Below are 144,179 nucleotides of genomic sequence, written 5' to 3' on the forward strand. Positions count from 1 at the left end.
TTTTCACTACAAATATGACAATATAATTTACAGTATTGTAAAACAGTGACATGAATTTTTCATTCCTTGCAGCACATATTTCATAGTTATGTGTGTTTACATTATGCAACCACATGGGTATCAGGAGCAGGATAATTACATTAGCACAATGTCTACCTGGGCTAAAATACTCCATTGCCCAGAGCTAATTAGCTGAGTCATTGAATTATAGAATCATAGACTATCTTGAGTTGGGAGGGACCCACAAGGATCATCAAGTTTTAGCCCTACAGAGGATGTCCCCAAAAACCAAAACACATCTCTGAGACCATTGTCCAAATGATTCTTGAACTCTGGCACGCACGATACTGCACTAATGTTTCTGGTGTCTCAGCCATCTCTGAATTCCTGAAGATGGGTTCTCTGTCTCTGCAGAGCAGTGCATCATGGCATGCGGGCATAACTGAAGTGCTAGCCAGCAACAAGGAGTCAGGACTGATCGCAGAGGCAGCTTGAACCGCTATGGAGACGAACTCTGCAGAAAAACTACTAGGAACCTGAATTCCTTCCTGCTCTACAGGCTTCTTCTTGTTTCACCAAGCTGCTGTGATGAATGCTTAATAACATCTAATGCCACTCTTCATCTGGCACCTGTTAAATGTATTCCTTGACTCTTAGTTTCTCTTGGATGTCCCTCTGATTTTTTTTTTAGAAGTTTGACTAGAAATTAGGAAACCCTTATTTGAGACATCTGCCAAATTAATTTGTAGCCTAAATCTATATTTCAAAAGTTTTTCAAGTTTTAATGCCAAAAATCTATCAGATTTATTATTTCACTCCTTGGGGAAACACTTACTGAGTTTTAAGAGGTGTTCAAATTCCTAAGAGTTTGCATTTCCCCTCCATGCTCCAGTTTTAGCAAGCGTCTTCCATACCTCTGGATTACAAGGCACTTTTGTTCCCACAGGAAATTGGATTTCTCAAATCTCTCATCAAGGTTGAAAAACCACTTATGCTTTGCCACTCATGTAAGAAAAGTACACTACAAGCAAGGCATGCCTGTCACTGCTGCACTTGGTACACAAGCTACAATCAGACTGCTGATGCTTATGGCTTAATGAAAGCCTGAGGCAGCTGACAGTCAGAAGACAAAACTGGTGTTTTTTCTCAAAGCTGATTATAACTGGATATAAAAACACAGTTTTTGATTGAAATTGTAGAGGCAAGATAAGTCTTATTACATTATTCAGAAGATTACTTTTCCTGTTAAATAATTTCAAGGATTTTCTTTACAATTCACACAAAAAAACCAAACAAACATGTTAAAGATGCTATTTTCTAACTAATAACAGACTATTCTGAGTTGGATGGGACAGACTAGGATCATCAGGTCCAACTCAGAAGTGAATGGCCCATACAGGGATCAAATCCAGGATCTTGGTGTTATTAGCATCATATTAACATCACCTATTAACATCATACCAACTGAGCTAATCTCATTTTCCCATAATTGAGAGCATAATATGAAGTAAGAGTCCATTTGGATTTTCCTGAGGAAAAAAACAAGGTAATGAGTGTAAAGTTGCATCCAGAGCAAATACAAGTGATCCAGTTTCTTATAAGTTTGCAAGTATGCTTGATGCCTATGACCTTGCTTTGGTTTTCAAGGTCTCCATGGAAGTACTGAGGTATAGACTGAGGTATATACTAAGGTATATAGGTCATTTGTTTTCTTAGAAAGTGGTGTGGGCCCTAAAGCTGCCTTAGCAAGGAAGAACATAGGCAAGGTTACTCAGATCTTTTTCACTTGCTGGACTGTCACATTTCCTATTACTTCAGGTTTATATACTACAAAATTTTCTGGTTATTTAATCCCTGAAATAAAGGCTTGTTCCTTAATGTGTGGAGAAGGCATCCACATATAGACAGAATAGCTTCATGGGCAGACTCTTCAGCTGTAGTGTAGCAGACTTGGTAAATTTTATTTCCTCCTCTTGCTATGGCTGAAAGCTCTCTTGATCAAGGACTCTACAGCAATGTTCCTAGAAGGAGTTTGGGTTTTGATGTCAATAATGCCACGTATGAGGAATTTGATATCAAACAGTCTTGGTGTCAAATGCACGGACTGTGCAAAACTCAACATACCAATAGGATAATGTAGGTTATTTTTTCAAGAAATTTAAGTTTTAACCCCTTCAAAGAGGGATCTCAATTAATTTTCCTGTGGTAAATTCTTTCTCAAAAATTAACACATACGACTGTCTTTGGTCCTTGTGGTACATGGACAGGAAGGTATCTTCTACCCAGAGAAGTCTGGGTACAGTCTCCGAAATCAGATAGAAAAACATCTAGTTTATGAATTCTAGCAGGATTTACCTGAGGGTAGACAAAAAATATATTAAGAAACAAAAATGGACGCATCTAGGTAAATTCAATATCCCAAACATAACGCTGGTGGCTCTTAAGGTGTGAAAACTCAGTCACCAGACTTGGATGGGACTGGGTATTGGGTGCAGCAATACTGGTAGCCTTCTCTAGGTACTCACATAGATCTGAAGAAAGACTTTTGAATCTCTCCAGCTTGAATTAATTCTGTAAGAATTCTTTCTTTCTAACTTTTCTGAGGATAGTTTCAATATGCAGGTCCATTATTTATTTCATTACAGTGGAAAGGAGAGTGACATTATAAGGAAAAGCACCTGCAGAAGACATCTGCAGTAAGCATGACCTTGCAGGCATGAATGTCTGAGAGCCCCAGAAATGTTCTTGCAGTGAAGTCCATGTGAGTTTTCCTCATCAAGATTCTAGAAAAGAACACATACAGTGACCTGGAAGGGGGAAGAAGAAAGGCTGAAGGTAGCCTCATGAGTGTAATGATACACTCTGTGTTGCAGAGCAGGGGTTTATATACAAACTAGTGGATCTGAGTTTGTGTACAGCTAGTTTATGCAGAGAACAGTCCTAAAAACTATGAGCACTTTTCTTCTGATGTTTCCTCCTTACATCCAGCTTACAAGAGGGATAGGGAGGAGTAGAAACATTTCTCTTGTCTGAAGCAGCTTCTTTTCAGCTGTTTGATTACCATTTACAAACCATGGTTTATCATGCATTGCACATTATTCATGTTCAAGATGGTGTATGTATGCTAAGGCAGTACTGGATTATGAGAAAAAATAGGTTTAATATCTCTGTTTCCTTTACCTTCATATGTTTCTGTTGTTGCCTGGGCATTTATAGTTTGTTTTTCAAAGCTCAAGTACTCAAATAATAGGGGCATGAAAGAGAAAAGCATGAGAGGGAAAGAGTGATTTTTTGCTTAGCTGTTTAGATTTATTTTTGGAAATGACATTATAATTATTCATTCCTCCTACATAAAAATTAGATTCAGAGTTCAAATATTATTAAGAGGAGACTTAAAATTCATCACTTTGCAGTTGTTTAATCCATTTCCTCTTGGCTTGTCCCCTTGGCAACAAAAATTAAAGGACAACCATATAATGAAAAAACAAATTGCAGCTCATCTGAGCCAGTCTTTGCATAACACATTTTGAGATTCTGACTGGATGTAGATGAAATGTTGTCTCAAGTCATAAAACTGAAGGAAGTCTATTATAGCCTTGATACCGCACCCTGTGCTCTGCACATTGCATAAATACTTCAAAGGCTAGTGAAAAGAACAAAAAAGTTGATACTTAGCCAATGAGAATGGATACACCATCTAGCTAGAAAACAAAATATTTTTTGCATACAAGGTTTTGAGTACTGATAGATAACCGATTAACTCCTGAAAACGAAGGATTCGGCTTACTACTGTTGGGTGGTTTGGATGGAGAATTGATTCTTATTTTTACTTATATTGCCCATTTCTGGCACTTAATGACCAGATGAGGGCAAATTTGCTCATTTAATTTCAACCTCCCTATGACAATGTCACTATAAGAAGGAAACTCTATCTGTAAGAAAACAGCTGACCTAAACCAAAGTTTATTTAAACAGAAAAAAGGCATTTACTGAAATAGTTTCTTTCTCTAACAGACCTTTTAAATGTTGCAGTTGGACTAAATCTAAATTTGTTTCATTTGCTAAAATGATTTTCTCTCAGTGTTAAATTCCTCTTTAAGAACAAACTAAAATGAAACTTCCATTTGTTAGATATTTGTATAAATGAGCTTATTTGAGAAACAACAACCTTTTTTACATCTTCTGATCTGCTGAAAGCTTTTTTCTCTTTGTGTTTTTTCATAGTTTTCTCAGTATTTTCTGTGTGGCTTGTAGGAATGGTGAACTCCTTTACAGCACTTGAGTATGCACAGAGGAAGGAAAGACCTTCAGTGTAGTGAAGCAAATTGTAAGGAATTTCTATCAGTGAACCTGACTGAGACTCCAAAATCTTTGGCCAGTTACAGACATGCTTACTCATATCTGGGCCCATAGTCTGTAGCACAATGCATCAGAAGTTTCCTCCTTACAACCACCTGGCTGAATAGGAGATGTTCTCAATAACAGAAAGGTTCTCCTCACTCTTCTTTTTACAGGTGTTAATCTTGCTAGACAAAATAGCTTTGGTATAGGAGGACAGGTATAATAGCTAATAAAGCCTTTTTCCTGGGTAGCTTCTTCAAAAGAGCAGAGTGGCCTTCTTTGGACATGTCACCTGCCATCCATAAATGGCTTGGCTGATGTAATTGAGCAATATTTAGTTTTCAAGTTCACAGGCAGATGGATATATTCTTTGCATGTTTGTATTTTGGACTCTCTGTACTTAGAGTCCAAAACTCCAAAACACCAATGTTTGTTTCATGCTGGTAATTTCTAGACTGTAATAATTTTCAACACAACTACGTAATGGTATGTATGACGGTTAATAATAGTGGTAAATACTAATAGCTTTAGTTCTGACCCCAAAAACAAGATGAAAGGACACAGATGTACTTTTTTTGCTCTTCATGTAAATTAAAACTAAGAACATGCAGAGCCATGTGGAATCAGCTCCTTTAGAAAAGCAATGGAACAGGGTTGTTTACTTGGTCTCTCTGTACACACAACGACTTGGCAAAGCTAACTGTATATTGCCTTCACAAACAGACTACAGCTCTAATACTAGTCCATGACTGGGACAGTGTAGTAATACCACTTTGATGGTCTGTCTTGGTTTGAAAAGACAGGTGCCTGGTAAAGAAGGCAGGATCCTTCCTTGAAATGGAAAATGTAAACCCCTTCCCTCTGAATTATTATTATTTTTAAATTAAGGAGCTCTTAGGCAAAGATATGGGTGGAATAACAGTTCTTTACTAGGAAAGTTATAAATACAAATGTAATAGCACCAAAAAAAACCAAACCAAAACAAAAACAAAAACCAAAAAACTACTGACAGAGTATAAATACGACCTGGCACCCTGTTGGTCAGGGTGTTGCTAGTAGTTTTGTTTAAATAGTGGTTGTAGTCTTTTTTGGAGTGATAGATGTGGTTTTGTTGAAGCCGTGATTTTGTAGAAGGGTGTAGCTTTCTTTTGTAGGTCTGGTGGTGCTGTAAATGGCTCTGGTTTTCTTCTGTGAATCTAATGGAGAAGACAGCTGCTCTTCTGGGAATCTAGTGGGAAAAAACTGTTCTAAATCTTAATTATGTCCAGGTAGGAATGCTAGGCTGCTCCCCCTGGGTGGAGTATCTCATGGAGGGAGGATGCAATTTTATCAGTCATGTAGTGAGACTCAGTGGCCTATTAACAGAAGATATTTCTTGGATATATCTCTTCCACAAACAAAGGATTGTTTGTGGAAGAGATAAAGAAAACTGCCTAATGAACAGAAGATAACAGCCCCACTTCTAACAGATGTCAAATACACACCCCAGCTAAATCTTTCAACCAAAGACATGGTCCAATATATAGAGAACTATTTATCCAAAATGGGTAATATCACAAATGTTTCTGGGAACAAAAGACGTAAGACTGAAAGTATATCAGAGATATACTTTTTTCTAAGATTTCAACTCTGATCATCACTGAAACCAAAACATTTCTCCAATTTCACATTTGGATCAGAAGCAGATAATGTGCACTCTTAAATGTAATCTGCATTATACACTGCACAGGGCAAGATATCAGATACTTTGATTGCCTAAATAGTGCATACAGAGGTAAATACAATTAGGACAATGATAAATTGCAGTCATACAACAAATAGTTCTGTAGATATAGCTGTGCTTTACTTCAGTTTCACCAACTGTACATAAACTCCTGAACTAGTCAGGTCAGATTCCTTCCATTCTGAATTTTTTAACTTTAAATGTCATGCAGGACCTCCCAATATTTCTAACATAAGAATTGCTAATAAGATATTGGCCTATCTTTTCAAATATTGGAACAACTGTTGCATTGACAAGTATACCAGACCACATGTTGCCCTCGACAACGTCCCTTTTAGGATTTCTGAAGAAAGCTTTTAAAATTACATTGTCTGAGAGTGGAGTCTATCAAATATGTGGCAATCTCTGGCAAAATACAATATTTTGAAAAAAAAAGCACTGTAATCTGACAAAACCAGACACTTCTTGTAGGTATTAAGTGTCTGAAGAATTTATGATAAGGTTAATATGCTTTGTCACTTATTTGGCTTCACTTCTCTGGGCCTGTGGCTTTAAACAATCCTGTTTGTGTCTAAATAAATGCCCTTTTAATTTGTCATAATTGGAAGTATTTTGTTTTGCAGTTATAAATAATTAACATACCTTTTATGATTTTTTTACTCTGTTTTACCTTACAGGGCATAGTTCCCCTTCTCCGTGTATGTGCAACCTCCAATAGCAATAATAACAGTTACGAAGTATGTCTGCAGGGAAGAAAATTTCCCAAAGAATTTAAAATGTAAATCTATGCACCATTCTTGCCAACATGCATGCTTCTGTAAGTGAAACTAATATTCACTACTTGCCAGCATAATAATCCAAAACCTGTAAATTTCAAACATGAAAGTTAAGAGAGTTCCCAATTTTAGCTCTGTATAACAACATTCATGGTGTTACCTCCAGTAACAGAAGTAACCATCTGACTTTTGAAGTGTAACTTTTATGTTGAAATGAAGAGTGTTATATTTAATACTGAATCCTTCTGCTAGTATAACTTATTCTACTCTTAAGAGCTCCATGAAAAGGATGGTGATCCATCCTTGTTTGGATAAGGACAAAATGAATAACCACACACTTAATATATTTAGATGAGCAGCTATAAGAGTTAGGATCATAGTTACCTTTGATCTCAGATTGGTTTTCTACAGCTTAATGCAATGGATTACTCTTGCTTTACAGAGCCAGGAATAAAATTTGATCTATAATAAATGATTACCATTCTCTAAAAAGGAAGATGGTAATTAGTGGTTTTTAACTTGAAATTTGAGCAAATGCTGTAATGAAAAGTACAATATTGTGTCTATGTATATATACATATGAATATACTTTAAGAAAATTATGCTGTAATATTGAAGAGTAAGGCTATAAAAGAGAAGTACATCCAATTTTTAATCAAGGTAGTACTTGTGAAAAGTGTTTATTGGTCCCTTTTCAGATTCTTTTCTAAGTTCAGGGATGGAATACTTCAAGCATAAATAAAAAAATTATAAATATTCCTGAGTCCTTCCTCACAGGGTACTTCTAGGTCCCTAAAATATATATCCTACCTATTCTATAGTGGAGCATGCAATAACAATGCCCATACCAAATATGATACACACAGTGATGAAACTAAATAATTATTGTTATGAAAACTTTTTTTTTTTTTTTTGTTAGGGAATAAATAGATCTGTGTCCTAAAATGTCATCAAATGTGTTTCATAGGCAACATCTTCTCAAAGTGATGCCAGTACTTGTGACTCAGAGCAGAATCAGACCCTTATTTCATTGGCTAGATCCTGTTCCCATTACTATTTTAAAAGGCTGAATCCCCAACACATAATGAATGATTTAATGGACACACAGCCTTGTTTCTGGCGCCCCTGTTATATCTGTAAAGACTTTTTTTCTCAGTTTACTTCTCCTTAATGTTTTCCAATAAATCTAAGCAGTAAGTCATTAATATTAATATTTTATTTATTTAAGTAAATCAGCAAGGCAGGCATCTCATCCAATATTGATACTTTGACCACGACTATAATATAAATTGACCTGAGAAATTAAATATACCAGGGTGTTAATACAAGAGCACATAAAATGAGGGTTTCTTTAGATCTCCTTCATCTTCTCCTTGAGTCCTTTCTGACAGAATATTTTTTATGGATTTTGTAGTCATAGTAGTCTTTTGAGGAAGGCTTATGATTTAAAAAACTGCTAGCAATTTTCGTTTACAATCACTTGAATAAACATGTGTAGACACATCAACTATTTGTAGCTTGTTAAAACATTTAGCCTTGAGATACAAAGTAGATTCTCTTTTCTCACATTTGAAGCATCCCAAAAGATTATACACCAATGGCCACACTCCTTACACTAACAAAGCTGTGACATAACTTAAAACATTGAGTGTCACTGTACATGATGTAACCCATGCTAACAAAATCATTGATACATTGTGACCCTTTTTTTCTAGGGGGGGTTGGAGAGGTCCTATTTTATAACAAAAGGAAGAAATAAGTAAATATGAATGGCTGATGTCTTTCAAATTAACTTCCTAAAGCTAGTACCAAATATTCACGAGATCAGTTCTGTACTCTGAACCCTAACAATTTGCTTTGCCATTTGCTAGAACTGTGCCTGCGTGGCTCCTCATCAGTGTCATCAGCTACTGTGCACAAGAGCACATTAGATTACTGTGATGCCAATTCCCATTACAGTTTCATGTTTATTGTATGCACAGTTGTACGTTTACTGAGAGGGCTCAGTTTCTGCGTACAGCTACATTGCATAAATATACTCATGCAAATAATTTTAACACAGGCAAGGCCTATATGTTCTGAACTTCACCAATGTTCTGAACTTCACTAACTATCATCTACTTAATACATACTCCAAGGATTTGACAAAATCTGAATAGAATTTAAAATGTATTTTCACTTTAGAACAGCAGTCTGTATGTTAAAAAAACATTCCGAAAGGTATATCCCATACAAAGACAAATTGCACTGGGAAGAATTATTACACAAGGGATGCTGTTGTACATCATGAGTACAGTTGCACCTAATTTTGACCAGTTTTTTATCCAAATAAACTTAATCAAATCACTGCATTTTGTTTCAGTCATATCCCATAGTTAAAGCCTGAGCAACAGGAAAAAATAACAGCCTCATTTTGTACTTATCTAATCAACTGCGGCTTATTCACTAAACAATGACACATGGAAACAAACTGCAACTTATTTTTTAAGTTTTATTCTGGATTTAATAAAGGCTCATGTAACACACAAAGTTGGTGGGATAGTTACAGAGCATTCAATGTCCTAACTATAGCAGAGCCTCTGTGCTTGATTAAAAAAGCAATATGCTTATGCCAGACTGAACAGTGGAGCCTGTGAATAATATCTTGAAATTTACTTTTCTTAGTTAAAAAGTGGAAAAACTATTGTAAAAAAAGTGTATATTTTAGTATTCAGCAAAGGAAAAGGCAGCTAATAATTTGGAACCTTTCAATCCACCAGCTGTAATAAGAGCAAGCAAGAGAAATATTGTTTATTGATTCAACGTTTTTTCAGAATTTAATTTTCCAAATAAAATTTAAAAAAACCCAAAAACTGAAGCATGCAATGTACAAAGGTACAAAGACCTGTGTTTCTTAAAGCTAACATGTAAAGTGTTCTGCTAAAGAAAGTGCTGGTACTGGGATTACATTTATTGATACTATTGAAAATAGATAGGGCAATATTCCATTCTAGCTTCATAACATTAAATTTCTTTAAAATTTTTGTGTGAGCAAAAAAAAAAAAAAAAAAAAAAAAAAAGCACCAAACATCCAAAGAAGCCCATCAACCAAACAACACCACCACCCCCCAGTCACAAACTACTGGAACTTATGATGACACTTAAGGTTAACCTCTGTTTGGAAAAAGAACCAAACCAGGCCAGAAGGCAAGCAGATAAAAAGCTCAGGGAGGCTCTGCAGAGCCAGAGGAGCAGCCAACATGCCTAGTGGAGCTGCTTGAGAGCATTGACAAAATTATCTTATGTAAAGGAATAGGGGAAACCATGACCCTGATAATATTAGTAGAAGCAATGTTTACACATAGCAAAATAATTCCACCTTTACCTGAACTTATATTTTTGGGTATTTTGTGATCACTGCAAAATGTCTCTGCATTATGTCCTTCACTCTTAAACATATATATGTGAAACATACAGCATCTTCCTTACTTTTAGTTAACACAATAACCAGCTGCTGCATCGAGGGAAAAGTCATTCTCTTTATTAACTCTAAGACTTTATAAATCATTTTGTCTAACTTCATCATGTATTGTTGGTTAGTCTTGGCATTTTATTGTTTTTTAACATTTCCAAACATTTCCCATTTTCCTCCGTTCCAGGCCAGGCTCATCTTGTTGCATCAGAAGGAGTACGGCCAGCGGCTGGGCTGGCAGCAAGCGGGGCCAGGCCTGGCCACAGGCGGCACCGCACCACTGGAGAGAGGCAGGGACCAGCCTGCCGCCGCCTTCACTTCGCAGGCGAACCGGAGAGCAAAACCGGACCAGTTCGGCTCCTCGGTGTCATCCCGGCAAGGCGTGCGCTCCGGCAGCCGCGGGGAGACAAACTTCGCGGGAAGGGCCGCGACGCTACAGGCCGGCAGGGACGGTACCAAGCACCCCCGAGCGTGCCCCGCTATCCCCTGGATACCCCCGCCCCCTGGATACCGTCGCAGCGGGCAGCCGCGCAGCCCGCCCCGGTGAGACCCGCGGGCGGGGGTGCAGGATTAGGTTTCAGGCCGCCGGGGCGTGCCCGAGTGCGCTGGCCCCGCGGGGCGGCTCGCTCCGCGCCGCTACTCGGGGGCGGGAAGGGCGGAAAGCCGGGCCGGGCGGCGGGGCTCGCCGAGCCGCTGGGGTAAGCAGGGTGCTGGGCCGGGCTGCGGGGAGTGGGGCGAGTCCGCCCGAGTCGTCCTGCGGGGATGCGGGCCGGGAAGGGCGGGGAGTGTCCGCCGCGTCGCTGGAGTGTGAGCGACCTTTTAAAACGCGCTTGTCTCTCGAAGTTTTATTTATTATTGTTCATTTGACCCGAAGGGTTTTGCTGGGGGGGAAGGGGGGGTGGCTGGAGGAGGAGACAGGCCGTGGAGCCGCGGGCTGGGGGGCTGAGCCTGTTGCTGCGTCCCGGCACATCCCCTCTTCCTCCCCCTCGGCCGACGGCGGGCGGCGGGAGCGGCTGTGGGGGCCGGGGTGGGCCGGGGCTCCGGCCTGCGGCGGGCGGGCGCTTCGCAGGCTCGGGAGGCCTGGCGGGGCGTCGTCTTCACGTAAACAAAAGCCGAACCTCCCCTGACATCTGCAGGAAGCCCTGCTGCCCGTTCCCGCATTCCTTTTTTATTCCCCGCGGGCATTTCATGACGGGAGGAGGTCTCCTCATCTACCCCCGCTGCCACCGACCTTGCTAGCGGCCGCGGCCCTCGGCCGGCACTTGTGGGCGGCGGCGGTGACTCTCGCTCGGGGCCAGAGCCGGACCGGAGGCCCCGGCCACACTGGCGGTGTGTGTCCTCGGGCTCCAGGCGGGGCGGTGGCCGCGGCTCATCGGGACCGGTACCTGTTGCCGTGCTGGTGTCGGCGCTGCCCGCAGGTCCGACCCCGCCAGCAGCTCCCCGGTAACGGCTTTGGCTGGGTGGAAACGGAGGGCGAGGGGCCGCCCGCAGATGTGCTCCTTGATGAGTCTGGGTGCGCAAAGGAGAGGGATGGTTCGTTTCTCATCTCTCCCCTGCTGCCAGCACCTCCCTGTGTTACTGGAAAGAGTATTAGGAGGAAAGAAAGAAAAAGAGAAACTCACAAAGCCGACCTTTTGAACTCCGTGTACAGCATTTAAGAGATTTGATTTGCCGTTTGGCTGAAAAACCTTGCTTATAGTTTTTTTCCTTGTCTTTTGCTTTTATAAATACTGCATCGTCCAGCTATATTTTTGTGTTCTAACACGTGTAGAAGATTTTTAATTTTTTTTACTATAAACTGTTGGATAGGAAACGTCCTTACTGGCTTTGGTCTCTGAAAGGGTGTCGGGAGTCTGTCGCAGTAGGAGAGCAGAGATTTACTGAGATAAAGAGGACGGGTCTCAATTCTGCAGTTGCGGAAGTTCTACTGTGTGATGGCCTATGGTTTCCATATCACTTCTGCGTTTCCCGAGGAAACAGCAGCTCCTTGGTAGGGAAGACTAAACTGGAAAAGGGGAAAGTGGTAAAATGCTTCTTTGGGAGTGTTACTTGATGCTTCTGTGGAAATTGAAAGTAATGGTAACACTAAAAGGTGGAAAATAAGGACATGCCCACTTTAATAAGCAGCATTTTTATACAGAGAACATAATTTTTAAAAAAATCAAATTTTAGTTGCATACTTTTATGTCTCCTATCTTGTTAACAGTAACATGCATGTAACATTTACTGATTAGCTGTGGTGTTTCTAATGGTTTTCTTAGTGCTTTGAAGAAGCTTGAAACTGGAGCTTGAAGCTTGCTAGAAACTGGATACGTTCTCCCCTCTTCGTGTGGAAGTGCAGTGGGAAAGTTAGATCACTATCACTAGGGAAAGAGAACTGCACTTTGTAGATACTAATACATCTTTTTATTCCTCCTGGCCCTGGTGGGGCCCTGGTCTGTGAAATCTGAATTCTTCTGGCAAGAATGCCATGTATCTTCTTAGTCATACAGATAGCTGTAGATGGTTTTGTTTTAACAAGTAGCACTTTATTCAGTATATTGAGAACCATTTTAAAGACCTTTTTAGTCTCTGCACCATGTTTCACACACACACACAAAAAAAAATTAAAATTTTATGAAGTGCATCCCGTACATTTTCTAATTTGCTTTATATTTGAGCATCCTGGTAAAGCAGGTTTTGCTAATATAGTGCCATGCTGGCAGGATACTATACTATCATTGATAAGGACAGTCTTGTTTCATTGCTGGTGTTCCTGACAAGTCGATACAAAAATGTGCTATTTTTGCCTTGGCAATAATAACATATTTATTTTGTAGGCTTTTCAGACCCTGTCCTTACATCTGAAACCCCTTGCACAGTGGCCTTGTTACACAGTGTTATGATTTTATGTATAAGTCAGTTGTTATTGTCACAGTACACAAAGAAATTTTTATTTTCAGTTTGTAGGGAAAATGATGACTCTTTGTTGATGCTTACTGGCAGCTGTTTGGAGAGGCTTTGCATTTATTCACATATGTATGCTGTTGCCACCTCTGTGAAGAATCCAATATACATTGAGGTGCAACTGCTGTAAAATCTGTGCTTCATCAGGTTTAATTGAATTTAATGAATATGGTTATCATTTGCCTATGCTTGAAAACATAAAGAGCCAAAATTAACCATGCCTGCGTTTCATCAATTCTGTATATGTAGTGTCCCCTATATTCTGTATATGCTATAAAGTTGCTTTTCAGTTCCTGAAGCTAATGTGGAAGGGTGCCAATTGATTCTAATTTAAGAATTTACTGAAAAAATACTTTTTTTGTAAAAGATGATCTGTTTGTTTTGTTAACAAAAAACCCCCAAACAAACCCCACCAGAAATGCTTACCCTACCTATTATGTTGTTGTTTTTGGAATGCTCTTTGCAAATCAGTTTTGAATACACTGTATGACACACATTTATTGGTAGGTTCAATCATTATGGATAGTTTAGTCCCATTTCCCTGTTGCAATTAGTAGCATGTCAGTTACCATGGATATTATATCTTATGCTGATGTAGGGATTCTTACAGTGTTACAGAAAATTGTTAATTCTACACAGTGAACAGATTGCCAGTACATGGAAGAGCATTTTAAGTTTCCTTAATACATTATGGTGATGCATGCAGAAGGTTAAAAGTAATTGAATGTTCAAAATTCTGTTTTCTGATTCAAAGTAGATGGTGCTGTTCAGCTCTATCACAGAACTTTTCTTCAACATACAGAGCCATATATACCTCTATGTGTATTTTTGATGCATTCATCATTTTGCTAAATTTAACCCTAATAGTGTCTTTTCAAAGTGCTTAGAGTCTTAGTATAGGCTGTGCAATACTGCCTTTTTATTTCTGCTTTGAATGTTTCAGAACAATTTTCATTAGCATAGCTATCAAATGTAGATGTCAGGCATCTCTTGTTTGCTTGTTACATTCCAGGTAGTTGATGGAAATCTGCTTTGTTCCTTGTGGAACAGTGCACATTAATTTTGCTTTTTCTTTTTGTTCTCTTTTTCTCTGTTGGTCATTGCTGTCTTGAATTTATTTTCACACCCTTTGTATGCTTAAAAAAGTGCTGTATGCATCAGCAAAATTGCATTTGTGACAGTGGAAAAGTAGATAGAAAAAAATACATAAAAAAAGCATGAGATGTTTCAATTTACTGTGAACAGTTTCCACTGCCTTAATCTTCACAAGACTACTTGGTTTCCAAGGATCCGTCTTAGTTCTCCTCTTGGGGTTAGTAGCCGGCTTTGAGGAGGTAAGTGGGAAAAATGGAAGAGCTCTTAGAATCTGCAGGCAAGGCAGAAAGTTTAGCAGTAATGAGTATCTTCCACTTCCTGTGTGCTTTGGTTTCTGTTCCTGCACCACACAGTGCTAAGACGATATGCCTATTTGAATGATAGCCAGAAAACTGGAGAGGAAGATGACATGGGGTAAAAATCAAAAAGGATATCTCTAGCCCAGACAAATGCAGGCTAAAGTGTTAGATAAGAAGTTCTGAAATACATTTTATAGCTGCTAAAGAGAGTATGTTGTGGTTACCTTGCTGCTTAATTGAAATAGATTTAAGTTTAATCTCATGCAATTCCAAGCCAGAGTGTGGGCCTAGAGATCACTCTTAAGATAGGTATTTCCTGTGTATACTCAAAGCACTTCAAGTAATGCAGGAGCTATGGGGCAAAGCCTATTACTATGTTTTCTATCTTTGGCATTGCATGTTTCCTAATCCATGCTATGAGCATTAGTTTCCAAGGTATTATCTAAAATGGCTTTGTGAAACAGTAGATGGAGTATCCATCAATGAAACAGAGTAGATTTCCTCGTAGAAACTAAGTGATCAGGTGTGAAAGAATGATTAATGAAAATGGGTCACCTTACTATTTTCATGAATCTTTTGTCTATTTAGCTAAATGCCTTATGCAATTGTTGTGGAAAGAAGGTGATCAAATAAATTTCAGATGTTGAAAAAAATTCTGTGACCTGTGCATTGTATTGTTTCAGAAGTGAACAGGTAGAAACCAGAATTGCAACATGCCAGCTGTTTTCTGGCAACCAATGTAATCAAAGAAGGGTAGCATAAAGAGTGGCAAAACCCCCCAGTTTTGTTTGTTAGCGTTGGAAGAATCAAATTTCGGAAGTGCAGGCATGAAAGGGATCATCTTTAACTTTGGTTTGTTCTTAGAGTGAATAGGGTGTGTTTGTCACCTTATACCTATCTAAAATTCCTTGTGTTTTCTAATTTACTAAAGCAGAAGGAAAATGAGAAGATTATGAGGCTTGATTTTTTCCTTTTTTTTTCCTTTTTGGTTTGTTTGGCTGTTTGTTTTTTGTTTACATCACAGCTTTCAGCTACCCGTGTCTTTAGACCTTGACCATAGATTTAACTTGCTATTTGCTTACCTGTCTTTCTTCGATTTGCCTCTAAAGTGTTGACTCAGACAGCCTGTGTTCTTATTACTGTGAAGAGATTAATGAACTTCAGCACTGAAATACAAAAATAGTTAAATCTACTTTTAGCTAAGCTAGTAAGCTCTTTGAGGTGTGAAGATTGTTGTATCCTGTATAGAAGGGCTGGTTTTGGCTTCAGGTTCCAGTGAAACGGACTGCCAGAAGATTGCAAAATTAGGAAATCAGAACGAAGCTTCCCACTCCACATCTAGAAATCTACAATGCCATTATAAAAATATTCACTATAGCAGAATTAAGCCTTTCAACAAGTGATCATGCATTCCACTCTATTTCTCACTAGCACATTATTGCTAAAATACTTAGAAGCAAGCTGGTTTAAAGGCCAGTGTGTCCTGTAGTGGGTGGTGGTGTTTATGGATATGTCTCTGCAGTGTATTTTGGAGAGATGTGTGGTTGCTTCTCCAGTACTTCACTATATTAATGTGCCACTAAGCTAGTGCTGACAGATCGCACTTGTTAGCATGGATGTGGCACAGCAGGAGCAGTCATGTGTCTATTTGCCATTTCAGAGTGCAGGCAGAGTGAACAGGAGTCATCTTAGCTTGCAACATGTAGAGGCAAACGCTGGTAAGGTAGAAAGAAATGCTATGGGTGATAAGGGTTTGGGGGTGTCAGCTTCCTTCATAACATTAAAATAATCTCATCCAGCCCTTCCCATGTAAAATAGACTTCGTTTTGTCCTGTTTTGTAGATTGATAAGGTGAAAATACAAGATATTTGGGTTGTTTTTCATATCTGGTAATCATATGCTGTGATTTTCCTTGCCAAGTAAGAAAAAAAAAATTATTAAGGCTTATTTTAATTTAAAGGCATAATTTGGATTATAGAGTAACATTACTTTGACAAAGTCAGGTTTAAGGGGTTTGAATATTGTACATGGTCCTAAAAAGGATGATCAGTGATTCTGTATCAATGTATTGTCAAATTCAAATGCAATCTTCAGAAGGGTTATGGACTCCCCATTCTTTTGGTGTGCTGGACTGGGCTCTGAGTAACCAGGTCTAGTGGAAAGTAGAACTAGGAAGCTTCAGGCATATTGAAACTAGGGAAGTCATATTGATGGAACTTGAGACCATTTTAAGCCCTTTTGGTTTGCTTTTTCTGCACAAACTGCAAATAGTGTAGGCTTGACAAAGTGATCAGGTTCTATAACTAATAACTTGTTAGGCTGTCTTATCTAGTGTTCTGTCAACATCATTCCTTTTCCCCTTTTTATCCAATGTCTCAAGAAAGAATTACTTTTCTTGAGTGCTTAGAGATCACAGCTCTGCATGTTTTTAGGCTCTCCAGATTCAAATGGGGATGCTGTACTAAAGTTTTTTCCTACTATCCAGAAAACAAACTATGAAAGATAGTTCATACACCTGGAATGATATTTGAGCTCCTCACTTCTCAGCTATCCATCTCCATCAAACATGTTCTGTCACTGCAAATTTCTGAGCAATTGCAGACTTACATTTTTAAAAAGCCCCAAACAACCCCAAAAAGCAACACAAAAGAATAAGCAAAGCAATTTCAGAATTTCTTCCTCCCAGTGTAGAATTTCCTTCCTGGAAATCCACACTGATGAAAACTCAGCTATCATCCACATCTGAGTCTCAGTTCCAATAGATATTAATAGTAGAGGCTCTAGTGTGAGGATCCCGCAAACCTGTAGCCTTGTGGTTTATATGACTTCTTTCAAAGGTGACTGTAAAAAGTGTGCTGTGGCTCATGCACCTGAAATTGTCAACATAGAGCTTGAAAACTGATCCCGCAGGGAATATCTTTTGTGAATCACTGAAAAGAAAGCAATGAAACTGTAAAATTTCAGTGGCAGCTATGATTTATAGTGTCTGATTAAAGCAGTGCAGGACATGTTGTGCAACAGTATGCAGACAGCTACTTTGATATGGAAATGCAAATAAATTACAAAGTATATTCCTAAAGCAATTTTCAGGAAGATTTTGAACACCAAAGTGAGTCAGAATTTGACTTTGAGGTTATTTTAATTGTCTGTGGAGATAGTTTTTTTTGTGGATTGTTATTTTGCTGTTTATTGCTTTCAAAAGTCAAGCTTTTTTCTTTCCCTTCAGACCTTAGTATTTCTATAAATGTGACCTTTTTTCCTTTCTGTTATTTTTCAGGGAAATATTTACAGTCTCTTTCCAGAGTTGAAATAGAAGCTGAGAAGCAGAAAACATGTTGGAGACAATTGGTAAATTTTTTCATTTGTATCACAATATTTTTATGGCCACATCGAGTGTGTGTGTTAGATTTGGGATATGGGTGTATAATGCTGAGAGAGGTTTTGAAAAAAAATAATTTACTGTGCTTAGAAATGCTGTTGTGTTTGGGTTTTTGTACTTGAAAACAGAAATTGTACAATCATGTGTTTAGTGTATTTGAATTTGAGCCTATTGTCTTGATTTCATTGTTTTAATCTTTTCTCGAATTAAAAATTTGTATGGGAAAGAAAGATGTTTTCTATTATAACTATTTATGCCCCTATTTATTTACAGTGGACTGTAGCCACAGTTCCTGTAACTGAATTTCAATGAAGGCTCTTTGATTTTTGTAACCCACTTCTTGATGGACAGAAGTACAATTTTCATTGGCTTCTGATTTATGCTTTGCCTCCAACTTTCGGCTTCATTGGATGGGCCGGGATTTTTGTTCAAAACAGAGCCATTCAAGTTCTCTGTAGTTTGAACAGTAGAGATGGTTGTATTTTAAGCTGTATCTTGTGTAGCTGTTTCTAGACTGCTACTGACTAGGAATGATTGTTGCTATAGATACTCATCGGGCCCTCCAGGCCATGGAGCGCTTACAGACAAAACTTCGGGATCGAGGTGACATTGCAAATGAGGAGAAACTGAGCCTATTAAAATCAGTGCTGCAGAGTCCTCTTTTTAATCAAATTCTGAGCCTTCAGACTTCTGTTCAACAACTGAGAGATCAGGTAGGAAAAGCAGTCTTGCAAGTCCAAGTGGAAACTTGCTAAGGTAATGCAAAGATGTGTGTGTTTTTGCTTGTTGAACAGTGAAATAACTTAAACTAAACATCTGATCCAAAGGTTTGGGAACATATCACATTGACTTTTTGTTGAGGCTGTATTTTGTGTATGTGATTTTTATGTATATGCTCATTACTTAAAATGTGCAGGGTAGGGAAGTGGTGATATACGTGCGGGGTTAACATAAAGCTTTTTTCTTTGCTCTTCAAAAGGATCATGTTTTCTATGAGGTCTAGAACTTTTTTCCTAGGAGCCTTTTATTGCACTTTTGTGTCTTACTCGGCTAAAATAAGGATGTAGAGGGAAGCTGTAGAGTGGTTGACTTCAGAAGGAAACAAAGATCTATTTTATACTTTGCATAGGAATAAAAGATCAAAGAGAAGCCAGAGCTCTTGCCTCCTTTTTGCTTGCTCGGGGTGTTAAGTATTAATTTTCTGCATGTTTTCAGTGAGCTTGAGAAAAGGGTCAGCAACTTGACTATATTGACCTTATTTGTTGCTATAATTTTCTTGTCAGCAGAATGAGAATTTGAAGAATATAGAAAGTAGTTCAGTAACTGAATTTGGACTAAACTATGTATCTGGCTTTGCAAATTGTCATTCCTGTTGACTCCTCCAAGATGGCCAGCTCTGTCTGGTATGCAGAATTGCTGGTGGGAGGGAGCAGATTCAGCATATGGACCTTATTGTCAGTGTGAAGCCTCATCTGGTCTCTGACCAGACTATGACGAGAAGGATTCCTCGCAATCCTCACAGTACTTCAGCTATGCAGCAGAAGAATGCACCATAGCCCTTTATTGCTTCTTGTGGTTCATCTTGATGCTATTTTGCACAGACAAGAAATAAATTAGAATGGTGTCTATGCTGCATTCATCACGATGGTTTTCAGATTTTGTCTGTTTAGTATTTAGAGACTTGATGACATTGGAATAATTTTAAAAAATCTCAGGAAAAAAACTGTCCTGAGGGTTTGTTTGTGCTGCTGTTAGGAAATGAGAATTTAACAGTGACATCCAGAAATTGTGTGAAATACATGGTGAGACCCTGGAAACATGTAGTGAGAAGTAAAAGTATGCCTGAAACATTAATAAAAATTTGTTAAAATGGCAAAATAAATTTTCACTTTTGGACATTAGCTATGAAGTTGAAAGATGGCTGTCTTTTTAAATACACTTTCCTAAATTAGAAAATGAAGCAGGAGATTCTAGGAGGGGTAATTTAAGGCATGCATTTTTTAAAAAGCAAAGAATAACTTCACTTTCTGTCCTGAGTCTGCAGGTTTGTCTGTGAAGTAACTTTAGTGATCTGTGCATGTTGCATGTATTTACCCTGTCTAGTTGACAGGGGAGCTATTTGGATGTGAATTTCCTTTTTTTTACATGTGCTTATTTGAACACTTACATGTGTAAATATATGTTTCCAGCATTCTTAGATTTGTGTCAGTTTTTTATCCTATATTTTTTCTGTAGAATTTCTTCCCTACAATGTGATATGAGATTATTTGTTTTTATTTTGTGGTAAATATTTACAAGGCATACTGAAATGGGACAAAGAATAAAAGCATAAAATAGGCAGTTATGTTAAAAAAAACCTATCTTTTCATAGGCGCACTTTTGAGGGCACCCTTCAAGGACACCCTTTTTACAACTGCCAGGTACTGTGCTCTTGAAGCTCTTAAGCAACAGATGAAAACTGCAAGGCATGAGTAGTGACCAGGTTTTTTGGCCAAGCTGTGCCAGACTAAGGAGAGAAGTTGTGTCCCTACAGTTGCAGTCAGAGCTGTGTTTGAGACGGGATGACAAACAGTGCTGGCTTGTGCAATGACAAGATATTGCATCTTCTACTGGAGACTAAGATGGCTAATTTTTTTTTGGTTTAATGGTAAGCTGCAGTGACAGTTTATTGGGCATTTGATTCTTTTCAAGATGAAGTGTGATAGTCTGTTTAACTGACCCTCTCTTTTTAATGAGTTTTTAAAGAGCTACAAGACTACTTCAGAATTCTTGGGGAGGTCATCTTTTAGGAGAGTGTAGTTTGTAAGAGGGAATGGGAGCAAAGAAGCCAGAATGGCAGTTTACTTTACAAGTCAAACAGATTCCGTGCAAGTATCCCAGCAGAAGTAGGTCAACCAGTAAGACTACATTGTGGGCCTCTAGGGTCATCAATACATTTCAAGGAAAAGATCTTTTCCTGGCTTGAGTCACTGTGTCTGGAAAGCATAGAGATGATAGTGAAAGTCCTGCCCTCTATTTGTGCAGTGTGTGGACTGAGTGGTATGTTGCTTTATCTTGAGGCATGGTGCTAAAGTCAGCAAATCTGATGCCTTGATTCTTATTAGTAGGCTTTAAAGTTGAGGGGTATTCTTTTTTCTTAAATGAGCGAGCAGGATTTGTTTGTACTGCAAAACTGTCATTGTGAAGTTAACTGAAGTGGAAAAGTCTAGGCACAACAAAGGGATTTTTTTTGTGAATTGCTCTTCTGACTTCAGAAGTCTTTTGAGCTGGGGAGTACTGAAGGAACCTTTTTTTTTCTTGTCTCTTTCTGTCCTTGTTCTTCAGTTAATGCTTGTTTTCTGATGTTGAAGAGCAGTCTTGTTTGAAGATGAGACAGAGACAGAAGAAGAATAGAGATTGTATTATTCTAAATATTTTAATAGTATTTTATTTTCTTTATGAAATATTTTGAAGAAAATGATCAGACCATGTTAGCATTCCTGTCCTGCTTCTCTTCTATTCCTTTTTGTCTATCAGTTGTTCACCTCCTCCTCCACACCTCCTCCTGTCTCCTTTCCACTCAGAGCTGTGCCAGAACAAAATACCTGGAGGTTGGCTCAGATGGCAGGGCTGCATTTCTCAGTTTTGGGGGTTTTTTTGTTTGATAGTTTGTTTTGTGTTGGTTTTTGTTTGTTTGTGTTTCTGTTGTGGTATTTGGTTTTGTTTTTTTGTTTTTACTTGTGAATTTGACCATGGTTTTTCCTTCACAGTGTAGTGGTGGGTAGCAGCTGGGTATCAGTGCAAGAGAGGATTTAGGAAAGAAGTGAGAATCTCTCTTTTCCTATTGCTGATGAACACTTAACAGTGTTAACTCAACTCTGTATTTTGGACAACTAGAGATTTTTAGTTCATATTTTGAACCTCTTTTGCAACAATACTGTTTGTGCTTTTAAATAAAGTGATAACAAGAAAAGCTAATTTGGGATGTACTTCATCTGCTCTGAGGATGGAGTCATAAAGGTGCAGCCAGCAGAGTGGTGCTGGTGCCAGTTCCTGTTCCTGGGAGCTCAGGGCCTTTCTCTTGCATGTTCTCTGCCTTGTGCTTCCTCACTTGCAGTGTGATTACAATTGCAGTAGCTGGCCTTCTTGCTGGCCAGTAGCTGGCCTTCTTACTACTCAGGAAACTTGCAATCCGTCTTCTGCTTCTTGGGGTGTCCAGGGCTGCTGCTCAGTGGCTGCAGTGCAGAAATCCTGAAAATTTATTTTTTGTCAAATAAGTTGAGACTTAGCAATGTTGAGGACATTTCTTTAAGTTTTGATACAGTACAGACATGGCTTGTGTTGCTTTTTTGTTAAAGTGTTTTGAGCTACTGCATGTAAGTGCTGCTTGATTGTATTCAGTGTCTGTCTTTGTCACTGAAACATAAATTTTGTCATACTAAGTGGTATTTATGAATTTTTCTTTTTATCTTATGCAAATTATATCCATGCTGGAGATGTTTATACTGTAAGGAGAAAGCCAGTCAAGGAAAAACAGCATAAGCAAGCTTATAAAACAAAGCAGTAATGTTTCATTCTGTAATTATGCAATCACAGTGCTATAAAGCTACTTTTAAATGGAATTATGATGATTGTATTACTGCAAACTAGTGCAATTTATAAGTTATGAAAAATGTTTCATTTTAAGATTTGCACTTGTGTTTATTGCTCCCCCTAGAATGACCTATACTTCTGTGCTTAGCAAGAATATAAGCAGTTACTCTCTTCTTTTTCATGCTATAACCCTGGATTTTGGGGGGCACATGGAAGAGAGTGGTCACATTTCTGCTTATAAATTTGTCCTGGAATTCTGAACTTCTGCATTAAGTACCACTGTAAATGTCAGCATAAATGGTTTTATAGTTTATAAAGTGTAACCATGTTTGTTTCAGAAGAGGAGATGTGAAATGTGAGGTTTTTGCACACACGCTAGAGAAAACTTTACTCTGTTAACAGTTTAACTTTTTTTACAGTTTAAGTTTTTCTTGGAGTTTTAGAGGTCAGATGAAATTTTATGTGAAGTTGGCTTCATGCACTAAGCACATTCTCCATTAAATATGAGCTTTATTTCTTTAAAAAGGATGTGATGAAAATGAGATATTGCTGTCAGTTGCTCTTGATGTGACTGTGTTCCATACTGTGTTGTAGCTGTGCTGTTGTACTGAAATTTTGAGTAGAAGGTTTTAAAGTTCTAGTTAACCTAGTGTGAATTGGAAGGTTATTTTTTCCTTTTCCTGCAATATATATAGTATGCAAGATCTCCTTTCAGTGGTATTTTAACCAAATAAATATAATCCTGTGTTTTCAGAATAGTGGAGTTGTTACTATGTTACGTGTATTAGAGAAACATTTACAACTTCCATCTTTTGCTTTGAAAGTAAATAGAAAAAGTCAGTCTTTTCCTATATGTCTGCAGTGATGCCCCAGCTCACAAAAGTATGGAGAAAGGATGAAATTTCAAACGGAGAAAGTAGCCACTGTATTTGCCAGTATGAACAGGACTTGGTCTGTGAAAACACACAATGTAAAAACTAAAAAAATTAGCCTGCAACTAATTGGCCTGTAACTATTTCTGTTTCAGCATGAGAATGTGCAAATTTTCTACCAGAGGGAAAGCCAGAATTACCTAAGGACATTGCCTTATCTTTTTTGAAAAAGTCCTTCAGACTTTAGTAGAGAAAGGCATGGTAATACTGGACAGATGTTCAGGTGTAAGTTGAAGTGTCTATCATGGCTACTCTGCTCTTAGAACACTGCAAATAGTGCAATGAGCTGCCTAAAGCAATCAATCCACTCCATCTCCTAGTCCAATGGTACTAGGAGAACACACTTAAATCATAGTACAAGTTTGACTGGTACAAGTAGTATTTTGGATTCAGATTAGGCACGTAATACTAGTCATAAGGGCAATATGTCAAACTCTAAAACATTTTATTTTTGATGTGTAGTTCCTTTTATTTTTTTGGTGATTATGGATACAGAGAGTCTTTTATTGTATACTAGAGAAAACCAGTATCATAATGCAATCACCATTTATAACATCCATACTATTGTAAAACTGACATAATTTTGTTTACTATGGTTTGATGTAGATTTTTGTGCATGATTTTTCTAGTGCAACTTGCTCCCTACACATTTGTGTGTAAAGAAGTACTTTAGATGCATGAAAAACATAGGCTTTTTATGCAGAGAATGGTTTCACAAACTGGGATTGTCTCTGCATTAGCAGTCTGGAAACTTTGCGGTGTCATGGAATAAATTCAAAGCATTGGTCTCTCAGGTACAGTCAGTTTCTGTGACATAAAATTGTGTTTCTCTCCTTTTTGGCCAGCATGGCTCATTCTTTGTAAATTAGAAGGTGTTCTAGCTTTCTGTACATTTCAGATTTCACTTTTAGCATTATTACAGACTTTTCCTTCTTTTGTCTTCAAAGTTCACGACATGCTCTACTCAAAGTGGGGAATTCACACACAGTTGGGTTTTATAAGCCTATCAGTAATACCAGTGACTTGCCGCTTCTGCCACCCTGAAATGGGAAACATCCAGAAGCTCCTACTGCAGTAAAAGGGCCCCAGGACAGAATAATGCAGTTAGAATGGTGCTAAATGAAATTGCAGACATTTAATGTATTTTTCTCTAGGTGTAATCATACTGATTGAAGTCATTACCATGCTCAGCTGCTGAGCCTGGCTCACTTAGTTTGAAGTTACCACTCCAAAAACTGCACCAAATTAGTTTAGCGAGCTCTCATGGATCGACATTGGTTAAAATTGGTAGTTTTTACTTGTACTATTCTGTCCTTTGTTTAGGCTAACTTTGCTGGCTTGGCCAGAGCAGGTGATTAGTTCTCTAGGGACTGCTTTGATCAGGAGTGCTCTGAGGATGGTAACTTTCAGCAGAAAGGGTAATTCAGTGCTATTTTCTTCAATGACCACTGCAATTTAGAAAGAGAGTGAATCTGTGACTTACTAATATTTGTGATACCAGACCTGAACTGTGGCCTTTAGGTGCTCATGAAAGGTAGTTCAGATGTGTATCTCATATACTCTTAGGCTGCTTCATATTGGTGTAGAAATGTAAGAATATTTTTAGTAGAACAAGTTAAGAATGGTTAATTGCCATAATTTTAGATACTTCTAGGATTAATGATTTCACCAGTGACCATTTTTTATGGGATAAAAATAAATAGCAACAGGCTCTATAAGAAGATTTGAAGGTGGAGGAGAATAAGAAATAAAGCACATAATTGACCAAGTTCAGCTATACAGTTTTATGCATTGAAATGGACAATATTGTGAAGGTGGAAGTGAATTAACCTTTTATATGGCCTTATGCAGATAAGAAACACAAGTACGTTGTAGACTTTACTAGTTTCAAATCCATTCATGTAATGTAAGGGGAAGTCTTATATTCTCAAAAGGGTGGAATTTGATTATGTCTCTGTGTTTTGTTACAATTAATGAACCGCGAAACAAGGCTTGTCTATCTGTGCCTTACAAGCTTGTCAACCCGAACATATGTGGTTAAAGAAAGTGCATATGTGCACATTTTTGAAAGATAACCCAAATGATTCCTCACAAGTATGGATAAAGAACATAATTGCTGGTATATAAAAATCACTGAGTTCCAAACATCCAAATTTTCTTCTTTACAGTTTTTTAGGCCAGAGCAGGCTTAGAAATGCTGTTGAGGGCTTTTCTTTCTAATGCTGACTTGTGGTATTTTTTCTTTAACTTGAGGGCTTTCCCAGCCACATAAGTTGTTTAACAAATTATATTTGTTTTATTGCATTTTCCTAAAACACTCAGATGAGATGGAATTGTATGATGGAGAATAATATGGAATTGTATGATGGATACCTTTTAATAACTGGACTGTTGGAGGACTGATATGATAAACCCAATAGATGTAACATGCTTGAACAATTGAGACTTGTGCAGTAGACATTTTAGAATATATCTACTGTTTTGAAATTTTTGTTGATACTTGAAGTATAAAATACTTTTTTAAGGAAGGGGAACCTTAGATTTCTGTATTGTGATGCAGAATGCTGGAAAGTGTGCATTGTAAAACTATGAAGTGTTTGAAATTGCAATATAATAGCGTGCCAGGCAAGTAGGAAGCAAATTTATCTGGAGTAAAGCACTACCAATTGATGGTCAACAGGCAAGTGGGACAAAAGACAAATGAGGGTTTCTGCTTTACCTGAGCTTTATATCACCAGCAGCTATTAGATTGATTGGCACAGATCTGCTTGAGAAGAGGTGATTTACTATGGCTGTGCAAAACAGAGAGTTTTTTTCTTTTCTGTTCTGAGAAAAGTGGATTGTAAAGTCTTTGTAAATGTGTGATTGTGACTTTCAGATCGGACTGGTGGCTTCAGACTTGTTCACTAATCTTGTATTTAATCCTAGCTCATGCAGATAGTAACATGGGTAGCTGTAGTACACAGTGATGCAGAAACCCTGACCAGTGAAATTTGTTCTCTGTGTAGCTGTGAGATTTACTTGTTTTTTTCATCAATATGTGCATACTTTTTTTAAAACTGTAAAACAACTGATAACATTTTTTTGTTTTTTGTTTGCTTTTTGAGGTTTTTTTTCTTAAATACAGGGGTTGTATAAAAAATTTGTTCTTGTTTATCTCTAGCATAGTAATGGAGTACTTCAAGATGCTATGGTGATGGGAACAAACGAATTTTAGACAGAGTACGGAAAATTTTAGGTTGTTTTAATCAATTTCTTTTGTGCTTGGAGTGTGCAATTTTACATTGGGTATAAATATTAAAGGTAACTTTTCTCTTTAAAATTGCAAATTGGAATTTCAAGTACTTCTAATGATCAGTTGGCTTATCATAATGTTCTCACCTAAGGAGAAGGTTTCTGCTGTGTCTATAAATCTGTGTTGCCTTCAATCTTTTACAGGTAAATATTACACCTTCCATACATTCCAGTGGTGAATTCCCTCAGCTTCTCCATCATGGTGTGAACATGGGGTCCTTGCCACTTAATGAGTCATATTTGTTGGCTCAGCAGAATGGCAACCCAGCTAATGTGTTAGAAACATCAATGAGATCCATTACTCCTCAGATTAATGGGAAATTCTCTAGTGATGACTTCGAGCAGCTGATCAGAAACATGTCCCAGGTAACCCTATCATATAATAACCACAAAATATGGATTAGTGATTATATGAAGATTAAGATACATGTATATTTTTTTAAGGGCAATTGAATTACCGCACAAACTACAATACCACTTATGAATAAAATAAAAGTAGCCTCTTAGTTTGAGAAACAATTAGTAAATGAGAAAGCAGTTGAAAAACTAGCCCTGACATAGTCACTCATGAGCTACTGTCCTTAGCTGACCAGTGTGTGTATTACAGATCAGCATGCCATTGATTTTCGTGCTCATTGTAGAACTGCTGCTCTATGCATGAGGGAGATACTTTGTCAGAGCATGCTCTTGTACGCATAATTAACGAAATCTAGTTCTGTGACTTTCTTGGAAATAAAATGGAAAATTTTGACCTTGCTGTACATTGTTCTCTAATCTTACTACTTTCCTGTAGTAAGCAGAAACGGTGCAGAAGTCTAGTGGTGTTCAGGAGAGCCTTTTTGCATAGTCCAAGTTTTTTTCGTCTTTCTGAAATTCATCTTCTTTTTCTGGTTTTACTTGAAATTTGTCCTGTACCCTCTAAAATATATATATATATATATTTTATATTTATATTTATATATTTTTATATATATATTTATAAATAAATAAATAAATAAATATATATATACTATTCAATCACTACTAAACCAAAACTCTGTATATTTATGATTTTTTCCCTGTTTTCCTCTTCTGTGCTGTAATAATAGTTATTTTTCAAACATTTTCTGTATGATAAGAAGAAATTGGAAAGGAACAAATATGTTTCAGTTATTAGCCTGTATAGTCTTGCCAAGATATAGTTGTCATTAATTAATGGCAACTTATTTGTTTCAAAAATTAATTTCCAAGTTGTTTGCCGCATTTATTATTGCTGCTTTTCAACATTTTTAACATTTGTACCCTTTTTTTCTACTTCTGCTGAACAGGGTCGTCTTGTTGAGACAATTGACCTTATTAAACCTCTAAGTGGTGGTCTGGGCTTCAGTGTTGTGGGACTCAAGAGTGAAAACAGGGGAGAACTAGGAATATTTGTGCAAGAAATCCAGGAGGGAAGTGTGGCACATAGGTAATATTACTACTGAATATTTTACTATACCAAGTGTGTATGTGACACTGCAGTTCAGTTGTGTTACTGCTGTTATTTTTGTGGTACAGGGAAATGTTTACATGTTTCTCTCTTCATGTTTTCTGAGCATCATCACAGATGTAAAATTATTTGCCACAATTGATGTGATGTTGGAACAGGCATGGTATGAACTGTTCTTAATTTATAGAAATTACAAAGGACATTTCCCTGGGGTTTTTAAATGGGGAAAAAGAGGAAGCTACTGTTCTGTGTCATGCCTTTTAAAGCTGAAATACGTATTTTGCCATTGTTGAATGCACTGAAGAACAGTTTGATGCAAAAAAGTCAGCTCTATCTGGCAGTGTTATTTGTTAGCTAGAGTCCCATTGAGCGGGTGTGAAACCCAGATTTGACGTCAAGCAAGTCTTGACCTAAAGTCAGGGATATTTTCAGAGATACTCAGCTGCTATTACAGAAGCTCAGCAATAATACTGCCTTGCTGAAATTATGCTTTAGACTTAAATTCAGATTCTACAGCTAATGTTGAGGGAAGTGCCAAGGGAGTGCACAAACTCAAAGGTCAATGGCAGCAGCACTGGTTCACTGCAGACTAGTAAGGTGTGTCACTGGGCCAAGCTGCTTTGTGGTGTACTCACTGTGTTGTGTGGAGAGGCTGAGTCGTGTTGGTGCTGTTTCTCACTGTGCTTTAGGGAGATACTTTTGGATTATTTGTGATCTGAATACTCACTGTAAGTCTAGTAAGAACACAGGCAAGAGAGTCAAGAACATGGTATACAGACTTAATTGTAGTTAATCAGGTACAAAATGTCGCTTGCTTTATATGCCTACAATATTATTTAGTCTCCCCAATTTCTTTTTTATCTTTTTGTTTTCTTTTGTTTTGGTTTAGGTGAGGTTGTTTTTTGTGGTTTTTTCCCCTTTCTTTTGTTTTGTTGGTTTTTTGTTTGTTTTGTTTTGGTTTTGGTTTTTTTTTTCTGTTTGTTTGTTCCTTGTGAGTTGAAGCTAAACAGTTTTTTTTCTACCTTGGTGCTCTACCTGGGTTTCTTGAGTGTGGATGCTCACAAAGGGTGTTGTAATAGAGAGTCTTGCATTGCCACTTTGCGATGCAAAGAAGTGGTGGAAGAAAAAGAGGGTAATTCAACTGCGTAGGCTTCATACACTTCCTTTGGAGCAGATCTGAGGAAAAACTCAGTATGTAATTTTACAGTGATGCTTTCTTTGTCAGAAAGTGAAGAGGTTTTTTTAATTTGTTCAGGGTTTTGTTTGGTTTCTTTCTTTGTCCTTTTTTTTTTCATTTATTCTTTTTCTTTTTCCCCCCCTTGTTTTTCAGCAAAACAAAATTTGTTTCTGTAATTTGTTTCATCAGTAACATACTGATGAAAGTCTGTTCCACTCCATGGTTTGATGAATATTCAGAATGGGTGCTCTGAACAAAGTGGGGCCCTTGGTCTGTAAAGCAAGAGGCTCAAAGTCAAGGATAAACATAAGTTTCCAGGCTGTGGTTGGGAGTGACTGAGATTAATATGCTTAGTCTCGCATGAGGGTTCAGGGAGAAGAAAGCTGGCTGGGGGGTAGTCACCAGGGGAAAGTAGCAGTGGGATCAGCTTCAAAGGGAGCCATCACCAGGGTGCCACATCAGCTCCTTTCAGCAAAACTGCAGGGGCGGATTAAAAAAGTGGGGGGAATAGAGACCAGGTTATTAAAAATCGTGTAAAGTTGTCAAAATATTGCAAGTTCTGTGGCAATGCTTCCTTGATTTTTGTTACTTGTTTATTTTGTCATCTGTTTACACCTTTGTGACAGAGATGGAAAGCTGAAGGAAGCAGATCAAATCCTTGCTATTAATGGACAGGCTCTTGATCAGACAATTACACATCAACAGGCTATCAGCATTTTGCAGAAAGCAAAAGATAATGTCCAGCTAGTTGTGGCTAGAGGCACTTTTCCTCAGCTCACCAGTCCTGTAGTTTCCCGGTCTCCATCTGCTGCTAGCACAGTTTCAGCCCATTCCAACCCGGTGAGTAAAACTCAGACATCTGTGTATTTAATTCTGGATGTGCATGTACTTACTGCATATAGTTTATTGAGTAATTTTTTGTAACATGTATGTATATTCCTTCACAGTTCTTGAGGTTTTTCTTCTATTTATCTGTATTATGCTGTTTCCCTTCAAAGACTAGAAAATATTCTGGCTTGCTGGGGGGAAAATCTTCATCTTGGATGTATTCCTTGCTCCCATCTGCCAAATTATCTGTATCCACCAGTGCAAATACAGCATGTTTACCTTGCTTGATGAAGCTTTATTTTGAGGTTGCACTAAACAGGATATTGGATATTTTTTTCTTTGCATTCTGCTTGAGCAAACAGTTTTTTGAGGCATTGTAATCTGATCTGTACCACCGGCTGGATGCATGCTTTTGTGTTTGTTTCCCTGTTGTCTGTTAGCATGGGAGCTCCAGTGAATTACAAGATGCGCTTAAGGGCTCCCCAAAAAGCAGCTCTACTACAATTCCTTTCTTACGAGAGCTTTTGCACGTCTAGGTGTAGACAACACAGTTCAGAAACATGGTGATATCAGGGTGATATTAACTGTACTTTCTCTTCCTCTTAGCTCACTCACGTAATAGATTTTCCTGTGATGAAACAGCCTATATTCAATTTGTGTAGGTTTTACTGTTCAGTCTTCTGTGGCCCTTCTTTAAGGGAGTCAATTACCAGAAGTATAGAGAGCAATTACTCTGGAAAAAGGAACTGTTTTTTTTAATCATTAGTGTAAAACATTTAGTGAAGGAATGTCAGAAATATTCTTTGTATCTGCGCAGGAGGGCAGCTGACTCACCCAACTTTTCCTGCCAGCACATAGGGGAAGCCTGCTCTTTTCCAGGATTGCTTCTGGAATGTTCTCTATGTGATTGCCTCTGTATTCTCTGTACAGTGTTCTTTGCGTGAAAAGATGTTCCTTACAGACATTCCATAGCTGCTTCTGGTTTGTTTAGCATGCCTTTTGCAGTTTTCATGTTCTCTTTGCTTTTAAATGCAACATACTATGAGCTATTCTTTTTCCTTCAGGTTTTGCTTTATTACACTGTCTTTATGTTAAGACTGGATTTCCAAACAGGTACCACAGGGCTTTGAGTTTGCAATACCTTGATTATTCAAAAGGAAACCTTATTATAAGATTATACTTGGTATAGCACCAGCTGTGGTTTTAAGTTTTAGACGAGTTTACTGTAGGAGTTCTTGTTCAGGAGAAAGAATACCATGAGCTTCCAGGTGTCCCTTCAAGGAGTGTCCCATGTAAGTGAACTAGGATTTGTCTTTCTTTCAGAGCAGTTTTGTTCCTTTCTGGACACAGTCTGCAATCAGAATGACTTCATTCCTATGGTGTTGCCTTCAGACAACCCAGAAGAATATTACATGGGGCATTTCTGTTACTATCTGTGTCACAATATTTGGTTCTGCTTTCAGACTTAGAAATGCTGAATTGGGATTTTGCTCTCTCTTGTACTTTGTTGTAATGGCTGATGTGAACATGCCTGAAGACAAACCTGAAGATTTTTGTTTCCAGTCCTGTGTGGTTTTCTAGAAGCAGTATTTATTGACTGCAAAGGGGCATGAAGGTGGGCAGCCCTAGGCTGCTGCCTGTGTTCATTCTCGGAAGGTCTGACCCATTATTCAGCTCTGGTTTGTATCAGAGAAGTTCCACCTGTTATAGAATTAGTAATTTACTGATTAAATATTATGTAATATCACACCTAATAGTAATTATTAAAAAGTTATTATATGTAAATCTTCCTCCAACTTTCCATTATTAAAAACTCATACATACTCAAGAAATAAGAGAAAATAACCTGCATATTCCCATACGCATATTAATCGTTTGACTTGATAATATGAAAGGCGTTTTTACATCTGAACAATTCTAATATGCTATGTTTTTAATCATTTGCAAACTTGTGTTTATTCCTTTTAGGTTCACTGGCAACATGTGGAGACCATAGAGTTGGTCAATGATGGCTCAGGTCTGGGATTTGGGATAGTGGGAGGAAAGTCAACTGGAGTGATTGTTAAAACCATCCTCCCAGGAGGGGTGGCTGATCAGGTAAATTGAACCATCCTCTCTGTTACTGTTCAGTAAGCTGTGAAGTTACTCTTTACTTTTATGATCAGACCAAATAGTGGTAGCTTTTATCTAAATAAGTGTAAAAAAGGAAACAGTAATTATGGAAATTCTTCCTCTGTAAAGGTGTCTCTGCATTTAAATGTGAAAGATGTATTAGGTTCTAAATTACATTTTCAAATCTAGTAATATTATATGTGTTGTGTGCATTTAGAGTCTTAATTCTTTCGCAAGTGTACTGGTTGTAATCAGGGGTGGTGGGGATTCCAAAGATTGACTTGCTGTGCCCTAACAGCTAAGAGCATCTGCTTTTCTCTGCTGAGCTTACTGACACTTGGAGCAGGTATGTGGCTTCATGTGTCTGCTTCAAGACATGGGCTCTGCTCTTTCCTGAAGGGGTCACGTGAATTGAATTTGGTTATCACAGGTCAGTTTAAGCTTGTTCGTTGGACAGGTACCTAGGGCTGCATTTATGATGGTCAAGGACTGAGTAGGCACATAGTCTGGTGAGTCTTCCAACAAGAGCATTAGTGACCTGATAACAGGGCCTGGACATGCATGGACAGCATTTACTGCTGCCCTCTTGCCTCGGAACAGGTAGATAGGTTCCTTTTACAAACCTGTCTCTGTAATACTCGTCATATGGCCTAAGTTCATATGAAGCTTTTTTATTAATTAAAGGTTAATCAGTAAGAGACTAAACCAGTGTTAAGCAATTTAGGTAACTGGATCACAGGAAGAGAGAAATTAATTTTATTTTGAAGTCATGGTTGATCTTGTTTGTACTACTAGTAGTTTTTTAGTGTTAGTGTAAACCTGAATATGTGTTTGTATGCTGTTTTTTGGATGCGTGCTTGAAAATGAAACCCAAAGTTCTGCAATCTACATGCAATTATTAAATACCAGTAGGAGTAACTGTGGCAAAGCACATTTTTTTCTCTGCGCTTGGGTGATGTCTTGAAAAAGCATCTCCTGGATATCTCTGGGAAAATTCCTAATAAATTTTGTTTGCCATTAGACAATCTTCTTTTCTTCTCCATTTTATCAGGATATTGACTTGGCATCCAAAAAAAGTCATCTGATTGATATGTCTTAGAAGTGACTAAAGATATGTGCTATTTTTCTAATTGTATAGTACGTGGGAGAAATGGCATTTTTTGTCATTATTTTTATTTCAGCATGGAAGATTGTGTAGTGGAGATCACATCTTGAAAATTGGTGATACAGACCTAGCTGGAATGAGCAGTGAGCAGGTGGCACAAGTTCTAAGGCAGTGTGGAAATAGAGTGAAACTGGTAATTGCAAGAGGTCCTGTTGAGGACCCACTTCTACCAGCAGTTCCTCCAGGAACACCAGTACCCACCTCTACACCAGAGAAACAGGTAAGCAACAGTGAGTATGTGTAACCCATTGCAGACTTCCTTTCTTTTTAACTGCTGTTTGAATGTCTTTTGTGTTTATGTTCTCAAAAGCTAGGATTTTCTTTCCCAGTAGTGCAGTTCTGGGAGAATTTAAATGTAATGAGTCCACAGTGCAAGGAACTGTATTCTTGAAGACTTTTGGGATTAAGGTTTGGGACTTCAATAAGTATAATCTGATTAACAACTTGTTCTGAGTTGCTTGTAAGGGTATGTTATTACATTGGGACAACTGAAGCTATGCAGTCTTTTCTACAGAACTGAACTAGTTGAGTCTTTAGCATTTCTCTGTCTGCCTGCTCTTCTGTATAATTTCATCTGTTCATCAGAACTTTTCTCCCTGTGCTAAGCAGCACAGATGCTAGTCCTTTCCTACATCACCTGTCATTACTCATTTGCTGGATGTTTGCTAAAAAAAGTGAGTCCACTGCTACCCTTACTCTCCTGCTGATGATTGTATCTTTACTCCTCTGCAACTCTCAGCCACCTAAAAAATGCTGTAAATATTATCATGACTTGTCAGCTCAAAACCTCTACAAAATAGGTAATTTAGACGTTTGTAACAAAGTCTGGTTTCATGGGATTCAGAAACAGTACTGTTCTGCCACAGTGGCTGTGACCAGATACATTTAAATGTGAATATATGAAGTAAATTAATGAGAGAAGAAAAGGTTTGTTGGTTTTGAGCCTACCCTTAGATAGAATTTTTTGTTTTACTTTTTCCTATCTTTTTTCTAGACATTTTCTTCAGTTCTAATGTAGATTTGAGTCAAGTCACATCAGAGGAGAAGTCCTTGCAATTTATGCATGGATGTTATATAACAATTTAGATGGTGTTACCATCATTTTGTCTCTGCTCATTGCAGTGGTATCTGTGAAAAATTAACATATATTCATCCCCTGTTTTGTGGCTATAAGGCAAAGAAAGTTAATTTTAATATGGAGATTTCTGAGCATTGAAGATAAGAGACAAACTAGCACTTCTGTGTTTTTACAGTACTCAGAGATGTAAAATCTTTCTGCATTTTAGATAAAAAGATTAATATTTAGCACTAGTATTACTTGTTTGAAATGCATCTCTCAAAATAAAAGCTGAATTTGATAATTTAATCTGTGCATTATTTCTGCAGTATTTGCCTTTTTGATGTTATAGGATGCAATGTGAGAAGATCTACCTGCCGCTGCAGAATATATGCGATTTCTAGTACTGACAAAATAGCTTAAAGAAGCAAAGGGGCACAATTTGAGGTTTTTGCCACCATCCCAGTTTGCATACTTTTCAAAACCTCTTTCCTGATACTTTGTTCCTGGCAGGAGGCAGGCTGTTTTTAAACTCCTTACCTGCACAATGTCACATTCTTGGAAGGAGCACCCCTTTTAGCAGTCATGCAAAACGCATTGATTTGGGTCTGGAGTGAAGATGATGATTCAAACAGCTTGATTTTTAGTTTCTTCCAATCAGATATGGTGTAGGTGAAGTCTTCATGATGCTCTTAAAACTATTATTGGGACCAGAATGGCTTTGCAAAATGGGCACTTCTTGTGTTACCTGCAGATGTCTATCTTGTATAAATTCAGGAGGCTATAGGAATTGGATCTTTTTTTAGTGGCATTACCTGTGGCAAAAATAATCCTGTATTTTCAATGAGGGGGATCATTCATACATTGGAAATTTATTTTCTTGTGTTCAATTTGGTTTCTGGTGGAGTTGCTTGGATAAAGAGCTCAAGTCAGACTCTTGGGAAGTAGCATCATAGCTGTCCTGAAATCTTTTTTTGTGTGTACTTTTCTAATCAAACTGGCTTTAGTTAATATCTGGCTGGTTGCCCTGTTGGCACTTAAAAATAAATTTAGCTGCTATTTGCATGCAGAAGGGGCAGAATAAAAACTTCTAATACAAACCCCCATTGTTAAAATAGGATTTTAATACGTATCCCACTTTCACTAACAACAAGTAATTAAATAGCTCCAAAATCCATTTTTATTGAAATTCAGAGAGTTGTAGCAGGTATTAATGAAGATTGTAATTATTTAACTAGCTGGAAATACAATTCTATGTGGTAAAATGAAATTTTTAAGCCTTTCAGAAGCAAGAAATATAATTGCCTGACTAGTGATAGCTTTTAGCATATTTTAAATTTGCAAGTTTTAAAAAGACACCTATAGTTAATGAGCAGAAATTTAGACAAATAGAATAGCAAGTACAATTTGGGTTTTTTTTTCTTCTTTTTAATAATGCAGCAGTCTAAAGCTAGTTCTGAGGAGGTCCCAGAAAGTCAGCAAGCTACATATTCATATATATGTGTGTGTGTATCTATATATATATATATATGTATATGTACTTACTGTACAAAAATTAATTATTCAATTTGTACAAATCTTACCAATTATTTTATTCATTAAATATTGATTTGATAGGTTAAAGGTAATATCCCAGAGCAGTGGGGTGAAGGAGGACATGACCTGCCCTGCATTGCTTTACCATGAGGAATGTTACCTACCTCTTGCTTGTCTGGTGAACAGCAAATAAGAACATAAGTAAATTTCATACTTCCTTTTTTGTGTTGTTATCTAATTTTATGTGTTACTGACATTAAAGAATGTGGTGAATCTTTAAAGAAAAAGAGCTTCCTTTCTAATCCCCCTTTTCTTTTTAGGATGATGCCTCTGTTGATAGCTGTGAAGATGGGGAGAAATTCAATGTTGAACTCACTAAAAACAACCAGGGCTTAGGAATAACTATTGCTGGTTACATTGGAGACAAGGCATCAGGTAATTGTTGATTCCTGAACTTTATTATGCAGTCTGTTGCATACTATGGTATATGTGCATCAAAGACTTAATTTTGATATAACTTCTCTTAAAAGAGCCCTTAACCATCTAAAATCTATTTGAAATTTGAAAAGGAAAAAGAATGGCTTGCATTTTTTAAAAAAGATGTTCAGAATAAAAATAATTTATATTATTAAAAAATCCCACCTCAGTATGTTTAAATCAGTTATTATCTTCACTTTTGGCTAGGTGTTTTTGAAAAACAATGGTAAAATAGTTTGAACCCGTTCTGTTAGAAGTAGCCTTCTTACAAGGCAACACAGTAGCATTCTGAGTAGTTTTAAGAGATTGTTATTAATTTTTAAACAATGTGCATAATGCAGCTAGCACATCACAAATTCTTTATTGACTTCTGGATGTTATAAGTGTTTCTTCATCTGTGGGCTGTAGCAGACAATAAATAAGTTTATTTAAATAAATAAATGCAGAAATGTTCATAGACAGTTACTTATTTTTACTTTGTTATTTCCACTACATTTTCACAAAAATAATCCAGAACTCTCTTAGGCTCCCTTAGGGGAAATTTGGCAAATTTAGTAATGCTAGGAAGGGATGTCTTTTGAATGTGTCATAAAGCTTCTCAAAGTGCTGTTGCTTTGACTTGTATCCACTTATATATTGTTTGAAAAATGTATGGATAGGTGCATTCCATATTTTTGGCAGTTTCTAGCTATAATTTTTTGGATCAGAGAAAACTGGACTTCCACAGGGACAGTCAGAGTTCATGCAAGTCCACTCTTTAGTAATGTCCAGTTGAATTTCAAAAGACAAATTAAGATGTCGACCACGTATAGATCTGAGAGCATATGTTGACTGATTTAGTGTTTGGGTATCACTGGTCTTCAGTTTGAAATTACTGTGCTGCATGTAGCTATGTTAGAGAGTATTTGTGTCTCAGGAACTAGTTAGGTAACTCAGCTTTGTGGCATAACTGTTACGGAACAGCTTTGCTGTCAGAGAAGCAGCAATAAAACTACTGGACAGCAAATAACATTTCTGAATTTTTTGTAAATGACAAATAACTTGTCATGTTATCTTACAGCTGTTACAGGATATAAGAATGCTTGGAGGTTAGGAGGACCAGCCATGTAATTATGCACAAAGCCTGGGCAAACAACTTCTTAAAACCCACCCCAACCCCCTGCCCCCCCCCCCCACCAAAACCCACCAAAACCTGACAGAGAGACTTGTCAATGAGGTGACTTGAATATATATGTAATCTTATTTTTCCTAAGCTGAGTTGAGTCACTAATCCTGCTTCCTGATAACTTATGTCATATTGAGGGCCAGTAAAAAGATAGCTTGAGGTCTGCAATGGGTGTGACAGCTTTTAAAATACATTTTATAGTGTATTATGTTCTGATCAAGCGTATTCATTTAACAGAGTGCGAACATTTGTTGAGAGAAAGTAGATGCTGTTAAGATTTCTGATACCAGTGTTATAGGCCTGAGACTATCAGTGTGATTTCGTGCCAGTTTATGCTGTTATTTTTCCTGATTTAATGTAAGCTGTGCAAAATATGCATGTAGGAACTCCATATAGTTGTATTTTATTGAGCTGTTGAAGTTCTTTCAAAGCAAATGTGTTTTTCTTGAAATGTTTTCTCTTTGTAAAATGTCCCTTTTGTAGTTGTTTTCTATGTATTTCCCTTCTGATTCAAAAGTAGCAACTAGTTAGTAACTAAAATGTTTCTATTTTGATAGAAAATAGGACATTTTTTGTTTAATTTTGTTGTTCTGTTGGAGTTTTTAAAACTTTGTGACCTTTTTGTCAAATAGTGATAATGGCAGTTAAAAACTGGTTCAAATGTAAAGTTTTATTCCTGTTCATTTATAATGTTCTAAATATGGCAATCCAAACATGCATTTTCTTAAGCTGTTATTAGATACATAGAAAATTCTGAAATTACTGGATTAGTTTACTCAAGCTGAATTTTCTGTCCAAATCTGGCAAAAGTCAGAAATATGTTTTTTGTCTATGTTGGTTTCAACATTTAGATTAAAGGAAGTTAGAATAATTCTTGTTTCACATCAGGAATTTTGTATTTGGCATTGTAAGGTTTTGAATGAAATCTGATCCAATGCAAACAGACAATCTGGCTCATTGTTTAAGATGATAATAATGTATGTTTTTTCTTAAATAATTGCTTTTTTATGTTTCTTTTATTATCTTACTTAAGGATTGTTTTCCTTCCCCCCCCCTCCTTTTTGATTGGTGCCTTTAGTTGTATTATTTAATTGTTTCTTAATAAATTAGTTAACTTAATTTTCCCTGTTTTTTTCATCCAAGAACCTTCTGGTATCTTTGTGAAAAGCATTACAAAAGGCAGTGCTGTTGAACATGATGGCAGAATCCATGTGGGAGATCAAATTATAGTTGTAAGTAAACGCAGGATGAACTGAGATCCCTTGTCTACAAGACTCTTCTTCTTTATGTTGCAAAGAAAAACTCATTAAATACTTGTTTAAAATACTTAGGATCAGTGTTGCAGTTCTGAGTCTTTTCCTAACAGAATATCTCATCACATGTTTTCTGATTATGCTACCTGCATGTATATTGTAATTATTAAAAAAAATCTTGTACGTGAGAATAAATTGTTTTATATCCTCCATAATAGTAGGAGGTTATTAAATGTGAAATTTCAAAGTTTGATTCAAATTGGGCAATTATTTCCAAATTGATTTTAAGAAGTTGTGTCCAAAAGTTTTAGGTGTTCAGAGAAAGAACAACATATTTTCATCCATAAACTGTTGGTTTTGTAGTGGAGATTAGGTTCTGAATGGAGGGACTGCATTTTTGTGTCTCTCATAGATCTGTCCTTACATTTGAGTGAAAACAGCTCTAAGAACAGGTTATGGTCTCTCTCCAGAAGTGCTTGCATGTTTGTTTGTGGAAGTACATATCTTTTTTGTAATAATTTACATGCTGAGTACAAATGGCTAAAATGGGTTATTCCAAAGATTGTTTGCTTCTTCTACTGCAGATGCAGAGAGAAAATTATTTGAGTGATCTCAGACACTGAAGAATAAAAAACATTTTTTAAATATGGTTTGTTAAAGTGTGGACAAGAATTAAATACTCACACCTGATTTTTAGTTACTTTGGATTTAGAATTTCAGAGAAGAACAGCAAATGACTAAAGGTCCAGGGGATTAATTCTTCATTTAGGAAGACCTAAAGGAATGAAGCATGTGTTTTCTGTAGATAGGCAGAAACAAATACAGGAGTCAAAGAGCATAGTATTGTAAGAAGTATTTGAGAAATTTAAGGCACTGTGGGCTAGATGTAGAAATAGTAGAATATAATGGAGTTTGCAGGGAGAAGAATAAAACGTGGTGGGTGCTAGGTACGGATAATGGGATAGAGTTGAGAAATGTCTAAATTTTGAATTTCAGAAAAAAACCTGAGTTAATGAGACAATAAAATAATTTCAAACAAAGGACGCCAAAATTCCACTCTTTAAACTCTTAAAATGATGAACCAGCGATTATGTTGACTTGTTTGCAACAGTGTTCTGTTTGTAAATTGGAATTCACAGTGTTCATTGGTAGACTTTTTTGTAACTAAGTTTACTTGACCTCAGAATGACTGCACACAGTCTGTCTTTCTACCCCAGTGGATCGATGTGTCTCTCCTTATTCTTGTTTCACCAGAACTTGTAGCCATGGCTGTGTTGGTTTAATCAGCCAGTATTACCCCTCAGAGGTAGGGGTGGCTGAAGTGGTTGAGTGCCAGGCTGTACAATATGCCCTGCACAGCACATGCTCTATCCTCTCCCACCTTACAGGGCAGATCTGCCTGGCCGCACCATGGTGGGTGCTCCTCCCCTCTTTGCAGTGGTGCTGGTTGTCACCTAGCTCTGGGGTACTCCAGTAGGTGTGCTTAGCATATCCAATTACATAAAATTGTACAGGTTTCGTTCTTGCCTCTCCACTTGCTTTTTGCTTAGGCTAGCAGATGCTGAGAGCTCACTGCATTCTTTTGCCCTGAACTGAAAAGCTGCTTGATCCTGCAGGTGGATGGAACAAATCTTCAGGGTTTTACTAACCAGCAAGCAGTTGACGTTTTGCGGCACACAGGACAAACGGTTCGGCTCACTTTGATCAGAAGAGGTCTTAAGCAGGAAAATCGTATTCCACCCCAGGAGGACTTCAGTGCTCCTGTTGAGCAGAACTTACTATTCCAAACAAGGGAGAGTAACACAGCCAAAGGTAATTAAAACTGGCTTTGCCGTTAAGTTGGCTTGAAACATTTTTCTTTTCAATTGCAAACTGTAAATAAAATGGGCCAGATTCATTCTGGGTAGCTATTACAGATGGTAATAGGTAGCTGCTGTCTATGAGGGTGGAGTTTTGTCTACAATGGCTTGATTAATCTTTTAGACACAGTGGTATTATTTGCTACATTTTCAAAGTGAGTGCTGGAAGTTCTTTCCTGCGTTGCTCTTCTGGCTGAATTGCTTCAAGTCTTTGATCCTGCAAATCTTTGAACAGTAAGAAGGCAGCAAATGTTTTATTCATACTCAAGAGTGAGAGCTGCATTCAAAAGCAATCAGAGAAAGACCCTCCATGATGAGCATAATCAATCTTATCCCCTTTTACTCTTGCTTGTTACAAGGTACAGGAATGAGAGGAGTAGCCTGTATTTAGGGGTTGATAGGGTATTGATGATGCATGTGTAAAATGTTCAGATGACAAAGACCAGTAATAATTTTGCTGCTGATGACATGAGATTAGTGCAGCTTTATCTTAAATACTCTGCATGTATTTAAGTATATGTGCCACATCTTGAAAATCAATGTGTTTGAATGAAAGGTATCTATCTGCACAGGGGCTGGAAGCACAAAACAGTTGCTTGTGTTATATTTTGATGTCAGTGAAAGTATGTCACAAGTAGTCAACAGAGGCCTAATTCCCATCTAGTGCAAGACTTTAAGAAAGCAAGTACCATGTTACCCCTATGTCATCCTCCCACTCCCACCTTTAACAAGAGGTATAGGCCAAGTGTTCAGAATGCTGTTTCTCCAGCCAACAGGTGTTCAAGACATCTGACAGGTTGCAACAAACATAACAGAACTTGGTATTAGGAGAGGTTTTCTACATAGGAAAAATGTGCCAAGAATGCAAGTCTCCAAGGCTGAAGCATTTTTTGTTTTCAGTGTCAGCTTTCTGAATTGCACAAAGGAAAAAAAAAAGAAATTAATACAAGAATGTTATAATTAGATGTATTTTTATTCAGTCATAGAAATGCAGGTACTGATAGCTGTGCTGGGTTTTATGTTGGATTTTTTATTGAACTCACTGGAGAAGGCAATGAACTAACAAAAGACAGTGTCTTTGAAATAGGGTGTTTCTTCTGGGACACACATGCCGGATTCTATTTGCCAAGTAGGGGTACTGTGAAGTCCAGTGAAGGAGAGAGTTGTTGTCTCAGAGCATACCTGTGAGCTTGATAAGTATTATGACATATAAAATAGCTAAGTAGCTGAAAAGATTTCTTTTTTTCAGATGACAGTGAAACAGAACAGGGATCCCCATCACTGCCATGCAGTTCCAGTGCGGTAAATATTGGAGATGACATGAAACAACAGGAAACAGGTTCTCAAGCTTTAATATTTTATTCTGTGAAAATGCCCTTCTGTGTGCTCACACAAAGATCTGGTGTTTTGTGTGTCTTCCCATCTTCTGCAAGCTCTGCAGCTGAGGTAGAACTGGAAAATCAAAGTAGTCATACATTTAATCATTCGCTCTTAATAGTAAATTTCGTAGGAACAGGACTACTGTATATGTCCGAAAATAATTATATGCTGAAGATATCACATGAAGCTGTCTGCTTTGGCTACTTGCTCAACCCTCTCCTAGTTTAGTTTTGCATATCTACTCTTCTTAGTCTAGTCTAGGAAAAAAAATGTTTTCTTCCCGTTCCCTGTTATCTTTCCAGCTGTCTGCAGCTGCCCAGCTACAGTTCCAGGACTTCTACATCTTCTGATGAATTTCCTTTTCCCAAATTCCTGAGCTTACATTTCATTTAGTATTCTCTGGTTATGTCTGAGATTCAGTCAGTTCTGGCTTACTGATATTCTCCAAATTTTCCCCAACTCTTTGTCAAAATTCCTGTTTTTTACTGTGTGGGTTTTTTTCCTGCTTGATCTCCTAGGGCACTGTTCAGCATTTTCAGAAGTCCTGTGTGATGATATGCTTTTCAGATTTAAACAAAACTTCATGTGTCAACTTGATGTGTAACATTTTTGTGCTTGTGGTGTAAAAGGAAGAACTGAAAAGTTCTACAATATGTATCTTTTCATAACTCATGCTTTCTGATTTTCTTGGATAGCTGAAGGAATTTCTTTTTAACTTCTTCCTTTCAGATACTACTGTGTCTTTGCTTTGGGGAAAGAGTTGTCCTCTTTGAATGCCATGCAACATCTGACTTTATACTTAGTAATGTCTCTGGGCAATGACTAGACATAAAACACTGTCTGAGGCTCTTAGTCATTTTCTATTCTTACTAAAATGAGTGGGATTTGAGAACTTTGTAATGAAGATTCTTTTCCTTGCCTGTGATGAGCATTCAGATCTGAAGAGTTTATTTTGATGCTTACTGTAGACACAGCCCAGACCATGGACCTTGAGTATGTAGGATCCCGTTAAACTTGCTGTGCTTGCTGGCTGTTGTATCTAAATACTGCTTTTAATTGGTTTCTGCCATAGAGCCTAGACAATGTGAATCAGAGGGAAATGAGCAGGAAGAAAGCATTTCTCTGTTTTTCAAACCTGCAAATTAACTTTCAGTCAAATTTCAGTCAAATTAATATTTTCCACAGTTTGCTACCTAGCCTGTCACTGGATCACTGTATTTCTCCTGCTTCCTTCCTTTCCAAGTTCGTTACTGTTCTTTAGCTATTAAAATAATTTTTTAAAAAAGCAGAGAACTTCGACTTCTTGCATTCTGTTACTGACCTTTAGGGCTTATAGTTTCAGAAAAGTCTTTCACAGTTGTGTTCATGGTTTTAAAAATAAAAAAGAAATTTCCAGATTGTGTTTTTTGGACGTTCTCTGTAAAATTCAGGGTCTGTCCAAAAGGATCTGTGTGCATTTCTAAGTATTTTAGCCACCCCCTGAATCAATCTGATCAGCCCACATTTAGTCTGATTTAACATAGGGCTTGAATGCAACCTTTTTGTTTCCTTTGTGCCTATTATCTTGAAAAATTGCAAAAAATTGACTCAACTGTGAGGCTAGTATGTATCTTTTTTTCCCAGCCACCAAGCTATTTGACCGAACTTCATGTGTTTCAAAATACACAGTTAGTTTTTCGTGGTTAGAATCTTTTATACTGCTTTGCATGTTTTTGCTGTGGTAAGCCCAAGCTTGGTGAGACTAAAGATGCCAAGTTTTTAGTCATATTTAGGAGAGTTCTGGCATCATGGGAATGATTGTGTCGTTGTGTTTATCAGTTTTAGGAGTTGACTAGTTTTTTTAATTTTTTGTCGCAATTATCTTAAATATAAATTTTAGATTTCCAGCTAACTAGTACAGAAGAAGCGGCTGCAAAGATAAAATGGCAGAGGATTATGGGGTCGAATTATGAAATAGTGGTAGGTAAATTTTGTTTACTCTTGTTAAATATGCATCTCTTTCATCTCTGCATCTATTATGTTGACAGCATATGGATAGAAATATGTTTGTATTGCATTTGTTCCTTCGTGTATGAAAATTACACATATGCTCCTAAGTATCTTGAGATTATTTTAGTTATAGACTTTGAATGTAGATATGCATTTTTCTGTATTTTATCAAAACCATAGCAGACTATTTAGATTACTGCACCCTTGACTATTGTTTCACTGATTTTCTAGCTTCAGGAGAATAAATGTGTTTAGAGAGAAAAATATTTAATATGAACTTCAAAGCTCACTTCATTAGCTAGGACTTGAAGCTTCATTCTCATTTTGCATACTGAATAAATGATTTCACATAATGATAATGCATAGAACATATGCTGTAGATACAGAAGTAAATAATGCATAGAACATATACCTTAGATTCAGAAGAAAACTAGCCTCTCAGCTTAGGAGACCGCATGTCACAGATGTAGTGTCTGCAGAGGTATGTATTATTAGATACATTATTGTTGCAAGCAGTTCCCACCTGTGTATTGCAAACTGGTAATCAAGGAGTCAGTTTTTACCTGACTCCCCATTTTACATGATAGTACTTCTGGTTTCTCACTTCTGGAATTTTGGCCTAATTGCACATAAACTGAAGTGGAAAGTAACAGATCTGGCTGTAAATATGACAAATGTAACCATTTCTTCATCTTATTTTAGGTGGCTGTGGTTAACAAATATAGTGAAAGCAGTGGGTTAGGGATAAGCCTTGAAGCTACAGTGGGTCATCATTTCATCAGATCTATCTTACCTGAAGGGCCAGTTGGACGAAGCGGCAAGCTGTTCAGTGGAGATGAACTGCTGGAAGTAAGATAAAGTACTGCTTTATCTTAGTCTGCACTCAGTAAGGTTTTTGAGCAGTAAGTTTCTTCTCATAGGCTGTGACCATGAGAGTGATGTATGCCTAAAAGCATGCCCATTAGTGGTTGAGTAGTCACTTCATATGTATTTACATATATGTATGTGAATACACATGCTTACATACATTTCTTTGCTGGTAGCTGATTTTTCAATAGTCCAAGGTGTTTTGCATGGTTTAAGCTCAACTGGCCAGTTTGCACCATGCAGCCACTTGCTTACCCATTCCTCTTGCCCCCTCTTCTGGGATGAGGAAGAGAATCCAAAGTAAAACCTTGTAAATTGAGATAATGGCAGTTTAATAATTGAAACAAAGTAAAGTATAATAATAATAATAGTCATAGTAAAAAGGAGAAAAACCTTCAAGTGATGCACAGTGCAAGTGTTCACCACCTGCTGACCAATAGCAGACCCTGTCCCTGAGCTCTGATCAGTGCACTTTCCAGTTATGTATGGGGACATGATGCTCTAGGGTGTGGAATATCCCTTTGGCCAGTTTGGGTCGCTTATCCCAGCTGTGTTCCTTCATAGCTTTTTTTTCCTTTTCTGTACCTCCTCACTGGCCGAGCATGAGACATCAAGGAGTCCTTGATGCAACTTAGTAGCAAGCAAAACATTGATCTGTTATCTCATCCAAAACACAGTGCTGCACAACTAGTGAGAATAAATTAACTCTATCCCAGCTGAAACCAAGACAGTCAGAAAAAAAGAATATGTTGCAAAAGTGTTACTATTTATTAGGATTATCCCAACTCAGTGAAGGGACTAAACATCTAATTACTTTTCTGAATTATTCTTTTAGAATTAAGATGTGAATTTGGTTTACATTAATGCGAGAAACATGAAGCTACAGTGTATAGGGTGTTTGTAGGATGGTGTCATGTATTTTAAAAGGCAATACATACTTTGATGCTGAGCACCGATCTGAATAGAAATTAAGGGTTGAAAGTGTCTATTAGCATGAGGATTTTTGTTGCTTTTATTTTACTTTTTTTTTAATGAGGTGATTAGTGAGTTTGGGTTTGCTTGGGTTTTTTTTACTCATTTTTGTTATTGTGCTTAGAAATACTCTGTAGTTCTTACCAGTGTGTATTCTTTATTTATTGAGGTGAATGACATCTCTCTGCTTGGAGAAAACCACAAGGATGTGGTCAGTATCTTGAAAGAGCTGCCTATTAAGGTGACAATGGTGTGCTGTCGTCCAGTAGCTCCACCTGTTACTCAACCAGAAATACTAGAGAGTCTAAGCCTATCTGAGGTTCATCTCACAGAAAAGGTATTTTTTCTTTAAACAGTCACTCAAAATGGCGGTTTCCTTGAGGGAAAAAAAAAAGATTAAGTTTTTCTACATGATTAGAAATATATTTTAATATTTTTGGAATTGGAGCCAGTCTAATAGGAAACAGCAAATAATGTTCATCTGCTATTTTTTGGCCCCCAGAAGATATGAATCCTGGCTGGTCATAGGCAAAAATATTCCAGGATTTGGGGCTGTCTCTCTGTGTACTGTACTTCTTGTTCTGTAGGCAAGATATAGGATATAGCAAGTTGAACTGTGGGTTCTTTAGAATCTGAATGTATTTAATCTAGTTTTGAACTTGCTTCCTGAGTTTGCGTTGTGCATAACTGTGTTTGCATTCCTTGACTGACACTTCTGTTGCTTGTAAGTGCAAAGCTCTGGGCAGCCTGGTGAACTAAACATGTTGGAATGGCCTAGGGTGTAGTATACAAAGCCATAGCATTTGTATGGAGAGAGAAACACTTAACTTTGCGTTCTGAGCGAGGCACCAAATTCATCTTATAGTTTCTAAATTTCTCTATGAAACCAAGTGAAGAACAGTCTGTTTATGTACATATTTGTTTGTTTTTACTTTTATTAAATATTCTGGCTACTGTCAGTATAATTACATTTAATGAAGGCTGATTTTAGACATATCATTTAATAACATGTATTTCCCATATATTTGAATGCATATACTCATAAAGTTATTTGAAGATTTTCATTTGACAGAAATTGCATTTTGTAAATATTTTTCTAGTGAATAATTTAATATACTTGGATATGAAGGATATTTGAATTTTGTGCTAGGTTTATCAGTGTTTGTTGAATCTCCCAAGTGCTTACACTTCTGTGTTTAGAGATATCACATAGGTTTTATCTTGTTTTTGTAAGGAGGATTTTGTCTCTAAAAATTCTCAAGTGTTTACATTTTATTGGTGAACATTTACTGTTTTTCTCAGGGTCACATAGAACTTGGATTTGTTGGCTCTTCAGACACAGAGGGAACAACTTTGGAAACAGCTGATGAGGGTCAGAGTATGGAAGAGGTGCAAAGCTCATCTCTGGCAATGTGGGAAACAGACGTACAGCACATAGAGCTGGAGAAAGGGAGTATGGGACTTGGATTTAGCATATTGGACTATCAGGTAATTTCTGCACTTTTTTGGATGAAGGACGAAATACTTCATATTGTTTGGATCTTGTAGAATGTTCTATGCATTTTAAGGGTAAACACTAATTGAAACCAAGCAATAGAGTAGAGCTAATCACAGCTGGTAGGCATTCCAGTAATTATGTAACATATTCCTCTCATTGTATTAAGACTGCAGTTTCTAATGATGATGGTAATACTGGTTCAGAAAAACAGATAATCCATTATATGCTAGGATTTTCAGATAGCTGTCTCCTAGTGACCCAAGGACAACAAATTATGTAGCCAGCATATTTAGGCATTTAGCCATGTATTTTGCACCTGCAGTGAGGTGTTTAGGGCAAGATCCAATAAAGGACTTAAATGCTTAAAGCAGGATTTACTAAAATCTAGAACTCTAATTCTGAAATCCCTTGCTTAGCTGCTGTCTGTCAGGGACATGCTTAAACATCCCCATTCATTTTGTATTTGACCTCAGAATTCCTGGATATCTCAAATATGTTTCTTGGTGTGTCCCAGTCCACAGGTCACTGCCTGTCTCTTGCCTTCACTTGGTAAGGATGCCAGAAAAAATATTCCTCCTATTCCCAGTTTTTCAGTGGATAATTTTTAATTGAATGTCAAGTAATTTCTCCCTGAGGTCAATGTAGGCTTTTGCTGAGCTGTTTTGTGGTTCTGTGGGGGTCAGATCTCTTTCCAGGTTTCTGCTGGATCTTGTCCATAGAAATGCATTTACATCTGGAGATAACTTCCAGGGGGAAATTATGGCCCCAGGGCACTCCTTACAATTAAGCTATGGCTTAGATTTTGCATTTGCACACTGATAAGGTGAAGAGCAGTGTAGTGTAAAATATTTGATGCTATCTTTTTTTGTAAAAATCAGTATAATATAGGATGGTCCCTTAAAAGCAGTTTTCGTTCTTAAAAGCAAGCATCACTTTGTTTTGTCTTGTTGATTAGTCCTATATTGGTATGTTCTTCTCTCATGTGAGTATTTAATTAGGCATGCACAAGACCTTGCCCCTTAAAAACTGCTTTCTCAGTTGAGCAAGATTGTGAAGTATAAGACAATTATTGTAAATAAGTAATCGTTCCACTAGAGTGTGTGTGTTACATTTACCCCAGTCTACATTGCCCGCCTGTGTCCTCAAACCTCTGAGTGTAAGGGAGGATGGAGTTTGCAACACTGTTGCTACAGTAGGAAGTCATTGCATTTCTATTGTGCCTGGGCAGCACTGTGCCCACATATATAGTAGTATTTTAAATTGGAGATACATGATGGAACATCACCTAGAAAGGAGAAATAATTTTCACATTTAAGAATTAAAAATAAGGGGAGGTCTAAATGTATGGACAGTACAGACAGGATGGTTTGCTCCTACTGAAGATTTATCTAGAGGAGAGCAACACTTCTTAATAACACAACTCTGGTTATTAAAAGCTTATGAATAAACATTCTCCTCCTCAAGATACGAAAGAGTAAAAAAAAGTTAAATATTTTTCTTCCCTTTATTTAATTAGGATCCTGTTGATCCAGCAAACACTGTAATTGTGATTCGCTCATTAGTTCCTGGGGGTGTGGCTGAGCAAGATGGTAGACTTCTTCCGGGAGATCGGCTTATGTTTGTCAACGATATCAACTTGGAAAATGGCAGCCTGGAGGAAGCGGTGCAAGCACTGAAAGGAGCCCCAACAGGAACAGTTAAAATAGGAGTTGCCAAACCATTGCCTGTAAGGATTTGGGAATTCAATGTGTATTTTTCATATAATTGAAGCTAGTACATGCTGATCCTGACTTCTCCATACATTTTGTGTGTTTTGGAGTACAGCTGGTGGCCCAACTATTGCCTTACATGTTAGAGTGGCCTAGGTAGTATATTGCTGGTGTAGTGATTGCAGGACCTAGCACACCTGTCTTGCAAATGAGAAAAGAAGCAAAGGACCTTGCAAACAGCAGAGTCTTTCAGGGCTGAAAGTTGCCATAATATTATACACTGTACACTTCACATGGTTCTCTGAATGTGAAAGATGGTGACATAAAGTTGGTTTTGATTTGTGTGGAATTTACTGATTCCTTTGCTTTGCAAGGTATAGTATTGTTTCAGCTGTTATTCTGCTCAGGGAGGTTGTGTGATTTATTCTAGGTGGTGTATGGAAGAAACAAGAAAACTTTCAAGAGGTTCAATAACAAATTTTTACTTGCAAGCTTAAGAACATTAAGGTAGAATAATACTTGGCAAATTTTAAAATGTAGGCATTTGGTTAGAAGTGCAACCATATAAAAGAAAAAATAACACTTCAGAAAATGTATATGGGAAAAGAAAGAAAAAGAAAGGATAAGGGTAGAAAGGTATGTAGTCATCACCAATGGATCCAGTGACAAGACTTGATTGTTGCAATTTCACTGCCCCTTCAAAGTGCTGGTCACAGTCTTGATCAACTGGGAATGGGGGAAACCCATGAAACACAAAGTTCAATGAATTAATACACGCTCGGGCTAGATGAGAATTCCCAAGTACCTCCCCTGTAGCAGAGAGTTTCATGCTGTCTCATTTAACACCATAGATCACAGGGCATTTCTCTCTTTGATGGTTTATGACACGTAAGATGTTAGATTTTCCTTTCAGGTTAGCACAGTTGAGCCAATTATAGTCCATGAGAAGGCATGAATACCTTCAGGCTTTGTGTGAGTGTCCTCGTGAGTCTCTAGAGGAGAATTTTCACATCTGAGCCACTTGTGTAAGGATGTGGACATAATAAAAAAGCACTACTGTACCTTGCAAGATTTTCTTTTTACCAGCTTCTTTACTTATCTGGCTCAAAATCCAGCTTGTAGCCTTGGGTGATGGGTGTGCACCCCGTCTGCAGCTGGATGGTTACTTTGTGCCTGGTCAGCAAAGCACCTGCTGCTTCGGTAAATGTTTGATGCATTGACCATTAACATTCTAGTCCCTTGCAAGTATCTATGCGATCTTTGTATTTAAACAGCTTACTTTGTTTATGTTATATTGTGTAGTCTTCAGTTTGTATACATCTAACTGGTTATTTCAGGTTTGGTTTTGTAAGATAGTATGGAACAATTCGAAAAAGGAGGTTAAAGGTTACCTATGGTCACTGAGATAGTGTAGCTGTAGGAATGCTAGTGAGTGAGCATCAGTGATGGGTTAAGTTCAAATCAATAGAATGGCATTAGTTCATACATACAAGAAAGATACCTTTCTCTATATTAATAAGCCCAAGCACAGTTTAAGGGTTTCATTTTTGCTTTTCATTAATTGATAATCTTGTAACCCTTATGGATGTAGACGCCAAATTTTCATTTTTAGTAGATCTTTGTGGAGAGAGTGGGAGGGAATGTCTGTTGTTTAAGTTCCCAGAAACTTTGCTTTTCATAGTAAGAGAGTACATTTTAACTTGCTCTGCTAAATTAATTTTTCTTTAATTGGAGACTCCATATTAATTGCAGTCGAAATTTCATACTCTAGAAGATGCCACTCTGAAACAGAAAATGCATGGGGGTATTGTTTCCCTGAAATTGTAACCATATGTCATTTGCTCTTCAATATTTCATGTATAATGTTTCCCAAGTAATTAAATGTTGCACATAATTGCTGCTTCTTTTGCAGTACTGGACAAATGCACCTACTATCAAATTATGTTGGAAAAAGCTATTGGTTTATAGTCAGAATTACATTTTTTCCTCTAGAAGCTGACAGGTACAATTGTAAAACACAGAGAGCAGATGAAGTCTTCCTGCCTGCAAGCAAGATTGCTCTGTGGCTAGCAAGATTATAAAGACCACTGCTGTTAGGCTCTTTCTCTGTTAGCAGCTGTGATGGCAGTTTTAATATATCTTAAATAAGACCAGAAATGGAAAATGAGCCTAGACTAAGCTATGGGCTCTGTGGTATACATGGACAGACCTTTTTCATTATTTGGGATTTTAGAATGAGGTATGAAGCTGAATCAATTCAGATAAATCAGGAAAAAAAAAAAAAGTCTCTTTACCTGCTGTATACTGTGACTGTGATTGAAATTATCTCTTTGCTGCATTTGGAATCCATTTGCCTTTCTAAACAGCCCCCTGCCCCTCTCGCAGAATGCACTCTGCACCTGCTGTGTCCAGGCCACTCATCCGACTCAGAGCTTCGTTCTTTCTGCAGCTTTCACCTGAGGAGGGCTATGTCTCTGCTAAGGAAGATTGCTTTTTCTACCCTGCCCAGTCACTTGAGGAGGAGGGGCCAGCTGATGCAGCCCTCTTCCATGCTGAGCTGGCTCTGGTTAGTGGCCCAACTTACCGCAGATTTCCTCAGTTTTTGCATTTTGTAGTGAAAGGAGTTGCGTTGTCACTGTCCATGCTTATTTTTTTAGTGTTCGCTGTCTCCACATTACTCATCCACTGTAGGTGGGATGGATTCTGACTTTGTAGAAACTGGTGTCTAGAGACTTTAGCTTTTTGCATGAGCTGTGAATCTGGCCTATTATATGTTCATTGCTGAGGAAAAAAGAGTATTTTGCTGATGTTTTCAAAAGTGCATAGCTATCCACTTGTCCTTGCATGCACTGAGCAGCCCTTTGGAAATCTCACCTTTTTAGATAAATGTTCATGTGCTTACTTTTCTGTGTATCATGATACATCACTTTTCCACTGTGGAAAATTTTTGATATTCCCTTTTTGCATGTAATCCAGCCTTACAAGGAATACTCTGCCTTCAAAAGCTGCAAATACTACCTCCTAATAATATTCCTCAGCCTTCAACATCAATCAGTGATTATGAGATTTACGAGGTCAAAAGGTCTTCACTTGTACAAACAATGCGGCTTACTTGAGCATTCAGTGCCTAACATAGCCCAGAAGTTGCCAATAAGAACTAAGGTTAGAAAGACACAGGAAACAGGGCACTACAAAACAGAAAAAAATCCCCCAACCTCTCCTCCCACAAAAAAAAAAAACCAAAAAAAACCAAAAAAAAACAACAAACCAACAACCAACCAAACAACAAACAAAAATAAACCCAACACAACAAAGCAGCAACCCAGAATACACATGTATATGTATGTATTCCAAGTGTGTATTCTCATGGTTGTTTGTTCTGTTCTGGGTCTCATGTTGAAATTATTAGGCCCTCATTTTCTGGGGGCTTGAGCAGGGAAGCAGCTTCTATACATGAGAACTTAGTTCCTTAGAGTCAAAATTGAACAAAAACCTGAAATGCATCCTGTCAAGGTGAAAAATCTCTGCATTACTGCTTCCAGCAGATGTACTGTTTTTTCACATTTGTAGATTACAAGCTGACTTAATAGCTTGTTTTTAAACAAGACTGCATATTTTTAATTCTTCAATTACCTTTAGTAGTTAGGTAACAGTATTTTTCTTTCTCCATTCATTTAGAAGAAATACGAGTTTTGTATTCTAAATAACCTTTAATTGAAGATGTGTTGAAATAATCAGATTAAAACTATCTAAAAAATTTGACTTCCATCTGTAATTCCAATCAAAAAAAACTTGTGAAAAAAAGCAATGAAAATACATGACATAATAAAATTGTCAGTCAAGTTTGTCAGTTGTCTAATTAAATGTGCAAAATGGGAAACTAAATGTGCAGTCACCCAGCTGAAGATATGTTTTGAGAGTTCACATATGAGACACTGCTTTTCATAGACAGATCGGTACTCAGATTTTACAGATATGTCCTGAGTTTTCACAATACTTTTTTAGGGCATAGCTTTGGTAAAATAAATATGCATTTTCAAGAAGATGAGCTGAGAGTAAGTTAGAGCAAAGAAGCAGTTTGGATTAGCAGTTAAGTCCGTAGGCTTGAAATATTTAAAAAAATTATCCTTTTTACCCTGAAAAGGAATCAATGTGTTGAATTACTGCAGAGTGTTCCTACTGCTATAATGGATTCATAATATGATTAACCACAGGGACTGAAAAATAAGTCAGATCCCATCTCTGTAGATGGGTGCACTCATCTGCTTCATGCAAGTTTATGATACGAGCATGGCTTTTAATCCAATGATCATTTTGTTAGTGTAAAATATGTTCTTGAGCTCTGCCAGGGAGATAACATAATAATCAAAGTGCAGTGTACGAAGCACCATAAATTAGGGTTTTTAGGGCTTAATTTTATTCTCGTACTAAAAAGAATATGAGTCTTTGAAAAGAATTTGTTTAATCAAAAAAAAAGGCAAAAGTACTACATATGCCAATGTCTGAAACTTTTAAAAATTTTATTTCTCATGTAAGCATAATAGAAATATACAAATCCTTATAGTAATTTTGTTGTCAAAAACAAAATAATTTAAAATCTGATTATAAAATCACATAGTAAATTTTTCGTATAAATGCATTGTAAAGCACTGTAGTTTCCAGATTGTTTTTAAAAGAGTTTAAAAATAACTGATCATAAGATGTTGAGTCAAGAGAACATTCATGACATGTGGCACCAAGTGAAGTTCAATATTTTTTCCATGCTAATTATTGTAAAAAAAAATTAAAAAGAAAAAAGAAAAGAAGCCCTAATGAAATCAAAATATAGACACCAAGAAGTACATCAGAATTCTCCCAACACTTTGTACTTCTCTTAATAGGCATGAGCGTGCCTCAGCCTTGCAACTTACTCTGATTCAGACTCTTGCATTACTTCAGATATTTTTTTTGCAACCTTTGAAGAAGTAGTAACACGGATTTACTGGAAGCAGAAAATTTTCCTATTGCGCTGTGCAAATCTAATTTCAATCTATAACATGGAATGAAAAAGAAAAAGAAGAAAAGTATCAGTTTGTAGTGGCTGGTTGGTGTGCATGTGTTTGGGGCTTATGTGGTGTGATGGCAACAGCCTGGCTGATTGAATTGTTTTTGTTGTTAGGTGGACTCTGGCGAGGCAGATCTAGCGGATGAGTCCACCTTTGAATCACAGTATTCTCTAGAGAGAGACGTCTTCCAGGACTCAGTGACAGCTCTGCATGACAGTGCCTGTAGCGGTGAGGTGAACAACAGCTTCTCTCTTCCATTATCAACTCCCAAGGTAAAATCAAGGATGATTTTATTGATGGCAAACTTTGATTTTAAGTGTGACCAGGCAGGAAAAAATGTTTTGTGTCATCCTGGTTCAAAATGCTCTATTTGCTAGCAGGGTAATAGAGTAGTGCTGATGTCTTGCAGATGTGTTTGTTGAAGAGAGAGAGGCAGATAGAAGGCACAAAGCTTTGATTTTTGCTAGATAAAGCATGACTTTGCCAGAGTATGGTAAGCTGTTTGTAGTATTAAAGGTGTGGTGAGCAGTCTGCTAGAAAAATATAATTGTTATTCAAAGCATAGTAAAGAGTGGTAACACGAAATTGCTCTGTGGCTCTATATTTTAGCATGAAAAGCAAGAATAAATTTTCATCCTTATTTTTACTTTTATGCTTCATAATTAGTATGTTTCTGTGGTTTTGAATGAAATTTTCATAATGACGCTGTAATGAAAAGTAAATCCCTGTATGTCAAAACTCTGCTAATAGTTTTTATGTAAAGCAATGAAGATGTATTTAAGAGTATTAAGAAGATCAATAGCTTTTTTAGTTCTTAGTCACATACCCATAAGGATCTGATTATGTTATCTTGCTTTCCATGGGTTTTCATGTTCTTTTTAATCTTTAGATTTTAATGTCACTAACCTAGAGCTTTCCAATTCCATTGGAAAGCTAGCAGTCTTCATTGAAAACCACTCGGGTTGCAATCTGTGGTCTTGAGTAGAGTAGCCGCTGCTTTTTCTGCCACACCTGAGCTGCAGTAACTCCCATTAACCTTTCTGGAATATGTTTAGCTCTTATGAGGTGCTGGTTAGAAAGCAAGATTCATCTTCTAATGGTTTCTTCTAATCCACAGAAGAGCACATTACTGCTGTGGCAGTGGGACAGCTTGCATTGTTTAACTCTGTAATTGTTACTTAAATGGATTATGCATTTTGCATGCTTAGGATCATTTTGTGAGATAGAACTGGATTTACATTATATATCACATTGAGGCTCTAGAAAGTCTTTAGTTATTTTCACCGTTGACTTAAAGATAGCTTTAGTTTACATACTCTATTAAAATATGATGGTCCTGACTTCTCAGTGTCCATCTCTGTACACTAGTATGAAGTGAATACTAAATTCTCATCAAGCAGCCTATTCGTGATTCAAAAAACAAACATAGTGAGAAGACCTGTTCATTAATGACAAATTTTAAAGCAAGGGAAATGCAGTAAAAATTAAAACAGCACTGTTTGATGCTGTGAAGAATGCAAAGATATTTCAATAATTTGTGGCTGCAGGGCAGTTGGGAGGTTCTGAGTGTCACTTTGGTGTTGCATTTAGAATAGGTGTTGAAAAACATACTTAAAATAATGCAGACGCTCTAGTGAGGCCATATGTTACTATAGTTGTGAATTCCTGAAATTGTGTTTGTCCTAAAAAATTGTATCATTGGCTTTTCTTTAGGTAAAACAAAAATAAAAACGAGCAAATGATTCAGCTTGTAATATATGGCATACAAAATAAATGTTGAGTATGATTTGATGCTTGTTTTCACTGATTTGGAAAGGGATATGAAACAAACTTAAAAGTAGCTGTCCCGGCTGTATTTGAAACCTTGTAAAATAATTTAAATACATTACAGTATTGTGTTCTGTTCTCAAAAAGGTAGGAAATTATGTCATTGATTATATCATGGAGATTAGTTGTATTTAGGCTCTGCTCAATTATCTTCTCATCTATTACTTAAACCACTTATTTACTGGTAAGCCTTTTTTGTTCCTTGTCTGGGGACAGAACAAGCATGTGTGCACTTCATGAAAGTTGACAAAAATGAATTCTAGGGCTCTTGAGACAAAATGTTGCAAAATATCCCCAAATCCTGAGAAGCACGTCTCTCCAGCTTTTTGGAGAAGCAATAGAACAATTAATAGGACCAGTAGATAACAAGACAGATAGAGAGTGCTCAAAATCAACTCTCTCATTGCGTTTCAGAAAAAAACCATCTAATATTGATACAGAGCCTCTAAGTCTGAGTCCTTGATATATCTTTTTAAAATCTAATGTCCTACCTGTTTTTAAAATAACTTACTTTAAAAGGTCAACTGGAGAATATTTCAAGTTTTTTTCAGAATGTTGTGATTAGTGAAATCCCTTGAAACATTTCGAAGAGAGGGCCTCAGAATTTTGGAAGTCTAAACAAATAGGTAGGGAACTTAGTCCTAGTACTGCAGCCATAACTGGTAGATTTGCAATAATTATTAACTAGCAAGCTTCTGCTATTGCATTATTTTATTTCATTGTTGTCACATTTCAAATCCCCCATATTCACCTTTTGTTGAGGTTTGATCAAGTTTTTACTTGTCCCTCTTTCTGAAGAAGTCTTAATATGTTTCTGCTTAGTTAAATGGAAGGTAACATTACATTCTTGACATAAATTCAGACATTACATTGTCTGAGCTGTTTGAAATTCCTCTTTGCTTGCTAAGTGCACTGAAAATAAAGACATTGGTTTTGCAGAGTTCTTTCACCTGAGAAAAACAACTTTATGCTTGAATTTTAAAAACTTTCTGGAGTTATTAGAGTTAGTAACTTATTTTACTGATTTCTGGTGTTATAAAGCAGAAGAAATGGTCTAAGAAATCAAGTTCACTTTATAATAGAAAGAATACCTGTAGGGAACTACAGATGAGGTTGATCTTGCTGATCTCACAGCTGTATTTTTAAATTCTATGAGATTAGTTTTTGTTTAAGGTTTCAGCATGAAATGTGGTTTTGAATTATACTACAAATGAATGGTGATTGTTTGTTGTCTCCTGTGTTGAACAGTCTGTTGGAGAGGAATGCCCAAATGCTGCAGGTGATTTCCATGTATCTGAGAAGAATCTGTACAACATGAATCTGAATCAGAGACTCAGAGATGAAAAGTCTGTAGTGGAGAGTAGCTTGGAAACTGCAAGTGATTTTACTAAAATAGATCTTCTGACTCTGGAGGTTTCAGATATTAACCAAAATGAAAGTGAAAATACAGCAACATGGACTGGATCTCAAACAGCATCAGAAATCCTACTAAATACAAGCCTTGCTACTACCACACAGCTTGATCCCAATGAAAAAGTAAAGTTGTTTGACTTTTTTTTTTTTTTTACAGTAATTTAAAAAACATATCAAAAGCCTGTAATAAGACCAAAGAATTTCCTGCAGAAATTGTCACAATCCAATAGCTGTGTATATTTCTTTGATGAATAATGTCCTTTGAGTATGTTAGCTCATGTCAAAACTTTGGGATATAGATCTTTCCAAAACAAGACATAATTTATTTTACTGTCATCAAGACAGTATTTTCTCAGAGGTTGGAGGTGCAGGGGTATATACAAGTCCCTCAGGCCTGCCATCATTAGACACTGCTGGGCATCTTCTAGGCAGGACAGGGGAGTTTTCTTAGGCCTTGTTAACCTTCACAGGGACATGAGTGCACACAGGAAGTGCACAGCTGGAATTGGGCCTAGGAAGCCAAAGGGGGTGGTGTGAATGTCTTGCATCATGCTGTTCTTGTAAGGCTGTGCAGTTCAGCTCACAAACTGATCTGTAATAGTGCAGTGTGCAAAAATAATTTTCCTTTATATGACAATCACTGTGACATTTGTTTATTATTTATTCCATTCAGTGATTTGTTAAGAAATGCTTAAAAGAGCTGCAATTTCTTACAAGATCTGTTACTTTGGTACTGGCGAATTGTCAGACATCTGTGGTCCTTGAATTCATTCTGCTAATTTTGATATCCCTAAATTAAAAGTGTGATTTGTGATAGATGTGATACATTGCCTGAATGAAAACAGAAATTATGATCTTTGATGAAAGTATTGATCTTTGATGAACTGACTTTTCTGTCTGTATAAGGAGTTTTCTCTGTAAGAAGTCTGACTTAATTACGTGCATGGCTTTTGTGTAAAGCAAAAGTAGTTGAGATCAGTATGATCAATCATTTTTATCTTGGTGAATTGAGCTGGTGTTATTTTCCCTCATGTTAGGATCAATTGCTTTTAATGGAAAAGAGGTGCCCGGTATCTTTGGAGGGAAATTCCACACCCCAAAATTCAGTCAAAAACTTGTATGAGAAGACTATCACTATTGCAAAAGGCAATTCAAGCCTAGGTAAGTTAGCGAACTTTTTTTGTAAACTCTTCAGGAATATGCCTGTTGGTTTTCCTTGTACATTCCCTGTTTAATTAGTAAAAAATAAGTATTTTCCATTTAGTGGGAACAGGACATTCATTCTTAGCTCCTCTTTCCTTGTTTGACAGTGATGGATCTGGATCCATTTGCTGTCATTGTGAACACAAAAGTGAAACGTGCAGTCTCACTGAGAATTTGTTCTCCCATAAAGGAGTTTAATATTTTGTAGGTGTTAACAATTTTAATGCATTGTTTTTCCACTACTAATGTAGTGGAAAACCAAGATATAGCCAAGGAATGCTGTAGAAGAACACTGTGGTCAAAGAGCTGCAAATGAGACTTTCAAATATTTGTAAACGCAAAATGATCTTGCTTCCTGAGGATGGTCAAATTGGACTAAACAAGCTGCTTGCTTCCTTCCCTCAAGTTTGAATCCAAAGAGCATCAATATTTCTAAAAATTATGTCATTCATAAATTTAATAGGCAGTATTTTTGGCTTAATGATATTATCATTTTGTAGTGACGTTCAAAGTTTTTCGATATCTACAATCTGCAACTTCCTGTGCATACTGACTAAAAACATATTTTGGAATCAACACACACAAGAGATGATAATGTTTTTCATTGTCCTGTTCTGCTCTCAGGTGTGGCCCTGAGCAGTGTGAGGTGGAGAACAAGAATAGAACCCTCCCAGAGCCCATGCCAGGAAGGCTTTGTGTTGAAAGGCAGTGATGTATGCCTCCTATTCGGTGGCTTTTTTGTTTATTTGGTTTCATTTAGGTTCCTGATACTGTTTCTTCCAGCTAACTGCATAATTTTGAAGACTCTTTGAGATTGGTAGGGCAGGACTTTGTGTGGGTGCTGGTTATAGGAGTAACTCTGCAAATGCTTTAAAATTGGCTGTCCGCAGAATTGAATGTTTATAAACAGCCCCAAGTCAGGACTTCCTTGCTGTGCAGAGGTGGGTATCAGTTTTTTTTATCGCTGTGATGCTGTATTTCAGTGGACGTCTTGACCTGGAATAAACTGCTTTCTTATGGCTGGATGCTCAGTCTGCCACGTACCACCTTCATGAAACAGCCATCCTTCAAAATGGACCTGGTTTAAAACCAGGATCTGAAAAATAAAAATATGTAGAAAAGGTTGATATAAGGTTTATTTTTCATTGGTATGCGGGGCTTGGTTAACTACTACCTTTACTGGCCTCATTGCTAGGCTGTATAAAGTGTAGGTCACAATGCATTCCAAAGCATCTGGATTTTGTAAAAAAAATATCTTTATAATGAACTCTTCATTCAGTGGAATAGGTTTTCATTTATGGATGAGTACTTTAAGGGCACTGAATATCAAAGCATGTTTCATCTCAAGCTTAATACAGCATGAAAATGCAGACTTCGGCAGGGTCCATATTGGTCCATATTTTATGCATAAAATATAAGACTGGTCTTGACATGTACAAAATATGAATGTGAATGTTGCTTTCTTCTGGCTTTTGACTGTAGCATTTTTCTTCCAGTCTGAGTGTGCTCTGGCCTGTGAAGCAGCCTCAGCACAGTGATCAGTTTATGCACATGGCTGCACTGCTTTTACCCTTAATTGTTAAAAAAGCAGCTAAGTCAAGAACTATGAATGATGTTGAAAGCTGCAGCTGCATTGATTAAATAGTTGACGGTTAAGAACTGGCACTTCTTTTTTCCTTTCAAATGGTGTCACCCATAGTTTGCAGCAGCGCTTTAGTGCCAGCTGTTTCTGGAGCTCTAACATTTTGACTGTAATTTTTTTAAAGATGAGAAGCACCCAAATGCAGAAGGGCTGAAATGCCATTGTCCTGCAAACACTTTGGCAACTTTACAGTGGAATTTGCATTTTTAATCTGAAGCTGTAGGTTTCCAAAGTGTGACATAAGGCTTTCAGGTCTGTAATGATGATGTCATCATAGAAAAAGGGAAAGGGTGTCTGTTGTATGTGTGATGTTTTCCTAAAGTGCTGTTACACTGCCTTCAGTAATATCTGCTGTTGTCTTAACCAAACAGCAAGGTTAGGTTCAGAATTTCAAACCATATTTTGAAAAAATAATAAGTTTTTTATTAAGTAGTGTTAAGATAGTGGAAGTCCTCTGAGTGGATTTAAAGGGTTCCAGCCCTGCCTTTCCTACTGCCTTAGTGAAGAGCTAAGTTTTTCCTGATACTAGGGTCTGTTTCATGAACACCAACTGCCCTGAAGATAACAGTGTCAACTCATGTGTGTAAGAACAGTTGCAATGACACATGAAGGCCACCCTAAGTCAGTCCCTATAGGTTCCCCATGGGACAGGAGAGGCCAAGAGGATATCTGTCTTATTTCCCTTTACTGGAAAGAAAGTGGAGTTAAAGGGTATAAATACTGAGAAGCAGTATCCTTCTGTGCCACAGGTAGGATACTGTTTTAAGTAAAATACTGAGCTGTATTCATTAACAATGTAGAGACTTTCACAGAAGTCAGAATGCTCTTCTGGGTAAGCTATGGCCCACCTAGGAGAGTGGGAAGGCAATCAGCATCACAGTGAGATCTGATTCATGCTTTCTGTTGAAAATAGGTGTGTATTTGTTTTTGGCTATTAATTACCTGTTTAATGATTTCACCTTTCCAAAGAGAGTTGTCATAAATGAAAGTAAATGTGTAGAAACTCAGTGAACCATTAGAAGAGTGGTTTTAAATGTCTTTTTTTTTAAGCAATTCCATTATATTTCTTATTTTTTGCTTAAATATTCCACTGTCTGAATTTTTCTTGTATTGAACTGAGTATGTGAACTGATAACAAGGTCAAGTTACTGTGATTGTGGTTTGTAATTGCTGTCTCAAAGGAGAAAAGTAAGAGCAACATTTATAGGCTTGGTGATATTGGCAGATTCACTGACTGACTTTTCCTTTGCCTGTGCCTGATTTCTTTCTCTTGGTATCCAGAGCTGTGGCTCAAAGACATTAACTGTTTCATGTGTTTTTACTATAGGGATGACAGTAAGTTCCAATAAGGATGGTTTGGGAATGATAGTTCGCAGTGTCATCCATGGAGGCTCAATAAGTCGCGATGGACGGATTGGTGTGGGAGACTGCATCCTGTCCATTAATGAAGAGTCAACCACAAACTTAACCAATGCACAAGCCCGGGCTATGCTGAGACGGCATTCACTCATTGGACCAGACATAAAGTAGGTAAAACTAGATGATGAATTATGGTAACAAAAAACTGATAATGAATTTTTTTTTTAATTTATGGAAGTATTTTAAATGAGAATTTTGTTACTACACATCAATTTACCTTTAAGTTGCAGCATCAGATGGATAATACACCTTCAGATTACATTTCATGAATTTCAAAGATGAGATCACTAAAGTGAGAGGCTTCAGATATTCTTAGAAATCACTTTCATGAGTATCATCATTATTAATGTCCTGCCTAGTTTTATTGAAAGAATAGGATTAGACAGAATTTTGCATTCATAGTATGACTCTTCTAAGGAAAGTTACAATTTTCTGAAGATGTTTGTGGTTCTTGAAGGTGGACTGTCCTGGCCATTGCACAAGTAATTACATTTAGTTTTTTTCATGGGTTTTGGTTTTGGATGCCAGACAGAAAGTATGAAATATGATGTTAGTGCACAAAATTAATGCTTGAATCATATCAGTATGTCTATGAAAAAGAGTATAAACACTGTTTTTTATAGGCACTTCCAATTTTTTATTAGTACATATGAATGAGCTGTTGCTCTTGTGCATAACTGTCTGCTCTTGGTAGTAGTAGTTTCAAATTTCCAATAATTAATACAGGTTTTGAGAAGCCCACTTGAACTTTTTCTCAAGTTCACAAAAATTACGAAATTTTAACTGCCTTAAAGTACAATTCTTTCTAATTGCTGTGATTGTGGAATTAACTTTGCCCACAAGAACTGTCTGAAAATGAGGCTGTTCCTGAAGATGTGGGTAGAACTGTAGGCACACCAATGCTAGGTTTACAGCTTCAAAACCTAGTCACTGTTTTCTCTGTTTAGCCTGTGGTAATATTGATTGGGTCAGATATGGAAAGGAGTTGTTGGTAATAGAAGCATCTACTTATTGGTGAGGGTGGCCTTAAAAGAATCAGTCCAGTCCCAGTGTGGTTACAGGTGTAACTGAGGTTAGAACTGGGTTCAGAATGTACAGCAGGGCATTCCATGCTTGCCCAGAAGTATTCTAGCTTGAGGAGACCTAGTGTTTTGTGAACAGGTGAACAAAGTACCTTCACTGTGACTACTAGGTTGACTTGCCTTCCCCATACTGTCATGCATTTAGATTATGATTTAATGTAAGCCTGTTTAAATAAAGGGATATGCTCATATAATGAATTACATTATTGTAAATGCTCTCAGAAATATCAGCGAGTCAGTGTTCATACAGTCTGATGTTAATTATTACTGTATGGTTCCAAACTATGACTCCCAACTGTCATGATTGAAGTCAGTTGTATGTGCACATGCATGGGTGTGTGTGTATCTGCTTAGAGACACAAATGCTGCAGCATTATTCTTCTTTGAGGATTCTTTTTTAGTGCTATAGTTCATAATCAAATACAAGTATGTTCACTATTTATGCTTATGCTTTTATAGCTGCTCTCTTTTATGCTGTGTGACTACAAGTTTTGTTTTGTAGTCTTACTCTTTTGCAGTTATGTTGGAAATACTAAAATCTTGCCTTAGGTGTGGATATTCAGGTTTTCCAGAGAAAAATGCATTCCATTTCTGAAAGATATTGCAGAAAAGGGGCAATTGCTATTCATATTCTTACTCAAGATTTTTGTCTTTTGTTTTGTATTTATGTTCTTTTTTGCATTCCTATGACAAGTTTTAGAGTGAAGCCAGCTTCTTCACTTTAGAAACAGAAAGACTAAATCCATCGGTAGCTTCTAAAGGAGTCTTGCAAGAAAAATGACAGTATTTTTTTGACTATATAGTTTGCTTTAGCACTATTCAGCATAATCAAACTTTTGTTTAATTTTTAACTTGAAGGAGCAGTATAGGATCCCAGAAAAATATTGTGGTACAAACATGTGGCTAACACCCCAAATCAGAAATTTGGAGATGAGGAGCTACATGTTAAGATAGTTCTTTATGTTTGCTGAGAAGGATACACACCCCTCCCCCATTCCCCTCCCATATCTGTCAATTCAAGCTAATGTGGTGCATCACCTTGCAGCATTTTTAATTTAAGGGCCATTTCAAAGATTTAAGTTGAATCTCTTACCCTTGGAAAACAAGGGTATGCTGGCACTCAGATGTGACCATCTAGATATCATTCCTCTTCGTCCTTACTGCAAAATTTGCCCCTTAACTTTTAGATTGAGTGTTTTTTGAGTAGCAGGGTGCCCCAAAAAAGTGAGTAAGCAGAAGTATTTTGCTTCCGAAGCTGTATTTCAAATACTAGCAAGTAGTATTTGCAGAAAAAACACAAAGAAATTCTTACCAGCCATGTAAAGGCATTCTTTAATTCTGTTAAAAGATAGCTGATTTTAAATAGTTCAAGAATGAGAAGCCTGAATTTGAGTTGTGTATTTAATTTTTTTCCCCTCTGTGTGTAGAAAACCAGATGTGTGGCCTTACTGAATGCATTCTGTTTCACTTCTCACTCTACCTTGCCAGAAGCTCTTATATTTCTGTAATAAAGCCAGTGTTTTGTGCTCAGCAGCAGCTGTTTGTAGCATCTGTCAGATAATTATAAAGCTGAATTAGAATTCACCTGACTGAATGGGGGATGAATTCCTGACCAAAAAATGAGAGAGACTGCAATACCATTTTCCATGCTTCTTAATAATCACTACTATAGACAATAATAAAAAGCAGATGTTTTCTGGGTTAGATGTAGATGAGGTGGAACAGGACAAAAAAAAGGAGAGGAAGAAAAAAAATACCAACTCACACTTCTACATACACAAGTATGCCTCTCACATTCAGCATGAGACATTGATATTAATTAACACCATTGTAAAAAGATGCTGCATCGTATGCTTCACATTCTAGATCTTCTCCAGCACCTGCTGATGATCAGACCCTGTGTTATGTGTGAGTATTGGCAATTCAGAAACTCGTTATGGCTCTGTGTTGCAACTTGTCTGTAAAATCATTCCATGCTTTTATGACATCAATAGTAATGTCAGGGATATATCCAGATATAGGTACATATTCTCTTTCTTCCCATGTATATTTGTGTGTGCATGCACATGTGGCTGCACATGTGAATGTGTATATATATATTTTAATTAAGAAAGATACAACTGTGTGTGTATAATTGTATTATATATTTGTATGTGGCTTTAAACTTGAAGATTGGAGCCTGCTTTCTAAGTCTGGAATGAAAATATGTATATTCTAAAAAAAATGTTGCTAATATATTTAAATTTCATCTATGACAGACACCCAAGATGTGCTCAGAGCACGTGTGCATGTTGTGTGTATGTGTACATGGTTCACTTCTAGAATTGGCATGAGCACAATGTACTGATATCTGGATTAATCTCAGTGTCATATTTTCTGTGGCACTTACATTTTACTTCCTTCATATATGCAAAGGGTTAAATTGAACCTTAAATGTTAATTAAAGTAATTTGTCCTAAGCATTTTCCATACTTTATAATTTATTTGTTGGTGTTTCAAGGTTTTGTGTGACTGTTCAGTCAAGCATGTGATAAACGTTCCTCTGTTCTGCATGCAGTGTTGTGTTTATAAGATACTTTCATAAGTAAAACCATTGGTGTTTCCATTGTCACTGCTTTAGTTGCTAGTGCATATCTGGGGGTAGAAGTGGTGATAGCTCTTAAGAAAGAAAACCAGAACACTTTTCTTTCAAGCTGTGCAGCTACAAAAGAGGGGAAGATGGTTAAACCATATATATACATTCCTTTGAAATTGTTGAACTTTAATTTCTCTTGCAGTGAAGAAACATGACACAGAAGTGGAGCATACATTTATTTATTTTTTTTCTCTGTCTTCATGTCTGTTTTCTGGCCCTTGTTTCTCTTACTGTCTTCCCTGTACCTGTATTAAGACAATTACCAGTATATTTTGCAGATGAACGGTTGCCTTGGTGGGGTTTTATTTCTGCTTTACAGCACAAAGTTCAACAGAGTTGGTCAGAGGAGCCAAAAACACTTCTTGTTCTGTGCCCCTCATCATTCCAGCCACAGGCTGAGTGTTCAGGATTATGCTGAATGTCTTCAGACCTCACTTTGACCTCCAAGTGAGCTCCAGCAGCAATCCAGCAAAGTGATGGATTTGATAACAGTGAGGTGTCTGCCCATGAGCACTAAGCAGGGAAAATACTCTTTCATTTCAATAATAACATGCAGAACAGAGAGAGTAGGAGGACAGTCACATCAGTAATACAGGTAATAAGAGCAGTTAGGGAAACCTTTGCAGTTAACTGGACTTTACAAATCATGAGCAAGATACAAAGATGAACTCCACGCAGAAGATAACTTTTCATATATTTGATCCTTGTGATTTGTTTTTCTTTTGTATGTTTTTTTTTTTTTTTTGCAAAATGCAAGTGTTCTGGTTTCTGTTTGTAAAACAACTGAAGCATTACAGAAACCTAGGTAAGAATGAACATGGAGATAAGAATGAACAGTTAAAAACATACTGAATGTTAGTTTGAGTGCTTTATACTAGGCTATTAGAACTGTAGTTAAGCACTAGAATACAATTAATGTATTTTTTCCAAAGAACTAAAATGTACTAGGTGCCAGTGAGATTATCTAAATTTTATTCCATCTGTGGAAATCAACTAGGTAATTCACTTGTTCAGTTTTTGATGCATCTTTTTAAAAATGGTAAAACGAGCCTCTTTTCTTTATAATTCTAGTGCTGTACACAGAAAGAGAAGCTAAGACAGTTTTTTGGAGACGTTTCTAAATAGCGTTTAAAACTCTTTGAGAGAATCCTTTGAGTCATACCTTTTTAATGATTCAGCACAATGTCAATTGTTTGATCATATAACAAAGTGCAATAGGGTGTCCCAGAAGTTGGAGTGCATATGGTTTGCCTCCCTCTTGAGATCAGCTGATCTCAAGTGCTCATGCATAAGGTAGGGACTACTGCTGTCATTGGACCTTGGCACTCTGCATAATTATTTGCCTTGTACTCCTTGCAGAAAAGGACTAGACAGGAGTTGATATATATTGGACACTGTACTATCAGAGATCACACTCCGCTGTATTCAGGCTGAATCTGGGATAACCTATTTTCTTTTGTAGGACTGTGCCATTCTCCTTTCCATACTGTAGCTTCCACCTTCAGTTTAGCAGAAAGAAGATTGTCCAGGCCTTTTGACCAGAAGTTCTGGTTTCTTTACTGTATCTTTCTGTCAAGCGAAAACTGCATTATTTCCTACTTACTTTTATAAGTGATAAATATAACTGAATGAATGTTACATTTTCTTACATTGAAATCTAACCTACAGGTCTTACAGTTTTTGTAAAGGCAAGGTATTCTTTTTGGCCTGTTGGGTGAAGCTGCTGCATCAGCATTTGACCCATGAGAGTTTTGTGAGCATAATGCTTGTACTTCTCTGTAACTCAACACGTTTGGAGTTGAAGATGGCTGAGAAATAGTAGTCATTATTCTCCAAAATTCTTTTGTCTCTTACTTCTTCCTGTTTTACTGCTGGGTCTTCACAGAATAGCTGCTGCATGTCTTTGGCATTTCACAGTGCTGGAATGCCCTCAGGAAAGGCAGATAAGGGTTAGTGACATAGTGCTGGGAGTTTTTTTCCAAGTGTATGTTAACTTCTCAGCACTCCAAAATGAAAATATGTTGTGTCAAATGAAGTAAGACATTTGAAAAAAGGCCAATGCAGAACAGGAAGATTTATATGAATTTAGATAATATGGTTTTAGAAATTTCCATTTAAAGAACTAGGAAGTTCCTTCTGTTCAGCGCCCTAGACACTTTTTTTCACTTTTCTAGATATGGTAGGTGTGAGAGGAAGTAGGGAACATGCTTGGACACATACACAGATGGACAAATTAAGGTGGCCCTTATACTAATTTTTGGTAGTGTGTTTTGGACTGATAGCAGTAGTCATATAAAACTTTATTTGTGTTTGTTCTGATGCTTGATATATTCAGAAGAAAACTACTGAGAAGGGGGAATCAGTGGCTATCAGGATGTGACAAAGAGGACATCAGTCAGGAATGATGGACAGGAGATGGCTCCATATGAAAGCCTCAGACTTGAAAGGGTCTCTTCCCAGCAGTTTACATATCCTTGTGAAGTGGCCAAGGCCTTTTATTTTTGGTTTAGCCCCCTCTCTGCTACGGGGAAATATGTTATTTTTTTCTTTGAACAATGTGATGTATGGCAAGACAGACTTTTTTTCTGCCCTTTTTCCATCAGCCTTACTTCTTGGTATTACTTGAGTCTGATAGCTAAGCTGTAGATTTTTAAGAACACAAAGCATCATTAAAGGAGGGCTATCTAAGTAGCCCTGCTTATATCATGGAGGATGCTGTGGTATCCTTTTGTCTCCCAGATGGAAGCTTTTCAAGAAATATTCTTTAGGGCTTAATCTTTTTTCCCCCTCTGTGTTTCACCCTCCCCAGTCTATTGAAGTCTTTCTGACATTCAAACATCAAGTGGAGTCTGCATATCATTCTTCTGATTAAACACAACTGTCTGACTGTCCTAAACTGGTTGGAAGTGTGCCTGAAGACCTGGGGGAAGGAGTTGAGCAGGGGATTGGTCCTTGTGGCATAGGTGGTGTGCTGTAACACATTTTTATATCCAAACCTATGAAATATTCTTCACTTAAAGCATAGAGATCTAAAATAGATACAAAACCACCCATAAAAGCACAAAACCTCCCACAGGCCAACTTTCAGAAACATTTTCAGCTGTCATTAAGAGTGATAATGGTGCCTCAAACCTCACAGATCCTTCAATATTTGTCTTTGCATGAGGAATCTCTGTTTAGAATGAATCTGGATTGTCTCTTGTTACATTCCTGTCACTGTTCAAGCACCATTTACTTTAATTACAAAAAATCATGTGCTGTTCAGCTACCTAATTTGTCTATAGATGAGTACTTGTTGCAAAGTCACAAAGGATTTGTGTGAGTGCTTATTCCCAGCATACCAGCACTATTGTTTTGAAGTCAGCAAAGTAGTCTTGAGTGGGATTCCTCATACCCATACCTCACACTCACTAAAGGGAGGACTGCATTCCCCATGCTAGTTTAATCATGTCCCATTTTATTGCAGTATTACATATGTGCCAGCAGAAAATTTAGACGAGTACAGGGCCAGTCTGGGACAACAGACAGAGGGAACAGTGCCACTTGAACTTTTTCCTTCACATATTGTCAGGTGAGTCAAAAGGCTTACAGCCTTCTCCCAAATAGCTCTCAAACGTAACCCTTTCCATACACCTTGCATTTTGGGACGGTAAGTTTTATTTTAGAAGAGATGAAAGATGGATGATTTTCTTCAGACTGGCATCAACAACAGTAAAAAGGTGTTAAAAATACAGTTTTTGCTCTGACTAGCACATTTTTAAGCGTTTTTACAAGTCTGTTTGATCTGTCCAAAAAGGAGATTGAATTCTTTCTCATCCTAAATTTAAATAGCATGCAATTGGATTTATGGATTGCCACAAATACTGAAGTGCTTCCAGCATAAGACTTTGGTATTGATGGTCTTTCCAGAACATAACTGGACAAAATAAATTGTGTCGTTCTTTTCCTTCAGTTTCAAAAATTCATTGCAGTTACTGTCCAAAATTTCAAAGTGATTAATAATTGGATTTTTGCAATTCATCTCCAAAAGCTTAGTTGAGTGCTGCTGTTGTAATTTCTTCTATTTGGAAAACAATAAATTACCTTTAGCTTTAATTTGGTTGTATTTCCAAATTACACTTTGTTGTTCTGTATTGTGGATAGAAACTTCATTGCAGATAAGAAGTGGACAGGGAATCCCTGAACACTGTATGGATTCTAAAAGACATCAGAAAAAGAAGTTCCTTACCTGAATCCCATGTACAAATTCTGAAACTGTCAGGGTTACTCAATATATGATTTTTTTCAGAAAAATCTAGTGATTATGTGGATTCTTTAGAAATTATTTTCATGTTTGTGTTTATCATCAGGGAACTTCCAGAGCTTCCAGAACGTGAAGAGGGGGAGGGAGAAGAAAGTGAACTTCAAAATGCAGCTTTCAGTAACTGGAACCAGCCCAGAAAGTAAGTGCAGATCTAGTTGCACATTATAAAGTGGCATCTAAAATTCAAAAATTCTGAAACATATTTTGTGAAGAGTGAAAAACAACAGAATCACTGCACTTATGTATGTTGTGCATTGCTGGAGTAATTAATGATTGACTTTGACTGCCATTGGGCTAAATCTCTACAGTCTAGCAGTGTCTTGATTGTTATAGTAATTTATTTCTTCTTATTCCAAGCTGACTCGCAGTGATCAAGTCAAAAAAGATGAAGAGAAAGATTCAAAGTTTCTATTAGAACTCAAAACAAGTTGACCAATACTAGACTCAATTACAAAATTTCTGATCAATCCAGTAGATAACTTCTACTGAAAGACAAAACTTTGCAAAGAGGAGTTATTTTCAAATAATTTTTCAAAATAATTGTTCAAAAGAATTGTGCAAATCCAGGTGTCCTCACTGTGCATCTTTGCCATAATCACAACAGATTTTAATTTAGTTTGGTCCTTTTTTTATCACAAAAGGGTCGAACTCTGGAGAGAGCCTAGCAAGTCATTGGGCATCAGCATTGTTGGAGGACGAGGTATGGGAAGCCGCCTGAGCAATGGAGAAGTGATGAGAGGGATTTTTATCAAACACATCCTGGAAGACAGCCCAGCTGGCAAAAATGGAACACTGAAAACTGGAGATCGGATTGTAGAGGTACCATCTGAAAGCCTTTTGCTGCAATTTCCCCAGCATCTCAGGAATCACTGAGATGGATGTGTGGTGGGCTGACATCTGTGCAATTGCCACAGCTGATACCTCTTGAGCCACACAGACTGTAGTACCATCTGCTGATGTTTGTGTGCAGACAGCTGCCTGTTAAGTTGAATATTCAACCTGAAACATATGACTGACTGTGTGAGCAGGGGTCTACAAAGCCGGCAGTTTGACTTGCCTAGTTGAAAACCAGAATGTGTAGGAAAAAGCTTAAGTTTGGTGAAACGAAAAGATTTTTCACCTTTTGCACCTTTTCACTGGGTAGGAATAGAAACAGCCCGGGCAAACTATGCAAATGAATGTCAAGATCATTTTCATCTGAAATCTTAATTTATTCAAATAGTTCTTATGCATCTTGCGCAGGAGTTAAGGGAGGCTTTTTTTTTTTTTCTCCTGACATGAAGAAATCTGTGTTTGATAATTGAGACATGAAGAACATTTTGCCCATGCCTCAGTATAATGTAGCCAGTGGTATTGCAGGGTGGGATTTATCTTCATTTCTCTTCTACTTGGCTAGTCCTGTGCTCATGCAGCCACTTCTACTTTATCACTTAAAGATATTGCAGAGTGAACATACTGAAGGGAATAGATCTTTCCTGACGTGACTATCAGTGTCAGACATTGCCCTATCTACAGTGTCAGGCTAGTAGAAACTGCCTCCATGTAACCCTTCTGGATGTCCTTAGCTGACTATCCATCAGTAAGAAGCCCAAAAAGCAGAGTGATGGAGTTGGTGATTCTGCCTCAGACGGGGCTTGACTTACATGGTGGTACTGAAACTGCAGTTTGCTGTTTGCTACGGTATCAATATTGAGTATCTTGAAATAATACCTTAGTATAGGTAGCACTTTGTGTAACAGGATGGAACGGTTTGCAGTGTATGAGAAGTTGGGAGGTGGAATTTTGCTTGAAGGCCACAAAGGTAAAAACAGTCATTTCAAATAAATAACTGGATTTTTGTAAGTGCAATTGTCTCTGACAGTGATGCTTTCAGAAACTAGAATGGCTGAGTGAAAACAAAATGTTGTGTTAATGTAACTGTTTCTGAATGAATAGTTTCAGTTTCTCAATTTGTGGCATACGTAAACTTCCATCTCTGCAGTGAGTACAGTTTTTCAGACATGGGAAGTTGGAGAGTATTATTGTTCTTGTCAGTTCCTCTTAGGTTTAGAATTTCTCTTAGATTGTTTTTGTGCTCTCTTATTTGCATTGAATGATTAAGTTTAAGTTAGCGTGAGACAATTAAAAAGTTGTAGGGACAATCCTCATCATATAAGTTTGTGTACTAGAATTGCCACTAACAAATAACCTTTCTGTGTTAGCTGCTAGCTTTTATTGTGGTCATTGTGACAATACTTTACAGATGCTAACCTCACCTTAACATTGTTCTTACCTGGATAGCAGGACAAATTGTTTTACACACCCATACATATACAGACATATTAAAAAAAAAAAAAAAAAAAACAGGCACAAATTTATCCTTAGCCATCCTGTGTACTTTCATTCTTCCAGAGGATAGAAAGCTTTTCAGCTCTGACCTAAAAATTTAACTTCTGAAGAAAGTGTCTAGTAGCTAAAACTAATCTTGCTTCAGGGAAAAAAAAAAAAAAAGGAAGAAGATAAAACAAAAGAAAACTGTACTGGCTTAATACCCTATCAAGAAAGACTCTCCAGCACCTAACAAGTTTCAGTTTTAAAATCTCGTAAAGTCCTGAGTAATAGTTTTTTCTTAAGGTGGGGTTGCGGGAAGCAGTATTTGGTAAACACTCCTACTCTCTTCAGATTGTCATATCTCTTCTGTTACATTGCATGTGGGAGAACTTATGGAGTCTGAACTAAAAATGTTTCAAAACATTTTTAAAATGGAGGAATAAGAGAATATTTATTTGATGTTCTATTAGCGCTCTTGAAAATACCAAACCTGTGTTTGAGGGACCTCAGGCCAAGTCTGTAGAAAGGTCCACTAAAACAGAGGGTTGGGCTTAGGTTTTAGCCAAAGTTTCCTAACCAAAACTCAGAACTGACTCATGACTCTTGTAGCTTCTTGCAATGTTAAGATGAGGCCTTCCAATTACAGGTGGATGGAATTGACCTCAGAGATGCCAGCCACGAACAAGCTGTGGAAGCCATACGGAAGGCAGGCAATCCTGTAGTCTTTATGGTACAGAGCATTATAAGCAGACCAAGGGTAAGCATAAAGAATATGAAAAGAGATGTAATATATAGTAATAGATGAAGCAAATGTTCAAGATGGTGGTATTTGGGAATGGGATATTTAATCCTGAAAGTGCCATCTCAACTATTTTAGGAACAAAGATTTGATTTAAGTATTATTTCCATTTAGAATGAAATCGATTTGGATTTGGAAATACCCTCCAGCACGCCGTCCTCAAACTATTTTGAAAAGCCTCAAGAAAGATAATTTGTTGGGGGGCAGAGTAGGAGTCTAAATAAAACCATCTGTTAGAGATTGACAGCATGTCTGAGGAGCGCATGCAGAAATACAGCACCTGTTAAAAAATTCTGTGGACTTTAATGAAAGGACCTAGAAGTACACGGAAGTTTTCCGTCCCTAAGCTGCACGGACATTGCAGACAAAAGCTACAGTGCTTTAATATAAGTTGCTTGCATCACTAGAAACTAAACTTCCTCTTTGTAGAGTCTGTGTAAGCTGCATGTTTATTTACTAGTTGTCTCATAACTCTTGTTCCCCAGCCAGAGTCTCTTTATAGCCCTTCTTCAGCTTCTGCTCCCTGTGGGCAGAAAACTACTAACCCATTTTATCGTCAGTCATCTAAGGTAAAGTTGCATGAAAAAACTCTGTTGAATGTTGAATATTGACACTCAAACTACTAAAGTAATACTTTTGTATTTGCTGTGATGTGAAGAGAATTGCTGCTGCTGAATGTTTAGGCCCATCTGTGATGGAAATTTCGCCATTACTATATCACTACTTTTATTTAGAGAATGCTCATTTGCTATTTTTGATTGTAGTTCTTTTTTCTCTATTTTCAGCTTAAGCTTGTTGGTTATTTCTTGACTGTATTAACAAACTCTTGTTTCTCTGTAAGCAGAAACATTGCAAATGCTCTTCCTGTACCCAAACATTGTGTTGTGATCATCATAAATGGCATTATGTTTATTATTTTCATTCTTTTGAAGCTTGCATTTGTACTTAATAATAAGATCTTACTCTATAATAAGAACTTCCTGCTTTTATTCATATCTAGTCACCCACGTAGCTAGTTGCCTACACACCTGAGCAAAAATTATTATGGTATCACTATGTATTTAACCAGGCAGTCGGTTTTAAGTGACATGTAGCTAATGAGTCCATTTCTTCTGTTTTGTTTCATGCAAGGTTTAGTAGTTAAGAGAGAGCCTGTGTGTGCTTCAGAACAGCCAGAATAATGCAAGTGGCCTGTGAAAAGACAGTGATAGTTTTGATAATGAGGAGTTACCCATCGAGTCTGTTTCATACCTATACCCCCTGTGTATTTCTGAGTAAGAAACATATCACTGTGGTTATGCTGTATGAAATGCTAGCTAGTTTCTGATAACTTAGCATCTTGGAAACATGGATAAAATTCTGAATGGAAGTTAGTTGAAAAAAGGAAATAACAGAAAGAAAAAACCCTGTTACTTTAGGCTTTGTTTTGAATTTTAAAAAATAGTTAAAGAGAGAACTCCCTTTATTTAGCATTTACTCCTCTTGTCCTAGACTGCGGAAAAACTATGCTAAACTGAACTGTTCAGGCAAATTCAAATGCTCCATATTTTATCATAATACTCAGTCCATATTAATACAATGCATGCGTTAATATTAGGGCTAGTATTTTAGGAGCTGTGCCATAATGACAAAATGAAAAAAGCAAGATTTTGAATGACTGTAGCTAAACTTTTGTTTCCTATTTTACTAGGATTGTACTGTTGATATATGAAGTGTTAGTGATGCTTATTTTAATTGCCTAAAGTTTCAACAAGATATATTTTTAAATTCTATGCAGATAACATGTAATTTTTGAAGTGTAATAGGGTGATTACAGTAACAATTTACTTTTCACAAATCTTTCTTTATGATATTCAAAATGAAATGGGAATCACATATACAGAAAATCTTGTACCCCAGAGAAACAGCCTGTTGACTTTGAATGACTTGACAGTGAAAAAACCTTGGTCATTCATGGCATTATTTTGTCACTGCTGAAGATAGAGTAGAGCAAAGACATTTGTTGTTTTACCAAATAGAATTACTTTTTTGCAACATGGTATTTGAAAATAAATGTTCAGGGATGTGTTTACTATTTTCAGGAGCATTTAACAAAAATACTTTAAGAAAGTTCTTAGGCAGCGCTGTAACTTTTGATAAATTACTTGTGATATAAATGATCCTGGAAGGTTTTCACATTCCTGTCCATACTATTTTCCAGCAGTGTTAAATTTACAGCCCTAAGACTTCCAGGTAATTGCTGGATGGATACAACCAAATGTAGAAATTACTTCTAAGTATACACAGTATATTTCCAACATAGTATTTGAAATCAGAGCTGTTTCCTCCTTATTAAGCAGATTCTGATCTCAAAATAGAACTCAGTACAAAAAATGCATAAGGAATATAAATGGAAAAATTACATCTTTTTATCAGGTCTAAATGTGTAAACTCTTTTCTGTTAAATAATAATGAGAAAGTACCTTGCTTTGGGGAAAGACCAGAGTATTTCGTTTCAAGAAACTATAAATTCAAGTAGTTACACGTGCATATGTGCATATACAAAGTGTTCTGTGAAATTTATTATTAGATATGAAATCTGCTTAGAGATGCCTAAGCTCTCACTTTTACAAATGAACAGTGAGTGTATTACCACAGAAGTTAAATCAAATTATGAGGATCTGTGGTTTTCAAAATAAGACTAAACCTGCTGCATTATTACAGATATTTGTGTTCATGGTAACCCAGAAATCCACAACTAATTAATGTGTTAAGAGTGTCCCATATGTTTGGAAAAATTTTTCAAATATCACAGCACATAAATGCAGAGTAATTCTGCACTTGATGTACTTCGTGGTCTAGAACAGGTGTGAGGATTGGTGCTTTTCGTCTCTGCTGACAGAGCACCAGAAACACAGGGCAAATACAGTTTTGCCAAATTTCACATGTCTGTTGCAGAACTTGCACCTTGTTCGGTTAGCCCAGACTACTAAATGAGTATGTTTTGGTTCATGATTAAAAGGTGTTCATTTAAAACCCTTTAACGTTTTTTTTTTCTTAGTTTCTATTATGCTTTCCTTTTAGAACCCTTCCCTGCCTTTTCTGCAGAACAGTGTTTTCAGTAGGCCAGCTGTCTTCAGCAGCACTAACCCATTTGCTGATTCTTCTCAGTTCAACACTGATAAGGTTGGATGATGTCACCCTATCTTTTCACTGACCAAACATTCTTTGTGTGCTTCTTTCCCATTGCTGTCTCTCTGCATTTAAATTCTTTTATACTAGTTTGAGTTATGTGCTGTGCTGATGAGCTTGAGAACTCTATGTAGTGAATTTAAAGACACAGACATGCATATACATAGAAAGGCTATGGAGAAGGTAAAAAATGCCAGCTCCATTAATCATAACCACTAAAGCTGATTTATTCAGAGCTACCGAAGGAACAGGTTTTCAACTATAAGGTCAGCCCTGACGTATATTTTAAAATACCTAAGTGTAATTCTCTCATCAATGTACTTCTTTTTGGATTTTTGTGGTTATGACATTCGAGCTTTGATACTTCTCTTTTATTTTTGCATTAAAAAAAAACAGACTTGCAGCTTTTTTTTAATGATGCCTCATGAAAATATTTTCCCTCTGCTTCTTGAAAATTCTTTTCATGCACCATGGTTACGATGCTGAAGTCTTTGGAAATAAAAAAAAGTTAGACTTTTTTTGTGGCTAGTGCATACTTTCTGCATGTTATTCACAATGGGAACAGTGTTAACCTCTAATAAAAATACTTTAATCCTAATATGCATGCATTTTTGATTTAATAAAATCATTTCTAGCTGGTTTTACATCTTGCAAGTGATTGTGCCCTTTGTCTATTTTCCCATGTTGTCAAAAATACTGAATGTGCAACACTTATGTGGTGTGTAATTGCATGTGTGTTTTGAAATCTTTTTGTGTTTGTTACAGTTCTGAGGAAAGGGAGTAGACGTGTAACATAAATGATGACTTATGTTTTCTATATTTTAAAAGTATTTCTAAAAAACATTGCCTGCATTTTTAGAGAAAACCTGATGATCCTGTAGTTTATGCATAATTTCCTTCTTAGCATTGATGTAAGAATGGCCTTTTGTCATCTCTCTCCTTTTCTGAACTCAGATTCATATGTAGGGAGAAACTTTGATGAATCAGGATTCTTAGTAACCCCTTAAATCCCTTTTTCCATTTATAAATCAAGTTAATAAAGTTGTTCCAGTTAGCAAAATTAATCCCTATTTGAAAATGAGTTATTGGTTAATATTACTGTGTATTGCCAAAGATGCTATAACATGTGGATTGCTGTTTTCTGTTACTGTAGGAGGTATCGAATCCAATTAGGGTTACCTTCCGTTGTTCCCCAACTAACCCTTTTGCTCCCACACCATTCAAGGTTTGTCTTAATTCCCGTCAGTTGGTCCTACTGTATGTGTGCTGTACATTTGTACATGGACTGTAATAACTTCTGGAGTACTGCTTCTTTTTCCGCCTATGTCTTCATTTTTTCAAGTTCCAGACTTGCTGTGATTTTCAGTATTTGCTTGGCTGTGATGAGAGTGACCCTAGTAGCTAAATGGGTTCAGCAATTGTTGGTTGCTTTGCATTTTAAATGAAATACTGTGGTGTGGCACACTGAAAGTATTTCATGAGTTAAAGCCTTTTAGATTTCTGTATGTTGCCCGATTCAGGGAGCAAAAGTCTTATGTGTGTGTAAGCTGTGGGGGCTGGCTTCTGCTTCCTGCTGTTCAAATATATCAGGCTGAGTTCTGCAGGCAGGACATGTTCCACTCTCCGCAAATGGCATTGTAGCACAGTTTTTACCGTCCTACAAAGAACTCCTGCTTTTACTTCCATTTCAGCATTTCTTTAAACCTCAAAAATGTTCAGATTATGTTATGTTGTTACACATTCACAGTGGTACAAAAAGATGATTTTTTTATATCAGTCATATTATGGTGGCAGCAGTTAAAAAGTGCTAATTTGTAAGGATGTAGCCCTACATCCACACCTTGCAAATCTTCCAGAGATCCTTTGCACCAATATGTTGTTCCTTTTTATGGTCATGTTTTCTTCAAGTTTTCCTGTTCTTGGACACTGTCACTTACAAACAGTACCTCTAAAGTAAATGTTAATTTTGGTTTTAAAACATAAAAACTAAAGTTTGCTGATCTGGTTTGATCTCACATTTGTACTGGATTTGTGTTGCAAGAAAGTGGTACTTGGGGAGGCTATGGGGGGGTGACTTTTGTCATATTTTTTCTCCTTTGTCCTGCTGAAGAAGAAAGTGATAGAGCAGCTTTGGTGTGCATCTGGCCTCCAGACAGGGTCAACCCACCACAGCATCATATTTCCTCATTTTCCTGGGATGTTATTTAGCTTCTGTAAAACTCTAGGAAGACCTCTGAAAAAAGAGTTTTTCTAGAACTTCTCTCCCTTTTGCCCCTCCTCAATGTAGAGGTATTACCAACTTAACTTTTTGTGCACACATGAATTTTTGATTGTGGAAAATAGCTTTTAATTTTACTAGGTAGTGTTTCTACTCTTCTCTGATTCTGCTAGGTGACATTGTCTGTGCTAGAATTTTGTTGCTTCAGTTTAGGTATCATCTTAGGCAGATGACATTGTCTTAGATAAATTTTTTGCTTTGGTATCACTTCCCACACTTTTGAGATTTACTGACTTCTTAGTTAAGTTCCTCGAAGAAGTTCCTAAATGAAAGAAAAATCTTCAAGCAGAAGCAGAATGAGAGAACTGAAATAGGGCATTTGCATTATCTTTATATCTTTGGAGTCACAGAGTGAAGAGAAGTAAATTTTGTTTAGACATGGGACCTTTCTTAAATTTCAAAATTACTAAACTGGTAACTTCCCAGTTTCTCAACACCTTCAATTTGAAAGCTGATAAAGTTTTCCAAGGTGTATGTGTTTATTCATTTCACTGTTGCCTCTGATGAAGAGATTATTACCTAAGTGATTTTGGCACCTAAAGGCAGATACTCTATTCAAACATCGCAGATACTGTGTTCAAACTTGCTGATGAAGGTAGTGAGAACTGATGAGAATAGGGTTATGAAGCGAGGGCAACGCACTTGAAAACTTGGTTTTCATTTAAAATTCTTGTCTACTTCAGTAGCCAATCTGCCAAGTATCAAGGTCTCTTGGGCATACATCAGCTAAAGAATTATGATATTCAGAGAGAGGTTTCTTGCTTACGTGTTTACTTTAAGCAAGGCAAATTATACAAATTTCACATAGTGAAATTTCTTATCAGAGTCCATATTCCTCAAGAAAACTGTCTTGAATGGAAGCTTTCAAGGCTGTGGATTTGGGCATTTAACCATTATATTGCAGTAGTCGTGTGTTTATACCTCTTAACTTTGTGTGAGTATGAATACAGCACATCAAGTATCTGTCTCTTGTGATTTAACCTGTATCCTCGTTTACTTGATCTTCTCTGTGCGCCTTGTAGGAAGCTAGTAAATGAGACTGAAAAGGTCCAGTCACTATGGATTTCTTAAGTTATCATCTGTTTAATTTGGGTTTTTAACTGTCCTTTCAGTTAATATGCCAGTTGTTTTTTTTTTTCTGTAGGTATTTTTGAAAGTTCCCTTTTTTTTTTTCTAGTTTCTCTTTCCTCATGTTTGGCTTCCTAAGCATATGATGGGAGGAAATTATATGTGATGACTCTTAAAATTGGTTATAAATCTTTTACAAATCTGGCATTAAAACAAAAGAACAAAAGCACTTGAGTCTTTGTTAGAGGCTTTTTCTGAAACATAAAGTGGCACATAAAACTTTACTGAATTGGGCTTTTACTGTGAGTTGTTTGCTTCCAGATACATTTTGGAGTGATGTTTTTTCTTACCTTGCCTGGTGTTTGTTTCTGTCTTTGATCTATCTGCCTTTCTGTGTGCTGTTATTAATTTAGAATTTCAGCTGCTTGATATTGAAACTGAAGCTGTAGTCATTGCCATTTTGACATTTTTGTGTACTTACGGAGAGCCTGCATCTTCTTAGCTGCTTCATTTTTCTTATTCTCCACAGGCATTTGGTCAGTCTGATACAGAGCCAGAAAAGACTTCGCTTTGTAACTTGCCTCTGCCCCCTCCCTCAGCATTTTCAGGAATGAGCTCTGATGTTGCACAGTCATCTTCTATCAGAGTCCCCGAAGATGTGGAGAAGGAGGATGAGTTCGGTTACAGCTGGAGTAAGTTTTTCCTGTGATAATATTTTAAATGCTTAATATTAAAATTGCACTGTAAAAGACACAGCTGTGGGGGCATCCAGTTTGAACTGCTTCTTTCTTATGTGCATCATAGTTTGGGTGCTAAGGTTGCTATTTTAGTTGTGCTTGGTTACATGCGCATAGTAAAATATAAAATTCATTTCTTTTTCTTTATTGCACTGCAATCTTTTTTTTTCTCCATGGTTCCAGTTCAATGTAGGACTGCTTGAAGAATTTCAGTATACTCCAAGTAACTGTTGGCAGTGATCAATATGGTAATATCTGTTACCTGAAAGTGTTACTGGAGAGAAGATTACTTCTTTTGTGTATGAATTTTTTTAAAGAAAATTTTTAATATTTTTTGAAGATATAAAGAAAACAATACGCTAGAGATATTATTATAAGTCACCTAAGGCTTAGTTTAGAAGAAGTTGTAATTTACACTGAAAATTTAATTATCCATTTTGGGCTGCTTCTGTCAGATACTGCGCACTGAGCACAGATCTTGACTCTCTAGGTGACTTGTGAAACTTTCTAATGTAAATCCAGCTTCTGCTACCCACACTTTTACATTTAGAAAAGATCATGCAGCGCTATGGAAATCTACCAGGGGAGCTACACATGATTGAGCTGGAAAAAGGAAAGACAGGTCTGGGACTTAGTCTTGCTGGTAACAAAGACCGATCCAGGATGAGTGTCTTCATAGTGGGAATTGATCCAAATGGAGCAGCTGGGAAAGATGGCAGGTTACAGGTTGCAGATGAGTTGCTAGAGGTGAGTTTTTGCAATTTATACTGAAGCCCAGATGTACTGACTTCAAATACCAGATTCTTGCTGAATACATATGTTTTCCAGTAGACTTTGAAATCTCAAGTTTATCCAAGTTCATATCACTATGCTATAATATTTTCCTTCTGATCTATGCCAAATAGGTGTAGTGGATTTTTTCCTGGTTATAATTACACCAAGTTATGGGTTAGATCCCTGTATGCACCATTCACTTAAGAGTTGGACTTAATGATCCTTGTGGACCCTTCCAACTCAGAAGACTCTGCAATTATGAATGAAGGTGTGCTGAATAGAAATGTGGGACAACAGCTGTTTCTGAGTTACTGAGATGTATGGAAGGGCAGTGAATTGCAGGCCATGAAAAATATTGAAGTCCTCCAATCCATCCATCTGTGGAATACTCTAGACTTTCTAATTACTTGCCTGTTTACAAGTGTGATAATAGTAGAATTATATTGTGTAATACAGAATGTGGAAATTAAATTGGGGAAACAGAAACAGATCTATCTTTATTATGGACTTCTAACTCATGATATGTTTGGGTGCTGTTTTCTAGCAGAGTGGAGTGACCAAACCACTAAACATGCAACCAACATTTCAAGCACATGTGTGAGCATAATTTATGTTTCTAAATTCCCACAGCCCAGTTGATGGTACTTGGAGATGTATTCTCTACTATAGCCTTTCCCATTTTTCTGATAGCAGTAGGTAACATTACCCTCACGGAATTGCTTTGTGTAACTTCAAAGCTGTACGTGGAAGTGTTTGAGGATTTACTGGGGAAGTGGTACAGAGCGGGAGTGGTGAATCTAAACAAAGCTTGAGGGAGACATTGGGAAAGTAAATTATATAGGCTGAAATTTGCAGACTGGGAAAAAAAATGAGGGGATTTTTGTCACTGTGGACCAAGTCTCGTGGAGTGAACTTTGTTGCAGACTCCAGTATTGTGAGACAGTTCACTTGAAGCATCTGTTTTTAAAATCCTGATATGGAAGAGGTGGAATATTATGAAAACATGTTGACACATGTTTGTCTGAAGCTATTGTCTTGTGATTTCTTGGTTACTGTCCACACTATAAACTTGCAGACTAATGCTAAGAAAGTCCCTCAGCCTCTTCTGAGAGGAGACATCTGAGCTTGCTCCCCATATTCCCAAATAGCTGTCTGTCAGCTATTGAGGGTCATGTCCCATCCCCCCCACTTGGCAGCCTGACCATGTATTTTTCATAAGGCTGTGGCGTGCACTGGAGGGAGTGCTGCATTTGGGTTGTGAACTCCATTGTAAATGATAGGGCTCGGGATCCCTGTGCCTCTGCCTGGTGCACACACCCTGCATAGGCAGTGATTGGTGTTATGCTCAGCCCTCAGTACAGTATTTTGCATTTGTTGCTTTGCTGTGTCTCTGCTTCTGTTAGTGCTACCTATGTGCATTTTATTGCTTTCCCTTTGTGTAGGTCCAAACTGTCCTTTTGCAATGGTTTCTCTTTTCTTCAGTTAACTTCAGCACTTCAGCAAAAAGATTGCCAGGTCACATCTTCAGATAATAAGTGTGGAGTCTAGAATGGCTTGTGTTGAAAGGGGCCTTAAGGGTCATCTACTTGCAAGTCTTCCTCAATGGCTTGTGTTGCCAACCAGGGATCAAGTTACTCTGGTCCCATTCCGTCTGTCCTTGAACACTTCCAGGGGTGGAGCATCCACAGCTTCTCTGGGCAACCTGTTCCAGTACCTCACTATTCTCTAATCTAAAACTTACTTCTTTCAGTTTAAAACCATTGCCCTTTGTCATAACCCTATGACCCTGCGTAAAAAGTTACTTTTCCTCTTTTTTGTAAGCCCCTTTTAAGTTCTGAAAGGCTGCAGTAATGTATCCCCAGAGTTTTCTCTTCTCCAGGCTATACAACCACAACTCTCTCAGCCTGCCTTCGCAGGAGAGGTGCTCCGGCTCTGTGATCAAATTTCTGGCCCTCCTGTGGAGCTGCTCAGACAGATTCACATCTTTCTTGTGCTAAGAACTCCATAACTGGATGCCGTACTTGAGGTAGGGTCTCACATGGGCAGAGTAGAGCTTCCTTGACCTTCTAGTCGCAATTCTTTGGATGCAGCCCAGGATGTCACTGGCCTTCTACTCTGTAGGCCTAGAGTGTTGGCTCATGTCCAGATTTTCATTCACAAGAATTCTAAAGTCCTTCTCGACAGGGTTGCTCTCAATGTTCCCAGTCTATACTCTTATTTTGGATTGTCCCAACCCAGGTGCAGGACCTTATAATTGGACTTGTTGCACCTCATGAGATTCCCACAGGTCCATTTGACAAGTGTGTCTAGATTTCTCCAGATGGCACCCCATCTTTATGTTGTATCAGCTGCACCACTCATCTTCACGTCATCTGCAAATCTGCTGAGGGTGTACTTGATGTCTTTTTCTGTTTCATTGATAAAGATATTAAAGAGACCCAGTCCCAGGACAGAGCCCTGACTTGCCACAAGCCTCCATCTGGACACACAGCCATTGATCACAACTCTATGGCTGCCTCCATTCAGCCAGTTCCTTATCCGCCAAACAGTCCACCCATCAAATCTGTCTCTCTAATTTGAAGATAGGGATGTTGTGTATAACTTTGTCAAAAGCCTTACAGAGGCTTAAGTAGATGTCAGTGGCTGTGCTGGCTGTCTCAGATCACCTCCTTGCCTTCTATGTGCCTTAACATTGCTTCCATGAGGATCTGCTTCATGATGTTCCTAGGTACAGAGATGGGGCTCAGTGGTCTGTGGTTTCCTAGAGGTTCATTTCTCCACTTTCAAGAAATGAGCGATGTTTTCTTTTTTCTGTTCACTGGGGACTTTACCTAACCTCTATGACTTCTTAAGTAGGATGGAGAATGCCTTGGCAACTACATCAGCCAGTTCCCTCAGGAACCTGGATTGCAGATCATCAAACCCCATTGACTTGTGCCTATTCAGTTTCATCAGGTTGTCTCAAACTTGCTTTTTGCTTACAGTGGGAGAGACTTTGCTTTTCCCAGCCTGCACCTAGAGGTTCAGTAACTTGAGAGTTGTGAGAAGCCAGACTGTCATTGCAGACTGAGGTGAAAAACTTTAGGAGTTCCTCACCTTTCTCCATATCCATTGTCACCAGCTATCCATTCTTGATTCTCAGGGAGGTACACTCTCCTTGGTCTTCCTTTTCTGACCCCTTATACTTATAGAACCCCTTCTGATATCTCTTTGCATCCCTTGCCAAAGCCTCTTTCTTCTGTGCCTTAGTATTCCTAAACCCATCTCTCCACCCATCCAAACCATATCTGTGTAGTCTTCCCAGATCATCTGTCCCTAGTTCCACTAGCTGTGCATTTCTTTCTTCTCAGTTTAAGGAGCAGATCCTTGTTTAGCCATGTTGGTTTACAGCTTGCCTATCTTGATTTCTTACCCATGGGGATGGAGCATTCTCAAAAAGCTACCAGTTCTGGTAAGGTCCTCTGTCCCTAAGGACAGTTTCTGAGGGAATCTCATCTATTAATTCTTTCAACAGCTGGAAGTCCATTATTCTAAAGGTCTGTTCAGACTTTGCCTTTTTTCTAAGCCCATGTTCCTTGAGATTAGTGATTTAACCAGGGCATGGTCTCTACAGCCGAGGCTACCTCCATTCTCAGTGTTTCTAACAAACTTATCTGCACTGGTGAGCACCAGGTCCAGTAACACTGCCTCTCTGGTTGGTTTGTCCAATACTGGGACCAGGAACTTGTCCTCATGGCACTCCAGAAGTCTTCTGGATTGCTTGCAGTCAGCTGTACCGCTTTCCCAACAGACATGCAGATGGTTGAAATCCCCCATCAGGATGAAAGCATGCAAGCATGATGATTTCTGTGTCTCAAGCAAGAAGTCAACAGGCTCGCAGATATCAGGCACCCTGTGGTAGACCCCAGCCACAAGGTGTCCCTCATGGATGCTGTCCTTAATTTTTACCCACAGGCTCTTGAGCTCCCCCTTCTTCCCAGCCTCTTTCTTTTGAGAAGTTGGAGCCCTTGATTGAAATGTTCCAGCTGTGTGATTCGTCCCACCAGGTTTCTATGAGTCTAGCTAGATTATAGACTTTGAATTTCATGATTCTGGTGTAATTGAGGAACTGGTTTCAGTTCCTGTTGCTTGTTACCCATGCTGCCTGTATTGGTGTAGAGGCACTTAAGCTGGATTATGAACCTCTTCACCTTTTGAGAAGAAGCCTCCTTACTACATTCCCTTCCCTCTCCCTCACCAAATCTAGTTTAAAACTCTGCTAAATGTACCAGTGTTCAGACTTCTGTGTATAAAGTGCCCGGCTCAGGGATTCAAAGTGCATGAGCTTTAATAAAGAATAGCAATCTCCTTGCAGGATATAAGCAATTCATTTATTTTTTATGGTTAGAATTTCCCATGGCCCTGCTTAATCAACTCATCAGTCATGAAGTGGTCAGTGGCAAGTAAAAATAGATTATGTGCCGAATCAACCGAATATAACTCAGAGAATGACATTTTTAGCACTGTTACAGTGTTAGTCTGAAGTCAAACTATGGTGAATATTTTTACTGAAAGAAGGGAGTGAAAGTAGGACTTAACATAACTCTTATTTTTATACAGTTGCTGTTTAGTCAGGGATATGGAATTTTTTTAAGGCTCAAAAATTAGTTTGTGTAAGGAATTAAAATATTTTTATAAATAATTTCTACCTTTCCTTATCTAGATAAATGGCCAAATCCTTTATGGAAGGACTCATCAGAACGCTTCTTCAATAATCAAATGTGCACCATCTAAAGTTAAAGTAATATTTATCAGGTAAGTTCTGATTAAAGGTTTAGTTTTTAATGTGCTCAAGTTTCACACTGTGTTTTTTATTTTTAATCTTGGTAACACAGATTTGCTTTTGAAGACAATCTTACTACTTGTTAAATATGTCTTGTAGTTTTCTGTTTTGATATTTCTATTTTGAGTGCCAGAAATTAAGAACCAGACTTTAACTTGTCCTAAGAAATATGGGACAGTACTATTGCCCTCTTACTACATGTTTAATTGAATATATTGCAGAAATAAGGATGCAGTAAATCAGATGGCTGTTTGCCCTGCAAAGTCAGTAGAGGCTTCACAGTGTACTTCAGGGACACTTCAACATCAAGAGGTAATTTGTTTTTATTATTTGACCAAAATACTAACATTTTTCTGGATAGAGGAGGATCATGTCTTCTTAGTAAATACAGTAAAAAAAAAAAGGAAACCCATAGAAAAACAAGTGATATTTTAGTAAAGTTGCTAAATTTAGTACAGCTGTAATCAATTTTGTTTCATTTTACATTCTTCTGTACTATGAAGTAAGTCTGATTTTCCCTGCAATTAGAGTTTTAGAAGTTTAAGTGAAACTAGAAAATGAGCAGACTCACTTAAAATATTTGCACACTACTTTGTTTTGATGCAAAATATTGGATATAGTCACTTACAGTCACTTTTTTTTTTTTTTCTTAGATTGACATCAGTGTTGCAAACCTGAGTGCATCTTCTGACTTGAGTTCATGTAAAAACATTCAGTATGTGGAACTTCCTAAGGTGTGTGCTGAATTTACATCAGTCATATTTTTATCCAATAGCTATTCACTTTTGTAGTGCTGTCCCTCTTACTGCACAGTCTCTTAGTTGGAAAAGAGGTTTCTAGAGATCTCCTCTTCCTGTTTGGGAATGGACCACAAAGTTTTCCTCACAGAAAATCTGTTTTTGATTTGCTAATTGCTTTGTGTTTCTGGAAGAAGTATTCTCTTGTACTATTTGCCCAACTTCTTTTAACCGTCTCTACTGATGGTTCCTCAGGTTACATCAATGCCCTAATTGTTCAAAGTAAAAACTGAATCACAGTTTACCTTATAAGTTTCAAAGGAATGGGTTTGAATTTAAAAAGTGTTTCAGATTTATCTTGGTGGGCAGTATACTGTTTGTTTGGCCGAATCTATTCCAGAAATAGTTTAAAACAAAATTATTGGTGCCTTGTGAAACCTCAGACTTGATATGTCAGCAGGCTTCACTAGTCGTTAGAGATTGTATTCTAACATTTTGATGTCACAGTACTTAACCATTTTCATTTTTCTCCAGGATCAAGGAGGCTTTGGAATTGCCATTAGTGAAGAAGACACAACTAATGGAGTAGTTATTAAAAGCTTAACAGATCATGGTGCGGCTGCAAAGGTGTGAGAACGTTTGAAATCTGATTAGCGAATGAAGAATGTTTTTTGGAGTAGCATCTATAGTTCATATTTTTTGTTTTGTGTTTTTCCAGGATGGACGTATCAAAGTTGGAGATGTGATTCTGGCAGTGGATGATGAAATTGTTGTGGGATATCCTGTAGAAAAGGTACTTCAGAAGTGTCAGGAATGTGGCAGAAAGCACACTGCTTAATGTAAAAGGTGTTTGTGTCTTAAACTAGTGAGGTTCTCATGACTATACTTAATTGTCAAACCTGACTAATAAAACCAAAGATCTGCAGGTATTGTCTGGATAAAGAAACTACTGCAAAATAAGCTAAAGCCTAATAAATTTATAGCTCAACTGTTGTTTTACATTAATGCACTATGTGAATCCTCCTATCTCTGCTTTGAATGTGATTTTATTTTCCCTGTGGTTCAGATCTGATGACTGAGAGACACTTAGTAGTCTGATAAAAGCCGTGAACAATTGCTCAATAATGACTCTGCATAGCTAGTCCACTTTAAAGGTGTTAGAACCAGTAAAACTAATATGTGTAAATTTGCATGAGTTGTATCAGTGGTAAATCAAGTAATAAACTGTGCTTATCCATGGAAACTGTCTGTAGTAACAGTCTCATTGTATTCCAAGCATAGTATTTCAAACCTTTGGAGAAAAATATCTCCATTCTATAAATAACAAGATTTATTTCTAGCTTCTAGCTCTGCAAGCTCAATTTGGGTTCTGTAGTAAATCAAGAATGCTGTTTTTCTAGCTCCTATCTTGCTACCAAGAAAAGTGATTCTTTAGGCGTGAGTAGATTACTTTCTGTTTGTTAAAGGGCAATTAGGAGAGCATCAATCATACTCTTTGATGTGCTGTTATCTCTGACGCAGTTAATAAGTAAGAGATAGTGAAGTTGCCTGTAAGGAGGTAGGGGTAGGTAAGCTTTGTAAGAACAGAGATTGAGTAAATAATTTCTGAAAATATCTCTACTGAAATGTAAAGTCTCAAGAGGACTGGGTGTCTTTTTATAAGATGGCAATTGATTCTGGAGGGTTTTCAGTATCTCTTTAAACTAGATTTTGCATTACAGCTTGGCGTCTGTCTCTCCCTTCCATAGTTCAGGTAGTATTTTCAGGTTTTTTTTTCCAGAGTGACAGTTGCACATTTCTTTAGTTCACTAGATATTTTGGCATTGACTTCTGTGAGATCAGAATTGGGCTCCACCCAGCATTGAAAGGCAATACTTCTGTTTCTCTAATAATTGCTATACGATATAGTATTTTGTCTAGAGAAGCCATTGAAAGACTGCCATATTCTCATCTACTATAATTTGGCAAAGTTTCGTGGAAAAAGGTTTCTTAGATAAAACATCAATATCTGTGTTTGTTCCTTATAAGACAACCTGCAAGATTGTGACGCGTAGCTCCAGTTTGCAGAGCTGTTTTTCTGCTTTATTTTTAATTTGCAACTGAACAGTCCAGTTACAGTTTTCATAGGCTTTTCTCTTTATCATTCAGTTTATTAGTCTCTTGAAGACCTCGAAATCTGTTGTGAGGCTTACAATCAACCCAGCAGAGACAGATAACCTAACTACAGCGCCAGCCCTTCCCAGCACTGTCCCAGCAGAGAAGAGGAATATGCAACCACCAGCAGCTCTCCCCACTTCCAGCTCACCAGAACCAGAAGCAGTCAAAAGTAATGTTTTGCTTGTGTGTCTGTATTCACTGGGGTTGTAACATGAAAGCAAAGACCCAGCCTGTAAGTTTTCCCTTTTTATGTGCACTTAGCTGTCTTCTGCATTTTCTAATATTTCCAGATGACGTATTCAAAAATGTATAAATAAAGTATTGTACCCCCATACTGAAGACTTACCTCTTGGCTTCCTGTTGTAGAGGCAGGAAGATAAAAGGATTTTCTCCTCCATCTCAGACATGCAGCAGGTGCCTCTGTCATGGTTGTCTAGAACTAAGTGAGAGGCATTCCTTTAGGTGAGGGAGAAAAGTCATGTCAATTTTTGTGCAAAAAGAGCATGGTTGAGAATGTCTTGCTATTTATGACTAGCCACATTTGGCTCTTCTCCTTCAGAATGGAGAGTCAAGATGTTTCTGTTGGATGATAGCCATTGGTTACACAAGATACTTTTAAGTTAATAATAACTCAAGTAATGCACACATCATATAGATGTTTAAATTAAGTTCTATCCTAAATAAAGTATGTTGTTTAGAGTATCTGCTTTGGCTGTCCAGACTATAATCCAGGTACCTGATGGCATAAAAACCACAGGAGGCATGGCAGATAAAACTACAGGATAATACTTCTCTGTGGAGGAGGGAGAATTGGGAGCATCAGTCTCTGTGAATCAGCTGTTCAGTTACTTCTGTACAGGTGTCAGTGAACTCTGAAAAATGCTGTTTTAAAGTCACTTTCCTGATACTGAACTCTGTTACTCTAACCAGGATGTTTCATTGTTGTTTTAGACACAAGCAGGTCTTCAACTCCAGCCATGTTAACCTCCGACCCAGCTACTTGTCCCATCATTCCTGGATGTGAAACAACCATTGATATCTCCAAAGGGCGGACTGGTCTTGGTCTGAGCATTGTTGGAGGAGCAGACACTTTGCTGGTTAGTTGGAAAAATACATGTGTCACTCATGGGAAATAACAGTAGTGAAAGTAAAGTCTGATAGATTTTTTGTCATTTGTTTATAAAGCATTTCTAGAAACACACAAAATAAACAAAAATAAGAAAAAAGCCCTTTCTAAAATTAAAAGAAAAAATGAGCTTCGTAAATATTTTGGTAATTTTTTCATTATGCGTCTGACTTTCATTCCATCTGACTTTTCACTGATTAATTATAGTAGCAATTTTCAGTTACTTTGGGTTCAAAATGGTGCCTGTTCTTTCAACATGCAATTTTGATGTTGTTTTTGTTGTCAGGGAGCAATCATTATCCATGAGGTATATGAAGAAGGAGCGGCATCTAAAGATGGACGACTGTGGGCTGGTGATCAGATACTAGAGGCATGGTGATTTCTTTGGCTGTTTTTGTTTTTGTTGCTGGCTAAACCTTCTGTATTTGTCTGCTGGAAGGTCTGCACAATTTGCCATTGTACACTTTTATTGCAGGTGAATGGAATTGACCTCAGGAATGCCACACATGATGAGGCCATTAACGTTCTCCGTCAGACCCCCCAAAAAGTTCGTCTGACTGTGTACAGAGATGAAGCCCAGTACAAGGAGGAAGACATGTATGATGTGCTGAATATAGAGCTCCAGAAGAAGCCTGGTAAAGGCCTTGGGCTGAGTATTGTTGGGAAAAGGTATGTAATGTACCTGGAGATTCAGTGTTTGGAACTTGCTTATCATGTTTCTTTGTGGTCTGGTGCTCAGATCCAGTGGGCTTAAAGGCCATACATCTTATTTTTGTGCTTAAGCTAACCAGTCTTCCCTGGAGGAACTAAGCCAGTGTTATTCAACAGAAAAATGAGACAATGTTTATTTGTGTTTCAAATAGCAAGCTATAAACATGACCATCAAACAGTACTTTAATGTGAAATTCATGTGTGTATTTGCAGAAATGACACAGGTGTGTTTGTGTCAGATATCGTCAAAGGAGGAATAGCAGATACAGATGGGAGATTGATGCAAGGAGACCAGATATTGACAGTGAATGGAGAAGATGTCCGAAATGCTAACCAGGAGGCTGTTGCAGCTTTGCTAAAGGTATTGGGAAAAGAGAAGATGGATAAGAGTGAAAAACTGAGATCCAGGTTTTTTGAAAGCTTTAACTTTATTCAAACTGAGATCAGACTGTTACTGAGATGTCAGTGAGATGACTTGGTCATCCAAATTTTAGCTTCCTGAACTTTAGAGCATTCAGATTTTGGTACTTTGCCTGATAAAACTGGGAGTAGTGGTGGTGCAGAAAGTTGTATATTTATGAATATAGGCTTATAGATGACCTTTATAGAATACCATTACCTAGAACAACTGAAAACCTAAAACTGTATTCTGTCGAAAACACTGATAGCTGGTTAACTGTTTTGCAGTTTCAGAAAGATACGCAGAACTGACTGCAAATGATGAAGAATTCAGCAGAGTAGTTGTGCTACAAATGACTACTTTCATAGTTTGTTTACAAGGGCTTATAGTGACAGGACAAGAGGATATGGCTTTAAACCAAAAGGGTAATTTTAATTAGTTGTTAGACAGAAATTAATTAATGAAAGAAGTGAGGGTGAGGATGAAATGAGGATGGTGAGGCACTGGAATAGGATGCCCAGAGGTGTGGATGCCCCATCCCTGGAAGTGTACAAGGCCAGGTTGGATGGGGCTCTGAGTAACCTGATCTACTAGGAGACATTAATTTTTTTTGTTGTTGTTGTTGTTTATGTCTTGTGCCACCTTACATCCATTAAATTCTACAATGCATTTTTCAAGCATTTGGTATAAGAAACTGCTTTATCAAAGTTTGCTGAAGTAACTACCTGCAGCTCTTGGAGCCAACCTATTCTTGATTTTTTTTTTTCTGATGTCCTTCCCCTGTTTCCAAATCAGAATAAAGTCAGATATACAATATTTCCTGTTGTCTGCCAGGAAATCCAGCTGGTTAACCACCTTGTCTGTTTTTCAGTCCAGAATTTTGAGACATGCTGCAGGGTAAGGATTCCACTGAGTCAGCATTTTCAGTGGAGAACTGTTTCACTGGTAAAAAATTAACAGATGCTGATTATAGCTGTCTCTTGGATACATAGGCACACAGTCATGCTTCTTAACACTCACACTCAAAGGTATATTTTTCCAGATCTTGAACGGGTCCTTGAGGTTTTAGATTTACTGGGGAGCAGGGGTCCTAGGGGAGAGCAGTGGTCAGAAAGGGACATATGAGGACTTCTGTGTTTTCAATTTGTGCCCATTAGTGAGAATGCCAGAACAGGATCTATGTTGTGACACTGAACTTGTTAGTATATTCTTATTTGGCTATAGTACTTTTCCTTTCTTACATGATAGTTTTTTTATTTAAAAAACACTGCATTTCTTCTCCCTATGCTGTACCTCTCCTCTGAATAAAAATGCCTTTTCATGTGGGAAATTTCTTTCATTTTGACATTTTGGAGTATCTCATTGATTCAACTTACCATTCATATATTCACATTTTAAGTACTTCATCATTGCTCAGTAGTACTTGTAGTTAATTGTCATAGCCCTGAGGAATGGGCTTTTAAAATACCTTAGACATATTATTGTTAATAATTGTTTTGTTCACATAGAGTAAGTGGAATAAAACATGGTCACGCACATGTAGAGAGTGACTATTTCCTGTTCAGATATTCATGCAGTTTTTATTTGTGAGAGTAGGATCTAGAGTGAATTGTCTTGAACTGCCTAAAATGTATTTTGCTGGAAAAATTTTTTTATAATCTTTGGAAAATTCCTATGTGTTTTAAGTAGAATGAGACAAACAGAATGTGTCATCAGTGAGAATTCTGTCTGTTCTTGCAGTGTTTCTATTGAAGTATCCCCTAAAGTATGCAAAAAGACTACCAGCTTTTCCCCTTACTAAACTTACTGGATCTATCAAATGGGAGAATTTAGCAAGAAAGAGAAAGGCGTAGTAAAACAAAATAGGAATTGATTTATTCAAGAGTCCCATTGGAAAGTATTACCTCCTACTTTCGCATGTAATTTTAAATTCTCATTTGTGGGTTTGTGTATTTGTGAAGATGTGGTAATTTTAGGTACATATTTCCTCAATTTTCCACTTTGAATAAGAATTATCCATATGTTTTAATATGACTAAATTCATACAAGCAGAGAAGAATGGTTTTGCCTGAGCTTTGATCAAGTCTTTTCCAGGACATTGAGAAATCAACATTATTTATAAAATTAAAAGCAATTTAATAATAAATCTTTTTTAGTGTCATTCCTAAGAGAATAGCAACAGGTTGTGAGGTATTGAAACTTTGTTTGAATGGATATGTCTGGTTGGTTTTGATATATTGGCCTATTACTATGGATTTTTTCTGGCAAATGCATGAATCTCTTTTAGGATAATAAAGTTAAAACATGACAAATAAAGGCAACCTCATGTATTATTAAATTATTTGAATGCAGCAGTTTCCCCTTACAACTTTTCAGTGAAAGAAAAAAATCAAAATAACAACAAAACTGAAATTTCTGTATTAATGCATTGCAGATCGATGTCTTCTCTTGACACTACTTGTATTATGTTGAAAGTCTAATTTTCTTAGCCCTGTGGTAATAACTTTTCTGTTTTTTTCAAAATAATGTCTTGATTTTGAAGTATTTAATTGCAGGCTGAATTGTCTCCTGAGACATGCATTTTATGTAGACGTGTGAATACTCAATAGAGAAGTTAAAATCTTAAAGGCTAGTGAAAGAACTTTCCAGTATGCAGTCAGTCCATATCACCCAGGTTATTACTGGGAGTCAGATGCCTATGGATGTTTAGGAAATTTTCTGCCCAAAATTTCTTAGTTATAATGGTGTCTATCCTGAGTAACAGATAATTTCAAAAGTTTAAGAGAGATGAGTAACTTCCGGTTTAATTACCATGTTCTCAATCATGTTAAGATAAATAATGATTAAGACTTTGATGTGTCACACTGGTTTTAGTTTTTATTGAAAAAATTATATGTCGACATTGCAGTTCAGAAGCTATTCCTTATTAAGTGTAATGTAATAGAATTATTCCTCTTGTGTGATTTTCATGTCTTCATTGTAATACTGATTAATCCAGTATTAAAAAAGTATCCTGATTAGTATTGAGTAGCTTGGTGTGCTTTGTGTGTGTCACTGGTCCTGCCATGAACTCTATCTGCAAAGTGCTCATTTCAGGATTGCTAGTCCATGGTTTTTTTTTTCCATCTGTCCATGTGTTTTTTTTCTTTCTCCACTTTCTAGAAAGTCGCCTAAAGCTTTTCATCTTGCATACAGAAGAGATATGTTACAAGTAACTGTTTCTTTAGTGTTCCTTAGGTACAGTAAGACTAGAGGTTGGAAGAATAAAAGCTGGGCCATTTCACTCTGAAAGGAGAACATCCCAGAGCAGCCAGGTATGTAACTATAAAACTGGTTAGTTTAGGAGAAGTAATGTTAAATAATGAAAGCAAATAGAAATGCCGCTTTTATGATGACAGTTATTTTTCACATGCCTGATACAAGATGGAAACATTTTGCAGCTCTTCAGTAGCCATTTTTTATGTTCAGTTTAGCAAGTTGTTATAGACAGCATCCAGCCAAAAATATAATCCAGAAATTACTTTGCTCCAGACTCCAGCTTGTCCAGTTCTCCAGTCTCCAATTCTTATCAATACCAGAAGAAATTAGAGTCAACTTTAAACCTCATAGTTACTGTCAGAGTAGTTGGCAGTGGAGTATTCCTTCAGTAAGCTTAGAGAATTTTTCCATTCCTTGCATGTCCTTACTGTAGTCTTGCCTGCCAAAAGCAGGAAACCTGTGCTCTTTCCATCAGACTTCTCTTATTTATTTTATTGTTGGTCTGATGATGAATTGCTACAATCCCAAATCTACTTCTGTATTTGAAAGCATCTTCCATGGCATAGCACCTTGCACTGTGATTCTGTCCAGTAGGAGCTACAGTTCTGAAAGCTCACATATAATCTGAATAACTTCCTTTGGTTGTGAACTGGGGATGAATATTATTAAGTATTAAATATAAATAGTTTTAAGACATAATTAAAATTCAAGTGAGCATTTAAGACTAAATAAAACTGACAATTTAGGCTCTCTTCAGAATTAGTATTGCTAAATAGCATGAAAACGTACAGACTCTGGCTGGTCTTATTCTAAGATGATGTTCACAGTGTTGAATGTTTTGAAGAGTGTGTCACAGTCAGGAGACTGTTCTCACCAGGAACCATGTTGTTCTTTTACTTGCCCTTCAAGTATAGTGAAAATCATCCTGGAAATTGTGCAGGTCTAGCTGAGTGGAGAGCCTAATCTTAGTAGCAGCTGACGCAGCAGCTGAGCATTTGAGAGTCCACATGATGACCTACTGATACCTGTATTCTGTCCTTGCTGTGTTATTTGTAGCTAACTTGCATTAGAAAATCTCTATAAGGTGATAGCAGGGGCAAATACCAGGACCTTGTTGGCCCTCAGAAGAAGCACTTTAAAGCTTTGCATGGGGCTGTACAAGTACAATCTCTGTTGGTCTAATGATGCTTCAGAAAAGAGTTATCTACAGTGACCAAAAAATTCATGGAGTTCTCTGACTCAGTTTTGACTGGGCACAGAAAAAATAAAATACTGCAGAAAATAAAATTAATACAGTGAGTTACAGTTTTACTTTGAGTAGCTGGGTCGGTGAAGCTCCTCTCTAATCCCACTCTAACATTGTGTGTAGGTCAGTGAAGGAAGTGGCAGTCTCTCATCGTTCAGTTTCCCAGTGTCTGGTTCTGGTGCACCCGAGGTCTTTGAGAGTGGCCTAAAGAGGCATATCAGTAAGTTGGAGAGTTTTTTGATGCTTTCAGTATTTTGTACATATGAACTGGTAGCTGAGATCTTTCTGTTAAAGTGTTATAACTATGTGATGTAGGCCTCAAAGTAATTCCTTGGTCAGCAAAATGCTGTAGAAGAGATTCTTGCTCAGTAGAAACTGGGAGCTTCTTATATAAGCAGTTTAAATATTGACAATCTCAATTGAGCCATAATTTTTTATTTAATCTAAATACATTCTATGACAAGCTGTCTCATTCATAGAAATCCAGATACAGGTGGAATAGCTGTCTCATGCTAAATTAAAAATAAAGTTATTTCTGATCAAAGTATCGCTAGAAAATAATGAGTTTGAGCTTAGCAGTCTTATTCCAGCAGTTATTTAAATGGAGAAGATGGTTGATTCTTTCACCTATTTTAGAAGTATTTCAATCCAGTTATTGTAATGATGGCCTCTATCAAAATCAGATTAAAATGTATATAACAAACAAGCAGAAAGGTAGAATCATCATAGCGATTTGGATGACTTTATTGAAAAAGTTTTCTAGAAATGCTTATTTAACTTTTTTTTAAATTTATCTTAATTCATTTGACAGCAGGTTCTGAAATACAGGGACTAAGAACAGTTGAAATAAAAAAGGTAAGTTGTAGCATGCAGTGGCATAAATCAGGAATAGGTTTTGTAGATGTTTTCAATAGGTGTCTTTATGGAATGAAAGAAGTCTAGGCCTATTCATTGTTTTAGGAAAGGATCCGGAAATTAATTTGTCTGTCTTTTCAGTGTGGGACTGCATTGCCTATATTTTTATGTAAAGTAGTGTGACTTATGTTATCGTGCTTTGTGAGTTGTGTTGAAACTAAAAGAAGGAAGAGATACTGGGTCTTACTTTTGTTGTCATCAGATTGAGTTACATGCAAACTCTCTTGTGGTAAAGTCAGGGGAATTGTACCAAAGAAGGCTGTTTTTTGTTATTTGATATTTTTCTTCACACATATTTTTAATGAGTAGGTTCTTGCATGGCAGCTGCCAGGTTTTCAAGTGTGAACTTCAGTCACCTTCGTTATGCATGTGAGCTTAGTCACAAACTGCATCTTATTTTCCAAAATATTTATACTTATTTGTTTTCATTTGGCATCTAGTTCACTTGATGACATGGATTGTATTCAGCCATTCTTTTAACACTAGAATCTGCAAATAACAGTTTGCAATAGCAGTTTTTACAGTGAGGTATTTGGGTGTGGTACATGCAGCTGGTTTCGGTCTTCAACATTTGGACACTAGGGGGAGCATAAAGATTAATTCTAGTCTCCAGGAGATTCATAACAGGATATTCACATAGACAGTACTAAGGACAGTAATTCTGTCTCATTGGTTTTCCTTGCTCAGACCTCTGTGCGTACATTTAGAGTCAGGTGCTGAATTCTGTAATTATTTAGTTGGTTAAAATAAAACACACAACTGAATTAGCAAATTTTCTCTTACCACTGAGAGGAAGAAACATCCATTCTGATTACTCTGCTTTCTTGAGGTAGTGCAAAAGCATATTAGCTTAAAAACTGGCTTGACACAGGAATTCTAATCTTCATCAAATAGGGAGTTTAGCCATCTTTTGAGGTTAGCCTACCATTGTCTGTGTTTTTCTTTCCAGAAAAATCTAATCTTTTTTTCATTACTATAACAGAACCCTACAGATTCACTAGGAGTGAGCATTGCTGGAGGAGTAGGAAGTCCTCTTGGAGATGTTCCTATATTTATTGCCATGATGCACCCAAATGGAGTTGCAGCTCAGACTCAGAAATTAAGAGTAAGTTAATTATTAAGAAGGCTGTAAAGATTGCATGGGTAATGTGATTACTCTAGATAGGCAGTAAACTCACAGTTCAGTGATACAGTCTAAAGTGTGTCTGGCTATGGAAAGAATTCTTGCTGTTTGGATTGATGAAAAAGAAGCTCAGATTGGTAGCATGGGAAAATGTAGTTGCTGACATATGCTAACTTAAGAAAGGAGGTGCTAAAGCAGTCTTGGATCTTAGAGTTAGTCAGCTTGTGAAAATTAAATGCATAGAAAGTGGTTCAGAAGGATGCGTTCTATAAACAAGTGCCATTGCTGAGTGTAGTGGTCATTCCTGCAAATGTAGGTGTGCAGTCTGTTTTATCTGTCATGTATCCTATGCCTAGGACAAAGAGAGTACATTTTAGGCTCTGAGTTAAAGTGGGAGATTTTATCTGAAGCTGTACTTAAATGCATCTGCATCAAAGGTACTTGAATTTGACTCAGGTTTCTTGGAAGATACTGTTTCAAGATGAAGTCAAACAGAATCTCTGATGATAATTTGCTACATCAGTCTGCCTTCAGGTGACATGCAAAGTGCATCTCTGGTTTTTAATGCATATTTCTAGAGTTTTAGGATCAGTTCTGTAAAGCATCCGTACTTTTTACACTGGTTACACTAAAATGGTGTATTTTGCTAATCCTGATGTTGAATTACCTGCCTTCATACTGGGCCATTTCCTAGTTCTGCTGTTGTTGAAAGTGACAAATAAATCTATGTAACTAAGTTAGATTTTCTACATTTTCTTCTGTAGGTTGGAGACAGGATTGTTAGCATCTGTGGAACATCTACTGAGGGCATGACTCATTCCCAAGCTGTTAATATCTTAAAAAATGCTTCAGGCACTATTGAGTTGCAGGTAAAAAAATCCTCAGTGACATTTTGAATATTTTCTGAATACTGTTTTGCCAGCTGCTACATTGAACTATTTTAGTGTCAGCATTCTTTTACCATTGATTTCCAACCTCTATTTCTAGGTTGTAGCTGGAGGAGAAGTGAGTGTCATAACTGGTCCGCAGCAGGATCCACCTACGCCCAGTCTTTCATTTTCAGGACTAACTTCAACTGGCATATTTCAGGATGATTTAGGGTCAGTAACTAACTATAGAATGTACAGCCTCTGTAGCCTGTTACTTTAAATGATAATCAACCTATCAACCTATAAACCTTACAAATTCTAGCAAATAGTGGATGACATTTTTGTGTTAATCATAATTAACATATTTGGTATACATAAAACCTGTGGGCCATAGGTCCTCTTCTGTGGTTTTCATTATGCAATTTGCTGTGCTGCAATTTTTTTTTTGACTCTCTGTAGACTTGGTATGTGATCTGATTTCTTCTACAGCCTCTATTGTTTCTCTGAGACTGGGTAGCTAGGATTAATTGATACACCCAGAAACTCTCTTTCCACTGTTGTACCTATGTTTCTGTAGTGTGCTCTCTACTGCTGGGCAGTCAGGAGTGTCAGATGTTTCTGGTGTACAAGGTATACTGCTTCTGGTATTCTGCAAAAGTGCATTATGTAAACAAGTTTTGTGTCAAACTCTGTCATAAATCTGAGGCATTTTTTATTTTGGGAAAGGGGAAAGAGAGGGATTATTCTTTAGCCACACATACCTACTTTGAAAAGTAGAATTCCAAAATTACTTAGTATCAAAGTATACGTGGGGAAATACACCTATAAATGATTTATATAATAAACACATATATACAAATACACAGTCATCTATTAGGAGAGAAGCAATTAAACCTTAATAGCATAAACTATTTGAGCTAATTTTAGGCTTTACAGGATTTTTAAAGTAGATATTATGGAATCTGGAAATGCGTGCAATACCTCTCTAGTTCACTAGGAAGCACTATTGGTGGCACATAGCAGCCATAAACATGCCCTGAGCTGTATATTTGAAAAAGCTGCTTCCGTATAATAATATGGGCATTCGGTAGTTTACAGAGTTTACATTAACTGAAATATGCAGTTCTTTATAACAAAACTATTTGTAGTTCTAGTGGAAATAAAAATGTACTCGTTAGCTTAAAAGGAGTAATGTTTTTTGTTGAATATTCTGTATGTTAAATCTGAAGTCGAGACAAAATACTCTTTTCCCTTTTCTTAGACCTCCTCAGTATAAGACCATTACTCTGGACAGAGGACCAGACGGCCTTGGCTTTAGTATTGTGGGTGGCTATGGCAGTCCCCATGGAGACTTACCCATTTATGTAAAGACAGTGTTTGCAAAGGTAGGTGAAAATTTTTCCAATCAATCAATTTATTAGTTCACTGCAATTATTGTTCTAAATCTTGGCCTGGGTTTGCAGTCAAAAGAATTTTGCAGATTCTCACAGCTTCTCCTTATTAGTGCAAAGGCTGATCAAAATGTGCTTGCATCATTTGAAGGCTGTAATCTTGAAAAGATTAAGAATTTCCAACTATACATGATTCAGCCTATCAGCAGAGTCTTGTCCACCTCTCGAGACTGGAATTGTGTAATACTTAGGGAAAAAAGCTCCCTTGCTTTATATTTAGAGTGTGTTTATTTCCGGTAGTAGAGGGAAGTGTTTTATTGAACTCAGACTGGACCTTCAGAGAAGTTCAGATGCTGACCTGGATTTGATAATTTGGATGGCTCTAGGAAACAGCAGAGAGTCAGAGAAAACTGGAATCACGAATGCTAAATTTTTAAGGTATATCAGAGTATAAAGCTGTCTTTTGCACCACTTGGTGAAAAGTTCTGTAGGTCTTGAAAATGTTATTTTTATATTACTAGGGTTTAAATTTTACACTAGCTGGAAAAACAGGGTTGAGGGAACCAAACAATCACGTAGTTCCAATTTCTAGATGTGGAACTTAGACTGGGCAGGGTGTACTGCAAAATTAGCAGTCTTCCCAACATCTGGCTCTATCTGTATCCCTGAAAACCGAACAGGTTGCAAGAGGTTTTCTTTTCAGGACTGTGTGTCAGGGAGAAAAAGAAATGTGTGAGTCTGCAGTTACTTGTTTTATCATTCCAGGGTGCAGCAGCAGAAGATGGACGCCTCAAGAGGGGGGATCAAATCATTGCTGTGAATGGGCAGAGTTTAGAAGGGGTGACCCACGAGGAAGCAGTTGCTATTCTGAAAAGGACAAAAGGAACAGTCACTTTGACTGTCTTATCATGAACTGGCTGTCTGTCAGGCTAGGGTCAATAAGACAATATTGTTTACTTTCCACATAGTAAAGAGAATGGAGATGTTTGTGTAGTCTTCTTGCTCTTTCAGCTTAACAGGACTGTGTTACAACGCTGAAGAAAAATAACATTTAACCATATTTTTGTATACATTTAAAGTACTTCTCTTCCTGTCAAACCACTGGGATGAAGTTATGTTGACAATGGAAACACAGGGATATTTTTCCTATTAGTAAGTCACCATGAAAAAAAATGTTGCCATTAATAACCACACAAGGAAATGTTTTGGGAAGAGACTTTGTATTTGAGTAGTGTTGGAAAAATTATAAATGCATCAAGTCAGCACACAGGTTGCAGGGGTAGCAGTAGTCAGACAACAGGAAAGAGCTTATTGAAGAAAGAAAATATTACTAAATCAGAGATTTGGGAGATAAGGGGGAAATATGTGTAATCTGGAGGCAGAAGGTTTTTTGGAACGAGATGATTTTTAAGGTTCCTTTCGACCCAGACTGTCCAATGACCATATTATTTTGCAATGCTCAATAGGAGGAACTAGTTTGGTGACTTGGGTGGATTTTTTTGCTTGCCTTTTTGTGCGTTTAAATTTTTCTAAGTCATGGTGTATCTGAAAAAAAAAAACACTGTGTTTCACTTGGCTTAGATTTGAGGGTTTCATTATTTTGGTGGCAGGGGAGTGTATTGGTGGTGATGATGGTGGTTTTGTTTGTTTTGTTTGTGGGTTTTGTGGGTCTTGTGCTCAGGGCTGAAAAGTCCATTACTAGTGGAAACTATTCCTGGTGATTGAGAATGCCCAGCAACTGCAGTATTAGAAGAACTATACTTTTAAAATAGGAATATTTTATAGTCCTTATGGATGAAAACAACTTTTCTAATATGAAGTGTCTATAAGCAAATGTCCTCTTCCAATGTGCAGCACCATGTACACGGTCAGTGCAGACATTCCTGCAAGCTGTTTGCTCCAGAGCCATGAACAGACCTCTCAGAGCAGTTCTGCTTAGCTGCCAGCAGATGTCTAGATATTGCCAGTGGAAGGAGTTGACATTAATGGTGTTGCTGCTATTATCACTAGCAGCAGAGGTAGAGTCCTTCTTGAACTGAGAAGGCATACAGCCAGGAATCATGGATTGAGCATGGGTAAAGACCTGAAAAAGCCTCACAGTGGAGGTGTGTAGTAAGACAGCAGTGAGGGTTTGCATCAGTAATAAGCAGAAGAGGAGCTTTGACAGCTACAACTATTATTTTGGGGATATTAATTTTAGAGGCACAGATAAAAGCATCTAGTAAGTACAATGCAACAGTGGAGCTTTCTTTGATCAGCAGCATGGTCAATAAATGCATCACTTTCTCATTACTTAAACTTTATCTAAAAACTGCACTCAATGAAACACACAGCTGATTGTAACCTGCCTGCCCTTGCCTGCCATGCTTTTAGGAATCTGACAGATAAAGCATGCTTTTCCCATGATTTATTTTCCTGCAGAAGAATTTTGCTGAGTCTTTTGAGAGAGGAAGATACCAGTCAAACTAGTATGCTATTTAGCATGAGGATGCTTTGCTTTAATTAGCAAAAATGGAATTTTAGCAAGAAGGCTACTATCTCAACTATCACTTAGGAGAAATATGAACTGAAAATGCAGGCAATGGTCAGGCCATTATTAGGGGATAATACAAAAGACTAGCATTCATTTTAGTGAGTCACAAAAGCAGTATTAGGAGTGTCTGTCAAATAGTATTAACAAATTGATAGCTATGTGTAAGTGAACTAACAAAAAAACCCCACTCTTTGTCTTTTTAACTATTCTAGAAGTTACATTGTGGTAGGCTAAGATGCAATAAACTAGATGGTGCCATTGCTGGATGCTGCTGTTATTGAATTGCTTTTGTACTTATTCCTTGCATAGAGTGAGAAATGCCTACATTAGAGTATGTAAAGTCACTTTAAATAGTATCTATATTTGTAACAGAAGTAGTGTACAGCTATTTTGTTACTGCTCTTGTGTCACAATGGGTGATTTAAATTAATAAATTTCAAACTGTCATGATGAAGTTCTGGGTGTGTTACTAGTTGCTTTATAGTAGCACACTTGCGTTATTCATTCTGTTCATTCTGTTGCAAAAGATTAATTCAAAACAATTTAATAGTTGAAAAAAGACATTACTCTTGATGTAAACATTAAAGCATCTGCTAAAAATTGATTTTTTTTTAAAGATGTTATCTTCACTTGCAAACTCTTAGCAGATTCATGAAACTGTGAAACTGTTTTGCTTTTTTGTAACAGAGCGTTAATCATTGTTTAAAAAAATCATTCCTTCAGGCATGGGATGTGCCATGAGGGACATGGAGCTTGGGGCTCAGAGAACGGGCTCTCCCCAAGCCACATGCCCAGAAACTGTTGTATGACCACTGCTTAGTGGCTGCCATGCACTGGACCATGTAGTAATAGACTTTTCAGGCATAGGGTATTTGGTTTTCTTTATCAGTTTGTATTCGATGCAACTTTCCAGTCACAGGAGTTAGTCCTGTAAGGTGCTGGGTACCATGGCCTAGTTGTACCAAGTTTTATGGTTTTGGTTACATTTTTTCCATGTTGCTGTGTTACAGGTTTGGAAGGGTCTGGCATCTAAAAAGGCTCCATCCCATTGTCTGGTCAGATATCCAGCCCTTTTTTTTAATTCTCAGCTATGTACTGCTGAGGGCTAATCAGAATGGTATTAATGAAAAGCTCTTTAATTTTAGAGTGATATTATAAAAGGGACTGCAACTTTGAAAGCGTGGGTTTGAACAAAGGACAGCTGATTCATAGAAATGCACATATTTCATTTCTTGACAGTTAGCAGGTATTGTTGGCATGGCTGCTTTTCTGTTCATTCTTCTGTTAGATTTTATTTCTGGGTTAGCTTTATGGTAGCAGTAGTATTGTTAATTCTCAGCTGAGAGAAGGGTTGGAATTTAATAGCTATTGCTGATCCCCTTTCCTTCACTCTATTCAGTCTCTTTTTATAAGAAAAAAAAAAAAAAACTGTATATTCTATAGACCTAGATGAAGAAAAAAGTGTCATCCTTGTTGTTAAGCTGTTTTCTTTTGGTGACATAGACTTGCAAGTTATGTGGAAGTGCTTAGGTCATTTAATAGTGTCTTGCAAAGAAAGCCTTACCTCAAAATGGGAGTGACATTGGAAAGGGTAATGTGTTAGATTTCTACACGCACTTTTTCTTGCTTTTTAAAACAAATAGTTCAAAGCATCTAAAATATTCTTGCGTAGAGGGCACTTCTGTTTTAGGTTCCAACTGAAGCTACCAAGAATAAGGTTTTCACATTCTTTACAAATTTTATTAAAACTGTAAATATTATTAGTAGTAAACAGTATTTTCCTTAGCCTATTCAATACTGCAGTGTGGATTTTTATTTTATAACTGGTCATCATGCATGCTCTTCAACAGACATGTAGATCTTTAATGTGTTTTATAACCACTGCTGTTATAACCAGTTCATAACCAGTGTTGTAGGGCATGTACTTGTGAAGTTTGGCCACTTGTATTCATGGAAGTGGTAACCATGACAGGTAAGAAGATCCATTTCAAACACTTGAGAAGACTACATCTAATGGAAAATGATGCCCAAGTAGATTGAGGTTCCTATGTTCTTATCTCCTGACATAAAGTCTTCCTAAGCTTTCTACTCCCTGTGAAAATAATTGTTTGAAATGGGTAGAAAAAAATGTAGATATTGTTTGTATTTCAGCAGAAAGGAGATTAAATTCTGGTAAGATATTAATTCTAAAAGCTGCATATGCCTGAGCTGAAAACAACAGAATTTTCCAAACTAAATTATTAGTTTTGAATTGAAGATTTTTTGTTTAGTTACAGCACCAGGTTGGTTTGTGAAAGTGAGCCAAGCAGGTTTTCATTTACTGTTTCACTTCAGACTACTTTCTATTTGGTCCATTGTTTTTGATCTTCATATAGGTAGCTTAAATACATAAATTACATAATAAAAAAAATTTTATTACATCAAAGAAGTGTTTGAATCACATACAAAAACAACTTACCTGTTTTTATGACTACCAGTACTACATTGGGTTTTTTAAGTGCTTGCAATTAGATGTCCAGTTTGTTCATAGGCAGACAAGAGAAAGCTTTTTGTCTAAGAGGGGAGGCTTTGAATTTCTTAACACTTGTTAGTATTTTCTGGTATTTCAGCCTTTGGTATTTTATTAGTTAAGATTGCACTTCGTTAAGTGAATTCAGTTTAATTAAAACTATGCTTTGACTGACCAAGGTAGACATTATACCTAAAAGAGAGTGAATGCTCTTCTTGAGTATTTCTCTGGGATGTCGGTTGACTTTTTGAGTTCTGTGCAGCATTACTCAACAACAGAGTGTCAGTTTGGTGTGTTTGCATAGTGTTTTGTTCATGCTCCTCACTGTCCACAGCCACAGAAGAGGTCGTGATACCAGGATTCAGAGAACTGAGACATTTAAATGATGCATTAACAGATTTCAGTTTCTGCATACCATAGAGGTAAAGAAGTTTTTTGTTTGGGCACCTCACACAAGCACTTAGGCTGAGGAACATGAAAGGTCTTTTCAGGCTGTAATTTGAAATACCTGGTCATCACAGGGATGCCAAAGCCATGTGTCCAACAGGTCAAGGATTCACATTATTGGGAATTTTACATAAGCATTGGGAGCAGCACCTTGGGTAATTAATAGGTAATAAGCTGTACTCTATTTGTAGGGGAATATTTATCAAAAACTGTCAAAAAAATACACAGTTTGTTTTGACTGAAAAAAATATTTTCATTACTTGTTCTTAAATGTGTGTATGTCTGTTGGAAGTAGAAAGACCAGTATTGCAAATGAGAGAGAGAGAGAAAGAAAGATATAGATAGACAGACAGATAGTCCTCAATACAGTTCTAATTGTTAAGGCAGCAGATGTTGAATGGAATTCCTGTTTGTGACAGAGACCACTGAGGATAGATGATTATAAAAGATTGCCATATGGGAAAAGCATTAACCTTTGTTACTGTCACCAAGACCAGAAGGGTAAAAGTGCTAGTATTCATATTTTCCTCGTAATATATTTACTTCATACACTTTTTAAGCATATACATAAGATAAAGTACTGCACTTGAATTTATTGTTAATGTAGACCTAGAGGTTGTTCTAAGTAAATATGTATGTTGATTATTTCACAAAAAATGTTTATGGACACACTCTCATCATAAGACTTTTACAGCCTCTTTCACAGCACTGAATGACAGCAATGATTGCCTTTTTGCTAAATGAACAAAACCTTTGCAAAAAGGACAAATCTGGGCAGGAAGGAGAATTGCTTAAAACAAGGCAGGAACCTCCTGGTCTGAGCTGATTTTCCTGTTGTGACTGAGCATGCTCTCTTCAATCTATGCCTATCTTCCTAGGAACAATAGGGCTTTTGTTTGTTTCAAATTGAAGCTGACCATCAGAATTTTGTGTATGCAGTCTCCCTCTGAAAAAAAGCTTTTTTTTCTATTGTAGTTGCTAGAGCGGGAAGAAAAAGAATACAACTGGACCTTTGCTTTAAGTGCAGATTTATGGAATATCAACATTTAGTTGAAATAGCTCATTAACAGTTTGTTTGCTGCAAGATGTTCTCTTCTTTCCACTTTAAGTCAGAGTCTCTTCAAAGCATGCTATTTTGCCAGCAGCCAAACCATTCTTGTCTGCACTTCTCCTGCTCCCATTTCTTTTGATTGGAGTGTGTGCATTGGGTTGGGGGGTGGGGGAATTATGTGTGAGGGGAGAATGTCAAAGGCTCTGTGTGTGCTCATGCACGTGTGTGCATGTGTAGATCTCAGAATAATACTGTGTAAGTGCTAACTATTGGCCTGCAGATATTTCCTGCCAGGTATGGGGTTTTTTTTCTTACGGAAAAAATTTAAATAGGTACTCTAATCCTATTTAGTATATATAGGTTCTCAAAGGATTTTTAGAAAGAGAATAGATATTTTATCTATTTTAATGTCAGGAAAAAACTGCAGCAGAAGCATTTTCTGTTTCTTCTTTGTGATTTTGTGATTCCCAGTGAGCCTTTTTCTAATGTGAATGTACATCTTTTCTATTAGTCTGGTAAGTTTAACAATGGAACAGATTCCAGGTTCTGCTTTCAGGAAAATGAAAAATTATTTGAAGCTGAGAAATGTTTGGGTCTGGAATATTGATGCTGTGTTTCTGGGGCTAAAATCACCTCATGAAGTATGAACATACTTCAGAGTTCCTGACTTATAGCACCCCTTGTTTAGGCCCATGTGAAAGACCCCACATTCATAGGATTGTTCCTTTTATATACAGGAATTATACTCAGTTTTACTTTACAGATAGTTTGAACTCATTTACATATATTATGGACTCTCACTTGAGTATAAACCTTGAATCTGTTGGCCAAGCTAACAAATCTCTGATCAAGCCAAAAGTGGCAACCTGAATTGGGTTGGTTTCCTTCTAAATGTCAAGGAGGAGGTGAACCAAACAGAAATGCTGGGCAGTCAGCAGCAAGGAGACAAAGGTATTTACTGACATCTGGCAGCCTGTGTGCATTTCTCTATTTTGAAAGATGACTTCAACTGCCATAGTATGAAAATCCAATTCAAAAGTGACTTGAGTTAACAGGAGAGGGTAAATTAAATTAAGGGGTAGCAGGAGAGGGGAAGTACTCACTTGCAGGCTCATAAATAGGCGTGGAGATGGCTCTGTGAGTGTTCCTCATATTACAAAACCAGCAAACAAGGTGTTGCTGCAGTCAGCTGCTGGTTTCAGCTTGTGCACCTAGCCTGGGAGCTCCAGGTGCTGAAGCTTTATGGGAGAGGCTGTTTGGCTCTACTGTGCAGCCCCACATGCACACTTTGAAGTCAGACTAGCCCTGTAAGAAGGACCTAGATTGGTTAATAAAAGCTGACTTGTATTTAGCTACTTTTATACATATTAATAATTTTCAGTAATAGCCACTAGATAGCACTAGAGAATCAAGGTAAATCTCAAACAGCATGGGTTGCAGAGATTTAAACAAACACAAGCACTCCAAAACAAACAACCACTGGAGCCTGTTTTTGGTGTTCAGCTCGTATTAGCAGCCTAATGGAAATTATTCAGTCAGGAGAATGTTACTTTAACTTCTGGTTTATTTAAAATTTCTACACTGATGTATTTCCAAGCAGAAAACCACATAGTAATAACTTGAACAGTTACCCTATTCTGACCCTGGTTTTAATACTTTTGAACTTTATTGAAAACCACAAGCTTCAACAAAATATGCATTAAATCGAAAATGTTTAACACTGGCCATCACAAAGTGAATGCTTTAAAATAAAAACACACCTCTAAAAATATCCATAGGGATATTATGCTTTCCAAAAATATACCTCAAAAAAATCCTCAGTTTATTTGCAGGGAGAATAAAAAGTCTGTCACTGTCTCTAAGTTTATCCCTTACAAAATTATTCATCATTTTTAGTTTCTCAAGTATAGTTTAGGATTTTGAAGAAATCTTTACTGATGACCTCTATGAGAATGCAGGGACTGATCTTTCTAATCTCTGCTATGAAAGCTATAAGGGTACTGCTTCTATTTGCTTACTGATAGCCTTTCAAGAAGCCCCATATGAACTTTTTTCTAAAGGGTTAGGAAAGGCATAAAGGTTTTAGGAGAAATACATGGGTTTCTGTCTGCATGTACAGTGCATTTTCATAGGTTTAGCAGTCCTCTTGCAAACCATGTACTTAATGTACATAAGTAATTTTGTTTTGCACATTCATAAAGTTTTTTGTGGCAGTCTTGAGGAATATACACAGGTATGCATGGTGCTGTGGATGCTGTTCAAGGTAAGAACTTTAGTGTCTCCTCTGAAACCTGCATTCCTCAATTCAGTTTCAAAGTAATCACAAATTCTTCTGTTATTTGTTAACAGGGGTTTTATACCGAATCCTCACTTGATAATATCTTAAGAGTTTTTCACAAGGATCTAAAATCTGAAGCTTGATGGTCTTGAACTTCTAGAGTAATGTGTCCTAAATGCTTGTATTGAAGGAGAGATTGATAATCAGCTCAGGGCATCTGGCGCTTGTGGCTTGCTTCTAAAGTACGTTAAACAGACTGGTATCAAACTGTGCAACTGTTCTGGGCCTTATTTGCTACAGGTATGCTTCATCTTAGGTATGGGGACTTCAAAGACCTCAGTCTTGGCTGTCATTGAGAGGGGCTTGCAGGAGTTCCCAGTGGACTGGGCTGATGCATGTGTGAGCTCACTCAGCCAGTGAACTGTTCCTTGCAGAAATGACAGGCTGTTATCAGGAGATGCATGGGCTGTCTTTGAGGCTTGCTTGCACTTACAGTACACCCAGAATATCATTACCTACCAGTTTCTATAAATTCACCTTTTCCTGACAGTATGTGAGAGGCACATGTTTAAACAAGGTAAGAGATTTAACAGAACTGAAGGTTGATCATCTGTTTCTCCACAATTTAAATGAAGATTTTGCAGCTCTCCTGTTTCCTCCCACGCCAGTCCCTCAACTTCAGCTTGGAGAGCTGAACTTCCTTAGTGATAAGAGTCCATAAAGCGAGGATGGAGCTGAGTAAGGTTTTCAGTCCCACTTTCAGGCTGCTTCAGGCATCCTTTAGTAGTTGACAGCTATTTGCAGTTGCCAGGCCAGTAAATGGGTTCCCTACAGGACTAGGAGGTGAACTAGTGTTACAATGCAACTAAAGCAAGACTGGCATCTGACACTGTATTAGAAATCCTTCCAGCCCCTCTTTGGCCTTGTATTTATTGCACATATAAAACCATACTAAGCATGTTACTTCATTCTCAAATGTAGCTTGTTTTGCTCCAAGTGCCAGTGGCAGGGAAGCTGTTTTTTTAAGTGCTATGAAAACAAGTTCTAGCAAAACTGATCTTTATCAGATCCCATTGAAAAGGCTGCACATACTGAATAGTGAAACAGGCCAGTTAAATTTTAATCTGGGTTACATAAAAGGTTGTTCTTAAAGTGGCACATATTGGCATTGTTCTCACACCCATTAACTTACAGCCAGACAGTGAGAAGGCCAAGAGACATGTAAAACCTCAGCGTGAATCCATCTGTGCATGTGTGTATAAGCAACTTTTAGGTAGGGTAAAGTACAATCTCATAAACCCATCTGCAGCATCCTGCTTATTGCAATTTGGGATTTTTTCCCATGTGGGGTGTGGGGACAGTGCCTTGCAGATTATGAGTTACATAATTCAATAACTCTTTTGGGGGGGAGAGTCCTTGTTCTGGAAACCTGCTGCCAAAACTCTGAGAATCTTTTTCATGTGAGTTTAAAGGGCTGGCAAGGCTATGCCCAGAAGCCTGTGTGTGCCCTGAGTGGGGAAGATTCCCCAAATAAAGACAAAGGGATTAAACACTTGTGCATAAGACAGCCTGCATTCAGCATATTAGAGGTGGCAAAATTTAGTTGAATTGCCAATATACAATTCTAGCCAGTTAGCTTTGAAAGTTTGGAGTCTTGTTTGCCATTCCTTTTTAAGGAACTGGAGCTACCACAAGGAAGTAGTAAGTTAAGGCACACGTGCTTTGGTAAACCAGACAATGATGCCTGGGAGCTGTAGGATGACATCAGTGCAGAGTAGGAAAAATGAGAACAGAAACTGATCTTTTAGTTTTTTGGGTTTTTTTCTGATAGTATTTCTAATCTGTAGTGAAACCTGAAGCAAGATTTTTTTTTTCCCCCAAGTAATCTCTGATATTTAATATGTAGTTTTAAGTATTTATTTTCTTTATAAAAGGTTTCTTTTCCAATTAATTTTAAAATTACATGGAGTTTTTGCAGGGAATTAAGAACAGTTTTCTTGTGTTATAAAGTTACACTTTAGGGTATTTTAAGATCTAAGGGCAAGTAAGTTATAGCGTGCCAAATTGAAATATCATTTACATACCTGTGATGCCTATTAATCTACATCAGAGGCCTTTCATATTTACTCCTGTGTACCTTAGATGATGAAATGGCCTGAGGCATTTGGTTACCCTTTGGTTTCAAGTGCTCTTTCATCAGCATTGGGTATGACTTCATTTAGATGCAGGACTGCTTCTCAAATTACCATGGGTAAGTTTTTCCTTGTTTTACTTTTTGCTTGGGAATTAAGTCAGAATCAAAATCCCAGGAACACTGCTGTAGCTAAAAGTTAATCAAGCGGATTGCAATGGCCAGCTGCTGGGTGAAGTAGCAGGACCAGGTGAGAATGGTACAGAAGCAGAAGCACCTAAAGTGACAGAATACAAAACAATCTCAAGAGCTGGGGGGCCAAACTTAATTTCCTTAGCCTATTTGCTGCTGTATTTGGGAAGACATAAAACCTCCTTGATAACTGTATTTGGTCCTCAATACAGTGTTATCTGTGTCTGCAATGCAGTGAAGTCTCAAAATGGTGGGTCATTGAGCCCTCATCTCTGAGAAAAGGTCGGAGCAATGGGGAGAGTTAGAGACAGGGAGATGGTCCTCCATTTTATCACAAAAGCTGTGTGTTTTATAAAAGCTTGATTTAGGCTCAATCCATAGCCCAGGAAAGCTAACCACACAATAAAATAGCATGGTTTGTTGAACAAAAACAATTGCTGAACCTGCACTTGACACATTTTAATGATTAAACCTGACTTCCTCTGCTCTGTTGCTGTGGTCTTACACTTGCTTGCACCAAATTTATGTGGGTAATTGTTTGCTTGTATACACTGCCAAGCATTATTTAATTTTAAAAAAATGTGCTTGGCAGGGGGATTTGGAAAAAGACAGATTTTGTGTCAACAACACATGTGGTTCCCAAAAAAGCAGAGTGAACGTGTGTGCAAAAGAGATGGTGTGTGCAAGACATAGGCAGTGCTGTGTCTGGCTGCTGACAATCACGAAATCAAGCAAAGGTATCTGACTGAAAACTGTTGAAGCCACATATCACTATGCTATCCTGTCTCAGGAGAGGTGCAGGCAGGCTTTGCCTTTCTGGTTCTCTGTAGACCCTGTTCTAGTGCTTACAGTGCATCTGAGTAAAAGGCACAGTTCAAGAAAGAGGAGAACATTGCTGCCTAGGTGTTTCTGCTGATAACAAGTAACTTGGGAAAATTGTGCTCTGTGACTTAATACTCAGTGGGGGCATCTTCTAAACCATCTCCATTCAGTTTTCATTAAAGAGCAGTCTTCTACTTGTCTTACAGCAGTCTGAATCTCTGGTGTATCTGTATTTTAATTCCTGAAGACAGTTAAGACTAAGCAGGTACACTGCCAAAATAAAACAAAATTACTTGTCTTTTTCAAAGTGTAGCAACCCCAAAAAACTGCCTTTGGATTATGTTGTGTTCAGAGAGATGTGCTGACCTGAAAGTAAGCAGCAGACAGTCCAAAAGATGGGTGATGTTTGAAGCTAAGCACAGCTGTAGAGAGAAGTAGTTATATGTCTTGTGTGCTTTATTCATAGGCTCCTAAGTTAGGTGATGTGGGCAAATAAATGTGAGATTCAGCTGGAACGTTTTCCCTCTCTATCTTTGTAATCATTGTTTCCTTCTTTGCTTTTCCAAAGACCTACTGCTTGAGCAGGCAAAACTTGCAACTGGAATTAAGACAACTATAGTAAGCAGCTGTCTTTGTGATAGTGATCTAGTCAAGCAGGGCAAATCTGTATTAAATTTGCAAAGTATAAATTTTCCTGATAGCCAAATCAACTGAAAGTAACTCATGCCTTATCATCTGCTCAGTGAAAGTTTCCAGTAGCTGTACTGTAAATATACCCTGAAAATACTGTCACGGAAAAGTTATTGTCGAGCAGTCCAAATGCTTTAAGGCATGATCAGTCCAGTGGTGTCATCAGAGCTCCCTGGCCCTCAAGGGGACAGAGCAAATGCCCATTTCTCATCCTAATGTATATTTTTGCAGCCAAAATGTAGTTGTGATGAGATTCCAGCTGCACCATTTGACCCATTAAAGGTAAAACTTCCTAGTCATTGCCATAGGTACATGTTTGCACGTTATTAAAGCCATTATCTATCTTGCCTTAATATGTAATTATTTTTACTGCTTATAAATGTGGCATTTAAATGCTCTATGAAATGTCAAAAATTACACTTGAAACCCTAGAGTCTGTATTATGTATGCTTTATGCTTTAGGGAGTGCAATGGACAATGTAATAGCCTCTGTGTGCCAGGGAAAATGTTTGAGACACTTGTTTCTGTTCAGAAGGAATTAGAGCTGGACTGGAGAAACAGGACAGGCCTGGCCCGAAAAGTTGGTGCAATTTTGTCATCAGCAGGGATTCCCCCTCTGTAGTGCTCCGTATTTCATGGTGCAGCAGAGCAAAGGCAGGTCATATTCGAGCATGTTGCTGGAATCTGTGTACTGGATTTGGCACACCTGGAGAGATGAGAAGGAGTGTGCACTTGTCTTTGGATTATCACATGACAGCTCAGGATAGCTCAGGGGCTTTGGACTTGGAAGAGCTGCACACAGACTGCTTGGAATTCTGGAAGTGACCACTTCACTGTAAGTCAAAAAAAAAAAGCTGAACTTGGTTATGTCCAAGTAACCAAAATGGTGATCCAAGTAACTTGGATGGTCTTAGTCCTCAGAACCTCCTCCTCTTGTCCTCTCAAATACTGGAATAAAATCAAAACACTTGTCATGGACAAGGGAGCATTTGCCACTTCTTGTTGTTACGTGCAAAAAAATGTCAGTAGAAGCAGATCATTTCCATGTGGCAGTGACTACTAGACAATACAAGTGATCAAATCAACTAGTCAAAGAGAACAGAGAAGGTGCAAAAAAACTATCACACTATCACTGTTCCCCTGAGCCCCTGAGATATATATATATATAGTCTTCTAAGGCAAGGATTTTTTTCAAATTAGCACTTCCTTAACTTAGAAGAGCTGGAATGCGTTCAGCATTCCACATATTTTGTTGTCTGAACATCCACTGAGATTACCAAATGCCTCTTTACAAAATAAAGGAGAAGTCAAATATCCACAAGCAGACTGTACAAACTGCCACTCACACTAGTTAACTGAATTGCTTTCTTAAGTTTTACACATCACCTCAGCCTTCATTCAGTTAGGGCTATGAACCTCAGTCTTTCCAGTGTCCAAAATCTTGAACCTTTTCCTCAGGGTAGGAAAGGTCATCCAGGAAGACATTGCTTCCCAGCACAGTGGGGGGAAGGGCTGACACTCAGCTGTTTACCAGCAGCACCACTGGAGCACTAAGCAGGGGAGTTACCAGCTCACAACTGCCTTAGTGACAAACTGTATGATGTTCTGCTCTGTGCAAAGGACTGCAAATTTCTTTGGGCTGGCACCTGTAAAGGGTGAGACTGTTTATATTTCTCGCTAATTGCATCACTTAATTTATAAGTGATAATTATAAAGCTATGAAATTTTTAATGGATTTAAATTATTTAAGCTATTGTAAGATATTCAGTGGAAGCAGCTTTCCCTCCTCAATAGTAAATTAATAGATAATTAATAATAACTAGGACTGGAGAGGCAGTAATGCCATCACTGGTGTTATTCTATAAAGGTGTTCAAGTGGGAAAATGTAGATTTTTGTAGCAAGATACTGGATCTGATACGGAGTTGACTGGGGAACTTGTATTTGGTCTTGAAACTATTATCGCAAGAGAAATGGTAAAATGTTCAAGGAAACCTGAAGCATGGTTTTAAAATTGATTGTTGTTTCTGAGATTCTCGAAGTCTTTGGGTCAGCTGTTGACAAACTGAGATGGGATTTGGTTTTGATGGAGATGGTATAGAAAATGTATCACTTTTATTAGGCTAAAAATTTCATTGTAGCTGTTCTCAAGCTTGAATCCCATGGCATTATGCTTCATATAAAAACACAAATTGGAGTGGTGAGGAGAACTCCATTTGTCTGGAAATGTATCATATGTCACTCCATTAGTATGGTCAAACTATCAGCCCAAGACTCACCTCCAGTTTGTCAGAATCAGTGGTTTGGAGGGAGGTGGTAGGAAATAACTGCTAGGATATCATCCCAGATAAGTGAAACTTTTCTTTGTGTTGGCTCACAGCCAACTGGGTTAAACTGGGTTTACCTATATAGCCCTCAGAGTTGCTCCCACACCTGGAAAGTGCCTTATGAAAGACTGAAAAATACTCCTTGTTCATAATCCTTCAGCTCTACAATTTGCAGCACCACCTGTTACACATGCTTGAATAGGAAGTCCCAGGTTCAGCAGAATAAATACTGACCACAATAAAACCAATCCCAGCCCTCTGGTTTTAAGGAAGGCAGTATTTCACTTGGGAGGTCTATTGCTTAGTGTCAGAAATGGCAGAATCTCAGCAAGAGGAAAATAAAACTCCTTTAAACAAGGCACCACAGAGAAATAGGAGGTTGTGCCACAATTGTTCCTATACCAGCCCTGAAGATGTCATACACAGAGCCAAGTAAGCAGCAGTCCTCATGTAAGGTGCATTTACAATTTCTGTGTGATGTTGACTCAATTATGGTTGCTGAGAACATTAATGATATATTTAATGCAGCAAATGTGATGGGTTAATAATTGAAACTCTTGGCTGCTACTGCAAGGACATGGGGTTCAGCCCTTTATTCATATCAGAATTTTGGTTGCTAACTGGGTCTTAACCAGTGGCGTAGATTAACTGTGCACTGGGATCTCTTATGTTACAAGGGCAATAGTTACACATTCCAGGAAAAAGAGAAAAGTCAGTGAAACAAGCTGGGAGCGGCCCATAAAATTTTGTTTCTAGTGAAGAACAGAAAATAGCACTTATAAATTTACTTTGGAAATAAAGAAAATGCAGTTTGGTTGGTCAGTAGGGATTCATGTATAGGCCTGGAGCAGAGAAGTAGAATAACCAGTGGGACTCCATAATGAATTTCCCTAATAGGCTCAACATGAAGGAAAATTAATTGGTGCTAAAATAATAGGTCATTTGTGTCCAGCCCTGTGAAGATGGTGAGTTTTTTCTGTCCAAGAAGTTACTTCATGCAAGAGGGAAGCTTACAGACCATGGGTAAAAATGTCTTGATCTTTGACCTTCTTTGTTGGAGGTTATATAAGTTTTCCCAGATAATTATTTTTCTGCATTTATGAAAACATATTGAGGTGCTATTTAATGCTTAGCCACTGCACTATGCTTTTGAAAAGGAGGTCAAAACAGATTTCTCTTACTGTCATAAAATGGTGTACAACGTTTTGTCCTCGGTCTGTTCTCCTTTTCTCAACTGAAGTTTTTAGTCATTTGAGCTAAAGAAGTTGCTTTCCTCTAAATCATGGAAAAATACACTTGTCTGCGGCAAATCAGATAAAAATATACAGGTAGAACTAAGCTAATTAAGCACAACTGTTCAGTCTCAGATGCTTTATCTGAGACATCTCCACTGTGGTGGAAGAGTAAATTCAACCAAATACAGTTAATTGTCTGGGTTTGCTTTGTCCAAGAATGTTTTGTTGTGCCTTCCACTTAAAAAGCAAAAAATCCTGTGAAAAGGAAAATATTGATGCTTCCTACTCATTTCTAAAGGCAGAAATCCTCCTGAATGATGTGAATGCATTTATCTGCCTCTACCTACATTTCAGAGCAGAAGTTCTGGCAGAAAAAGTCTGATCATTTTGGTGTGCAGGATCTGCACCTGTGTTTATGCAAATCTTCTTAGTTCATAGTAAAGCAGCATACACACCACTAGCCAAAAAGTAGCAACTCCTGCCTGGGAATGGTGAGCATGTCATACTGAGTGATGGGCACATTTTCTATGTGACACTGATTTTAAGTCGTTGTTTATACCCAGGCTGCCTTCCCAGTATACATTTATTTAAGAAGAGAACATTTATTTAAGAAATTTTACAGTCTGATTTCCCAGTAGTTTCAAGGGTGATAAGATTTCTAAATAAAATCCTGTGATTCTGGAAATTTGTCTGCAACTCATGGCAGCTCTTTTAGCCTCCCTGAACTCTCTTTACACATCTACATTTAAATGAATACGCCTTTTGGTGTTAATTCCTCTTAAATCTTAACTGTAGCAAGTGATTGATACTGTAGCAGGTGTTTGATTTTTTTTTTTTTTTTTTTTTTTTTCCCCCCTTGGCTTATTTAAGGGGTTTTTTTTGAGTTTTGTTATAGAAAAGAACCCAAAATGCATGAAAAGGAGTAGTGTAGGCGTTAAAAAACTCAGGAATTGGGAAGCTGAGAGGATCAAATGAGTCAGTAGGAAGAAATTATAGCCACTCATATCTCTCATAATTTTGAATGTGTATTATCCCTACAGATTTGAATTCTCTAAAACAGTTAATTTGAATTTTTAATACAGTCTTTATTGCTAGATGAGAGAAATAATACCATTGTATTTATCATGCAAAAAATTTTACACTTTTATCTGGGGTGTTCATTTTGCTGTTCCTAAAACCTGAGTTCAAGCACTAGAGAATCCTTCTATCTCAGTAAGAATATTTTGCAGTTTGGCCTGGTTTCTATCAATCTTACTCCCTTAACAAAGGGATTCTTCTGTTACTCCCAATTCTTTGACTTCCCCTGAGATAGTGAAGAAAATTGTGAATAGGATTTCTGTAAGCAGCATCCAGGTATATTCCACTGACACTCCTAAGAAAAGTGATTTGCATTCTATGGGAAGTGCCTGCTCTAAACAGGAAGCTCAGAGTAACCCATGCTGTTTAGGTGGGATGCCCTAGCAGATAAGGATTCAGCTTGGATCCCACCCAGCTGCACAATCCTATCCCAGAGAAGTGTGAGCACCAACAGGGAGCAAAAGTGAGCAGAAATAAACTCTGCAGAGAAATAAGAATGAGAATATTACAGACAGATAGAGGGTGGTTGGAACAGCACCATGAGGTGTATAAAGATCAAAGAGGATTTTCTAAGAGAAAAAACACCTACATGACAATTGCAAACTCTAAAGAAAGAAAGCAAGAGCTTAATCCAAGGACTATTTGATGTCACCAAGTCATCAGTGTAAGGATGTAGCTGGAGCTGGTGGCAGAGGGCAGAGCAGCAAAAAGGAGCTGGCCTGGAGAGCTTCAGGCAGTGGCTCTTCTTCCCCAGTTTGCTGGTGCTTTCCTCATCAGCAAAGAATGTGTAAGTGCCTTATCAGGGTGGCAAGAATATCTGAATTCTCTTGTGTATATGTGATCGGGCAAATATCTTTCTCATATTTTTCATTTGTGCTTGTCTTGTCACACTGTGCAGTGTCTTTTCATATGACTAAGGGAGCCCAACTGGACTCACCCAGAAGATGATTATTAAGAGGTGAATTTAAAATTTAATAAAGTGGGGTTTATGAGTTTGTTCACTTTTTTTGGTGATCATTATTTATTTGGAAAACTTTCAGAATGTGAATGCACCGAATGTCTGAACTGACTGCTGAAAACGCATTGCTTGAAGCAAGCTGCTAGTACATGTCTCTGTGATGGAAATGACAGCATGGAATGCCCAGCAGGCCTACTTGGTCAGCAAAAATATATTAGGAATCGTTATCTCTGACTATGTTGATAGGCAGATTTCTGTAATCAGTCAAATTAAAATAACTGCCCTTTTTACTTGAAAACTGCCCTATGAAAATAGGTGCCCATCCTCTCTGCACCACCCCCACCCCCCCCCCCCCCTTTCTTGTAATGTTTTTCCTCTTTGGTTATTTAGATCTTCAGATTTGTCTTCTTCTACTTGGTAGTACTTCATCAATTATTAACTAATCCCTCCCCGGTTTCAAGTATTCAAAACAGCTGGTGTGACTTTAGCAGTCCTTCATTATGTTTTTGAAACCTGGTGATTTACAGCTAAAAATAATAACTTCTAGTTTCTTTCCATGCTGCTTTTCTTTTTCCATCACTTAATTTGTAACAGTTGTCTAATGGTGCTTTTATTTTATCTGTGACAAAAATGTTACATTCACAGGCCTGGGAGTTTGAACTGCTGTACTAAGAAAGGTTTCATGCTTGGCTAAAAGAGTAGGAAGTTATAGGTTAATTCTGATATGGCTTCTTGGAATTCATCGTGGCCTATTCATAATGCTGTGTCTAACCTCTTCTTCATCCTTACAGGCTGAGAAAGAAGAAAACAAGGTCTTGGTCTTGGGTTTACATTCTGGAAGTGAAAGAGCAGTTCAGTGAGATAGCTTTTAATTTGGACCCATAATCTGGTCTGTTCATTTACATGCTCAGCTCCAGATATTTCAGTTTTAACTGGGATGGCCTGGCCGTTCTGAGAAGCTGTATCCCCTGCTCTGGGCAAGCGCGCTGTTGCTTGACTCGGCTGTCGCTGGGCGCAGCTCAGCTGCTCGGCTGCACTGCCTTCAGTGGCACACTTGCACTCACCCAGCACCACCCCTGTAACCAACCCTCTACGGACAGGTGCTGCTCAGAGATTTCCCCCCGCCATTTTCTTACACAGACACAGCTTTTTTTTCTCAGGAAACAGGAAGGTCCTGAGTGTTTAAGCATTAATTCTCGAGGGTCCATTTCTACTGAGTGACTGTTTCAGTGACACTGCTTTTCTTCAAGGCTTATGGCGCTGTCCAACAGCCTGCTTTGTGTAGTGCTTGTTCATGTGGCTGTCATAGGTTAATTGCCACGGTGTTCATTCGTTCTAGTGGAGGTTGCATACGTTTTTCAAGCAATCAACATGGTTTGCATTCTATATTTGTTATTATTGAGCTCTCTACATAATCTGTTTCAAAATTTTACTGCATGAAGTTCTTCCTTTCCTGCCATCAATACAAATAATTTTTTTTAATCAATAGTAAGTTCTCCTCAGCCTGCAATTCAATATCAGACTGAAGCCCACTTCATCAGATATTTTTGGGTAATGAAAAGCACATAATATGTTGATTTGGGCCTGTTTCATAAAACTTCTATGTATGTCCATATATACCTTTAACTTTGCCTCACTCTCAATTAAATATTTGTATTGTGTTGGATTCTTAAAGAAACAGATGACATCTGGGAGACATGACATGGATTTTTTTTTTCTTTAGGATTGGGGTTTTTTTCCAAGAATAAAAGGTTCTCATTTGCCTTTAATTTTCTGGTAATTTGTACCTATTAAGAAATTGCATTTTCCTTATTTTTTGGTTCAGTCATCTATCACAGGTGAGAGCAAGAAAACTTCTTCTTCAAGTGAATGGCAACATAAAATTAGTGCTGGGATCTTCCAGTTCATAGGTATCAGAACTCGATGAAAGTCCTTTTTCCATATTTTGCTCCCAAATGATTTGACTACGCTGTGTAGCATGGTCATACTTGCATGTGAACGTGCACATAATACAAGATAGTATTGTTCTAGGAATGGAATTCATTTCCTGCCGGTACTGGTGCCAAAGACAACAAAGAAGAAAAATAATTTTTCACATAAACCAAGAACTTTTTAAAGAATCAAGCATGTTAGTGGTGACTGTTGTACTTCAGCTTAAGGCCACCACATAAATTATATGTAAAAAATTACCCATGGAAGGTTATGCACACCTGTTTGTGTCAGCGCTATGAAATATTAATTTCAGTGTAGCTTCTGTTTAACTGAACATAAAAATTATTTTACATTCTTCTGAAAGTTATTTTAGGGTATTCCTTGAGTCTAGGCAGACTATTAATTCTTCCCTATCTTCATTTAGAACTGGTTGAGACAAACATCTCTCCCAATAAACCATTGTCAATGACCCCCATTGAGAGAATCAGTTAAACTTCCAGAAAATTCAGGAGACATTGATTTGCTTTTCTACATAAATTACCTTTCATGCTAGGTTACAGACAGAACTCCATTGACTGGCTTATTTGAAAGGAAGTTGTAATGCATAATGTATTCCTGTTCACTTGATTTTTTAATTTCCTTGGAAGATTTTCAGCTGAATCCTGCGCATTCAACTGCCTATTTTTAAAAAGTTTGCTAAAATATAGAAGTGTCTGTGACCAAGTTTGAATCAAAATACAAAATTAGTGATAAAAAAGCTGGTAGGTGGTATTACAGTATAGGCATAAACAAATAAATCTTCCTCACTGTAAATTACAGTAGCTGCATTGACTAGTCCATCTGCTTCAGCATGTCTCAGGAACATAACTATTTTTTTAAATGTATCTGTGCTCTTACGAGGAATGAGAAAATCTGGAGTTGTAAATATACTAGTAAATTTGAAGCAACAAAGATTTATTGTAAATCCATAGTACAAAGATGTTACTGCAAATTACAGAGAGAATGTATTTGAGCTGTGCCTCTTTCACCCTTCCTCTATGCTGGACATTTCTCTTTGTATACCCTATTGACCAAGAGGTGTAGTGAGATACCTGCATATTGAGGTAAGTCTTCCCCCAATCCTGCAGCCCCTCCCCTCCGCTCATCATCCACTCCACCCCAAAACACAAAAAGATATTGCCGTGAAAATATTTGGGTGGACACTCTAGAGTCTGTGATTTACTACGTTATCCTAAACCATGGTTTGGTTTGTGCTAATGGCACTCAAGACTCTGGATTTATTGTGATATTTCTTCTGTTAGGTCAAATACAGCAGCGACTCTTTCCAGAATATGCAATATTCTGTGAAGATTTGCACTGTGGAAAAATATGCCACAGGTGCTTGGAACATCTCTTAACATGCTGCATTTTGAGGCACAGTTTGCACTCTGCATGTGTTGCCCACAGCATTTGGGAGCCAGACTCAAAGCTCAAGCCAAAAGCGGAATTTAGTTCAAACTGCTTTTGCTCCTGGACTTGACTGCATCTGGTTGATGTATATTATTAGTGCTTGGCCATTGAGTGATGTGAAAACCAGCTGATGAGAGCTTATTTGTAATTCTCGGTCTAATTTCACACAGATGATTTGAGTAAATGTGATACAGGAATTCAGCATTCAGATGAGAAGTGATCTTCTAAGCAAAGTGTGTTTGGTTTTTTCCCAATGCTGATAAGGAGCATGCTGCTTCTTTGCCCTTCTTTGCTGTTTGGCTTGCTGCTAATCTGGTGCTTGAAGAATGTATTTATATTATTCCCTCTGCTAGGCATGAATGTAGGGGTATCTTTTTTGACCTTTCTTTTTCTCTGGGAAAATGCCCAGCTATGACACATGGCAGTGTTGTCTTCCTGATCTTGCAGCAGGCCTGAAAAACAGGTAGCAGAAAACAGTGCACATGCTTCTGCACTTTGAATTTCAGCGATATCAGTCAAACCCTACAAAAGTTTCCCTTTCCAGCGGTGGGAATCTTTCTGGGAACTGGGAAAACTCCATGGAAACTGGAAAAATATTGAACCTCCTTGCCTTGAACTGGAATTGTATTTCACCAATAGTACTTTAAGCCATTTTTCTCCTCAGTTTCTAAGTCATCAGAACTCATCATTTGTCATTCATCAGCTCACCATTATTAAACAGAATTGTGTAAGAATTAGCAGACTGCAGCATGATACAGATCATGGCAGAGGTGATCATTTCATGTGCTATTCCAAACAAATATCCTTCTCCTGTATTGGATGTAGTGATGACATTTTTGTCAGTGGTGATGCTCCATGATTTATCGCTAGCCTGTGGTGACAGCAATCCGTGCAAGCACCTCCAGGGTGTAGGAGATGTTGGCAGATGCTGTTTTTGGCAAGAAAGAAAATTGACAAGGAGGTAGGAGATGGTAAGAAATAACAAGAACCTTGTGTATGCCCTTTATCTGATAATGATACCCTCCAAAAATTTGAAGATTCCTGATAGAATGCTGCATAACTGTGTTCATACTATATTTTCATGCTTAATAACTTAGGTTATATAAAATACCTTTAAAAATAAAAAGAAAATAATTTTGAACAACTTCATTCTGTGCGAACAAACTTCCCGGGTTCTCGCTGTTCTCACAAATGGAGTACAAAATAAAGTTTTCTTTGATGTGAGGGGAGAGACAAGATGTGGTGTAGAGTTAACCATGGTGCACATTTTTTATTGGAGCTTGTGAAAACTGCACCATAGTGCATTTGGCCTGCAATTAGTGGCTTGCTTTTGTGTTCTAACTGTGCAGTATGAATTCAGCATGTAGCTGGTTTAAGAAAGATATTGAATATTTGCAAGATGGTGAAGGTAGGTTATGAAATAGCTGGTATGGAACATCTTACCTGCACTACCTAATATGGAGTGATGATTTTGGATTTTCTGTTTTGTTTCTTATCTTTGTGCCAGCTGTCTAGCTATTCTTTCCTTGGTGTGTTTGTCTGGGCAAATCCAGACAGGAGTTTCCATGATATCATCATGTAAGAACCTAATACAGCACATTTTGTATGTGTGAGTAATACTCATCTGTGTTAATGGTCCTGCTGGAAACACTGATGCTACTCACAGGAACAAATCTTGAAAAATCAGAGCTAGACTTGCTCTGGTGAAACTGGAAATGTAGGTAAAAACTCTTTGGGATACTAGATTGGACACTTAATATAAACTGTGATGTGGTGGAAAGAGAAAGAAAGTGTATGAGTGCCTTTTGCTATCTGGTATTTCTCAAAACTTGTCCTCTGCCATCCTGAAGATAAATGGTCATTTTCCTTAGACCATTTTACTGGAAGGGACTCAAGGCATGCCACTAAATGCAAGTGACACCTCCACTATAAGCGCAGTCATGTTATACTGAATCCTCTCCTCTCTTTTGGCTACTGCAAAAGACTTTCAGTCCATAGCCTGGCAGTATTTGATCCTTTTTTTTTAATTCTGTTCAGCCAACATCCTTCCACCTGGTATAGATGTGATGTGTTCATCTGAAGCAGATGAATAATTTCTCCTTTGTTAAATTTTAGAGGACCTGTCTTGTTCAGATTGCTAGTAATTTGGAAGATTTGCTCTATTTCCTGGTACTTGGAATTGCTGGCTACAAAAAGGCATGCATGAAAGAAGCCCTTGACCAGGAACCTACTTGACTTGTTCTTTGCAGAGAAGTCAGCCAGTCAGTGGCTCCTGGGAAGACACTCCCCACAGTCCCTCTGAAGAGCGGGGGGACAGCTTCCACACTTAGCACCAGGATCTCAGTCTCTGCAGGGATCTGGCTTTCTATAGACCAGACTCCCGAGACAATGACACAGTCCCTTTGGCATCTGCTCCGGAGCAAAAGAGCCTTTGTGTGGGAGCTTATGGAAGAATGCTGAAGTCTCTGAGCCAAGAGGTGAGATCACAATGTGTATTTAAAATAACAACAGAAAATCGCCATCTCTAGGGGCAGTGGTGTCTTAAATATACTCTTGAGCAGCATAGTGTTGGAATCATCCTGTGGCTGAAAATGTTCAGTGGCTGGTAAATGTCTTAATGCTTGGACACTACTTTATTAATTCTGATTTTAGGCAGCTACAAATTGGTAACATCCACACAGAGGAAAAAAGTAGTCATGTTGTGCACCACACCACTTTGAGAGAGTATTTGCCAGAACTACTTCTGTGCTCTACACTAGTGGTCCAGATAGTTAGTAAAAATAAAATTTGTAAACCCCTTTTATTGTTGAAATTTTATGCAATGGCACATTGTTGCAATCCACTCTAATCACAGAAGAGCAAAGAGAACCTTGGTTCTCAGGTTCTCAGGGAGGGAGGGAGGGAGGAATGTGTGGAGGGGGAACAGAAGAGTGCCAGAGACAGATTAGGAAGAAACATATCACCCCTCTCTGGGTCCCAACGATTGTTCATTGCTTCTCTCCACCTGACAGTGAGGGTGCCCTGCCAAAAGACATAGAATCCAATGGATTATGAATGAACATTTGGGCAGGTGAGAACACCCAGGTACCCTCCTGAGGGGGCAGGTTTGATGCTCTCTTGCAAGACTTTATATCAGTTGCATCATTTTGCATCACACACAGTGCTCTGGTGCTGGGTCTGGGGACCCATGGAGGGAGGGGCCCTTTGATGGGCCATGACACCCCTCCTGCTGTCCCTTATGTGGATAGCCTGTAAATGTGGCTTTCCCAGGGTGAGCGAGCTGTGCTGCTCTGCACAGCGGAGGATGGGTGCTCATTGACTCTGACCAGAGGCCTTTTTTGGCCATGCATCCACCACCTTCTTCCATGCCCCAGGGTTAGGGGAGTGTGCAAGCCTGGCAATAATAAGCGTGGGACTGTAACTTCCACCCCAAGCTTCAGATCTGAGCCCTGCCATGGATGCTCTTCCTGTCTTATCCACCACTTCCCAGATGCATTGAACAATAGTGTCATTTTTCTTATCTCTATCAACTTGCAGTCCAGACCCTCAGTCAAGAAGCCTGTTCAGGGTGCAATGGTCTTCTGTGCTGCTTTTTTTACACAATTTTTCTATAATAAACAAAAATCCTTCGTGCAACTAGCCATAGACCATAACATTTCAGTCTCCAACACCAGCTTCAATTAATTAGTCCCTGCTGGGTCCTGCATGTGCATTGCAACAGCCCCAGGCAGAGCTACAGGCTTGGGTCAGAGTGACTTGAGAACTGCTCAGCAGAACGAGACTTGAGGTGCTGATTGACAGCCAGCTGGAGATGAGCCTGCTGTGCCCAGGTGGCCAGGAAGGCCCATGGCATCCTGGCCTGGGTCAGCAGCACTGTGGCCAGCAGCAGCAGGGCAGTGACCATACCCAGCACTGGTGAGGCTGCGCCTCAAACTTTGCACTCAGTTTTGGGCTCCTCACTGGAAGGGGGACTTGGAGGTGCTGGAGCATGTCCAGAAAAGTGAAGGCTCTGGAGCACAGGTTCTTGAGGAGTAGCTGGGGGAGGTGGGGGTGTTTAGCCTGGAGAAAAGGAAGCTCAGGCAGAACCCTATTGATCTCTATAACTGCCTGAAAGAAGGTAGCAAGAAGGGGGTTGGGCTCTTCAGTCATGTCTCAGGTGAAATGGTGAGAGGAAATATGGGGAAGTTGTGCCAAGGAAAGTTAAGCTTAGATATTAGATTTTTTTTTTTTTTCTCAGAAAGAGTGGTTAGGCATTTAAGTAAGTTACCCAGGATATGGTTGAGTCAAGAGTTAGAGTCCTCTGTACATGGCACTTGGGGGTATGGCTTAGGGGCAATTATGCTGGTGTTGCGTTGATAGTTGGACTTGATGATCTTAAAGTCTCTTCCAAGACTGATGATTCTGTACTTATATGTGCCAACAGGTTTTTCTTTAATTTAAATTACCATTGAAGGGTCTGTTAAGTTACTCTGAAGAACAGTGAAAACCTTTGTTCTGTGGGTGCAAAAGAATATTAAAAAAAATTAAGTCATGACATGAAGTATCCCAGATCAAGATATAAGGGAAAAGAAGGGAAGTAGGTAAACAAGCATGCTTTTCCTTCAGCTCAGTATTCTCAGGATAGTTTTCTTTAGATGAGGAAGTGAAATAAGACAACAAACTTCCAAGTTAATAGGTTTTTCTTCTTTCTTACGTTTTTCAAAATTACTTCTTAGAGAAGAAGTAATAATTTCAATGGGGAAAAAGATTGATTGTCAGCATAGAAGTAGCTACACAAGGTGTGAAAGTCTGTTTCTCACTACCTGTGACCGAATGGCTGAACACATAATGGACTTATGCTTAAGACAGTGGGACAACACTCAAAGACATCTGCTACATTTGATGTCATGCCTTTCATACTTTTTTTTTTTTTTTTTGGATACACCGCTGTTGAATTTCATGCCCCTTTTAGTTTCCATGTTAAACTTAAAGATGTGTAGCACTCCTACACTTCAGCACTATGAAGAGAGTACTATCCATACTTATGAGAATATGTGCTCATCTTGGTGCCTCTTGTGTTCCTCTGCTCCTGAGTTCTGCTATTTTTGCAGAACTCCCCTTGTCCTTGCAAATGACAAAGTTAGGTGCTGTTAGAGTATGGACATTTCTAATCACAGAGAAGATTGAGATAAGCCTTGCAAATAGTCTTTGTGGATCTCAGAGATTATCTGAAATAAGCCTTGTCATTGTGGAAGTGGGCATAGTCATGGTCTGTCTTAGTCTTCTTCCAAAATGGGTTGAAGAGGTTATGCTTGCTTTCCTAAATCAGGACATCTCCTAATACCTTCACCTGTCAAGGTGCAACTCTCCATGTCCTGTGCTTGGGTAGTTTTATCTCCTCTCTGTATGATTCATGTATATATCCCTCAAAACCTCGCTGAATGTGCTGTGTGAGGGAGAAATCTGTCATTTCCATTGCTCCTTTCAGAAGTACAGGATGTCTCACGGTAAAGTCTGTGGAGGGGGGTTAATAACCACGTGGAGTGGGGAAGAACAGACTCCCCCACTCTCAGTGCTCTACCCAGAATACTGAGATGGAGCACCTGCTGACTTTTGGTGTTTGCCAGGAGATGCTAGTGGCAGCAAGTGACTTCAGTGGGAAAATGCACTGGAAGATGTACACAATATATTTCTAACACAGCTTTCCAGACCTTTTTGTTTCAATATGTGCTAGCATAAACATGAGAAAATTAAAATTCTTAATGTGAGGAAAGAAAAAAGGAAACAAGCCATAGATTTTTATCCTAAAAGCAGATGTTGGGAATGTTTATGGGTGAAAAAGTCAAGTAGGACTGTCAAGACTGCCTAAATACTAGGGCAGATGAAAGTTTTGAGTATAAATCTTTCTTTTTTTTCTTTTCTTTTTTTTGGTTTTTTTTGGGGTTTTTTTGGTTTTTTTTTGTTTTTTTGTTTTTTTAGTACAGGTATTTCTGAAAACAGTCACAATTTCTTAACAGCTTTTTAATTTTGACTGGATTTTACTAGTCTGAGCTGTTTTGCTCCAGTGAATCTTTCCCTCCTTCTTATTCACATGGAGTATAAATTAATGAAAGTATTTGGATCATAGTGATCCAAGTCTACTTAAGCTTCATTATATTAAAAAAATCTTTTGGATAATTATCTGAAAGTATACTTAAGGTGAGATATATTTTTTATAGATATACATACATATATGTCTTGATATCTGTAGATAGATCATCTGTACCAGACAATGGAGTCTGGTGTGTAGCTGAAATACAATATAGCATGTTCGTGATTTGGGATCATATCTGAAAGTTATTCCATTGAAATTGATGCAGAAAAATCTAGATTTTTGCTGAGATTATTCAAATTCAAGAGCTTTTCCTGTATAAAACATTGAAATAGCAGTCCCTGGTAAATTTATTAGATAGCTATGAAACTTTTGACTAATTCTGACTTGGTAATTTTATAAGAGAGTTTAAAAAAACCCAATGAAAGTTGGTGAGAGGCTCTGCAGAAAGATTTACCAGCTCTTGTTAGTATAAATATAGCTTGGTGAAAAGAGGGAAGCTTTTTTTGAATAAGCTGTGCTCAGGAAAAATCACTGTTGATATATAGGAAAGCAGACATATAGGTTGGACTGGAAAAATAATAATGATATAAGAACAGTGGTGCATAGGCTTGGTGAATAAATGAGATAAAGATAAATATTTGGTTTGAATTTCTGACATGAGTTTGTTTGTTTTGTTTCTCTTTTTATATTGTGTTTTTGTTTGGAGTCCAACAACTTTTTACAATTTACTGTAGCAAGCTGATAAATATTGGAAAAATTATTTACCCACGTGGAAAACTTCATTTGTAAACATTGACAAGGAAAACTTCAATGCAAAGTATAGTGCTTAATACTGTGCTTTTATGACAGGCTTTACTAATTTTGCTTTGGTTGTTTGTATACTCTTACTTAGGTCACAGAATGCATGGTTTTCTTAGTGCTGCTTGGTATCCCACCTCTGACTTCCCCATTCCAAAGAGCACTAAAGCAAACACTTCAAAAGAACAGTGGTCTATTGCATAGACAGGACTTTGGGACAGGTACTTTTAAGACTTTTCAATAGATCAGTATTGAGGATAAAATATAATATAAATATAATGAACAGACTTGGGGCTTCAAGGAACAAAAGCCCTCTAAAGTGTTTAATCATGGAGTGTGGGAAGTGATGCTCTGGAGAAGAAGACACATGCACAGGTCAAAAGGATGAAGACGTTGAAAAGCACTACATCTGCCCATAAGTGAAGGAAAGGGAAAGCAAGAAAGTGGGGCAAGGTCTCCACAAAATGTCAAACAGAAAAACTGCTGTTTACATACTGGCTGTTGATAGACATTCTGCTAGCCCCTGACCAGCTGCACACGCTGACAGGGTGCAGGTGGATATTTTTTGTCTGTGCTACATGTTCTACCACAAGGTCAATGGCATGCCCCTCTCCATTTTTTAATTTGTTTTTGCTTGTTTGTTTTTTTTTTTCTCCAGCTCTATGAATGCTTTAGACTTCTCACCTCACTCATTTTGTTCAGTCTGTTTGGCACCATAATCTGCCGTCATCTGAGAGACCAGAATGCTTGAATTTTTCCTATTTGTTTTTATAGCTCATTTCTATCTCTCCATAATTTTTTTCAGATGTTTGATAGATAAAGTGTGCTTTTAAGTTTGCCTGGCCTCAATTCTAAAAATATTTGGAAAGGATTACAGAACACTAAATGTCTCTATAACATAGAACATACTAAAAAATATATTTAAATTTATGGGGGTTTAAATTTTCAAGTGCTATCTCTTAGTAGTCCTCTTTCACATTACTGCTTAGAAACAGACAATTCAATGCCTGTATTACTGAGAAGATCTGTTGTAATGGTTTTTCTAAATAGTAATTGACAACAAAACATTAGAACAGCAATATTATAGAGATGAAAGAAAAGAAGAATGAGCAACTTTAAGGTTTTACAATGTAATTTTTGAAAAGTTCACATATACACCTACTTCCTCAATACCTTTACATTTTATGTGCATTTTTTTCACATTAATTGTGCAAAATATACCATACGGTGCATTTTTCTTGTCAAGCTCTGATAATAGAAGGAGTCTCTTGTACTTTGGGAAAAATTAATATCATATGTGGAAATATGAAGATTTGTGAAGATCTGGAATATCTTAATTAGAGTTTTTTACTGAATGAAAGAACCTTGTTAGCATGCATGAATCCTAAACTTTTTATGTCTGTTAAATCAGAGGCAAAAGTTAAACAAAAAAATCGTACTCCTCAGACATATTCTTACTATGATAAATTTTCTAGTTTCTTTCAGTTTTGATTTTTGAGCCAAGATGATTTACACGTTCTTTTCTGTTTAAATCAAAGTTTCTCTAAAATAATATAAGATGTAACTGAAGCCTAGTTATTCTAAAAGATTTTTAGAAATCTGTCCCAGAGGAAGGCAAACATGCCATGACAATTCTTCTGAAAGAAAAAAAACAAATATAAAGAAATAAAAATAAACTCATTTTAGAATAGTTTGCATGCAGTAAAATGACAGCATTTAATTTTAGTGGACAAATTACTGGACAAATGATAACAGATCACATGAATATCATTTTTATAAAGTCATGAAGGTCAGCCTGTAAAGTCTCTGGCAATCAGTCATGTAGATAAGCATACAATAAAAATTTGACTTGCACACTGTCTTTGTCATAAGGTGCCTTTGTTTCAAACTAGGCAAAATGTCATCTCTGATAATTAAATTGTTAAAAAAGGATTTTAAAAACAATCAAACAAATAGAGACAACAGGACATCTCATTTCCCAGAGATATTTACACCAGATGAACCATTTTGATTGCAAGGCAATCTGCTGCAGCACTCCATCTTGGCTTCCTTTTTCCTTGTTCTTACATGCCAAAATGCAAACTAATTCTCTGTTGTGCACAGATTTCATTCTCCAACTACCTGCAGCTGTTGATTGTGGCTGTAAGAATCTGAGGCTGCTGGCTGCAGTAATTTGTTTGTTGTGTGGCCACGGTGAGTAGAGGCTGCTCAGGCTCCCATCCCACTTAGAGCACCCCAGTGATAAGGCAGCTGCCAAATAACCTCCTGTGTACTTTGGACAGAAAAAAAATCTCAGTCTGAAAGTGTTTCTCCATGCCTCGTTTTTGTTTGTCTTGTCACCACAGCAACAGGGAGTTGTATTTTTATGGTTCTATTATATATAATTCCTTTTCCTGCTGATGACCTTTAACTTGTAAATTTTTGATTACAAGCTGGTTTAATGGACACAACTCCCTGTTTCATTGAAAAAATAATTCAGAATTCTCTTGGCATTAAAACCCAATAATTTTATATGGGCTAAGGAAATAAACAAACAAAAAAGCCTGGAGTGGGAGAGAAAAGGAAAAATATGTTTGGATTTGGATCTCAGGTCTGCTGACTTTATCTCTGATGCAACATTCTTAGAGCTATCTCTTGCCAGGAATAAAAAAAATAATCAGTTTTTAAAACATTTTTAGGCAGAGCAAATAACTAGTCTTCAAGACATCCCTTTTCCAAGGTTAGCAGGCTGTGTTTCCAGAAATTATCTTTTACCCTTGACAAGTATAGAAGTTCCTCTATACTAGCCAATGTAAGGTGTGTCATTACATTGGAGGTGGTTGTTGTGGCATTGCCCTCATTGATTTATAAAACCTCTATAACCCCAGATTTATGGAAATGAGAACCCTGTTTTGCTAGAGGCCCTGCTCTGGGTGAAGGCATCAATGATGGAAACAATTCTGTTCAGTTACTGTAGCGAGAATATTTGTTTACAAACATGCAAATGAAATACACTGACAGAAAAATGAACATTTAAATGCCAGTCTACAGACTGTCAAATCAAAGAAAAAGGAGAATTGGGTAGATAAACTAAGTTAAATTAACGGCATCAAAGCTTTCTGTGGGCTGCAGTCAAAAGCTTTGTGTGTGAAATAAACACTTGAAATTAATACAAATATGATGCTGCAAGGGTGAAAGCACCATGGGGGCAGCTCATTTCTTCTGGCCTTCCCTGACAATCCTCTGCTGTGTGGGTGAAGAGCTATGAAGGAAAAGACCATGTGCTCCATCTGGAAGTGAGGGGGCTGCACAAAGGGCAAGGCTGTTCACTCTGGTGCTTCAGTTGCACTATTGTATGAAGCACAATACTGCTTTGCACGGGGAAGCATGGTGACAGTCTCAAACACTGCTGCCACATTAGTCTGAATCAGGTTTCCTTCTAGTATCTACACACTGATTTTTGTAATTGACAACAGTAGCCCCTTATTTTCTTCCTTTTCAGAGACATGCAAATTGTATGGTATTGAGTGGGATATAATCAGGATATTCAGCATCACTTTTTAGTGTTTCAATGCAGCAGCACTAAAATACATCTGCAATTTCATATGAAAATGATACAAATAAACAAGGCATAGTTAATAGCCCCTTCTTGTGGAAGGCTTGGCTTTTGTATTATAAACAATTTCATTCCTGTTGAACAGAGATTGCGTGTCATGGATTGGATAATTTGTTTTATAATTTAATTCCTGTAACCCTGCCAAGTTAATAAAAACATATTGCTGGCCTTGCAAATTATAAAGAACCTATTCAAGTGACCAGTATCTGATGCTCATGCAGTGTTGCTGTGGAAAGACTTGATTTGGGTGATTTGAGTTAATACATCTGTAATTCAAGTTTTTTTAAACAGGATAACTCCAGTTTTACTGCCAATGTGTAATGGTTCAATATAGAGTTATAGATAGCTCTGTATTTCACAAATAGACAAAATAGCTGTTTCACAAATAGACAACTAGACTAAGGTTGAATATTTTGTTCAATGTCATAATGTATGGTAATTGTTACACATTTTATAGAACTTAGACATAATCCCTACAGGGACATTGTGGCTTCATAAACTACTCTTATAAAAAAAAAACAGGGCTTTTGAGGTAGTTAACAAGAGGTCCATGGAGTGCAGTAGAGTACAGTTGCTGTAGAGTACAGTTGTCCTTTCCAGCAAACCTCTTGACACATGTGGAAGAGCAGCACAGCATCTGCTGAGCCTTTTTGTTCAGAGCACTAACACTGTAAGCAGCACATCACGACAGCCCCATGAGGGCATCTGCCCATCCTGCACAGCAGAAGAGTACAAAAGCAGCTCCACAATCTGGATGGGTTAATGCTGTCCATACCAGACAATCATGTGCTCTCCAAGGGGGCAATGTAGTAATGCTGAGGTAAAACAGACTGAACCCACAGCGGCTGCTGCTCTCTCAGATTAAAGGCATTTCTCCAGGGAAAGTTTGGTTTAGGGCTTAGTTTACACTTGTGAGCACTGGCAATCTGTATGAAAATGGGTAAGAATCTTCCTATGAATGGGGTTAATTTTCATGTCAAATGAAGGTGGAATTATTAGCATGTGGTCTCTTGTCTCTTTATAAATGCTAATGTTGATTTACTGGGAGGAACAGAATGGCAGGAGAGCATCTTTTCCCTTATTTTTCCCACAGATTTCCCCTGACTAAAACCTGGTCTTTAGGAAAAACTCAATGTATTTTCCAGGCTGTTTACTCTGTGCGGTAAAGTAACAGCTTTTCATTTTTTTCAAATATTTATTCTTTATAATCTTTATCTCCATTTCTGAGGGCATCAGGGACTGCTTTTAAAATATAATAGAAATTAAATTTGAAAATAATGATCTTTCATAGCCTTGTGGCATAACCTTTGAATGAAGAGTGTTTGATAAGAATTGGACAGGTATGCAGCACAGGCTGCAGAACGAATAGAAGATTTTGTTAGGCCCAAAGACATGGTTAAATTCTCTCTGAATAGTAGAAACATAATGTAAGATAAATTTCTATCTGTTTTCTACAACTGTCAGCTGGATCTAGGAGCTATACTCAGGATAAATGGATGGATTATCATGTTACAGCTGTAAGCAGACTCTCTGTGTCCTGTTTTCTGTATGATGAACTGCAGAATGGGGGGTTATGAAATACCCTCAGCTTTTTGGCATATTGAAATAGGAACTTTAGGACTTTGATCTTAATTTTTCAAATTTCCATCTTATTGCTTTGGGCTGACAGCCAGTGTAGTGACAGCATTTTTACACTGTATATCTACATTGTGAAGCACTAGGATACACCCTCTCTCTTTAATATCTCACAATCTCCTAGCAAGGTACAAACTGTTCCAAAATAACTCTTAAACATTGGTCTTTGGCAAAGAAGGGAAATACAGAGCACCTCTCCTCAATGACTGAAAAAACATTGAGTCAAAGTGAATCATTCACTCCCCACTGAGTACAAGGCAAGATAAACACCTGTACACTGCACATACCCAAATAATCTTGATAGAAACCTCCCTTCTTCTGTGACTAGAGCAGGACTGTTACCAGCAATACAGCAGCAACAGTCTGTGGTAAAATATGCTCCAGTAACCTCTTCTCTTCCCAGCCTTCTTTTCACATCCAAGTCATGACAAAAGACAACAAACACAGGAATCCTTTCTGCTTCAGTTGCTTTAAGAGGAGTAACCTTATTTCTCTGTCAGTGGTTAGACCACCTATTTAATCTTCAAGGCTGCTGTGAGATTTCTAAAGATATCTATTTCCCCTGTATGGTGTAGGAACCTATCAGATGACGATGGTTTTCAGTAAAGATGAAAAAAATTTTTTGAACTTTGGCTGTGATGTCTGTGTAACTGGCAGACATGCAAGCACCCATTGCTGGCAGCACCAGCAGAATGTTAAGAAGAGTATTGAATTCAGTGCAGGGTCTGAAAAAAGGGTTTGCTTCTCAGATGCTTCTGCCATCAGCCCATGTGTGAGGATTTTTCATTTTCTGTTCTTCCAGACATTAGAACATCCTGACATGAGTAAAGAAGGTGTTTTGTTAGCCATGGAGATATTCTTTCGCTCTTTCATCAGCACTGTGTTATTATAACATTGCTTTGGAGGAGTATTTCCCCTTGAGGTAGGAATTAAGCAGCCACCAGAGTTACTGCAAAAGGGAATGGAAAGTTACAATTGCTGTCTGAGAAAAGCTATGCTTTGTCTGCAGTATAGTTTTACATAGCAGAACTAGGTTTACCCAAAAAGAGCTTTACCTTGTCAGTAGTCACAAAACCATCAGTGTTACTATTCTAGAATCCATTTAAAGCTGGTTTGTGTATTTCTTAATTGCAAAGCAATTTTCAGTGGCCATCAAAATGTGTATTTGGATCCTGCCAATAACACATCAGAACATATTCTTCAAACATAGCAAGTTAGTGTGTTCCTGGAGAAGGTAGGAGAAAGTTAGGGGGGGAAAAAATGGGATGTGGGGAAACATGTAGCTACATGATGGTGAGGATTGGGAAGGATCACTGATAATTTTGTGTGTCATGCAGTGGGAAGAGTCTAGGAACTCTCCTGGGACAGGAAAACGGATGTGTGGTGGGTCAACCCTGACTAGATGCCACGTGACCATCAAAGTCACTCTATCAGACGAGCAGGGGAGAGAAGATACTACAAAAGGTTTATGGGTCAAGATAAGGACAAGGAGACATCACTCCTACTTACTGTCAAGGCAAAACAGACTTGATTGGGGGAAATTAGTTGAATTGGTTACCAATGAAATCAGAGCAGGATAATGAGAAATAAAAACTAAATCTTAAAACTCCTTTCCCCTTACATCTCCTTTCTTGCCAGGTTTTACTCCTGAATTTTCTAACTCTTTCTCCTGAGTGGAGCAGGAGGACAGGGAATGGGGGCTGTGCTCAGTTCATCAAATGTCTCCAAGTCTCCTTCAACCTCAGTGGGAGGCTGCTCCTGCTGACAGGAGTTGTCTGAACAGGATAGGATTGGCAGAAATTTTCTGGCTAAAATTTTCTGACAGGATTTTCAGAAAAAGAAGCTAAGGTCAGGCAGGATCATCAAGCTGTAGAAGACCTTCACCGTCCTCTAGACTTGCTGCTCCTGCCAGTGATGGAGAGGTGGAGATTTCTGTCACAGGAAAAGTCCTTTGGTCTTCCAATGTTCCACCAGCTTCCGTGACAGACAGCCAGGCTGGATTGGAGAGGGTAAGATCAACTTTGGGCAGCTGGGGTTTAACAAATGGTGGCTTTCTCTCTCTGTCTCAGTGCCTGTTTCTGTTCCGTGACAGTCGATACCAGGGCCAATGCCAGCTCACTGCTCAGAATCATGGAATGAGTAGGTTGGAAGAGACCTTGAAGATCATCAAGTCCATCCCATGCTCTAACACCTCACCTAAACCATGGCACTGAGTGCCACATCCAGTCTTTCTTTGCACACATCCAGGGATGGTGACTCCACCACCTCCCCAGGCAGGCCATTCCAATATTTTATCACACTTCCTGTGGAAAACTTCTTCCTAATACCCAACCTATATTTCCCCTGGTGCAGCTTGAGACTGTGTCCTGGTGCAGCTTGAGACTGTGTCCTCTGGTTCTGTCAGTTGCTGCCTGGAGAAAGAGACCAACCCCACCTGACCACAGCCACCTTTCAGGGAGCTGTAGAGAGTGCCAAGGTCACCCCTGAGTCTCCTTTTCTCCAGGCTAAACACCCCCAGCTCCCTCAGTTGTTCCTCACAGGGTTTGTGTTCCAAGCCCCTCTCCAGCTTTGTTGCCCTTCTCTGGAGGTGCTCAAGTGTCTCAATGTCCTTCCCAAACTGAGGGGCCAGAACTGGACACAGCACTCAAGGTGTGGCCTCACCAGTGCCCAGTGCAGGGGGAGAATGACCTCCCTGCTCCTGCTGGCCACACTATTCCTGATACAGGCCAGGATCCTGTTGGCCTTCTTGGCCACTAGGGCACACTGCTGGCTCATGTCCAGTCAGCTGTCACCAGTACCCCCAGGTCCCTTTCCAGCCACACCATTCCCAGCCTGTAATGCTGCAGGGGGTTATTGTGGCCAAAATGCAGGACTCGGCACTTGGATTTATTAAACTCCATTTTATTGGACTCTGCCCATCCATCCAACCGTTCCAGGACTCACTGGAGCCCTCCTACCCTCCAACAGATCAACATACAGTCCCAGCTTAGTGTCGTCTGCAGATTTACTAACGAAGGACTCAATCCCCTCATCCATTGTCAATGAAGATATTGAACAGAGCTGGTCCCAGCACAGACCCCTGAGGACACCACTGCTGACTGGCCCCAGCTGGATGCAGCACCACTCACCACCACTCTCTGGGCCCGGCCATCCAGCCAGTTCTGAACCCAGCACAGAGTGCTCCTGTCCAAGCCATGGGCTGCCAGCTTTTCCAGGAGTGTGCTGTGGGAGACAGTGTCAAAGGCCCTGCTGAAGTCCAAACAGACAACTCCACAGCCTTTCCTGCATCCACCAGGCGGGTCACCTGGTCATAAAAGCAGATCAGGTTGGTCAAACACGACCTTCCCCTCCTAAAGCCATGCTGGCTGGGTCTGATACCCTGGCCACCCTGTAGGTGCTGCGTGAGCACACTCAATAGAAACTGTTCCATGGCCTTACCTGGTACTGGGGTCAGGCTAACTGGCTGTCAGTCAGTCATAATTGCCAGGATCCTCCTTCCCACCCTTTTTGTGAATGGGTGTCACATGGCCAGCTTCCATTGCTCTGGAACCTCACCAGTGAGCCAGGACTGTTGGTAAATGATGGAGAGTGGCTTCACAAGCTCATCTGCCAGCTCCCTCATGACCCTGGGATGATCCCATCTGGGCCCATACATTTATGAACATCCAAGTGTCTCAGCAGTTCTCTGACTGCCTCCTCCTGGATAACAGGGGGACCATTCTGCTCCCTGACAGCATCTACCAACCCAAGAGGGCAGTTTTCCTGAAAGCAAGATGTCTTCCCACTAAAAACTGTGGCAAGAAAGGCATTAAGCACCTCTGCCTTCTCCTTAACTGCATACCAAGTTCCCTCCTGCATATAATAAAGAACAAAGACTGACCTTACACTTCCTTTTATCATTACTATATTTGTAAAAAAAAATTTATTATCCTTTACCGAAGTCGCTATTCTAAGTTCCAACTGAGCTTTGGCTTCCCTAATTTTTCTTCTACATGCTCTAGTAGTCCCCTTAAATATTTTCCAAGAGACCTGACCGTCCTTCCAAAGATGATACATCCTCTTTTTATTCTTAAGTTCCTCCAAAACCTACTTGCCCATCCAGGCTGGGCATTTGCCTCATCATCTTGTCTTTTGGCACACAGGGACAATCTGTTCCTGTACCCTCGAGATCTCTGTTTTGTCTTGAATGTCCACTTTTCCTGAATTCTTTTGCTTTTAAGGACTGCTTCCCAAGAAACTCTTTGTATGAGCCTCCCAAAGAGGCCAAAGTCTGCCGTCCAAAAGTCCAGTGTAAAAGTCTTAATTATGTTCTTCCTAACTTCACCAAATATCAAGAATTCTATAATTTCATGATCACTATGCCCCAAGCGACCTCCAACCACCACATCTCCCACCAGTCCATCTCTATTGACAAACAACAGATCTAAAATTCTCTCACCACGTTGTTCCCAAGATTAATTATCCAGCTTTTTAAAATGTTGCAGCCATGCCTTGTGCTTTTACTTGGCCTAGATGACTGCTGTGCAACAGCCAGGATGTAGGGGGATGTTTCACTTCAGATAGAGTCCTGTGGCCAGCCAAAGGGAGGTCAGTATGCAATGTGTTCAGGGGAACCTGCTCTGCTGTCAGCGAATCCCAAAGAATCTACTAGGACTGCTGCCTGACCTGGGATTCTGAGTCTGTATTTGGTGTATGTGGCTTTCCACAGCAAGATGAAGTCCTGAAGGAACCAGGCTGTTCTCACAGCCCAAGTACAAGCTCTCAGCTCTAATATAGAGGATGAAAGTATCCAAATTCAGATGCAGCCACAACCCCAACACACTGCTCACATCTCTCCAGCAGCTTCTGGTACTGGTTCACTTGGAACAGTCTGACTGGAAGAGCAGTGCTGTTGAGTTCATAAGAATTTTAATGAAAATGAAGTCTTGTGTTTTACCTCAACTTACTTTTCACTTTCCAGTCATCTGGTAGCAAATTAGATTTAATTCATGTCATCTGATACATGGTGTAAAAGCCTGAGTTGCCTCCAAGTGCTTACTTTCAGCTACCCCTGAGCACTAACCTGAGTTTGCAGCAGTCTGAGAGTGTCCCAGAGTTGTGGACTGAGATATGCTTTGCAGACACTCCCTTTGCAAGGACTTATGATTTTGGTCACACTCTTTAAAATCCTGTGCCTGTATTTGGCAACACAGGTCCTTGGACAGCAAAGCTGGAACTGCATTAGTGCTTAGATTCCTCCCAACAACACTGGTGAAGACAAAAAGAGCCACAGCATGCTCTTCAGAAGTGGGTGGTGCTTTTCTTCTACCACTCTTATCCTGTAGTAGCTATGTCCTGTTATTCCTGATTCCAAATTAATTTTCGAGCACATCTCCTCCACACATATTAAAAGTAACAGCCTTACTATTATCTAAACAGCAAATTGTTCTTGGATTTTACCTTATATGACCTAACTTTGGTAAATTTTGACTGTACAACTTCCCTTCATTAATAAATAGCTACCTGGTGTTGTTTTGGAGCTCAAATCCCAGAGAGCATATTAACTTAATAATAGAAGATCTATGCAGCAACATATGGGCAGGTCATTAAAAGGGGTTCACATTATCTAGTTCGAGCTAGTCCACTGTTTGACTCTCTGCACAGTGAATTAGGGCTTGGCTCACTCTGCTTCTCTGCTCCCCTGGGAGCTTCAGTTCAACACCAGGCTAAAACTTTAACTGACCCGAGATGAACCATTTTCAGCAAATTCTGCCTCTCAGCCCACAAATGACTGTCCCTTCCCAAGCAACCTTGAACTGTAGGTGGCTCCCTGAGGAGCACATGGGTGTGTGTTTCCCTTCTGCAGAATTTACAGAGCATCCTGCTTGATGTTTATTTCACCATGAACAAGACTGCTGACTGTAGAGGCAGGGAGGGAGGAGGGAAAGGTAGAACACGGCTTTTGAATACCCTAAGGACCATGAAAGGTCACCAACCTCTGGTTAGCCATATCTATACTATATCTATATCTAGCTTTTCTAGCCTGAGAAAGAAAAGGCTAAGAAAAGAAAGTTTAGGGGAACCCTTATCACCATGTTCCCATATTCAAAGGATGACTACAAAGAAGGAGATTCCCTCTTTATGAGGAGTCACATAGAAAGGATGAGGAGCAATGGGTACGAGTTTCTTCTGGGGTGATTCCGATTAGACAAAAGAGAAATATTTTAGTTAGAACAACCAACCATTGGAATAATTTCTCTAAGGAAATAGTGGATTCCTCAACACTGAACACTTCTAAGATTCATCCAGGCAAAGTGCAGGGCCATCTGGTCTGGACCCTGCTTTTGCTAAGAAAAGTTGGACCAGCTCATCCTTGAAGTCTTTGATACTTACTGCAGGCTGTTCTCAATCCTCGTTATAGATGATTACTTAGTGATGAAATTTATCAACAAACAAGGAATTAAGAAAAAGACTAATACTTTTCTGGAAATATTATCCTGTTCCACTAACTTAAAATTCCAGTAACTTTTTTCTGCCTACAACAGAGTTACTAAAGAACAGCGCATACAGTTTCTTCACATGATATTTTCTGAACATCATGTGATTCAGCAACTTCTTCTCACAGCATTTTCTTAATGCATGTGACAATGGACAATTCCTTTCCTCAACAGAGCACCATATTTCTGTTAGGGGATTCCTAGGCTATGATTGATATATAGTTATTGTTCTTTAGTGTATAGTCTAAATACAGCATGCAGTTAGATAAATCAGGGATAGAAGAGCTCAGAATGCAGGATACAAATGGCAAGCTGGTTAGCTTCTAGGATGTGCGGGCCCAGGACCTCCTGGAGCTCTATGCTTTCTGCTGTCTTGATGCAGGCTAACAGACTCCAATGGCTGTATGGCTGGTTTCTATTTTACCTTTTGAGTCATGCTGAAACAATGCTGTAAAAACACTGTCTTCAGAATTATTTGTCTCTTATAGGTTACTCTTGGAATTCTAATCCAAACTGGTGTTTCAGAGATGTCATTTTTAGACAGTTTTTAGACAGACAGACACTTTTAGGCGTTTTTAGACAGTGATTTTTTTATTTTATCTTTGTGACATGTTCCGGGGTGGATATGCGAGAGCCTTTCTCACAGAAAAAACTTGTTTCCAGCACATTATGTGATCGCATCACAGCACACAGCACACAGCATTTTATTCTATGAAAAACCATTTTAAAAACACAGTAAAAATTCATGCTTGAACTGGTTCAGTAGACATGTGAATCCTGAAAAGCTGTTCTCCTACAGTCTGTGAACAAGTTGGTACAGCTTTACACAAAACACATTCCAACTTGTTCATTATTGTATCTCAGTTCCTCAAAGCAGGAGCTTCTGGCAGGTTGAACAGCTCTGGCAGTGGAGACCAGCTTATAGAGTAGTCATAGCTCACCTAAACAGTTCCAGGTTAGTTATCTGTGCATGCATGAACTCTCACAGGTTTGGGTAGAGTCCCTTTGCCAAGTGACTCAGCCAATTATGAAATTTTCAGTTCCCTGTTTGAAGAACCTGTGAGATATTGCCAGCTTCATCTAGGAAGTAAGAAATTCCAGGCTTACTTCTAGGACTGGGCATAGCTCAGAGAAGCCCAGAATCTACAACAAAACTCCAAAGGGCAGATGTGTGAGAGTTTTGCTTCAAAGAGCCCACTTTGGAAGCCCAGGGGCTTTGAGCTACATGAGGGAAGTGCTGTGCATACATGCTGGACCTATTTAATTTGAATATATATGTGGTTCAAAACTGAAACAAAAACAACTCATTGGGACACTGTTTAGCTTGAACTGACTTCAAATAACCTGTATATGTTTTCAGTGCACTTTTTCTATGCCTAGAATGCTAAGATGTCAGGAGACTTACTGAGCAACACAGCCAAATGTTTCTCCTGGGCTTGTGGTGGGCAGGATGATTAGACTCAGAGATCAAACAGAGACAGATTTTTAAATTTAGACTTTTCATACATTGCCTTGTAATAATGGGTGTCCTCACTAATGGTCCTATATATTTTTCATTCTGCTCACAACAGAATGCCAGGTTTCTTTTGAAGTTCATCAAACTAATATTATAATCTAGGCAGAGTTAAGGTGGTATGCATATTCCTTTGGTTAGCACATGATAAAAGATGACTGCCATATACAGTAGGCAATCTGACAAACAAGGCATTAAATATTCAAGTGGCTGTACTTGTTTCAACAGGATTAGTTATGTGCCTAAAGAGGCTGATATGAATATATTACTGGCCTATGGCTACTGTTAGCACAAACCTGAGCCTGCAGGAAATGCAGAACGAGTATTTTCACGCTGACTGTTTTCATTTTGCATGCTCAAGATTAAGTGGAACATTTTTAGCATAACTGGGATGGGATAAAGGCCATGAACAAAGAGAGAGCTAAGTTTTCCAGTGATTTATATTTGTTCTTTTGTATTTCCATTTTGTCCGTTCACTTCTAAGTGTGAACATCTTATGGTTCACTTCTTCTGGTGAGACTGGAAAAGTTTGCACTAAACTATAAACAGTGACTTATGCAACAAACCAAAATGTATGATTTGTTCAAATCTCTTCCAAATACCTTAATCATCTGACTTCATGCAATAGAGATTCTAAGTTTTCATCTCCCTAAACACATGAGATAAATGAGATTGTACTAGTCAGCATATGGGTCAATGAAGATAATAGTATTTTTCAAGACTTTTTTTTTACTGCAGATGTCTAGACTTTGAAAAAAGGGGATAAAAAAGGAATATTGTGTGGATCTCTCCAGAGTAAGGACCAAAACAAAGAAAAAAGGATAAGGCAAATGTTGGCATTCCAAGTTTTTCTGCTCTATTATTCAAGATTTCCTCTAGTGAATCAGACTATTGCTGAATTTAGACTTCTGCCACTAATCTTGCATTCAACTTTATTATGACAATATTGTGATACTGGAAATTTTCTGAAGAGAGGTATTTCATTGCCTTAAATCTAACAATCACAATCCTATTTCAGCTTACTTTTTTTCTACAGATATTAGAAAATGAGTTCTAAATGAGTTTTAACAGTAAAAGTTTCTGAGAAAATCACAAGAATATGAATGAAGCTAACCACAGACCTCAGGCATGATGTTTTTAGTTATGAAAGACAGAAGTCCTCAGTTGTAAAAATGGAGCAACAGTTTTATTTCTGTTGCTTGCACTCAATAACTAGGCCCTGAATAATTTTTCTTCTTTGTGTGTTTGAGTGAAACACGAAAATTTAAAACTAATAACTTGGATGTCAGAGTGACTCACTTAGTAGATAAAGGAAAGGTTGGGGATGCTGTGTATCTGGGCTTTAGTAAAGGTTTCTTGGAGAAACTGGCTTCTCCTTCTGTGAAGGGTTGTGTTCCTTGCTGAGTGAAATGCTGGCTGAATGGGTGGGTCCAAAGGGTGAGCTCCGGAGCTGAGCCACATCCAGCTGTCAGCCAGTCAGCAGTGTTGTCCCCTGGGACTCACTACTGGGCCCAGTTCAGTTTCATATCTTTATCCATGATCTGGATGAGGGGATGAAGTGTACCCTCAGTAAGCTCACAGACAGCAAGCTGGGAAGGGTGTTGGTCTGCTGGAAGGCAGGAAGGTTCTGCAGGGGATCTGGACAGGCTGGATTGATGGGCAGGGGACAACAATATGGGTCACAACCATGCCAGGTCCTGCCCTTGGGTCACAACAACCCCGGACAGCGCCGCAGGCCAGAGGCAGAGTGACTGGAAAAGTTGCTCACTGGGAAAGGACCTGGGGGTGCTGGTGGCAGTGGCTGAACATGAGCCAGGGTGTGCCCGGGTGACCAAGAAGACCAATGGCATCCTGGCCTGTGTCAGCAGCAGCACAGCCAGCAGCACCAGGGCAGGGATTTTCTCCTTGTGCTTGGCACCGACGCGGCCACACCCCAAATCCTATGTTCAGTGCTACACCCATCAGCACAAGAATGACATTGCTCTCTGCAATAACCTGGAAGGAGGTTGTAAAAAGGTGGGGATCAGTCTCTTCTGCTGCATTTCAAGTGAAAGGCCAATAGCAAACAGCCTTAAGTGGAGCCAGGTTAGATAGTAGAAATGGTGAGTCACCATTGGTTAGACAGTAGAAATTGTGAGTAGAAGTGGTGAGTCGCCATCTGTTAAAGTGTTCAAGAGGCATAGATATTGGGGATATGGCTTAAGAGTGATTATGGTGATGCTAGGTTGACAGCTGGGCTAGAAGATTTGAAAATCTTGTTGAACCTTGATGATTCTGTGATTCTGTCTCTGGATTCTGCAAGGTAATTGTGGAAAATAGGCTAAAGAACCATCTGTAGAGTAGTAAAGAGGGTTGTGCATGGAGTAACTGCACTTCAATTCTCCAAAGTACCCAGAGTATTCTTTAATTCCTGTTTCCTAGATAAAAAACAGCTGAACTCCGGACATCCTATGGTAAACTGTGATGAGAAAACACCACCCTCAATTTCAAATAGCTTAGGGCTGGAAAACATGCTGTCTTTAGACTCTCCAGGGTACTTCAGGTGGTAAAGTAGCAATTGATATTATTGATATTTAAATACTCACCAGCTTTTACAAAATTACTTCAGCTAATTCAGTATTTTCTTTACCGCAATGCAGCAATAAGATTCTGATGACATACTTGATAGTTCTGTTTCTT

At 38.0% G+C, this 144,179-nt stretch overlaps 1 protein-coding gene across 19 annotated transcripts; it reads left to right on the forward strand.

Annotated features, from left to right (window-relative positions):
• The first annotated feature begins 10,529 nt into the window (after positions 1-10,529).
• Positions 10,530-102,768, forward strand: MPDZ (multiple PDZ domain crumbs cell polarity complex component). Of its 19 annotated transcripts, none has more exons than XM_059837125.1 (49): positions 10,530-10,834; positions 17,909-17,979; positions 18,557-18,723; positions 26,953-27,174; positions 28,116-28,255; positions 30,080-30,293; positions 32,250-32,378; positions 33,575-33,778; positions 36,472-36,586; positions 38,937-39,025; positions 40,663-40,858; positions 42,155-42,244; positions 44,165-44,244; positions 44,977-45,123; positions 46,283-46,450; positions 47,416-47,601; positions 49,128-49,337; positions 54,479-54,637; positions 57,441-57,728; positions 58,643-58,766; positions 61,778-61,976; positions 64,818-64,859; positions 69,053-69,157; positions 69,936-70,028; positions 70,531-70,708; positions 72,846-72,956; positions 73,484-73,567; positions 76,062-76,163; positions 77,323-77,394; positions 80,045-80,207; positions 80,803-80,999; positions 85,729-85,820; positions 86,070-86,160; positions 86,502-86,582; positions 87,120-87,212; positions 87,304-87,378; positions 88,734-88,911; positions 89,694-89,839; positions 90,155-90,238; positions 90,344-90,537; positions 90,793-90,940; positions 94,207-94,293; positions 95,607-95,703; positions 96,295-96,338; positions 97,381-97,503; positions 98,286-98,390; positions 98,509-98,621; positions 99,652-99,775; positions 100,547-102,768. In XM_059837125.1, exons 2-49 carry the CDS (start codon positions 17,964-17,966, stop codon positions 100,691-100,693), a joined length of 6,312 nt encoding a protein of 2,103 aa, XP_059693108.1. In that variant the 5' UTR covers positions 10,530-10,834; positions 17,909-17,963; the 3' UTR covers positions 100,694-102,768. The 19 variants fall into 19 exon arrangements, with proteins under 19 accessions (XP_059693108.1, XP_059693127.1, XP_059693107.1 ...); XM_059837124.1 differs by lacking the exon at positions 10,530-10,834 and adding an exon at positions 10,878-10,989; XM_059837128.1 differs by lacking the exon at positions 10,530-10,834 and adding an exon at positions 10,878-10,989 and having other exon boundaries at positions 96,298-96,338.
• The last annotated feature ends 41,411 nt before the right edge of the window (positions 102,769-144,179 follow it).

This window comes from Haemorhous mexicanus, chromosome Z (genome assembly GCF_027477595.1).
Source record: "Haemorhous mexicanus isolate bHaeMex1 chromosome Z, bHaeMex1.pri, whole genome shotgun sequence".
Lineage (NCBI taxonomy): Eukaryota > Metazoa > Chordata > Aves > Passeriformes > Fringillidae > Haemorhous > Haemorhous mexicanus.

Bases quoted from the DNA above. Each gene is read 5' to 3' on its own strand.
- MPDZ (XM_059837125.1), top strand. The intron at 32,379-33,574 runs GTAAATTGAACC...TTTTTATTTCAG, and splicing joins CAGGAGGGGTGGCTGATCAG to CATGGAAGATTGTGTAGTGG. The intron at 90,538-90,792 runs GTATGTAATGTA...GTGTATTTGCAG, and splicing joins CTGAGTATTGTTGGGAAAAG to AAATGACACAGGTGTGTTTG.